Source organism: Nycticebus coucang, chromosome 16, assembly GCF_027406575.1.
Source record: "Nycticebus coucang isolate mNycCou1 chromosome 16, mNycCou1.pri, whole genome shotgun sequence".
Lineage (NCBI taxonomy): Eukaryota > Metazoa > Chordata > Mammalia > Primates > Lorisidae > Nycticebus > Nycticebus coucang.
Window position 1 is genome coordinate 28,755,090 of NC_069795.1, and position 144,179 is coordinate 28,899,268.

The 144,179-nt window shown below is 37.1% G+C and overlaps 1 protein-coding gene across 1 annotated transcript; it reads left to right on the plus strand.

Moving 5' to 3' along the window:
• Positions 1 to 42,850: 42,850 nt before the first annotated feature.
• Positions 42,851 to 103,654, plus strand: NRIP1 (nuclear receptor interacting protein 1). Its single transcript, XM_053564718.1, has 2 exons — positions 42,851 to 42,956; positions 94,211 to 103,654. The coding sequence occupies exon 2, from the start codon at positions 94,560 to 94,562 to the stop codon at positions 98,019 to 98,021; it is 3,462 nt and encodes a 1,153-aa protein (XP_053420693.1). The 5' UTR covers positions 42,851 to 42,956; positions 94,211 to 94,559; the 3' UTR covers positions 98,022 to 103,654.
• The last annotated feature ends 40,525 nt before the right edge of the window (positions 103,655 to 144,179 follow it).

Consider the following 144,179-nt stretch of genomic DNA (forward strand, 5'->3'; position numbering starts at 1 on the left):
TGCCCGCGCCTGCCCGAAGGACGCGTGGTCACCAAGGGCAGGCCGCACAGCCTCTGTTACCGCCAGTGCTAGCGCTTGTGAAGTGCATCACAGAATTACTGCAGTGTTTAAGGCAGTGAAAGCAACTATGTTTCTTGATATAATTCATTAAAATAGCTTGTCATGGTGTTAATCCAGGTGTTCCCAAGGGTAATTATGTTTGTCCACTTCAAGGAGCAGTTGTAGCAAATTCAGAGCCATCGCTCTTCCTGGTTGAAAAGTTACAAGTCTTGACTATTAGCAGTTCTTAACATGATTTTTTTTTTTTTATTAGCCTGTCTTCACTACAATAATTTTGTTAAAGACTGTACTATGCTAATAATAAACTAGTCTGTGTCATGCAAAGGAGAAATTGATGATGCATTTGGGAATTTATTGGAGGGAAGCACAAGGAGAAAGATGAGCAGAGGTTCATCCTATGAGTAGAATGTCCTCAGGAAGGAGAGTTTGCTGGAGAGGTTTATGGCACTTGGTGTATTTTTAAGTATACACTAGGCATGCACTTTTATTGTTGAGGCCATAAGAAATGGAGTTATGAGCCTTTCCACCTCTTTTTACCTGTCTCATTTAAAATTTATGGAATTCTGAACCCAAAGATTTAAGCTGAGGTGTTCCCTGTACATACACTAAAAAGCTACCGGCAAATTAAAACTATATAGGAGACACAAGGATGAGTAATAAGATTCACATACATAATATTTTCCAGGGTGCTTTGGATTTTGAATTGCCAAGTAAATGTTGGAAATCAAAGGATCTGTATAAAAACTACAGAGAAAATGTTTTGCTTCTATCTTTTATTAAGAGAATATATTGTATTTTGGCAAATAAGAAAAGAGAGAAACTGTCAAAGTGATCAGTCTTAGAGAAAAAGGATATCTTTCTAACATTTAGACATGCCTTTATATTATTTTCCTAACCCATCCATGCTTTTTTAAAATATTTAAATACCCCGATCTACCTGATGCCAAACATCAGGATTGAAAGTGTTTCTTTCTCCATATCTGGGTGTTTGGTATTATTGTGGGAAAGCCCAAGGCAATGCCTTGTTAGCTCTGTTGCTAACAAAAGTGACCTTTACCTTTCCTGGTAATACTTGACTGACCCAAGTCCAAGTCAGATTTTCTTCTTTTTTTATAGCTTTGAATTTCTTTTGCTTAGACTTTCACAAATTCAAGTAATTTCACAGGATCCTTAGATTTCAGGTTGGAAGAGAATTTGATAAAAGCATGGATGCTGTGCATGTAAGCATGTTTATCTAAGAGGCACTTGGTTCTGCTTCCTCATTACCAAGCAAGTCAGTTTTTAGAGGCATCTTATGGAGCACCACACGGTTAGTGTCCCCTGTGAATCAAATAATGACAGTGCTACCATTCAGCCCTTACAGACCATCTTCTTTTCTTTTGATCCTCCTCCTTTCCCTGGTTTTGTTTCCTCTTTACCTTGTTTCCCCTTCTATTTCTCCATTTCTCACCTGTCCTTTTTTTCTTTAACTTGGCTGGGGATGTACTTGATGCATTGGGGTAAATGATTACTTAACCTTCCTGAAGTTTTTGTTGTTGTTAATACTTCCAAAAACATTTGCTATCTGCATTTTACAAAGGAGGAAATTAAGCCCTTAAGAATTTAAATAAAATTGGGCGGCGCCTGTGGCTCAAGGAGTAGGGCGCCGGTCCCATATGCCGGAGGTGGTGGGTTCAAACGCAGCCCCGGCCAAAAAAAAAAAAAAAAAAAAGAATTTAAATAAAATTTAAAAGTCATACAGCTAGCTACAGGGTAGCCTGAGGAGAAGTCCAGTCTTGATTTACTTCACACTTTTTGGTTTGTTTGTTTTTGTTGAGGAGGGGTTTGTGTACCAAGTGTCAAGGAAGACTTCATAACCTCTGGTGGTGGATGGAGCAGTGAAGTCCAGGCTGTACCAAGGAACGATCTGGGAAGGGCCATCTGCATCACTCTTGATCTGATACCTTATTTTCTCCTTGTGATCTTCAGAAAAGTCAGTGAATCCTGACTTTTGGAATACTCGGAATGTAATTTATAGGCCAAGAATTTCCAAACGTTAAGTTTTATAGCACAGGTGTGTGTTACCTGTTCATACAGTGGCTTTGTTTTACACATTATATGTACATTTGGAGTTCTGTAGAGAAAGCCATGGGGAAGTTGCCGTTTATGGATTAAGAGAGCCACCTCTGCCTTTAGTTGACTAGTGTGACCAGAAAGCCCCCAGGTCAGCTCTGCTTACTACTGACGAGGAGTGTTCCAAAACCATTAATGGAGGTGTTGGGTCTGTTGGTTCAGCTGGAAACATATTGCAAAGGTTGTTGACCCTATTCCTGTGTTCTCCTATGAAAAGATAACAAAGAATGGGCACCGTGTAGACCAGAGGTGAAAGTGTGCCATGAATGAAATGTGCCCAGGTCCACACGCCTAGACAGACAGTAAGAGAGAAGAAACCTACTGTAGCCCTTTATGTGGACCACAGACTGACCACATTCCTGACCTTGGTGAAGCAAATTGGAAAGGAATATTTTCTCACACGAGACAGTGGGTAAGAGAATTTAGACCCTCACTGCCATCCCCAAGCCTCTAACAAAATCACATTTTTCTTTTCACAGTTTTGTGTACCCCAGTTGTTAACAGTCTTACTTGTTTTATATCTGTGTTCCTCAGTAGACCATAAACTCCATGAACAAGACTTATTCAGCAGCCTGGCACACAGAAGCCTGTCTGCGAACATGTGTTGAACTGAACTGTACCAGTCCCAGCTATTGGTGAAGTTTGGCTCATTTGGGTTAGAGATGGAGCCTTTATGTATTTATACATAACAGCTATTAATTATAATTCATAATGAAGAATAGCTGCCCTTCTACTTTTTTTTCTGTTAGCCTATTTAAATTAGGACTTCTAAAAGCAATACTATTTCTTGCTTAAAACTATCATCTTTCTGGGCATATTAATTATGAGGGGAAAAGTAAAACTATCGTGACATTATAATTAATTGGCACTTGAAATAATTTGGTAATACTAAGTTTCTTAAATACACAAATTATGATATGTGAGAAAATATGTTTATCAAAATTTTGGGGGAATATTTAATTTTTTTGTTGAGGAAATAAAGCTAAATATTTCTAGAGCCTTCTAGGCAGTTTCTTTTGCTTCACTTCCAAAAGTCACAAGGACCAACCATCTTGGCATATTTAATTGCATTGGATTTTCCTGCTTGGGAAGAAAGAGGCATCTTAAAATTTCATTATCTAGAGTTAATTTTGGTATTCAAGAACCTTACAAGTACCAAGAATGATTGGTGATTCAAAACCTGGTAAGTTATAGGATTTAAGTGGTATAGGAATCTCTTTTGTTATCTTTTTTTGCAATTTATGGCTGGGGCTGGGTTTGAACCCGCCACCTCTGGCATATGGGCCCAGCACCCTACTCCTTTGAGCCATAGGCACCGCCCTCTTCTGTTATCTTTTAAAAATTAGAATTTATGCCTCCCTAGAGAAAAAATTCCGAATTCTTAAAATGCCATAATTTTCAGCTATGTTAATAATTATTGGTATGAGGCAGAAAATAAAATTATTTTGAAATGGAGCTCAGAAATTTCTAAATGTGATACTTATTTTCAAATGCTAATGAAAAATATGCACATTGATGTTTAACAAATCCTCTTAAAATAGTGTTAACCTGGTTTCCTGCTTTGTGAAGACAAAATTTTTCAACAAAGGTAACTTTATGAGTGTTTGGAGTGGGTTTCTTTTGCAAAGATAACCATCTCTTCTCCTGGTTCCCATTTCTATGTACACTTATTCACATACTTATAAATCATAGCAAAAGAAGAGAAAGTTAAGGGACTAATGTCTGAAGTAAAAGGGTAGAAAAATGAGCACATTTACTATTTATGTGGTATATTCTTTCAGCAGCCCTTTTCCTGAGTACCTGAACTTTCCCTTCATTGATGATTAGTGTCAGTATGTTACAAAGTTCGTGAATTTCTATAGTGTACCTCAGCAGACACCCACATTTAATTCTCTTTCTTGAACTAAAACTCGTAGCTAAGGCATGATGTCTCTTTCAAATTAACATTATTTTCCTTTGCAGTGAAAAAGGCCAAGGAATGAGAGTCTGAATGCTGGTAGCTGCCCCGACACAGTGTTTGCTTTGCTTTGACCAATCATCCATCCACTCACTTTACATTTCACACATCCCTGTGTATTCCGCCTGATAATGCCAAGGAATGCTTTCCTTTGAAAGTATCATTCTAATAACAAACATATTCACTTTGAATTTTAAACACCTGTACCACATTCTTCCTTTTCCTCCCTTTAAAAGTGATACATTTTTTCATTCAGTGTTTTAGCACAACTCTAAGGGATCTTGCTTTTGCAGAATTATTATTTGTTCCATTTGGTATATTCCCTGAAATCTGTAAAGTTCAGGGTTGCTATAGCAAAAGATGACAATATTGATTAATATTGAGATTAAGTAAAAATGGGCCTCTGGGCAGTCAACAAAAGTAAGATCTGACTTTACATCTTTTGAAAATCTAAAATTAATGTGCATCTATGACACTAGTCATAGAAATCCATATATTGTTGTATGTTACTGATCTTTAAGTTGTATCAGGTGTCACAGTGAGAGTGGTAAAAATTTTTTTTTCTAGTTGTATGAGGTAAGTGGAAGGAGAAATAATCGTACACATTACTATACGGTAAAACTAAAATATCTCTGGATAATAGCATTACAAGTTTGGACTCCATTTGATTTTATTTTATAGTGGATTTTAAAGTTTGTTTCTGTGTTTTTGAATTCTGGTAAATGTGAACAGCTATTCATAGGTGTATAGGTTTAAAAACAGATATTTTTAAAGACATGCTGAGTGAATTTGTCCAGTGGAGATAGGTAGCAAGTTGTAATTTCTGCAGTTTTAAGTACCTGGCTCTATTGAACACTTAAATGAAGCATCAGGAGGGGAAAAAAAAAAGTTGTGTTTGTGCTTACTGCCTTGTGAGTGGTGCAGGATTTAGCAATTCTCCTACAAAGAATTGACCATTGTTACTTTAAAAAGGAAAAAAAAAGTAGTGAGGAGATAGGAAGTTTTGGTGTTTTTGAATGGGAAAGGAAAAATTACTTCTAAATTATGTTGAAGTCACCATTTATTTTGTTTCAGGCTGATTTGCATCGTGTATTCCAGAGGATAGTGAAAGGTAATGGTTTGTGGTGAAAATATTAGTATCCTTAACACACTGCTGGGCAGTGTGTTCAGTGGAGACTCAGTGGAGAATTAAGAATTAGAGCTGGGGATTACATAGGTTTTAGCATGGCTTTGCCATGGAAAAGCTATGAAATGGGTAAGTCATTTGATGTTTTATGGCCCCAGAAGTAGTGTTACTTTGAAAAGTGAGCATTTATGGGCGGCGCCTGTGGCTCAGTCCGTAAGGCGCCGGCCCCATATACCGAGGGTGACGGGTTCAAACCCGGCCCCGGCTGAACTGCAACCAAAAAATAGTTGGGCGTTGTTGGTGGGCGCCTGTAGTCCCAGCTACTCGGGAGGCTGAGGCAAGAGAATCGCTTAAGCCCAGGAGTTGGAGGTTGCTGTGAGCTGTGTGATGCCATGGCGCTCTACCGAGGGCCATAGAGTGAGACTCTGTCTCTACAAAAAAAAAAAGAAAAGTGAGCTTTTATTTTCGAATGCATTGAGTATCAGAGTGCATAGAACTTAGGGCTGGGAGGATGTCCCTTACCATTTTTTGAACTTGGCATTTAATATTTTACAGCAAAGTTTTTAGTTTAACATAATTGAACTTGTACTAGATAGGGTTAATAGGCTAGAACAAAAGGTCAAAGCATAAGGCATTAGGCTTAATTAAGGGAGAGCAGGAGTGGCAGGAGTGTGTGACAGTTAAATGGGTTTCCCACAGACTAATGTCGGTTACAGTGCAACCATGCCTCAACTTAAGTGGGTTATTTTGTGCAAAGGGCAGCAGTGATTAGCAGTTTGACATGCCAGACACTTCTGGCCAATCCCATCTGTTTTAGAGGTTAAAAAAGCACACCTTTATGAGCTGATGGATTGATTTGTGTGCCCGTCTGGTAAAGATTAGAAGTCCAAGGCCAGTGCAGTAAATGTCAGTTACAGAATATTGTACTTTCTCTGTTTGGCTCATTGTTTTAACCGTCAACTGTTTTATAATGGGGGATAACTGCTGTTTATGGAGTTGAATGCAAGTTGGATGGGGGAATAGGTGAGGGAAGAAGAAAAATCTTTCCTAGATGGAATTGTGAATTAACATGTTCTGTAGCAGGTGTTTCAATTTTTACGGAGTGTTTTTGGCCCATTCTTTACAGCTTGAGTCACATTGTTCTTTTCTCAGTGTTATCTCAGCAACACTGTCAGTCCACAGTTTAATTTTGCACGCAGAATTGGTAGGTTTCTTTATTTAGGCACCTCTTTTTCGGGCAGATGGATAGTTTATCTCCTATTATTATATATGTTTTTTAAAGTATAATATTTTGTTCATTGACCTCCTCGGGAAGGGAAAAGAGAAAAGGAAGAGAGCCACACACAAGCAGACACACACACACACTGTCCTGTGTTCTTTTATGTGGTCAGTCAGGTGCAGCCACAAAAGGGACACAGGAGAGGCTCAAGACACCAGTTTATTATACTCAGAGGTCCTAGAAGGCCATATCATGTAGGGCCAACATGGGAAAGCACTAGTGTTGGGCGCGAGGCCACATGGGCAGGAGCGAGGGAAACTCCTAGGCTGTGGCCTTTATTGAAGTTTCTATTGAAAAGGCAGAGCTGTGTGTTAGCAAGTGTGGGAGTGGCTAGTTTGAATAAGCTATAGGTATATAACAATACTACTAATAAGCTAAAGGTGTATAATAATAGTTCTGAATAAGTTATAAGTATATAAGCTCTAAACTGTAAGAGTAGCCCCTAGTTTGCCTGGTACCTGGCCCTGGGACGATAGAGGCAGAGGAATATGCCTCCCAGGTTACATGTGCCAGTTGGAGGAGGTATGGCTCTGTATTGGTTAGTTTGCATATCAGTGGCATGCTCCTGGCTTTGCCATCTCTGGGAACTGGCTAGTCCCTGGAGAATGGGGCTCTCCCCAGCCACAAAGGTTTGTAAGAAGTCAAAACCTCATAATATACAGAAAATAAGAAGTATACACATACATGCATGCTTGCTTTGTCAGTAGAATTTACTGTGGTCATCTGAGATTGAATTGTGTCTGAGCCTAGACTTTGACCCATTTCTTCATTGACAGCTGTTAAGTAAAGCCGTTAATAAAGCCATTAGTTTGTTTTCAGTTTAAAATTGTAGCCAATTTAAAGATACACAAAGACTATGTTGTGGTTATAAAAATTGACTTCAACATATTCTGATATCCAAGGAAAGGAAAAATCCTAATTATGTGGATGAAAGAGATTCAGATATTGTCATTATAATCAATGGGTTTAGAAACGAAAAGCATTCGGTGGGCAGAGAGGTGTTAGAAACAGACTCATCTTTATCAGATGATTATCTTCAACCTGAAGTTCAAATTCAAATAAAAATATAACCAAGAATCCGGAAACAACATCGAAAGGTTCTGATTGATGTCATATGCTCTTATCCTTGTCAAAGAATATGAGCCATGAATTGCCTGTTACATCGTTACACAGATCGTATATTTCAAGTCTGGCCCTGAATTGTTTCTTGTAGAAAAAATTAAAATATCTGAAGAAAATGTGGTCACTGAAAGTTATATGTGAATGATAGTAGTGATTAGTATTTTATGAAACGTATGTATGCATTTATTTTAAAACTAAGCTAATCCAAAGTAAATTGGCTTAATTTATAGAAAGAAATTGAGAAATTCTATTTCTTATTTAAAAAGAACTGAATGATGTCATTGTGTTGGAATTTATTTAGGCATTTAGTACTTAAATATATAATCATCCTTGTGTTCTTTATGATGTAACATCAATTGAAATGATTTGGATGTAATACAGATTTCACATGAAAAAATATTTGCCCTTCTCTGTAGGGAGAGAAGGTAAAGAAGCATAAATTTTATATCATTACTTCTCTTTCACTAAATTATTTTTTACATGGCAAAAAGATTGGCTTGCATAGTATAAAAGTGGTTGGGTAGTAAATTAAATGTGGGAAATTTACCTAATGCATTGGACAGAAACGTCTTAAATGATTCTCTTGGTGATGTTATGTTAAACCTGAAACAAATACTTGACACTCTACATTTATACTCATATCATCAATATTTTTGAAGTACCCTAGATCCTGTCCTTTTGGTTTCCTTCCCCTTTCTCAAGTAACTTAAAGTACCTATAATAATCTAGTTTGTGTTAAAGTTGCATTTTATTGAACTAAAAGGGAAATATTTTGTAGGGTTAACCTTTTGTGTGTGCTTTGATATATCATGAGGTTTTAAAGAATGCACCTGTCGGCTTGGTGTTGGTAGCACAGTGGTTATGGTGCCAGCCACATACATCCAGGCAGGCAGGTTCAAACCCTGCTCAGGCCAAGTAAACAACAGTGACAAGTGCAACAAAAAATAGCCAGGCGTGGTGGTGGGTGCCTGTAGTCACAGCTACTTAGGAGGCTAAGGCAAGAGAATTGCTTAAGCCCAAGAATTTGAGGTTGCTGTGAGCTATGGCGCCATGGCACTCTACTGAGGGCAACACAGTGAGACACTGTCTCCAAAAAAAAAAAAAAAAAAATGCACATTGTCCCCTGTTATCTGTTGTAGTCAGTTTTTGTCAATCTCTTGCACTTCCTTTCTTTTACTAACATAGTATTACTGCAGTTGAGACCTGGAAAGTATGCTCCCCTAAGCATGTTAGTTGAACACATGCTTGTTCAGGTTATAAAAAATGAAAGAAGAAACTCAGTGTACTTAGCATCTTGTGTTTGCAATTCTTGTCCTAAAACTATAGATTTGTAACTCAAATTTTAGTTGTTAAAAATTTTTATGAGACAATGGAAAAATATTAGCCTTATTTCTTATTTAGAGTTCAAATGCTATTAAGGTGTAAAATGTTCTTGCATGAATTTTAAGAAGAAAACCATTTTACACGGTGAACTCGTTCAAATATATATTCTTTTTTTTTTTGAGACAGCATCTCACTATGTCGCCCTTGGTAGAGTGCCATGGTATCACAGCTTACAGCAACCTCAAACTCTTGGGCTTAAGCTATTCTCTTGCCTCAGCCTCCTGAGTAGCTGGGATTACAGGGGCCCACCACAATGCCCAGCTGTTTCTTGGCTGAAGTTGTCATTGTTGTTCAGCAGGCCCAGGTAGGGCTCGAACCTGTCAGCCCTGGTGTATGTGGCTGGCACCCTACTCACTGAGCTACAGGCGCCAAGCCTCAAATATGTATTCTTAATGTTATATGTATGTTGTTTGTTAATTACTTAATTTATTTATTAGTAAAGTCTGTGTGTCTGTACGTGTATGGCATATTTCCAGTAGAGATGCCTGAACCTGTTGATTGCATTAAGCATTTGGTACCTTCTGATGAACGTTGGAAAAGGTGGTACTACGCTAAGTGGATCATTTCTCCTCTGTAAATTGCATACATTTTACTTTTTTGTATTTTGTGACCTTGCAGTCAGTGACTTCAGCCCAGAATAGTTTCAAAGTCATGTAAATGAATGCAATTAAGGTATTGCTTATCATCTTACATAGTTCAGATGGAATCTTATTGGATAGAGAGGTTTATTTGCTATATGAGGAAGGTCAAAGTAAGGTTAAATTTTATTACATAAAATGATTTGGTAATGTTTTTATTTAGTTGCTGAAAAAGTAGTGTCCTAATAGGAAATGATAATGCTTTTTTTTCTCCCCTCAATTGCCTGGAGGTCTGTTCAGGGTTGGTTTGTTGGTTTGTTTGTTTTTTCTCTTTAGTAGTTGTGAACTCTATCTTAAGGAGGTGTCTTTTGTCTACTTCTAAGATTTTGGGAATGTTTTCCCCTTATTTTTGATTCTAGGCATGTTTGATCTGTACGTAGGTGATGTGTCCTGCTGATGGAGGGTGGTATTGGTGTTGCGTTCCTCGTTTTGTTATGTTTTGCTTTGCTGCTCCACAAAGATGCTCTGTTTTTTGCAAATTGGGGATTTGTGGCGGCCTCTGAGTTGAGCAAGTATGCAGGTGCTGTTTCTCTAATAGCGTGTGATCACTCACTTCAAGGGCCACATTTGGATAATTCTCTTAGTATTTGACACTTTTCTATTATTATTGTATCTGTTACAGTGACCTGTGACCAGTGATCTTTGATATTACGATTCTAGTTGCTTTAGGGGAACCATGAACCATATAAACAAGTGAACTTAATTGTTAAATGTGTATATTCTGACTGCCGCACTGACTGGCCATTCCTCCATCTCTCTTCCTCTTCTTAGGGCCCCCTGTTCCCTTAGACAAAACAGTATTGAAATTATGCCTTATAATAAGCCCATAATGGCCTCTTCAGTGTTCAAATGAAAGGAAGAGTCACACCTCTCACTTTAAATGAAAAGCTAGAAATGACTAAGCCTCATGAGGAAAGCATGTCGTGTTGAAAGCCAACATAAGCTGAAAGCTAGGCTTTTTGCCCCAAACAGCCAAGTTGTGAATACAAAGGAAAAGTTCTTGAAGGAAATTAAAAGTGCTGCTACTACAGTAGAATACATGAATGATAAGAAAACAAAACATGCTTATTGCTGATGTGGAGGCAGTTTTAGGGGTCTAGAGAGAAGATCAAACCAGCCACAGTGTTCCTGTAAGCCACAGCCTAATCCTTAGCAGTTTAGGAAGGCCGAGAGAGGTGAGGATTCTGCCAAAGAAAAGTCAGGAGCTAGCAGAGATTGTTCAGTGAGGTTTAAGGAGAGAAGCTGCCTCTCTAACGTAAAATTACAAGGTGAACCCACAAGTGCTACTGTAGAAGCTGCAGCAAGTTATCCAGCAGCTCTCTTTAAGGTCATTGATGAAAGTAGCTATGCTATACAGCAGATTTGCAGTGTAGATGAAGTAGCCTTCTATCAAGAAGGTGCCATCTGGGACTTTCAAGGCTAGAGGGGAGAAGTCACTGCCTGGTTTCAAAGCTTCACAGGACAGACTGTCTTGGTAGGGGATGATGTAGCTGGTGACTTTAAATGGTAGCTAGTGTTAATTTACTATTCTGAAAATCCTGGGGCCTTAAAAATTATGTTAAATCTATTCTGCCTGTGCTTTATTAATGGAACCGCAAAATCTGGGTGATGGTATATCTGTTTACAGCATGGTTTGCTAAGTACTGTAAGCCCAATCTGAAGACCCACTGCTCAGGAGAAGAAGATTACTTTCAAAATATTACAGGTTATTGACAGTGCACTTGGTCACTCAGGAGTCTATGGAAAAGTACAAGGCGATACTGTTTTCCTGGACTGCTAACACAGCATTCATTCTGTGATTTTTACTTTTGGCACTTATTATTTACATTACAGGAGGGTGTAGCTACCATAGGTAGTGAGTGATTCCTCTGACAAATGTGGTCAATGTCAGTTAAAAACCTGGAAAGGCTCGGCCCCTATAGCTCAGTGGCTAGGGCACCAGCCACATGCACCGGAGCTGGCAGGTTCCAACCTAGCCTGGGTCTGCTGAACAACAAGGACAACTACAACCGGAAAAAAAAAAAATAGCCAGGTGTCCTGGCAGGCACCTATAGTCTCAGCTACTTGGGAGGCTGAGACAAGAGAGTCGCTTAAGCCCAAGAGTTTGAGATTGCTGGGAGCGGTGACACCATGGCACTCTTCTGAGGGTGATGTAGTGAGATTCTGTCTTAAAAAAAAAAAACCACCAAAAAACCTTCTGGAAAGAATTTTCCAATCTAGATGACAGAACATTTGTTTTTCATGGGGGGAAGGTCAAAATACTAACATTAACAGGAGTTTGGAAGAAGTTGATTCCAACCAACCTTTATGGATGACTTTGAAGAGTTTGAGACTTCAGTGGAGGGAATAACTGCTGATGTGGTGGAAATAGCAAGAGCACCAGGGTGGAGCCAAAAAATCTGACTGAATTTCTGCAGTCTCATGAGGAAACTTCAATGGATGAGGAGTTGCTTCTTATGGCTGACCAAAAAAAGTCGTTTCTTGAGGTGGAATCTCCTCCTAGTGATGCTTCTGTGAACACTGTTGAAACAACAAAGGACTTAGATGAATCCGTGAACTTAGTTGATGAAGCAGTGCCAGCATTTGAGAGGACTTAGTCCAATTTTGAAATTGTGGGTAAAGTGCTATCAAATACAGAGAAATGTTTCAAGAAGAGAAGAGTTAATCAGTGGGACAAAATTCATTGTTATCTTATTTCAAGAAATTGCACCTGTAATCATAGCATTTTTGGGAGGCCAGAGCAGGCTGATTGCTTGAGCTCAGGAAGTTCAAGACCAGCCTGAGTGAGTCTGAGACCCTGTCTTTACTAAAAATAGAAAAACTGAGGCAAAAGGATCCCTTGAGCCCAAGAGTTTGAGATTGCTGTGAGCTATGGTGATGCCATGGCATTCCATCCAGGATGACAGAGTGAGACTCTTGTCTCAAAAACAAACAAACAAACAAAAAAAAACAAAAATTGCTACAGCAACCCCAATCTTTAGCAGTCACCACCCTGATCAGCCGGCAGCTGTCAATATGGAAACAAGACCCTCTATCAGCAGATTTGCTGATGCCTCAGATCACTGTTAGCATTTATTAACAATATGTTATTTTTAAATTAGGGTATGCACATTGTTTTTCTATACACAATGCTATTTTTGTACATTTAATCAGCTATAGTGTAAATATAACTTCTTTATGCACGGGGAAATCAAAAAACTTGTGTGACTTGGTTGATTGAGATATTTATTTTGTTGTAGTGATCTGCAGCAGATCCACTGATATCTCTGAGGTATACCTGGATGTGTTTAGAAGATTTGTGTTAATGTCAAGTACTGGGCCAGTTGGTACAAAACCTCAGACAGTGGTACTTGAGTCCCAGCTGACCTGGGCAGATAGGAGACGTGCTGCCCAGCCCAGCTGATTGAGGGAATTGGGAGAGCCTGGACTGGAAGTCAGAGTCTTACTACTGAAGACTGAAAGTGAGCGACTGAGCATGTGTATGTTGGGGGGGAGGCAATTAAATGGCAAGTATTTTTCATTGTAGCTGGTCCAAATAAGTGCTTTCCTTTTTTTTGTTTTTGTTTTTGAGACGGAGTCTTACTCTGTGGCCCCAGGTAGAGAGCCGTGGCATCATAGCTCCCCTCAACCTCAAACTCTTAGGCTTGAGCAATCCTCTTGCCTCAGCCTCCCAAGTAGCTGAGACTGCAGGCACCCACCACACCCGACTAGTTTTTCTATTTTTTTAGTACAGATGGTATCTCACTCCTGCTCAGGCTGGTCTCAAACTCCTGAACGCCTCCTGAGCTGAAGCACTCCACCCACTTCAGCCTCCTAGTGTGCTGGGATTACAGGCACAAGCCACCACACCCGACCTTATTTTCCTTTTAGGACATAATTTTTACTTAAACATGGCATATCAACTGATCAAGGCTCTAAGATTCATTGATTTCATTTTGCAGATATTTCCTGAGTATTAGCTGTATACTTTGCACCATACCATTGGATTGGGGGGTTCAGAGATGTATGAAGGGCTCACAGATACGGGGAAAGTAACAATAAAGAGGATAGAGGTAAGTGACCTAGAGGCGTAGTGATAAAGAGCCTGCTTGGTTAAGGATGTTGGGGAAGCATCATTTTAGGAAACTTGGTGCCTGTAGAAGTTGAAGGAGATTGCAAGACCCTGGTAGAATGAAGTGATAATGAAAAGTAACTTTTTGGGGAGGTTAGAATTCAGGTTTACAGATTTATTTTTTGTCTAAGCATAATCTTTGAGAACTGATTGTAGGTTATGGAACTGAAAACTCTAGAAATAGAAGTCAGATACGTAAGTACCATGGCTGATAGAAATGGAATGTTGGTGTGGTGCTAACGGAGTTTGCATCATACCTTCCCTGGCACCAGCTAGCTTCATAGCTGTGCCCTGTTAACCAAAATAAAGCTTCCTAAGCCAGCACAGTATTAAATTACATGCTGTATCTCTTCTTGGCTAAAAACTTTCATCCTTTGTTCCTGAAAGTCTAAAATTCCACATGTCCATGTCATTTTATATCTAGAATGGTTCTAATTCTCAGTTTTAACATTTTATGTTCCTGGTGGGCTGGAGAAGAAATGAAGTGTTTCAGACTTTGCAGTGACTATCAAATAATTCTAACACTTTTTTTCTCCCAGAATCCTTAATTGAAATTCCTCTTTTTCCTTGATGTTAACTTCTTACATCTTTGAGAATAGGCACATTCTTTACTGTAGTATAAAAACAGATAGTGTATTTTGGTAAATAATTATGATGTGAGTCGTTTCATCCGATATGGTTGACAACTATGCCAGGAAGATGTGTCATTAAGAATACTTTTCACCTTGCAATACATCTTTTTTTGTTTTCTTTTTGTGGTCGTTTATTTTAATCAGTTAAAATTCCATTGTAAAACAAACCACTGAAATTCTTTGAAATAACATGCACTTGAAGTAATACATATTTCTCTTAATTTTCAGGGAGTGTTTGGATTGTGAGCTATTTCAGAACTCTGTTCTCAGGACCCAGGATTTTAACAATTGGGAGAAATACTTCTAGAAGGTATTGTCTCATTGCTCCTTTTATTTGAATATAATCAAGGCTTTCCATATGTAGAAAAGTAAGATTATTATGCCATATTGTGTTGTTTATTTTTCCTTAACTTTCAAGGTTTTTTTTTTTTGAGAGACAGGGTCTCACTGTCTCCTAGGTTGGAGTGTGAGTATAGCTTCCTGTAACCTCAAACTCGGTGGGCTTAAGTGATCCTCCAGCCTTGGCCTTCTGAGTAGCTAAAACTATAAGCATTTACTACTGTACCTGGCTAATTTTGTGTGTGTGTTGGAGGGGGCGACTGCATAGCCCAAGCTGATTTCAAATTCCTGCTTTGCAGGAATTCCTGCCTCCTGTCTTGGCCTCTCAAAGTGCTCAGGTTACGGACATCCGCATCATGCCTAGCCAACTTTCAGATATTGATAAACTAGTTTGACGTTTGTCACCTGGAAGAGGGATATATTTCAATCTTGGTAATTCTGAGCTTTATGTAACCAAGTAAAAATATCTGGTGTAGATTAAACCAGTTTTGTGTTTTAAACACGGAGATATTTATATTTTACCTTTTTGTATAGAATTATTTTAAAGAATATCTAGACTTAAAAATTAGATATATAACGTTCTTATTTATCTAAGAGAATGTGAAGTAGACAGTAAATATTTAGGCAGTCTGATAGGCCTTCCTGCCGATGACAGCTCCACCTTCTAGTGTAGGGCTGAGCTGTCACTTATTAAGTTCTCTCTTTTCTTTATCATATGTGGTTATATTGGTATAGCATAATAATTTATCTGCTTATAGACCCAGAGTGTCAGGACATGTGACATATTACCAGTAGGGAAAGATATTAAGAAGATCATCAGGCTGGATATGATGGCTCACACCTGTAATCCTAGCAATCTGGGAGGACAAAGAGGATAGCTTGAGTTCTGGAGTTCAAGAGCAGCCAGAGCAAGAGTGAGACCCCATCTCTACTAAAAACAGAAAAAAACTAGCTCGATGTGGTTGTAGGTGCCTGCAGCCCTAACTACTTGGGAGGCTGAGGACAGCTGGAGCCCAGGAGTTTGAGGTTGGTGTGAGCTATGTAGACAGCACTACTCTAGCCAGGGCAACAAAGGGAGACTCTGTTTCAAAAAAAAAAAAAAACAAAGAAACCCAAAGCTCATGTATTATCATAATAATCCATTTGCCCCACTATAACAAAATACCATAGACATGTGGCTTATAAACTATAGAAGTTTATTTCTCACAGTTGTGGAGGATGAGAAGATCAAGGTGCCAGCAGGTTAGTCTACTGAGGGCCCATGTTCTTGTAGACAGCGGTCTTCTCACTGTGACCTCACGTGGCAGAAGGAGCCAGGGAGCTTCTGGGCCTCTTTTATAAGAGCGTAAATCTCATTCATGAGGCCAGGTGGGATAGCTCACGCCTATAATCCTAGCACTCTGGGAGGTCGAGGTAGGTGGATTGCTTGAGCTCAAGAGTTCAAGACAAACTTGAACAAGAGCGAGATCCCATCTTTTAGCTGAGGCCCAGCTACTGGGGAAGCTGAAGCAAGAGAACCACTTGAGCCCAAGAATTTGAGGTTGCTGTGAGCTATGATGCCATGGCACTCTACCTAGAGCAACAAAGTGAGACTGTGTCTGGAAAAAAAAAAAAAAATCTCATTCGTGAGAGTATTGCTCTCAGGACCTAATCACCTCATCTAAACGCCCCACCTCCAAATACCCTCACATTGGGGATAAGGTTTCAATTTATGGATTTGGGGGGTAGGGCACAAACATTCAGACCCCAGTACACCCCGGAGACCCTATGTGGATCTGCAGGCTGATTTGACTGAAATCGGCGGTGAACATAGTCCTCTTGCTGCACATTCAACATTTCCTTCTTAATCTTCATCTTTATACCTCTTCTATATCTTGTGTTTTTCCCTTTTAATAACTTTTACCATCTATCTTGCTCAGAATAGAAACAGATGAAGAAAGGATATATAAATATATTTAACAAAATAATATATTTTTTTAAGGTTGTAATGAATAAGCCAACTTCTTCAAATACATATTTACTTTAGTAACTGAATATTTATGATTTATAGTCACATGAATAACACAAAAGTTGTTTTACAGATTTTCTTAATCGCTGTCAAGCAGTGTGAATTTCCAGGATTGGATGAATGTAGACTTTTATATTTCCCCAGCACATTGTACTGAACTTTTAAAATAGAAACTCCATTTTATGGTTAAGATTATTCACTTGGTAAAGCAGCATTTTCTTTCTTTTCTTGTTAGTTATGGGGAGAAGGTAAAAGCAAGTAAGAAATTTAAATAAGCAAATTAGGCCTATAAAAGAACTTGTAAAATGAACCCCAACTATTAGTTAAATTTATTATGTATTAATCAGGCGTCCTCAAACTTTTAAACAGGGGGCCAATTCACTGTCCCTCAGACGGTTGGAGGGCCGGACTATAGTTTAAAAAAAAACAACTATGAACTAATTCTCATGCACACTGTACATATCTTATTTTGAAGTAAAAAAACAAAACAGGAACAAATACAATCACACTGCCTCATGTGGCACATGGGCCGCAGTTTGAGGATCCCTGATGTATTTTATTAGTAAAAAGAGTTATGTGTTCAGAAACTCTGGATTTTGTGGAATTCAGAGTTAACTTTTTAGATTAAAGATAAGAGTGAACTAGTACAATTAAATATTTGAAGATATAAACATTCAAGTTTAGTTATAAAAGGGAATGTTATACTTTCAAAGCCATTATGAATTATTATCCATTTATGAAAGATTATTATATAATGTCAGAGTTAAGAATATGTTTCAATTCGAGTTGAACTAATTACTTTTTTTAATAAAAAGAAGCAAGAAATTAAAAATTAGTTGAAGGATTACATAGACAAATTATCCTGTAAACTTAGTTTTTTTTTTTTTTTTAAGCGTCACAAGATCATTTACTCCAATCTTCTGTTAACACGTTACCAGGGGAGAGCGCGAACGCAGTCCCTGTAAACTTAGTTTTAAATAATTGTTTTGAGAGGAAGGAAGTCATAATGTGTAAGGTCCTTTTAAAAAAAGTTTATTTTTATAGAAAACCTCTTTACTGAACTATAACTTAACATAATCAGTAGACACTCTTGTTCTCTAGGTTGATAGTTTTTTTTATAAGTATGAACTGTGTAACTAACACCCTATCCCCAAATGCTGTCTCTCTGTATTTTCTAGCAGATAACTACCTCCACTCAACAGAAAAAAGTCTTTGACATCTTTTACTATAGATTAGTTTTGCCTATTTTTGAACTTTATAAAAGTGGGATCATGTAGTATGAACTCTTTTGTATTTGAATTTTGATCAGCGTTTTGTCTGGAAGAGTCTTTCATGTGTATATACATATCATTTATTGTTTCCTTGCAAACCATCTGTATTCCATTTTATACATCTTCTGTAAATAGAAGTTAAGTATCTTTCCAGGCTGTATTATAGCTACAAATAAGGCTGCTGTGCACTTGTTTGTATCTTTTGGTAAATACAAGTGTTTCTTTCTGATGAGTCCAGTAAATGCACAGGAGGGGATCTGCTAAGTCTTAGGGTGCACTGTGTTTAACTTTAGAGTAATACTTAGTGTGCTTTTTCTGTCTTTTACTAATATAGATTTTATTATAAGATAGACTTATTTTTCTTAAACTTAACATAAACTCTAAAGTTGCCTTTTAAGAGTTATATGAAAATCCGTATATGTTAAAAAATAAGTTACCTATTTTTTAATTGCATTATAATATGTGTTTGGTTCATAAAACTTGGATACCTTCTAACCCTAGTGAAGAAAAATAGGGCAGGGAACCTTCTTACACATACTGATGATTGTGAAAATTCTGAAAATGGATTTTCAGTCAGACAAAACATGATGATGACTTTATTCGTTGAATGTTTAGAATCTTCCTTAAATATTTAAAATAATAGATATTCTTAAGTTACAAAAAACTTACTTTAGCATTTCTGATAAATATTTCTTGTGACCCTTGTGTTTGTGTTACTCTGGTGATTAAAAATGGAATTATTCAGTCTTTTTTTTTTGAGGTGGAGTCACAAGCTGTCGTCCTGGGCAGAGTGCCATGGTGTCTTAGCTCACAGCAACCTCCAACTCAGGCTCAAGCGATCCTCTTGCCTCAGTTTTTCTGTTTTTAATAGAGACAGGGTCTTGCTTTTGCTCAGGCTGGTCTCAAACTTGTGAGCTCAAGCAATCCACCTGCCTCGGCCTCCCAGAGTGCTAGGATTACAGGTGTGAGCCACTGGCCTGGCTTCGAATGTAAATATTTGAGAATGTTATATGAATCTTGTTCTGGGTCTTTCCGATAGTGCAGTGCCATTCTGTAGAACTACATGTAAAATACAGGCTATATTATGTAACTTTAAATTTGAAATTTTCTACTAAACACATTAAAATAAAAGGAGAAAGAAACTAATAAAATTAATAATGTATTATGCTTAACCAAGTATCAGGAAAGTATTTTTTTTTTGTTGAATAATCAAAATAAAATTATGAGATAGTTTACATTATTTCTCATACTAATCTTTTGAAATCTGATGTGTATTTGAACTCACAGCACATCTCAGTTCTAACGAATTACCTTTTAAGTGCTCAGCACCACGGGTCTCTAGCGGTTGCTGTATTAGACAGCTTAGCTATTCAGTTACATCTCGGGTTTTTAATGCTTTAGTCAAATTCACCTCTAGTTAAAATTAGCCTTAGAAATCCAATAAAAAGATGCCATGTCAGGTGCTGATGTACCATATTTACATAGGTTTCAAACAACCTGATTTTCCTCCAGTGTTGGAATAAATAACATTTTCTATGGTTGAACATCAGGTAAAGCAATTGTTCAGTGTTTAGGGGGCATGTTGACTGACAACTATGTATCTCTAAAGCGTAAAATCAAAATCTGTAACAGTAGGTTCACATCTTCTATCTTACCCCAGGTTATGCCTCATTTAATTTGAATATGATCAATTGCCATATGATGTAACTCCACCATATTCTGAATAAGACAGGGCAGTTTAAAAATATTTGATATGTGTACCCATAGATATGCTTAGCCCTCTTTGTTAGTTAGGATATTTAAGGGCTACCTAGCTATTGAGGGTTAATGTTTCTTTGTGTATATTTTTGCCAAGTAGGGTAAGTCAAGACTATAAGCTGTCTTGTATGAATGTGGGTCAGATTTTGGCCACCAAATTGGTTTTTAAAGCTTTTTTGTGGTTGAAGTACTACCGACCTGTGAAAACAGTCCATATGGAGGGTGGTTGTAGGGGGTAAAGCCTTTTGAGCAATAGTTGGCACAGTCACACGTGTTGGTGGTTGAGTCTTGGATCTGAGACTCTGTAGTTGTTTTGCGGCACTGCCCCACCCGGCAGCACAATATTTTTGATTTCACTACCTCTTCCCTCTTAAATGAAATCAGCTGTACTTTTTAACACTCAATTCTAATTTCATCTTTTATTGGCCATTGGAAAAAAAAAGAAAATCATTCTATTGCTGAACAGCCTTCATCTCAGCTTGTAAAACTACAGGCCTTACATTATCTGATATGGGTTCTCAGTGAGGTCTGGCCTAGTGACTCCCTTCAAAATGAAAGCTCCTCTTTTTCCTCTCTTTCATGCTGTTCCCTTTTCTTTTTCCATAGAACTGAACACCTTTAAAATTTCAGTGAAATCCATTGTATTTTGCCACGTGTAATGTGTACTTCTTGCCCAAATTTTTGAAGGGAAAATAAGAATGGATTATTATAAGTGGCTAGTACAGGTCAGGAATATCTAAGGAAGTAACAACAAAAATCTTCAGGTATAAGCATAATAATACATTTTTATAATGTGAATAATTTTTTTCTTTTTTGAGACAGAGTCTCAAGCTATCTCCCTGGGTAGAGTGCTTTGGCATCATAGCTCACAGTGACCTCTAACTCTTGGGCTTAAGCGATTCTCTTACCTCAGCCTCCCAAGTAGCTGGGACTACAGGGGCCTGCCACAATGCCCAGCTGTTTGTTGGTTGTAGTTGTCGTTGTTTGGCAGGCCTGGGCTGGATTTGAACCCACCAGCTCCAGTGTATGTGTCTGGCACCTTAGCCACCGTGCTATAGGTGCCGAGCCGAAATATTTGTCCCTTGGGAAGGTAGTATATAGATGGGAAGTTTTCTTTTTCTTTTTTTGAGACAGAGTCTCACTATGTAACCCTTGGTAGAGTGCCATGGAGTCACAACTCACAGCAACCTCAAACTCTTGGGCTTAAGCAATTCTCTTGCCTCAGCCTCCCAAGTAGCTGGGACTACAGGCACCGCCACAATAGCCTGGCTATTTTTTTGTTGCAGTTGTCATTGTTGTTTTCGCTGGCCCCGGCTGAGTTAGAGCCTGTCAGTCTTGGTGCATGTGGATGGCGCCCTAACCACTAAGCTACGGGCGCCAAGCCTAGACAGAAAGTTTTCAAAAAATAAAGTTTTATTGTGGTCAGAAATTTTTCTTTTAGGTCTAAATATGTGTGTTTTTTCATTTGGGTAATAATGCTGATAATTAGTTTGAGAAATACCTTTATAAGATATTTCCTGCATTCCTAAAAAAGTAGAAGATATACATTGTGTTCTGGAATTTTAAAATTAATATAGATCAGGCAGAGCTCAAAAGTGTTTAGTAAGTAAGTTTTGTATAGTAAAATATAGATTATCTTTCATTTCATATAGGTAGTTTGTGATTGTGATGTTTGAAAATTTTATTTTTAGGTAATATAATAAATGTTTTTTATATAGTGCAAAAATGGAACTACAGACATATTAAGTGATGAGATATGGTACTCCAGAATACATCCAAAAGGGATATTATAATGTTTATTCCCTTATAGAATAAATAACCTTATAAGATGACTTAAAGAAGTCTTTCCTGAAAGTATATTGGCGAGTTTTTGGTTTTATGTTGTACCTTTACATATTCAACGTATGATAGCAGTCAGCCGTACATATGGCTATAATGTTGATCATTTTCATTAGAACCGAAGAATTAAGAGTTTTGATTTATTTGTCTTTCCACTACCATCTTCCAGATTCAGGCTTTATGATAGTTCCTGTTAGACAGATACCGAAGTAACTTTCTAACTTGACTTTTGCTTTTTAGTTTTTATTACCCAGTGTATTCTACACACTATAGGAAAATAAAACGAAATGAGGAATGTATCATTATTCTGAACAATGACCTTTGCTCACAAGATAAAGGCCCAGTCCTATTTCTAACTGACTCCTGTTTGCGGCATCAAATCCTTGCTGCCTCCCGTCCTTAGACACGTTAACTGTACGTGTCTTATTTGGCCACACTGTTTCGGTCGTCCTCATCTCCGACGTGTTTTGATCCCCATTTGTTGTCTTTTCCTGCAATGCTGCGCCTCCTGTGTTTTTGTCTACTCTCCTGTAGCAGTTGATGAGTACCATTCACACTACATTTATTTTTCATGGTTTTCATAGTTTTTTTTTTTACTTATTTCTTCAGCAAGGTTGTGAACTTTTAAAGGGAAGGGACCTGGTGGTATCTTTTATAATAAATCTGTGATTTTCAAAGCACTTAGCTTGATGCCTTACACAAATAGGGTGATAAATCAAACTGTTAATGAAACAAAACTCCAGGGCATTATTTTAAAGCTTTAGAAACAATCAAAAAAGGATAAACATTCATCCTCTATTATACTTGTTATACTTGTACACTTTTTTTATATGGTTTGTGTGAAGATGAAATGATATTGTGTGTGTTACAAATAATAGCTGCTAAAAGGTGATGTGGATATTTGTGATACTACCCAGACTCTATTTTACTGAATATGTAAATTTTTTGGCTTAATAATGTGGTGTATAGAATGGTTGTATAATGTTGCTTACTTGAATAACAAGCAAGATTGGTTTAGTACATTAGCTGAATATTTACTGTAATAAGTCTCTTTGCTATTCATCAAGAAAGAAAATATGTATAGATGCCTTTGGTGAAAGTAATAAACTACCTGTTTGGAAAGGAACAATTTAAAAATTAATGAATTTGGGCTTGGCACCTGTGGCTCAAGCAGCTAAGGCGCCAGCCACATACATCTGAGCTGGTGGGTTCAAATCCAACCTGGGCCCGCCAAACAACAATGATGGCTGCAACCAAAAAATAGCCGGGCGTTGTGGTGGGCGCCTGTAGTCCCAGCTACTTCGGAGGTGGAGGCAGGAGACTTGCTTGAGCCCAGGAGTTGGAGGTTGCTGTGATGCCAGGGCACTCTACCCAGGGTGACAGCTTGAGCCTCTGTCTCAAAAAAAAAAAAAAAAAATGAGTTTAAAAGTTTTATTAACTTTACAAAATTTATCTTTAATTTTTCATATTTAATTCACATTGGAGTAAAATAGATTATTTAAAAGGGCATCATTTCACAGATTTCCCCAAATTTCTTACAGTTGACCCCAGTTCCTTCCATTCTATTTCCTAGGAGAATTTAAAATTAAATACCTTGCCTCATTGGTGGAGGTTCTCAGTGGGACTGAATTTGGGATGATAAAAATATTTTTATTTGGTTGGGATGTGAGAAAAGTATCTAGGAATGAAATAAGATTTCTGCTTTCAGAGATTTTCTCCCCTTCAAATAGAATATCTGAGGTCATGTGTATCTGCGTGTGGCTATAAACTAGTTCACAGAGGGTACAAGGTTCAAGAAGGAAGTGAGTTTCATAGATTAGTGGTTTAAACCAGGGTGAATAGTGTCATCGTACATAGACCCTGAAAGTTTGGGCTGGTTATGGCCTTCTGTATTTCAGTGCTTAGATATGTATAGGTAACAAGACAGCAGTAGCAGAAACTGAATTGGGAAGGAGGAAACAATGATTATAATTTCTAAATCTTCCTTACTCATAATAGGCTATGATTTGTATAATATTCTTCTGGTAACTAAATACATTTGGGAAGTTAACCTTATTGGCCACCAAGGTGTATTTAGACAGTATTCAGAATCCTTATTTCTTTATCTAGGGCGTAAAGTTTAGATAATATCTAGATTTTTTTTTTGAATGAAAAAAGAGTTTTTTTCCAAAGAAAATTGACCCTTTGGTTTTACTTTATATCACGGACAAAACATCTTAAGGAAAAATGTTTATTCTAATAGAAATGGTTATAACTGACAGTGAATGTTATTAATGTTATTTTGGTGAGTCTGCAGGCCAGGTGCAGTGGCTCACACCTGTAATCCCAGCACTCTGGAAGGCGGAGGTGGGTGGGTCCCTTGAGCTCAGGAGTTAGACCAGCCTGAGCAAGAGTGAGACCCTGTTTCTATTAAAAATGGAAAAACCAGCCAGGCGTTCTGGTGGGTGCTTGTAGTCCCAGCTACTCTGGAGACCGAGGCGAGAGGATCACTTGAGCCTAAGAGTTTGAGGTGGTTGTGAGCTATGACTCCAGGGCACTTTGCCCAGGTCTACAGTGAGACTATCTCAAATAAATAAATGTGCATGGAGAGTGTGTTAATAGTGATGCTTTAACTAAATTAATGCTAATTTGCCATTTTCACAGTAATTTCAGGAAATAAGAAATGGATAACATTTCATGTTATTTAAGTACTCCCATGAGTTTTTTTTAAGGGTGAAAAGCATCATTATAGTATTTGTTAGTAACTCACATATGATTTAAACTTAGTCTGGTGACCACAGAATGCCATTTTCATAGCTTTTAAGACTTTGGCTAGTGTAACCTCTCTTCATTTTGGTTACTTTAATGTAAAAGGGGAATTATCATGCTGATTTTCTTTTTACAGCAAAATTGCGCGAAATGAATATTACGTGAATTTTGTAAAACCAGTTCAAGTATTTAGACTTGTTTCTGGCAGACTTATCACATGATCATAACTCAGTAGTTGGTAAGCTTGTATTTTAAAAGAAACATTTACTGGGGATAGAAAGATTCTTTTTTCTCTTGGGAGAAGTCTGAAGTAATTGTTCCTTTATTTATTTATTTTTTTCAAGAGATATTCTACTTTACCTCTTGTGTTGATACTAGGAGCAGTTTAGAGACAATCAGAAAAGGATAAAAATTCATCCTGTATTGTATTATACATGTTACACTTGTGCAACAAGTTTTTCATGGCCAAAGTTAAATTTTGGCCCAGCCAAAATTAAATACAGTAGCATGGGAAATGTTAGCTTAGAATCCTAAGGTTTATTTTTGAGCCCTGTCTCTATCAGGGGTCCTCAAACTTTTTAAACAGGGGGCCAGTTCACTGTCTCTCAGACTGTTAGAGGGCCAGACTATAGTTAAAAAAAAAAAAAAAACAACAAAATTATGAACAAATTCCTATGCAAACTGCACATACCTTATTTTGAAGTAAGAAAAACAAAACGGGAACAAATGCAATCACACCGCCTCATGTGGCCCATGGGCCACAGTTTGAGGACCCCTGAAGCAAATCATTGAACCTGAGCTTTAGTTTCCTCATCTGTAAAATGCAAATACAACCTGTATCACAGGACTATTATGCAGAATAAATGAGGAAATACATAAGGTGCACCTAAATCAATGTAATGTTGTCAGGAAGTCATGTCATAGATAATGTTCTTAATTTTAATATAGTATATAAGAAAAGATTTTGGATGATGTCTATTTAACATCATCTTATCTTCCTCACAGTCTAACCAGTTTTCTTTCTTTGCTCCTGCATTTAAGAGCGCTCACAAGGTGGTGCCCGTAGCTCACTGGCCACATACACCTAGGGTGGCGGGTTCAAACCCAGCACGGGTCTGCTAAGCAACAATGACAACTGCAACCCAAAAGTAGCCGGGTGTTGTGGCGGGCGCCTGTAGTCCCAGCTGCTTGGAAGGCTGAGGCAAGAGAATCTCTTAAGCCCAAGATTTGGAGGTTGCTGTGAGCTTTGATGCTATTGCACTTTAATAAATAAATAAATAAATAAGTGCTCACAAACTTGGCCCCTGCTTTTGAAGACGAGTGTGAACCAGTTAACATCTGCCACCTACTGACCCAGTTCTGTCCACTTCCTCCAACTCTCTTCTCCCCATACACCCTTGCTCATGTTTGTTGGGTGATTATACTGGCCTTCATTTTATTTCTGCAAGTATCAGCAATTAGGAACAGCAGTTTGCATTTGTTTTAACTATAAAGCAAGGTAGTGCATAGGAGTCAATAATAATATTCATTTTCCCCTGAGGGGAAACAGTTTTCAGGGAAAACAATTAGTAAAATCCCATGTGGACTAGCTTCTCCTTTCACAGTACGGCAGTTACAGATTTTAAAAGTGTAAGTTTCTGCCTACATATACAGCTTAAAAAAAGTTTTCAGTACAAAGCAGGAGTTTGGAAGTGACTCACTGCCTATGGAACTACTTCAAAATGCATGCCCTTAACTACGATTTGGATTTTTATAGGTTGGTAGTTTTGCTGACTGCGAGAAAATAAAAGACTCAGTGCTGGTTCTTACTGGGTCAGGATTTATTTTAAAGTATCATCATTTCCTTAGCTTTTTGACACTTAAAAAGTCCTAGAGATTTTCCTGCAAAAATTTTTAACAGGCTTCATTCCAGTAAAGAAAGTTTAGGGTGTTTGTGCTATGGTAGCAACAAAAGCAATGTATGTCTTGAATTTGCCAATAGAAATCACCAGAACTAGACTACCCCGGTGTTTTTTTTTTTTTTTTTGCAGTTTTTGGCCAGGGCCGGGTTTGAACCCACCACCTCTGGCACATGGGGCCGGCACCCCACTCCTTTGAGCCACAGGCACTGCCTGGGATTGTATTTTTATTTAAAGAATCTAGTGGGGTCAGCAAGGACTTACATTTGTCTCATTAGCATAGCCACATTAGCTGCTCTAGGCACAGAAAACTTGACCAGTGGTTTGTAAAAAGACTGTAATCATTTGTGAAATGATCAGGAGTTGGGCTGACCAAAGCAGCTGATCTGATACTGTGGAGGCAGTATGGGTAGTGGCTAAGAAATTCTTTATGGAAACACAGTCAGACCGAGTTTAATCCCAGTTTTACTTCTTACCTGGGCAAGTCTCTCACCTTCTCTGAGCTTCACCTGTAAACTTGGGTAACATCTATTTTATAGACAGTGGTTAAGTGAGATAATATACGACCTAGCACTGTTGTCAATAACAGGTATTTACTTGTATTTAGTTAATTAAAGTTAGTAACTGGGACTGAGTAGTTGTTTAAATTTACATTGCATGTTAAGAACCATCATTAGAGTATAGAAATTCGAGGCTACTTAAAATCTTTAGGAAACCCACATTTGAGTCAAAGCAGTGTTTACATTAAATGGATTGAAGCTGATAAAGACTGAGATACTTTGGTGTAGTCGTTTTTGTTTTTTTTTCTTTTTTCTTTTTTTTTTCATAATCTAATACTGTTTATTGGAGTTATGAGTAATTGTTTTTTAAAGTTTTAGATTTTCTATGTTTCATTTTATTTTTATTATTTTTTATTAAATCATAACTTTGTACACTGATGCATTTATGGGGTTCAGGGTACTGCTTTGATATACAAAGTGAAATGCTTACATTGAACTAACACATCCATCACAATTATACTCACTTCTTAATAGTTTTGAAATGTACCATTGCATCATCATGAACATTAGGTGAGGTCCCCCCAAATACCTTCCCTTCTTCCATATCCCCCCTCCTTGCCCCTCTCTCTCTACTTCCCTTCTGCTTTCTGGACTATAGTTATGTCTTGCCATTTGTATGAGTGTGTAGGTGATTATATATTGATTTCATAGTAGTATTGAGTACATTAGATACTTTTTTTCCCATTCTTGAGATACTTCAGTAAGAAGAATATGTTCCATCTCCATCCAGGTAAACATAAAAGATATGAAGTCTCCATCTTTTTTAGGGCTCCATAGTATTCCATGGTGTACATATACCACAATTTGTTAATCCGTTCATGGGTCGATGGGCATTTGGGCTGTTTCCATGTCTTGGCTATTATGAATTGGGCTGCAATAAACATTCTGGTGCAAATGTCTTTGTTGTAAAATGATTTTGATCATCTAAGTATATACCTGAGAATTGCAGAATCAAAGGGTATGTCTTTAGTTCTTTGAGTGTTGTCCAAACTTCTTTCCAAAAAGGTCATATTAGCTTGCATTCCCACCAGCAGTGTAGAAGTGTTCCCTTTTCTCCTCATCCATGCCAATATCTGTAGTTTTGGGATCTTGTGATGTAGGCTAACCTTACTGGAGTTAGATGGTATCTCAAAGTGGTTTTGATTTGCATTCTCTGATGATTAATGATGATGAGCATTTTCTCATGTGTTTGTAGGCCATGCGCCTGTCTTCATCAGAGAAGTTTCTGTTCAAGTCTCTTGCCCACATGGAAATGGGGTTATTTATTCTTTTCTTATTGATTAGATTGAGTTCTCTGTAGATTCTAGTTACCAGACCTTTGTCAGAAGCATAACCTGCAAGAATCTCCTCCCATTGTGAATGTTGTCCGTTTGCTTTTCTTACTGTGCTCTTGGCTGTGCAAAAGCTTTTTAGTTGGATCAGATCCCAGTAATGGATTTTTGGCATTGCTTCCAATTGCCCGGGGGGGGGGGGTCCTCCTCATAAAATATTCTCCCAGGCCAATTCAAGTATTTTCCCTGTACTCTCTTCTAGTATTTTTATAGTTTCATGTCTTAAGTTTAAATCTCTTATCCAGTGAGAATCAATTTTTATTAATGGTGAAAGGTGGGGGTTCAGTTTCAGTCTTCTACAGGTTGCCAGCCAGTTCACCCAGGACCATTTGTTAAATAGGGAGTCTTTCCCCCACTGAATATTTTTGAGAGGTTTGTCGACGATCAAATGATGGTAAGTAGCTGGGTTCATCTCTTGGTTCTCTATTCTGTTCCATAAATCTACCGCTCTGTTTTTGTGCCAGTACCATGCTGCTTTGATCACTATACATTTATAGTATAGCCTGAAGTCCAGTAATGTGATACCTCCTGATTTGTTCTTATTTCTGAGTAATGTATTTGCTATTCGAGGCTTTTTCTGATTCCATATAAAACGAAGTACTATTTTTTCAAGTTCTTTAAAGTATGACAATGGTGTTTTAATAGGGATTGTGTTAAATCTATGGAGTGTTTTGGGTAGTATGGACATTTTAACAATGTTGATTCTTCCTAGTCGTGAGCATGGTATATTTTTCCATTTGTTAACATCTTCAGCTATTTCTTTTCTCAGATTTTCATAGTTCTCTTTATAGAGATCGTTCACGTCCTTTGTTAGGTAAATTCCCAGGTATTTCATCTTCTTTGGCTCTATTGTAAAAGGAATAGAGTCCTTGATTGTTTTTTCAGCTCGACTGTTGTTGCCATATATAAGAGTACTGACTTGTGAGTATTGATTTTGTAACCTGAGATACTGCTGTATTCCTTGATCACTTCTAAGAGTTTTGAAGTTGAATCCCTGGGGTTTTCCAGATATACAATCATCATCTGCAGAGTGAGAGTTCGATCTCCTCTGACCTTATTTGGATACCCTTGATCACCTTCTCTTGCTGATTGCCATGGCTAAGACTTCCATTACTGTGTTGAATAGCAGTGGAGACAATCCTTGCCTCGTTCCTGATATGAGTGGAAATGTTTTCAATTTTACACCATTCAATATGATATTGGCTGTTGGTTTGCTGTAAATGGCCTCTATTAGTTTAAGAAATGTCCCTTCTATGCCTATTTTCTTAAGAATTCTGATCATGAAAGGATACTGGATATTATCAAGGGCTTTTTCTGTGTCAATTGAGAGAATCATATGGTCTTTGTTTTTTATTTTATTGCTGTTATGTAATATATTTATATATTTGCTAATGTTGAACCAACCCTGTAATCCTGGAATAAAACCAACTTGATCATGGTATATATTTTTTTTGATGTGCTGTTGAATTCTGTTTGCTAGGATCTTATTGAATATTTTTACATTGATATTAATGATATTGGTCTATGATTTTCTTTCTTTGTTGGATCCTTTCCTGGTTTGGGTATCATGGTGATATTTGCTCAATAGAATGTGTTGGGAAGTATTCCTTCTTTTTCTATGCTTTGGAAAATGTATAATATAGGTACTAGTTCCTCTTGAAAGGTTTGATAGAATTCGGATATGAAGCCATCTGGTCCTGGACTTTTCCTTTTGGGAAGATTTTGTATTGTTGATGCTATTTCAGTGGTTGATATAGGTCTATTCAAGATTTCTGATTCTTTCTGGTTGAGTCTAGAAAGGTGGCATTCTTCGAGGTATTGGTCCATTCCTTTGGTTTTTCATATTTCTGGGAATAGAGATTTTTGTAGTAATTATTGAGGATATTTTGAATTTCTGAAATGTTCGTTGTTATTTCTCCTTTATCGTTTCTGATAGACGATATCAGAGATTTTACTTTTCTATTTCTGGTTAGGTTGGCCAAAGGTTTATCAATTTTGTTAATCTTTTCAGAACACCAACTTTTTGTTTTGTTGATCTTCTGAATGATCCTTTTGTTTTCAATTTCATTTAACTCTGCCCTAATTTTGGTTATTTTTTTTTCTGCTGCTGGGTTTGGAGTTGCAATGTTCTTCCTTTTCCAGTTGCTTGAGATGATTCATTAAGTTGTTGGCTTCCTCTCTTTCTGTTTTCTTTTTTGCAGTTTTTGGCTGGGGCTGGATTTGAACCCGCCACCCCCAGCATATGGGGCCAGTGCCTTAGTCCTTTGAGCTACAGGCGCCACCCTCTTTCTGTTTTCTTGATGAGGGCTTCCAATGCTATAAATTTCCCTCTTAGGACTGCCTTTGAAGTATCCCATAGGTTTTGATAATTTGTGTCTTCATTATCATTTTGCTCCAAAAATTTGGTGATTTCCTTCTTAATCTTGTCTTTGACCCAGCTGTCATTCAGCATAAGATTATTTAGCTTCCATGACTTTGAGTATGAAGATTCCTGTTGCTGTTGAGTTCAACTTTTATTCCATGGTGGTCTGAGAAGATCCAAGGAATAATTTTTACACTTTTAAATTTGCTGAGGTTAGACTTGTGTCCTAAGATATGATCTATTTTGGAGGATGACCATGGGCTGATGAGAAGAATGTATATTCAGTTTTATTAGGGTGAAATGTTCTGAAGAGGTCTGTAAAGTCCATTTGTTCTAGGGTCAGGTTCAAGTCTAATATTTCTTTGTTTAGTTTCTTGGAGGATCTATCCAAAACTGGCAAAGGGGTGTTAAAATCTCCAACTATTTGGAGTGCAGGAAGATATATCAAGTTGTTCATATCCATTAGGTTCTGCTTTATGAATTGAGGAGCATTCTGGTGGGGTGCATAAATGTTAAATATCAAAATCACTTCATGGTGGGTGTTTCCCTTGACAAATATGTAGTGACCTTCCTTATCTTTCTTTATCTTTGTTGGTTTAAAGCCAGTTGTATCTGCTACTAAAATTGGAAGCCCTGCTTTTTTCTGGTTTCCTTTTGCCAGTATACAAGTTCATCCCTTCACCCTGAGTTTATTTTTATCCTTTAAGGTAAGGTAAGATTCTTGTATACAGCAGATATTCAGTCTGAGTTTATGTATCCAGTCAGCCAGCCTGTGTCTCTTTAGTGGATAATATAAACTGTTCACATTAATTGAAGGAATTGATAAGCCTGGTTGTGTTTTGGGTGTCATGATTTTTGGATGTCTGGTGGACATGTTTAATCCTTTCACCACCATGGAAGTTGGGTTTTGTTCAAAAATTACTGGGTGAGTTTACTTTGGAGGTAGAGCGCTGGTCATTGTGGAGAATGGTTCTGAGAATATCCTGGAGAGCTGGTTTAGATATGACAAAATTCCCACATGTCTATGTCATAAAAGTATTTGATTTCTCCATCATAAATGAGACTCAGTTTAGCTGGATACAGGATCCTGGGCTGGAAGTTGTTTTGTTATAGGAGATTGAAGGTTGATGGCCATCTTCTTCTGGCTTGCAACATTTCGGCTAAGAGATCTGCAGTCATTCTGATATTTCTCCCTTTGTAGGTGATGCTTTTCTTTCTAATTTTTTTTTTTTTTTTTTTTTTTGTGGAGACAGTCTCACTTTACTGCCTTCAGTAGAGTGCCATGATGTCACAGGACTCACAGCAACCTCCAGCTCTTGGGCTTACGCGATTCTCCTGCCTCAGCCTCCTGAGCAGCTGGAACTACAGGCGCCTGCCACAATAACTGACTATTTTTTTGTTGCAGTTTGGCCGGGGCTGGGTTTGAACCCGCCACCCTCGGTATATAGGGCCGGCGCCCTGCTCACTGAGCCACAGGCGCCACCCAGGTGATGCTTTTCTTATGTCTGGCTGCTTGCAGAATTTTCTTATCCAATTATAAAGTCTTTTTTAATATCTTCTATTTCCGGTATCATTATATCTAGAATAAGTTACTTCATAGTATAGCTACTTTGTTAGAATTTTCCAAGTTTTTAAGATTTTTATGAGGAAGCAGTATTATTTATTAGGTTTTACTGAGAACTTGAAGAGTTCTAATTTTGGGTAAAGTTTAGGCTTTGTTACCAACTAATGGTTTGTCTTAGAGTTAAAAATTAAAACACTGGGGCGGCGCCTGTGTCTCAGAGGAGTAGGGTGCCGGCCCCATGTGCCGGAGGTGGTGGGTTCAAACCCAGCCCTTGCAGAAACTGCAAAAAAACTGATTCAGAATTAGCCTTTTGATGCAAACCATCCTTAACCCATTTCCTCTCTCCCCCTCCAATCTAGAATGACTTCAAGGACAAAGGGGGAAAACATCTCATATAAATGTTGGTGTCCCCCAACTGCTTTCCAGAGTATGTACACATACAAAAAAATGCAATTATCGGGTGGCGCCTGTGGCTCAAAAGGGTAGGGTGCCGGCCCCATATGTCAGAGGTGGAGGGTTCAAACCCAGCACCGGCCAAAAATAAATAAATAAATAAATAAACGCTTTAAAAAAATGCAATTATCTTTTTAAATTTTGTTTAATTCATCATCTTCTGAGAGTTTTTTGGGCTTTGGGAACTCTCCACCTCCCTCCTTCCTATTTTTTGTTCCTTTGGATCACTTACTGTTCTACAAAACGTTGTAAGGCATCTGATGGTGTGAAGCATAATTCTATCATTTAAGTAATTGGACCACTTGGCATTTTACTAGTCATGTATTAGAAGCTTCCATTAAGCCACATCATTGCCAAATCTTGGAATCGTCAGGCTTCATAACTTTTCCCAATTTAGTAAATGCAAAGGACATGTTATTGGGGTTTCAGTTTGCTTTTTTGTGATTCCTAGCAGGGTTGAACATCTTTTCATGTAGTGAATAATCATGATTATTCACCATTAGAATAGTCTTTCATGAAATGCTCATTCCTATCCTTTTTCCAGTATGTACTTAAAATTGTATATTTATGTTTTACATATTTTTTAAATTTTAAAATAATAATGCATACAGAAAAGTTACATATACAATATAAAGGACATTTTTCCCACTGAAGATTTGACTCAATGCTTCTTTACCCATGATAAACAAATGTGTGTTTCCTACAAATAAACAAGGACATTATCCTGTATCCCACAACAAAACTAACGAAATTACTTATCATTGCTACCATCTAATCCTCAGATTTCATTCAGGTTTCTAAGTTGTCTCAGTAGTGTTCGTTATATATAGCAAAAGAATTCCATCTAGAATCACACCTTGCATTTTACTTGTTACATCCTTTTAGTCTTTGTTTGACTTTCAAGACTTAGGACTTTTGAAGACTATCTAAGCCAGTCATTTTGTGGAATACCTGTCCCTTAGGATTGTCTGCTGTCTCCTCATAATTACATCTATGTTACGAGTATTCACCAGGAAAGTCGCAGATTTGATGCATGTCTTCTCTTTGCGTTCTATCAGCTGGCGCACAATTTCATTTTGCCCTATTTTTGTTGGTGTTCACTGGGGTTGCTCAATTAAGATAGTGTCTGCATCGTTTATCTACTGTCAGGTTACTCATTTTCCCTCTGTAATTAATAATTATTTTGCATGCAAGTGGTTTGAATCTATATAAACAATCCTTTCCTCATCAAAATTTTGGATAATTAATTCATATTAGTATGTGTTCATGATCCTGTATTTTATTCAGAGAGCTATAATCCATTATTATTGTTAACTTACTTTGGTGCTAATCTCATCCCTGACTTAGGCAGTGGGATCCCAGTCAAGTTGGGCTTCTGTGTCTTGCTGACATGTCATTCTTTGATAACACTGATGTCCCAGTTTCATTCCATTGCCATGGGGTTTGATTACGTTTTCTTCCCCTTTTTATACCTCTTCTTCCTGTAACAGTGAGAAATTTACCTACCTTTTCACTTAATGGGTTTTCTCACCTGATCAGTTTCCCCATGCGTAGTCAGTCTGCCCTTGCCCTTGTCCCTCCTCCTGCCCCCAATTTCACTTGAGCCTGAACGCCCCCTTCGCGTGGAAGCAAGCCCTCCTCACCCCACATGGATTCCTACCATCGTGCATTTTTTTTGTGGGTAACCCCCTCCCTCAGCTTGGACACTGACACACAGCACCTGCATTGGAACATTTCCTCAGCAGAGACTCCTCTGTCATCCTGCTCACCTCATACCAAACCACCCTTTTCTCAATTTAGTGGATGACAAACATTTTACTGAGGTCTTTGTTTGCTTTTCTGAGATTGGAAATGAGATTTCTTTTCCTGTGATCATCACCATTGGCACATTCTTTCATGAAATGCTTGTTCTTATCTTTTATCCATTATGTGCTTAAACTGTGCTTTCAACACATTTATATTTTTTATATTTTGAATTAATAACATACACAGAGCAGTTAGACGTACAGTACAGACTTAGAGCCCAGGCTCTTGTTCTCTATATCTCAGTGTTTCTTTATTCACAGTGGACATTGTTTCATCCTGCTTGAGCTGTGGCCCCTCGTTAGGGCTCCCACTCTGCATTTTGCTCATTTTTTAATTAAAGTGTAATAGGGACACAAACACACACACACACACAGACGCAATCTAAATATCATATTTCTTTGGCAGTGTATTTTGTGGTGGTGTAGGTCATCTTTTCATTTTTTTTATTTTCTGCATTTGAATGGAAGGTTTTCATTTTAATGCAGTTGAATTTGTTAATCTTGCGCTTTACGGTTAGTCCTTCCTATGATTTAAGAAAACCTTTAAGATCATAAAGATATTCTATTATATTTTATTTTAAATGTATTAAAGACTTGCCTTCTCTATTTAAAACTTTAATTCCATATGAAACCAGCACATTGTACCCCTTGATTGCACTAATGTACACAGCTATGATTTAACAATAAAAAAAAAAAATCAGGAAAAAAACATAAAACTTAAATTCCTCTGGAATTTATTTTTTATGATGTTAGTGGGGATCCAGTTTTATTCGCCCGCCCCCCCCCAAAAAAATGGATTACCAGTTGTTTCAGCCTTTTTGAATGACTTCTCCTTTCTTCAGTGATCTGCGTGTAACTTCTGTCAAATGTTTGCCATTTGTGTGGTGTGGTCTGCTCCTTCTCCAGCAGTTAGTTGTCCTCTTTTCCATGAGCACACTAACTAGACATGTAGAGCTTTATAGTAAGTCTTGGTATCTGATAGGGCAAGTTCCCCCACTATATTGTCTTTTGGTTAGATGGCTTCCCTTTTGCTACTTCATGTAAATTTTAGAACCAACCTATGAAACCTTTTGAATTTTGATTGGCATTGCATTTAAAAGTATTGGTTCAATTTGGAAAGAACTGTCATCTTATGACATTGAGTCTTTCTGTCATGGACACGGTACGTCAGTCCACTTGTTTAGATTGTTCAGGTTCCACGGTTAATGTCTTCCAATACTTTTTCTCCATATTGAACATGCAATGTTTACAAATTACTTTTTATTCCTAGGTATGGCTTATTGTTGGATATATATTTTTTTTCTTTGCAGTTTTTGGCCAGGGCTGGGCTTGAACCCACCACCTCTGGCATATGGGGCCAGCGCCCCACTCCTTTGAGCCACAGGCACCACCCTTGTTGGATATTTTTTAAATATAATGTTGTTGTTACTGGAGTACACAAATGCAGTTGATTTTTAACATCTGATCTTGTATTTAGCCACAGTTAATTAAATGTGAACAAAGTTAACATGAGATAAGCTGAAAAGCAAGTAAGAAAGATTAGAGAGAATGGAAGAAAAAGTATGCAACATACTCAGCCCTACTATGAAGCTAATTTATAGCTTTCATATGAAGGCTATAACCCAACTATAGCACAAGAATATGGGGAAAGGGCCAAGGGAGGGGAAGGGAGAGAGGAAGTCAGGGTGGAGCGAGGGTAATGGGTGGGCCACACCTATGGTGCATCTTAGAATGGGTACAGGCAAAACCTACTAAATGCAGAATACAAATGTCTACATACAATAACTAAGAAAATGCCATGAAGGCTACGTTGAACAGTTTGATGAGAATGTTTCAGATTGTATATGAAACCAGCATGTTGTACCCCTTGATTGCACAAATATACACAGCTATGATTTAACAATAAAAAAAATAAATAAAAAAAGAAAGATTAGAGAGGTCCTGTGTTTACCCTGAAGTTACTTCTGATGTTTTAATAAACACCAGATGATAGTCACTTTTTTACAGCTTTATTGAGATACAATTTACGTACCATAAAATTCGCCCATTCAGAGTAGTGTACTGGCTTTTATAATCATGCAGGTGTGCAACCAATACCACTGTCTGATTTTTTAAGTTTCATGACCCTGAGAAAATCTCTGTGCCCATTAGCAGTCACTCTCCTTTCTCATCTTTCCCCACCCCAGCCCTAGGCAGCCGCTGATCTTTCCGTCTCTGTTAGTTTGCCCCTTTTGGACATTTCGTGCAAGACATGGTTTCTGGTCACTGGCTTATTTCTCTCAGCATAATGAAGCTAAAGCTATGTTGTAGCATGTCAGTACTTCGTTCCTTTTTTAAAAATCTAACTAATACTTCATTATGTGGATTTATCACATTTTATCTGTTCATTGGTTTATGGGCACTTAAGTTTCCAATTTTTGGCTATTACGAATAGTGCTGATACCAGCATGCATATACAAGTTTTTGTATTGACATTAAGTTTTCATTTCCTTTTTCTGTATACCTAGGAGTGAAATTTCTGGGTCATACAGTAACTCTATGTTACCTTTTAAGGAACTACTTATTTTTCTTACCAGATGTACTGTATTTTACACTCCTAGCAGCGGTGTGTGAAGGTGAATAGTCATCTTAATTCTTCTTTTACATTCTCCAAAGAGTAATCAGAATACATTAAGTTTACCTTAAATTATAATTATCATTTTAAATAATGAAAGAATGGCAAATTATGTTTGTGCATTATAACTTTATATCTTTATTTTTATTTTTCATAGCTGTATTGAGGTATGATTTACATATATCATGAAGTTCACCCCTGTAAATGTAAGCGTTCATTCAGTTTGACGATTTTGATTCAGTTTATTCAGATGTGCAGCTATCACCATAGTTCAAGGTTAGAACATTTTCATCACCCTCAAAGGGTGATGAAAAGGGGAGAATTCCTTTATGCCCATCTTTAATCTCTGCTCCTTTCTCCTGCTCTAAGGGGTGATCTCCTTTCTCTACCTATATTTATCTTTTCTAGACATTTCATATCTAAATGGAATCATATAATATATACATCTTTTTTATCTAGCTACTTCCACTAAGCATAAAGTCTCTGAGATTCATCTTTTTTTTGAGTCAAACTCTCACTTGGTAGAGTGCTGTGACGTCACAGCTCACAGCAACCTCAAACTCTTGGGCTTAAGTGATTGTCTTGCCTCAGCCTCCCAAGTAGCTGGGACTACAGGTGCCAGCCACAAGGCCCAGCTATTTTTTGTTTCAGTTCTCATAGTTGTTTTAGCTGGCCTGGGCCAGGTTCAAATCTGCAAGCCTCCGTGTATGTGGCTGGCACAGTAACCACTGTGCTACAGGCGCCAAGCCAGATTCATCCTTATTAAATGAATTATTAGATTTTTTTTTTCTTTTTGTGGTTACCACTTTATGCTTATTCTCAGTTGATCGGTATTTGGGTTGTTTACAGTTTTTGGCTATTATGGTGGATGGATTGATGCTCTTATCACTATTTGCATAAAGTTTTGTTTACCTGTGTTTTCATATCTGGTTAGGTATCCCAAGTGTGAAATTGTTGGGATATTGCAAGTATATAACATACATGTATGTTCAACTGCAAACTGTTTTCCAAAGTGACTGTACCATTTTAATAAAATGTTGTATTTCTCCCTGTCTTCCTCAACCTTTGATTTTTTCCAATATTTAAAAAAATTATAATAGCTATTTTAGTGAGTATGTAGTGGGATCTCGCTAGAATATTATTTATGTTTCTCCATTGCATAATCAGAATGAGCATCTTTTTCTGTGTTTATTAAACATTTATATGTTTTCATTGGTAAAAAGCTTTAAATCTTGAGCCCATTTTAAAAAATTAATCTTATTTTTTACTTCTAAGCATTCTACTATGTTCTGGATACCATGACTCCATCGTGTATGTGATTTGTAAATACTTCCTCTTAGTCTGGGGCTTCTCTTACCTAATTAATGTCTTTTAATGAATTTGATGAAATTAAATGTTTCAATTTCTTTTATAGATTGTGCTTTTTGTTTTCATATTTAAGGAATCTTTCCCTAAATTAAGTTCGTAAGATTCCCTCCTATTTCTTCTCTAGAAGTTTTGTCGTCTTAATGCTTAAAATTCAGACTCTGATCCATTTGGAATTAGTATTTTTATACATTGCAAGATGAAGGTTTATATTTAGCTGCTTATTTTCGTGTGTGAATATTCAGCTGTTTCAGCCTTTTATTAAAAAGACTATATTTCTATTGAATTGCTATGGCACCTTTGTCAAAAATCAAGTGACCAGGAACGTGAGAGTTTATTCTGGATTCTTTATTCTGTTCCACCATCCACATATCCAGCTTTACACCAGCACCAACACTGTGTTAGTTACTATAATAGCTTTGTAGTAAATTGTAAAATTAGGTAGTTTAAGTACTGCAACTTTAATTTTTTTTAAAGTTGTTTCAGATATCCTCAGTCTTTTATATTTTCATATATGTTTTAGGACCAATTTCTACAAAGAAAATACGATGGGATTTTGATAGATCATTCTCAGGAGAATTTACATATTCATGGTACTGAATTTTCCAATCAACCGAATCTTTGTTCTAATAAATAAATCTCTGGGTGCCGCCTGTGGCTCTAGGAGTAGGGCACAGGCCCCATATACCAGGGGTGGCAGGTTCAAACCCGGCCCTGGCCAAAACTGCAAAAAAAAGAAAAGAAACCAATCTTAAATTTCTCAGAGCAGTGCTTTGTATTTGGGGATATATAGGTTTTGCACTTTTGTTAACTTTATTCTTAAGTCTTTCTCTTTTTGCTACTCTAGTGAGTGAATGGGATCCATAAGAAAATGCAATTGATTGTTTATGGATCTTGTCATATACCTTTCTAAACTTTCTTATTAATTTGGGTAGTTTTGTTTGTAGTTGTTTTAGGATTACCAGTTCATGTTACCTCCGGGTCATTTTAGCTTCCTCTTTTTCAATCCATATGTATTTTTATTTTTGCTTTATTCCACTAAGTAGACCTCAGACATCCTTTCCTCAGTCCCCCTGAGGAAGGGGGGCTCTAAGTGTTGTAATTATGATGTCAGTTATAGGCTGACAATTCCTTCCAGCAGAAAGGAAGGGTTGTTTTAACATTGAAACAATGTAATATGCATTATTAATAGACTAAAAAGCAAAAACCATGATTATCTCAATAGATGCAGAAAAAGAATATGAAAAAGTCCAACACATTAGTGATTACAGCAAAACAAATTCAAAAACAAGCTGTAGAAGAGAATGAAAAACTTATACCTATGTCATAATAGTGAGAGACTGTTTTCTTCCTAAAATCTGAGGACAAAGCATAGATACCTGCTCTATCCACTTCTGTTCAACATTGGACTGGAAGTTCTAGGCATATTTTTTCTTATTGTAATATTTATACAGTTTATTTCAGAGCATGTGGAAAATATGAAGGGGAAACATCCAAGCTCCTTTTCCTACCACGTAGGAAAAATGTTGTGTTAATGTTGTGATCTCCTTCCTTTCAGAATTATGTGTGTAGAGTAACATTTTTTACCAAAAACAAATTTGAGACTATTTTCTGCTCATTACTCTGACCTCATTTCTGCGTATTTTCTTTCTTGCTCATTACTGCCTAATCTGATCATCTTTCAATTCTGGAGTAGACAATTCCTTTTTTGGCATCATGGTCTTTGCTGCTGCTATTTCTTCTGTTGGAAATTCTCTTCATTTCATTATTTGTATGACTAGGGCCTTCAGGTTGTTTAGATATCAACTTAAATATCATTGCCTCAGAAAAGTATTTTCCTTATCACTTTATGTAAAAAGCTTCCTGTATACCTCTGGCTGAACTCCTCAGTTACTTTAATTTTCTGTTTTTCTTGTTTTTGACTCTTTCCCATGAGGTCTGTGTTTGTCTTATTCCTGTTGTAATTACAACACTTAGCATAGTGCTGAGCCTTCGGACTGTTTGACAGTTTGTTCAACTCAAATCAATAGTATCTTGCTTTCTTAGCATTATATTCTGATAATTTTCCCATGTCATTATTCTTTGAAAACACACATTTTAATAATTGGTAATATTCTACATTTCAGTTACGATACAGTTACTCTTGATTCGTACTCTTTTGACAGTAATTTATTGTTACGATTTGTAACATTCTAATACATAATTATGGCAGTTCTTTGGAACATAAATACTAACTTTTCTCTATCCACCCATCTACACTTACTACTAGGAGATGAGGTTCGTGAGTCTATATTTCACATGTAAAGAATTAAACTTTCTTATTCCAACTTTAAAATGTAATTTTTTTTTCAAGAAGGAAAGAAATGTAACTGAAAATTGAACAATTAAATTTTACTAGAAATTCAGAGCTTTGGTAGATAATGTTGACAAGGGAGAAGATGGGCTGGCCTTGGGTATAGCTTCTGAAATTGAGAACTGGGGAGTTAGGAAATATCCAAAGTACCTGGCATATTCTAATACAAGTACTAATAATTATAAATGCAGGTTATTTTTATGTTGTCATCGGGAAAAATGGTTGTTACTTCTCTTAGAATTCCTATGAGAATTTATAGTCAAGGCTCAATTGCAGTCTACCCTCTGTAATCTGGGGCATGTCACTTAAACACCCCTGCTCGCTGTCTTTTACCCTGTGTAAAGTGGGGTGATGCCTGCTCTGCTCATTTCACCAAGTTACTAAAATCCAGTAAGGTCATGTCCGTGAAAACGCTTTGTAACTGCTAAAGCATGTAGCTTACTTAATGATCGCTCCCATTCAACCTGTCAGACCCGCCTCTTTCTCACAAATATTTGGTAGGTCCCTAGTGAGGGTGGAAGGATAGCCCAGAACTACATCTGTAATGTGTGGCTGCCTCTCAGGAGTATGAGTTTTGTGCTTGTACTAGGAATGGATAGTTTTAGACTGTAGCCGTTTTCACCCTTTAGTTTGTTTCGTTGGTTAGAAAAGTTCTGCGTACAAGTGGTGGTGCCTGTGGCTCCAGGAGTAGGGCGCCGGCCCCATATATCGGAGGTTGTGGGTTCAAACCCAGCCCGGGCCAAAAACAAGTTCTATGTACAAGTTTATGGTAGAGAAACTAGAAAATATAAATAGTAAAAAGAAACATAATAATTACCTGTAAATGCAGAATTACTGCATTTATTCTTTTAAAACAAAAATTCATTTATAATGAACATATCATTTCCTATTTTTTTACTTTCTGTATATAATATAGTGTATCATTTTATATAATTTAATTTTCTTATATAATATTTTAGCGGCCACATACTATTCCATGATAAACCATAATTTATTTAAAACCAGTTCCAATTTTTTTTTATTTTGACATTTAATGGCTATTTCAAAATTTTTGCTGTAGAAATAGTATATGTTATGAATAACCTTATGGCTAAATTTAATTTGTACGTAGCCTCCGTATTTTTTTTCACTAGGAAAGTCTTAGGTGTGGAATTGCTGAATCAAGGGGCATATAACATTTTAAGGCATTAGTTTTTTTTTTTTACAACTTTATTGAGGTGAGGTATTATCGATATATAATAAGCTGCACATATTTAAAGTGTACAATTTGATAAGTATTGACATATGTGCACGTTCATGAAACCAACACAAGTTAAGGTAACACCTCTTTGTAATCCTTCCTTTCAGCATGCTGCCTCCTTCATCACAGACAACCCTAGTGATCTGTTTTCTTTTACAGTAGATTAATTTACATTTTCTAGAACTTTATGCAAATGGAATCACACATGATGTATTTCCTTTTGTATGCCTTCTTGCATTCAGGATAATTATTTTGGGATTCATCCATGTTTATTATAACGTATCTATTAATAGTGCATTTTATTTAGTTGTTCAATTTTAAAATTACGTTGTGTGGATCTACCATGTAATTTGTTCACCTAGTAATGGGCATTTAAGTTATTTCCAGTTTTTGGCTATTAAAAATAAATCTACTTGGAATATTGGTATACAAATCTTTGTATGGACATAAGGCATTAGATATTTACTATCAAATTACATGCTGGAAAGGTTATACACTTGGTATTGTAAAACCAAAAAAAAGTTTAATATGAGAGAAATTATAGTTATTATTTTCTTGAAATTTTTATATATAACTTAATTGAATTAATTTGACAGGATACTCTTAAGAAATTTGAAATTAACAGAGGTTAATAAGCCCATCCTAAAAACTATCAACCAACATTTTATTTTGTTGAAGTCCTTTCTTTTATCAATTAAGTAAATATACTATCTGAAAAGCAAGCATCTTTTGCTTTCCTTTAATGAACTAACATTCAATTTATATTTACCTGTCAAATAACTAATTTTGTTACTGTTATAGAACTTGAATAAGTAGAGATAGTGGGGTAAGTTTACTGAACTACACAAAAGGTATTCCAGAATCCAGGAATAGATGCCAAACTGTCTTTTTCCTTTTTCTTAAGATACACTATTTGACTGAAGGAGGACAGAGAATCTGAAGACTCCAGATGACATCAAAGCTACTTTTCAACAGCCTTCTCAATTTCCTTTCTCAGAAAGCAGAAGCTCAAACCTTGGAGACAGACGGTGAGAATATTTTTCCTTTCTTAAGGCTTAATCATCGTGACTATAATGTATTTCAGACAGTTCTTTCTCAGTTATAAATTAGCTTATGATTACAAACGTGTATTATGTGCTTTTTCTGTGCAGATTCTTTAATGAGACAGTGTGGTTTAAAAATGAATAAGATGCAGTCCCACCTTTAAGGGACTTACAGGGAAAGAATAAATATAGTTAATAAATGTAATCAAGTAGTAAATGAGATTAAATGCTGTAAGAAAAAAACAGAGAAAATATCCTTGAGAATTCAGTGTATAGATTACACTGGTGAGAAGGAGTGGGAAGCTTGAAGGAAGAAATAGTATTTATGTTGATGATACTAAATTTGTTTCTACCAAAACCCAGAGAAAATGGACAGTTAATATAAAACCTGAAATAGCAATCTAATTTCAGATAAAAAGTTAATTACTGTTTTAAGAAAAAATAGAAGCATGTGTGATTATTATGGTTTTATTATAGTATAAGGATCAGTAATTACTTTTGGAATTATATAAAATTTCTCTTCCAAGCCAGAGTATGTTAGCGTTTCTGAGAAATGATAAAATAATTGGATTAAATTAACACAAGTTGGTGGGCAGTGCAACAAAAGAGATAAGTGAGTGGTTAATTCTACTTGGATTAACACTCCTATTTTCCAGTGTAGCTACAACCTAAATGAATTTGTCATGTCTTAAGCTCTTGGACCTTATGCTACTTACTTCTGGGCAGAAGCAATCCAAGTAATTTGGAAAAAGGTACAGTGATTATTATTGTACTTATAATTATGAAGAGTTCGCTTTCAACTAGCTAACTGAAAAACTCTGATCATGAGAGAGATAAGCAGAGATAGTATTTTAAAGTTGAATGTTTTAATTGACCACTGTGTTTCAAAAAGGGGATGGCAACTTTGAGCTGAAGTTGTTTTTTACCTGTAGGTGTAATATAGTTGTCAGTGATGATAACTCTTTTGTCTTCATTATTCAGAAAACCTAATGATGAACTTATTTTGATCACCAATTAAATTCTTTTCTTGTCATTTAATCAAGAAAATCTTTAATAATAAAGATTGTATGTAATTATTTGGTTGTTAGTTGTTTTTTTATATAGTCATGTATTTTTTCCTCTAAATTGGAATTTAAAATCAACAGGAGTTTTATTTATAAATAAAAATTCTTTCATTCAGGTAATTATGTGTTAATGACTGGTTGCCTTTTATATTTGACAAAGCACGCTTGATATTGTTACTATTTTAATTCTGTTTCTCAACTTTTGTGTTAAAATCAGCATTGTAACCATGCATATTCCTGTGACACCCATGATAGTTTGTTGATGTTCTTAATTTGTCAATACCTTTATTTTACCCAATAACTAGTATTGTAGGCAACAATCATTATGTCAGTTGAATAAATAAATCAGATAGCCCTCAGATAAGTATACCTCAGCAATGAGTTTTTAAAAAAATGCTCACATTTAGGTCTTTCTTCCAAAATAAAAGAAATAGGTTATTTAGACTGTATAATAAGCAACTTTAGAAACTAGAAATTCATAACAATGAATTATTAGTGATTTTCTATTTTCTTTTTTTTTTTTTTTTGAGTTTTTTTTTTTTTTGAGTTTTTTTTTTAATTTGGCCAGGGCTGGGTTTGAACCCCCCACCTCCGGCATATGGGACCGGCGCCCTACCCGCTGAGCCACAGGCGCCGCCCGATTTTCTATTTTCTTAATACATATTCAAAAATGTTAAAAGTGATGTCAGGAGTGTGTTTTCTAAAATATGTTTTGTTAAATCATTCTTTATTTTGAATGAGGATCCTATGATCAAGTATGCTTGGGAGTTGTTGGGTCAAAGTATATAATGTCATTTTAGAAAATCTCTCATCAACCAGTAGACTATGTCTCCAAATGCAGGCTCTGGTGTATATCTCAGGATTCAAGTATTTGGCAAGTTGATGACTCTGAGATAGTATAATTTATGAGATCTTACAATAATTTGCCATATAACCACTCCCTATAAACGTTTCCTGTTGTATTTTTAAGTAGAATAATGGTGATTAGGTAGATTGGGAACAAAATGGAGTTGAATTAACTGAATATTGCAAACCACACAAAACAGGAAGTGTTTATAAAACTTTTTAAAGTCTTTGGCCAGATTTCTCTTTTTCTTTTGTGGATTCTCCCTCTTGGGGAAAAAAAAAGTCATTTGCCCTGTAGTAAAGAACAAAATATGTTCAACCTTTATTCTATTTTTATAGGACTTGACATACTTTCTGTGCTCTGTTTATCTCAGTGTGTAACATTTATTAGTTTAATTTTGATATAAAAAGTAGTGAATATTTTTTGTATTAATTAAGATGTTATTAAAGATTCTATTATATTTATTATGTTTCAAGTCATGGTAGACTTTTAAAAACTAATATTGAGCTTGCAAAATCTCAATGAACTAGACTTCTACATAAATTTTAAGATTTGTGCTGCTAATCAACCAAAAAATACTAGCAATAAAGATATATTGGGTAACAGAAAAAAAAATAGTAAATATGTTGGGTAGAATTAAATAATTTACCATAAATCAATGTAGCTTAACAATTGGAACATACTAACATTCCCACTAGTGGAATTTTATTGTGATATGTCATGTTTTTTCACTGGGGAGACTTCCTTATTGCACTTTTTTTCTAGTTTGATTAAATTGTTGACCACTATTTCAGTAGATGTCTAGAGTGTTAAAGGTTTCCTGTTGGACATGGAGAGCAATATACTGAACTGGTCAGTGATTTAGCTGGTTCTGACAGGCTGGGATACCTAGTTGGAAAAGCAGACGAATTGTAGTGTTTTTTGTTTAAGAAATAACACTTTGTAAAAAGCATTTAAACATATACACCAGCTTTTCAAAGGAAACGTGGTACTAGTAAAACCAAGGTCAATCTACGGTCTGCTGAGTTATTTTAGTTAGAATTGATTTTCTTAATAAACCAGTTTGGCAATCTCACTGGTGTTTCCCTGGCCTCATGGACAACCCTGGCAAGAAAATCTGGATGCTCAGCTCAGACATAGCATTGTTAGTTGACAACATCACCGTCCACCTTTAATTCTGCCTCTCACAGCCAGCCATCTAATTCAGACCCTTATTCTGCCCAGCCTCTTTACTATTTTACTACTTTACTTGCCCTTTTCTCTGAGAGCCACCCAGACTTCCTACGACTCCAGTTAGTTTGTTTTGTCTTCTCTAATCAAAAATACTTTAGCAATTCCAGTAGCATAATGACCATAGAAATGTAAGGCCTTTCTTAATCAAACCTAACCTGCTGTTACTATGGAAAACCCTAGAATAATTAACATTTCTTCTGAATTTGATGTTTTTAAAGAATTGATTTTCCTTAAGTCTGTAACTTAATACCTTAATTGATATAACTAACATCATTTTGGGAGGAAAATCCCTGGTATACTAAACTTCCATATTGACTCATGTTTTGTTTTGTTTTTTCTCCTCCTTGAAAGATTTCAAATGGTGTAATTAAAATAATTTAAAAATGTGTTGATCAAATTGTTAATATACTTTCTTTTCTCATAAGGAGCTTGGTCTTTTTCAGTTGAATTGACAGGGTGGAGCCTGCTATTCCCCTTGATTCTCTGCTATACTTGCTCTTCAACAATGTGACCTGTTGTCTGCACGTCTGAAATTGATGTGATTCTAACAGTAGAGTGTATGCATTTTATTTAAAATTTTTCCATTCTGGATCAAAGATATACTAGCAGTTTTCAAATCCTGTTTTCTTGTTTGCATTTGCTTGTGGAGACAATGTCCCTGGTTCAGTTCATGCGAGCTTCTAGCTTGAAACTTCGTCTCTGGCAGTCACCACCCTTTGCACCCCTCCTCCCCACCATGGTGCAGCCTGTCCTCTCAGCTGGTGCTTCTCAAAATATCTGTGATGAAAGACCAGCTCATGGTGTGTGTGTGTGTATTTTCCTTTTATTTTTTTAGTGACTTGCTCTTACTGTATTTTTTTTCTTTTTTTGGCAGGGGCTGGGTTTGAACCCGCCACCTCCGGCATATGGGACCGGCGCCCCACTCCTTGAGCCACAGGCGCCACCATCTTACTGTATTTTTAAGAAGCATCTGTGTATGACAGACTGGGAAATTTTTAAAAAGACAACAAAATATAAATCCAAATCTTTCATGATTAAATTTAATGGGCAACTTACTCTGATACCTTCTATGAAAGTTTCTAATTATTGGCAATTTCTGTTCCTTGAGGAGAGTAAAGTTCCCAGAACATACTACATGCTGCTGTGCACCCTTCTTTGGGCTGGCACCCCTACTCCCTGAAGAACGCTGAAGTTTCTTGTCCAATTGGCAAAGCCTGGGTTGTCCCTAGAGTTGCCGCACATGCTCCCTCTATAAAGTGCCTCTTCTAGGAAGAGTGTTCCCTGCCCCATCGCTCATTATTCTCCCCCAAACCTGTGTTTCGGTGCTTTCTCCACCACATGTCACGTCTTCTCTCCAGTAATATCTCACTACATGTTAATTGCATTTTTTCCTGACAAGATTAGCTCACTAAGGGCTGGCTCATCATTTAGTTACCCTTCTAGCTCCAGCTCTTAACAGGCAGCTTCTTTATACCCTGTTTCCCTGAAAATAAGACAGTGACTTGTTTTAAGGTGTGCTCCCAAAGATGCACTAGGTCTTATTTTCAGGGAACGTTTTATCTTTCCTGTAAGTAGGTCTTATTTTCAGAGGATGTCTTATTTTCGGGGAAACAGGGTAAATACAATAGGACATCTGTAAGTTGACCACTCCCAGGACTGTTAACAAACAGGTCAAAATATGGAGGTGGTCAACACAAGAAACTAGGCTCTAGTATGTGTGGTGCATGTCCGCTCTCTGAAAATTAGGTCAACATGAGGTGGTCAGTGTAGGGAGGTGAACAGCTATGGAGGTTCTACTCTATTTATAGATTTGTTATGTTTTGTATGACAAATTCATAATCATGTAACTTCAAAGATGGGAGATTTTTTCATATCCTCCTTTGTTAACTTTCCTCCTTTGTTAATCTTTCTTTTCTTTCTTTTTTTTTTTTCTCCCAGAGTCTCACTTTGTCACCCTTGATAGAGTGCTATGGCATCATAGCTCACAGCAACCTCAAACTCTTTGGGCTTAAGCGATTCGCTGGCCTCAGCCTCCCACTGGGACTACAGGCATCCACCACATCTATTTTTAGAGATGGGGTCTCAGGCTCAGGCAATCTACTTGCCTCGGTCTCCCAAGTGCTGGAATTACAGGCCTGAGCCACCACCAAGGTCATTCTTTTCTTTCTCCATCTGGGTCTCGGGACGTTTCTGCACAGAGAATATTATATGTCTGACATAGTTTAGTGGAAATTCTTTTAATCAGAAAGTGGAGATTTTGTTTGAATACAACCAAGAATGCACTTCTTAACTTACTAGTAGCAGTTCTCAGATTTCTTGCTTTATATTCTTTAAGAGAACCCAAGAAAGATTTTGTGTATAATTGTATCAGCTGATGGTTACCATGTTAGAAATTTAAACTAAGAAAAATGTTCGCATAAGAACCCACAAGTCTGCATTTCATTAACCATCAAAGCAATGACAGGCACATATAGTCTCTGGACAACTCCAGTGTACACTCCTGAGAGAGAGATGTTAAAAAACAGATAACATTTAGTATTATGAAAATAGTCTTGCCCTCCAGTGCCTCCTGAGTGGGTCTGAGGAACTGTTGGGTGGGTTCTTGGACCATACTTTTATGAACTGCTATCTTGTAGGAATTTCACTTGTTTAATTGCCAACAGAATATTCTGTGTTTTTATTTCAATAATACTGTGACCTCACTTTTGTGTTTGTAGATTAGTAAGTTTTTTTTTTTTTAATATGTTCAAGTCTTATATCACCTACTCTTCTATTAATGTCTAGATATAGAATGTGCTGGAACTTACTGCCAGCGTTGGCGTGGCAGCTATTAGATGGAGATGCTTACTCAAGGAGTCATTTTATTTGTGGATACTCAGTAAGGTCATTCTTAGTTGTGCCCTGTCAGTAACCTTGGCTTTCAGGTGCTCAGCCCTTTTTATGAGTTGTGAACCTCTAAATACTCCTCCGTTGGTGATCTCCTTATTCCAGAGGTTTTGGAGGCTTAGTCACTTTTTTAATGATTTCACAGAATGAAGTTGATGTTTTCTCTTGAGGGAGTGCGTAGGCTTTCCTTCACGTCTTTCCTTCCTCTCTCCGTGTGACCTTCCCCTCCACTTGCCTCAACCTGATCCCTGGTGCTGGTGCTCCTTTTCGGAGAGGACAGTCTGCTCTCTGGCAGATGCATACTTGGCCCTAGTGACTCCTGTTCTTTGTCGATCCCTACCCTTGTACCTTGGCTGCTACTCTGTTAAATTCTTCCTGAGGTCTTAGGAGGACAATCAGTCAGTAGCATATTTGACAACTCTGTTCAAATTACACGGGGACTGGGTCTTTCTTGAGAGTTCTAGAAATGCATTGTGTCCCTTTCAGCTGCATGAGACTACCAAGGTGGCTGGTGGTTCAGATGCTTGATTTGCCCACAGCTCAATCTCCTTTTTACTCAGTCTTTTTATTGTGTGATGATGTCATGGTGAGAGCTGGAATTTGGGGACTTAGTATCATTCTAAGTGATAGTCTAGAAGCTGATAGAATGTTAGGAGAGGTTATCTTTTAATTCTGTGTCCTAAACATAGTAAGCCTTCGATAAATGTTTGTTGAGTTAATTATTTTCTCATTAGTGTTGGATGGAGCTCTTAGCTCCAGCAACCACATTGCAGTTTGAGTCAAATATCTCTCTCTTGTAGCCAAGGGAAATAATGCTCTCACATTGTTCTGAAAAGGTACATGTTGCTATCTTTGTAAGCAAAACCTTTACCTAATTCTTAATGAAGATTGGTATTTGAAATGTCCAAAGTTGGCTCTGCGCCTGTGGCTCAAGCGGCTAAAGGCACCAGCCACATACACCTGAGCTGGTGGGTTCGAATCCAGCCTGGGCTGCCGAACAACAACGATGGCTGTAGCCAAAAAATAGCCAGGTGTTGTGGCAGGCACCTGTAGTCCTAGCTACCTGTGAGGCGGAGGCAGGAGAATTGCTTGAGCCCAGAAGTTGGAGGTTGCTGTGAGCTGTGATGCCACGGCACTCTACCCAGGGCAACAGCATGAGGCTCTGTCTCAAAAAAAAAAAAGAAAAAGAAAAAGGAATGTCCAAAGTTGAGATTTCCAACAGGATTGGTTCTAGCTCTGTTAAATATCTCTTCTTACTAGTTTCCTTGAAACTTTGTACAAATCATTTCAACACAGCGTTTAACAAACCCAGACTTGAGATATAGCCATCTCTTGCATTGCTTTCATCTTTTGATTTAGTAAAGTTGCTATGAAACAGCACCCTAGTTTATAGCACTATTTATGTTACACAATTTGCCTTCCAAATATCCAAACTGACATTCATTGTTCTCAGAGCTTTTTCTTGGACTTTCCCATCTCTGCCTCATTTTGACCATGGTTCCCTCTGCGCACTGACTGGTTTACAATTTCTTCTCTCCTTCAGGCCATCAACTCCGTGGCTACTGTTTTTGTTTTTTCAATACTCTTAATCATACCATTGCCTATAAACCTTCCACTCCCCACTAGATAAAGGCCAGCTCCTTGGTATGGCCTTGATTCAACGTCCTTGGTCCCACTTGCGTTTTCAGCCTAATCTCTGGTCACATTGGACCACCCCTTTCCTGTATCATACTCGGCTCTTCCCTCTTTTGAGTGCTGTTTTTGGAGCCTAGAATGACCCCTGTTCTCTTCTGTCCGGCTACCCCTCACTCACTTTTAACCATCACTGACCACCACCTGCACATGTCCATAAGAACTAAAAACCTGGTTACGCCTACTCTGTGTTCCTCTAGCACTTTTTACATACTTGAGCTGTACGTTTAGCATATGCTGGCATGCGATTGCTTGTTCTCCACTGCAGATGAAATTCACACATACTGTACACCAGTGATTTTCAACCAGGGTGCTGAGAGGATCTTAGGTGTGCCGTGAAAAATTTTAAAGACCATTAATTAAATTATTTTCAGAAGAAGTTCAAAGCATGGGAAGCATATTCTTTTTTTTTTTTTTTTTTTTTGATCAACATAATTTAAGTGTGCCTTGGAAGTTTGCTGTAGGTTCAAGTGTGTCGTGAGAGAAAAAGGTTGAAAAACACTGCTGTACACACTCTTGCTCACGAAGTATTATTACTCTACCCTTTTCTCATCCCTTTTGGAAAAGCAAATCTGAATTCTAGTCAGTGAAAATGTGGTTTTTACTCAGCATAATTTTAAATATATTTTATTCCTTTATATTTTAAAAATTGTGGCCTATTGTATCTTAATAATTTGTATCCCTTAAACTAAATACTCTTTAGAACTGATTATGATACACTTTTTGTCTGATGATGATGATGAACTAACCTGTAACAGATGGGGACAGTGACTTCAGGATACTATATTTTAAGCGTTCACAGCTGCTTGCCCCAGTGGACAGTTTATTTCTTGTGAGCTCACGAGGGCTGTTTTATTCATCTTTTTGTTGTAGTTGTTCTAGAGTAATGATTTTAACACTTGGCTACTATAGCTGCTAAACTAAATTTTGTGGGCATTGCCAGGGAAGAATCAAACACCTTCTCCTGGCATTAAAACATTATCTTTTGGCCCAGGCATTGAGGATGCTGAAACACAGCAATTAAATGTCACGCTGTTTTCTTATAACAGGACGGAGATGGCTTTACCTTGCTTTACTAATGTTCACTTTTACTATTCTGATTCTTAACAGTAACAATCAGTATCTCAACAATGAGAGATAACAATAAACATAGAATGTAATTTTCCTTATCTATAATTTTAGTAAGTTGTGTGAAATATGCATGAAGTTTGTGACTTAACATCTAAAAGCTTATTTTTTTTAAGTAGGAAAATTCTACAGATAAATGTTGATGGAAATATTAACATAGTCTTAACCTCTCCCTGTGCTGCAAATCTAAATGGTACAAATAGAGCTTCAAGTTTTACATTCACTGCACTAAAATACGGTCAAGAAAAAATTTAACCTGAGTTGTTTAATAAGCAGAATGGAGGGGTTGTTTACTTTTGTGGACTAATAGCTGTTCCATCCTTTGTGATTTCTTGCTTACATAATTTGTTATGAAAGAATGCTTCTAGGTAAACCACCTCTCCCGAATGCCTGTGATTTGTTCTGTTCTGCTTAGGAAGGGTTAAGAGGAGACAACATCCTGTCAAAGACCTTGTTTTTAATTTTGCTTCTCACACTGGCACAGATCCTGCTAAGAGCAGCCCAGATTAGTTCGGAAAACCTTTGAAGAGATTTAAGATGTCCTTCAGCCAGTTTGAAGGTTTTTGTCTTGCAAATCCAGTACAAGGGCGCCTGCAGGCATCTCGACCCTTGCTGTGCAGCTGATGCAGCTCAAGGTCACACTAACCCGCCCTGTGACATTCAACAACAACAAAAAAAATTATGCGGTGAAACTGCTTCAGCATTCAGCCAACCAACAACTTTCTTTAGTGAAGAACTGAGGAAGAAGTCTTTTTTTCCCCCTTTTTCTTTTTTTGGGGACTCTGTGAATTTTTGCTGTAGGAAATAATCCCGGATTTCTGGCGTATGTGATGACAAGGTCATTTCTTAATTAGAACACATGTAAAGAACAAAGCTAAATGGCTTCAAAACAGCTTTGTAGTTGATGGAGAGGATTTAAATTATTTAAAGAGATAGTCACCCATGTATGATGGAAGCTGAATTCTAAAGGCATTAACTCCTTCATTCCTGTCTACTTGCCATTGAATTCCTTATATCTGATTTTAGAGGGTTGCATTCTAAACGTAAGAAAAAAATTACAAATGCCATTTTTTTTAAGAGTTTAACAATTTAGAAGTCAGATTTTCAGATAAACTTTTAATGGAGAAGTTTTCTCCCCATGACGTTTATCACCTAGAAATTTTATCAGATGGCTTGATTTAGGAACTAGGAATTATGCACTTTTCCCTCTGGCAAGAGTGATTTATTTATAACGTGTTGGAGAAGGTGCATGAGTGCTTCTTTATTGCCTCACCTTTTCTTCCTCACTTTTACTCATTTGTGATTTAGAAGTCTAGTTAAACAATTTCTCCTGCCTCTTTAGAAATAATGGCACGTATCACTCAGTTTTCTCAACTGTCAAAGAATTGGTGTAGGAAAACATGCTTATTTCTAAGGGGAAAATAATGTTAGCTTGACATAGACTTTAAGAAAGTTGCTTCTGAGCAAGCATGACTTCTTAAAGCACAATGAAACCATGTCCATGGACACCCACATTGTAGTCACATTGGCCTCTGTCACCTTTGTCCTCTTTGTGGGGCTTGTTCCCTCACGTTCCTCCTTCGTTGCCTGCAAGCGCTAACTACCAAATAAATTAGTTGGATAGTGTCCAAGTGAATTGGCTTTCTATGCTGGAAACCTAATGCATATCACCTCTGCAAGTCTGAAGCAAAACAATCTTAAGATAGTAATTTTATGGTTGTTTTCTTTATATAGGAGCACCCATTGCAGTTATTTCCTTATACACACAATCACATTGTATAGAGAAGTTTAGCTTCAACATTATGATATTAACAAAACAGTTTGCTCAGAATTCATAGCCGGTTGCTTTCCAAATGGTTGTTTTCCTGTAAATGTGACTAAAGTACAACCAGGGCAAGTGCTTTGCAAAGATGGATAGTATTTAAAAGGTGGTTATTTGAACTAATACTTTGGATTTTATGGGCCACACTTTAAAAATGCAAGTTTGAGGGGATAACTTGGTAGATTGTGTAAGAACAACTCAGAATTAATTAGACTTAATATTCTGAAGAATTTTCCTACTATCAAGAAGCAATTTGTTTGGGTCTGTGGAAAGAAAAAGGATGCATTCACTAAGTAACATATTTTTAGGTCTGAGTATTTGAAAGGATTCCAGGTTTGCAGAAGAAAAATGTTGGAAGGGAAATCTATATGCAAGGAAATGGTTGGTGTAATTCAGTGCATCCTGCCCTTGCCTGGAGTCTGGTATGCCCTAAATGTCATGAATGACCCAAGCTCACCTGCTAGTAATTTCTAATTTACTGTCCTAATTCATCGATTTGTTATCACTAATTGTTCTTCATTTACTTCTGTGTAGTTTCCAGTACCTAAAGGGTTGAAAGGTTGCTGTAATTGGCACCCGCAGCTGCTCTTTCTTTTGACAGGGAATAATTTTGCAGCCTATGCTTTGTGTGACAGCTGCCTAATTGGGCATTCTCCCCTTGTAGCAAGCCTGCCTCCTCCAGCCTCCCTGCTGACAAATGGTGGTGGATTATAGATGAGGACACGCTGACCCATTCGACCTTGCTGAGACAGTGGGGAGGGGCCTCCTGCTACTTGAGGGAAGCTTTAGGTCATTTAGAGGACAAGGTCATGAGCCAGGTGGAGAAATGACATGATATCACATGACAGTAGCCTGATGACATGGTTAGTGTGTCAAGGACAAATGCCTCAGTATCGATTAAACTTTATTGCCATACTTCATTGAAGTCCCTAGTATTTCTTAATTGTTCCTACTAATTCTTTTTTGAAAAGGAAGATTATAGAATAAGACACATATATTTCAGCAGTATTGAAGCAATTGTTTATATGCAAATAGAGCTGGCTTAGGAAGCCTCCTAATAAATTTTTTCAGTTATTCAGAGTATTTTGTTCCTAATTATTACTGAGTTTGCAGCACCTTAACCATCAGCACTTATCCAGAGTTATTTGAAAATTAAAGCACACAAATTAAAATGAGGCAATATGTGTTTTAAAAAAATATTTAACAATTTCTTTCATCACACTACTCAATGATTAACATGCCTTTTTTCGCATTTTGAATAAAGGAAAAATAAGCCAAGTAAAAATGTCTAATTGAAAGGAACTTCAGAACTCAAGATTTATGAGATCAGATATACCACTCTGCTACCATAATTATCAGATGTTATAGATGATTTGCAAATAATTTTTGAGGCATGAAATATTTTTAAATAGCTTGAGATTATGTTTAATGTAAAAACTTCAAAGTAAATGAAAATTTTTTAGATGTCTTTTCGTTACTTTTAATGCACATGTTTTTCTTGAGGAAATAGACGAGCTAATGCAATATATTTTTTAAGTATAAGAACTTAAGAATCCATGCTGAGTCTATTAACCCTATGTTAATACTTGAAAGTAGAAGTCCATAAAAAAACTGTGGTAGATAATACATTTTAGAAAAATGACTTGTTTTAAAACAGTGAACAGTTGAATGCAGAGAATACTGATCATGATTTTCTCATTTCTGGAAAAACAATTGTTTTGGGCTCTGTTGGAACTAAGCCCTCAGTTCAACAGGAGGTAATTTTATGTCCCTGAGATAAAAAATGAGGAGAGGTAAAGTGTGATGAATTAGTTCACTGAGGTAGACGCATCTGTATTTTCATGGCACTTGCGTGAGAAGTGTGTGTGTGTGTGTGTGTGTGTGTGTGTGTGTGTTTAATTTGGACCGTGCTGTGCATGTGTTTAGATGCTCTCCAACCCTGCCTCAAGCTTGGTGGAGGTTTAATCCTGTGCCCTTGTACACGTATACTTGATTAGTAGTTGTGGTTATCTCAGCAGAAGACATCCCGCCCTCCTCCTTGTATTGGTCGGAACCCGGGCATTGGGGAGTCCAGGCAAAGCAGAAAGAAAAGAGATTTTACATTAGTATTCTATGAAAGCCTTACTGTCTGCAGAACAAATTGATTGCTCCGGTGTACCTGTGCTTGGCACCACTGCTGTGAAAGAAAGGTAGGGCTGTAATCTGTTTTATTGTATTACATATTCTGACACTCCAGGCATATTTAACATGCACTCTTTCTAAGGCACGTGCTACAAGTGTAAGTAAAGAAAAAGGAAATAAATGAATGGAAAGTACGTAACAACAGTGGGCTGCAGTCTGTTTACTTCAGTCCATGAGAGTTCATTCAAATAAGATAATTTTGCTGAAAGCGTCACTGGGAACATAACCTGATTGATAACGCAACCCTATAAAGTGTTCTGAGGTACTAATCTGCTTCCCTCCTTGAAATGTGTCAGGCAGAGATGAAATTCTAGCTAATATTATAAGATTTTTAACCACAGAGTTAGAGAAGTCTTGAAGGTTGTTATGGACATAATTACTTTAAAAAATTATTTTATAGTACATTATGTTTATTCTTAAAGGCTCCTACATAACATAGTGCAGAAGATAGGAAAGAGATTTTTGTTTAAAAAAGAAAAGGAGTGGCCACTCTACCACCTTAAACTTTATTAAGGAAATTAAGAAATGTGTTATTTATTTTTTTCTTTTTCTAGTTTGATTTGTATGAACATTGTACTGTTTGATTCTGCCGTAGTAAAGGAGATTGCAACATTCCTTACAGTTTTGTTTTTTTTTAATTCTGTGAATGTTTTTCAGATAGAGACTTATACTATAAAATTTGGAATTGCTTAGTATGAATTTTATAAATATCCTAATGTTTTACAGAATGATTAAAATATCTGTGATTGGAGTTTTTAGCCCTTCTTGAAATGTGGCCATAGCTGTACTTTTTAGGTTGCATATAAATCTGTATCTGGTGGGGAGAGGAAAAATTCCTCTTGTCCAAGCTTCTTGCCACATGTGAACTGCAGGTGCCCTTTGCCTCCTCTGTCCCCATCCTGATCCTTGGATTACAATCAGGGCTCTTGATTTAGGAGAGAAGAAAACAGAATAGCTCATACTAATACACTGGTGGGATTAAAGTTGTTGTCCAGCGTCTGCTTTTGTGGTGTTGAAATTAGCACATGGCTTTTCATTTTTTTAGATTGCATTTTGCTTCCATTTAAATGCATGCACGTTCTATGTATTTATACTAATTACACGTCCTGAATACATCCTGTTAGCGATCTGCATAGTCAGAGGCTGTGGACATTGGTTTAGACTTGTTCATGCGTACTTGGATAGAAAATGGACAAGCGAATAAGCATTTTTAAGCACTTGTTAATAAGAAATACAAATATTTGTGGCGGGCGCCTGTAGTCCCAGCTACTCGGGAGGCTGAGGCAAGAGAATCGCTTAAGCCCAGGAATTGGAGGTTGCTGTGAGCTGTGTGAGGCCACGGCACTCTACCGAGGGCCATAAAGTGAGACTCTGTCTCTATAAAAAAAAAAAAAAAAAGAAAGAAATACAAATATACCGAACTCTGACTTAGAACATTGATTAAAATGAACGAATGCGATCACGTTGCCTATAAAGGAAAATAAATGTTTTCAAAACTTTTGAACGCCACAGCAAAATTAAGACTATTAAATATGTTTTCAATTGAATATAGCCATGAAAATCATTAGAGCGGTATTTCTGATATCTACTTTTATGAAGTTTTTGGTCTTACTGAAATGTGTAGCAGGAATATGCAGAAAAAACCAACCATAGAACTAAGGATTAGGATGTTTTAGTTTCAGAATAAAACATGTTATTAAACTCTTCCTTGTTTTAATTATCTTACAGATTTTGAAAGTTTTAGAATCTTTCCAAAGAAATACATGGCATGCATATATTTAATAATTAGCCAAGTAAGAAAGGGAAGATAAAGGGAACACCAACTAGAGAAAATTGATGTTTGATGTGCTTTTTTTTTTTTTTTTTTGGTGGAGTGGAAGATTGTTTTTAATAGACAAGGACTATATGTTGTTTACCAAAGTATCTACAATGCTTAATACTACATGTAGCAGGTAATAATGTTTATTATTTGTTGAGTAAATTAATAAAGCATACTCAAGCAACCTCCCCTTCCCCACGCACATCTTTCTTTCTTCTTTTTCTTTAAAGTTTCAATTTGTGCTGTGCTCATGTAGTGAGTTTTTAACATGTTTTTCTTGTGAAAGTATTCTAGGTATTGAAGGAGCAGGAATTCAGTATTTTAGAACCAGCCCAGGAATTTCATGGATAGAATTCTTTTCTAGTCAGACTAGTTCAAGTGACTGAACCTCAAATTGTTCTTCCTCCACAGGTGTGCTTAGAAGTCTCTATCTCAGTTTGCCTCTATCTTTTTCCCTCATATACTGACCTATTCTGTTGTCAATTTTCTTCAAAGTTGTGAAATCTGTTTCGAATAGTTTAACTCTGTGCATTTAGGTACAATATGCTTATTAGCCAATATCAACAAATTATTTTAAACATCCAAGAAAATTGCATGTTAACTTTAGTCAGATCTAAGTACATTACATTATGTGGAGAACAAACATTTGGCATGTTATTATGGCTGTTAATTTAAGCCACGAAATGGAAGTCATTCATGAGAACAACCTTGTGAGGGTGACACTTCTCTAAGCTCAGTTGATGAGCATTCAGTGTTATTTAGGATCTAACATTAGCTGGACTTGGACTGGAGTTCTTTCTTGAGCAGTAGGAACCTTAGGAATTAGTACAAAGAGTTCATTTAACTTATGAGCGCACTGATCTTTAAGCAGATTGATACTTAGTCACTGTTATTAAACTTCTTGGTACCTGAGCCAGGGCTACAACACAAATTTTTTTTTTTTTTCCAGATGGATGGACTCTGTTCAAATTTATCTATAATAATAGTTGTTATGTTGATATAAGCCAAATTTTATATCTGTAGCCACATTAAAGTTTCATTTATAACTAAGTATAATGTAAATCAAAGCAAACTGACATTTGTGTGTGTGTGCGTGTGTGTGTACACGAACTCACATGCGCACTATTGTGGATTAATGGGCCCAGTATAATTTTATGCCAAGAATGGGTGATAAAATTTTGAGTATCATCAAGAAAGACATATAAAATCAAGAGGACAACTTTATATAAAATTATAGCATCTGCATTAGAAAAATTTGTGCATACAGTTCACCGTTGAACAAAGAGGAGGTTAGGGGTGCTGAGCCCCTGCACAGTCAAAAATCTGTATATAACTTTTGACTCACCCAGACTTAACTATTAACTACTGACAGGTTACTGTGAACTAGAAGTCTTACCAATAACAAGCAGTTGATATGTGTCAGTGTTTATATACAGTATTTTTCAGTAAAGTATGCTAGAGAAAAATGTTAAGAAAATTGTAGGTAGAGAAAATATGTTTACTGTTCATTAAATGGAAGTGGATCAACATAAATGTCTTAATGTTTATCATTTTCACATCGGGTCTACTGAGGATGAGGAAGAGGCATTGGTCTTGTTGTCTCAGGGGTGGCAGAGGCAGAAGAACGTCCACATATAAGTGGATCTGTGCAACTCATACCCGTGTTGTTCAGGAGTCAGCTATGGCACAGTCGTAGATCAACACATTATAGTCTGTTGATACTTAACATGGCAATGTTTTATTTAATAGAATAGCCATGGCTTGGCAGAGAAAGAGGCAGCCACCTGGAGCTCTCGCCACACGGGCAAACTTCAGGGGGGATATTTGCTAGGCACGGCTTCCTTCAAGGATATTTAAATGCTGAAATGTGAAAATTGAAGAAATAGTCTAATTCATTTCGTTCTCAGAAAGATTAGACTCTGGAGTTAGAATTAGGATTTGCATGTAGATCCCAGCAATATACATCTCATGAGTATCCGAGCTAAAGACTGAGAAGGTAATTCAAAAATCACAGGCTGACAAATTTAGACTTAGCTACAAGTGGGTCAGGCCTTCATCCCCAAGGGCTGAGATTCATAACTAGGTTTTATTTTCAATACAGAAATGAACAGGGAACTAGAGACATGGTCAAAAGGTCAAAATGACCAAACAAGAGATAGTGGGGAAACTAGTGGGCAGGAGATATGTGATTTAGAGACTTGACAGTCTCATGCTGAAAATCACGTTTGCAAACTGACAAGTCTTAGGAATGGTAACTAAACTGTCTCTAACCCTTTTTCTTTCATTAGTGGAAAAGAGATCACTAGATCTGCTTTTTTATTTCACTCAATGGGCAGAATTTACAAGCAAATTATTTAAACTCTCTAAGCTGCAGTTTCCCCTTCTCCAAAAGAGGATTATTATAGTATCCACCTTTTTGGGTTTTACAAGCATTAGCTGAGAAGACTCATCTGGTACCTGGAGCATCGTATGCGTGTATGATGATTTATTGTGTGTGTGAGTTTTTGTGTCTGGGTATAAAACAGCCAAGCCCTCTGTTGATGTATTTTTTTTCTTTTTTTTTTTTTTACTACTGTTAATAACAGAGGACCTGACTAAGTAACTGTAAAGTGATACAGTAAAGTTTCCTGGGTATTTCAAAATCAAAGATATCTTTCGGTTGTTAGTGTGCAACATGGTGAAGCTGTGTCTGAACTCTTATTCTTCATTAATTAATTAGATTTTAACCTAAAGAAATAGTCTGTGACTTTATTAATATGGTTCCTTCTCCCATAGTGTGTACGTTTTGTCTTGATCAGTTATGGGACTTTTATTTGTATTGACTTTATTAAAATGTGTATCAAAAACTGGGTATGATTTTTAACAATCACCTTTCCACTTAGTTGTCTAAAATGTATAAATGAAGCATGAGTGTCACTTCACTTCAGAATTATTGTAAGTAATTTGTGAAATAACGGGCTAGAGAAAAATTTATTTTGTTAAAATCTTAGCTAAACTTTTCAGCTTTCTTAAAATACTCATAGTTTCCAGGCTTTTTTTTTTTTTCTCCCTTTAATTGTGGGTTCTTTTGGCAATTAAAGATTTTTTTTTTTGTCGGTTTTTAGAAGACTGAAGTGATCTGACTTTACAAGTGTGAATACCAAATATATAGTAATTAACACTTTTTTTCCCTTGGAAGGCAGAGGGAAGAATATTAGGAATGCCTTATGATTTGATTTGAATTTAAATAAAGTTTAATTTTTTATTAGATCTTGCAATTTTAAATAAAGTCATTATTACTTTTGTTCTTTATGAGAGCTTATTATTTGAAAATAAGGATTTTTCAGTTATGCCTTATACGCATCTTTATTTGATTTACATGAGGAGTTAAGTAATTTATATGTATTTTCTATTTTTTGCATGTAAATTATGCTGTTGGTTGTTTTTCATAATTGTATACAGAAATGAGTGATCTGAGAGAAACTAAGAATGTGTATAGGTACGGATTTATGTAGCAAAAATTCAGTATCTTAGGTGTGCCCATGGTGAACAGAATGAAAGTAGTCCTGGTCCTCGTGGAGCAATAATTAGAGTCTGGTGGTGGAAGACAGGCTAAAAACATGTATAAAAAAAGAAGGGAGAGCAAGCCAAGAAAACAATGACAGAACGAGAGAGAGAAGTCCTAAGGCAGTTGTGATCTCTTGGGTATACTCTGCTAAGGAATAAATGGGAAAGTTATTTACCTAAGGCCATTGGGAGAGACTTGTCTTAGGATGTGGTGTTAAACTGAATTTGGGGAAGGAGCCAAAGGAGCCATTTGTGAGAAGAGCCAGGAAAAGTATTCCAGAAAGAGGGAACTGCACACACAAAGCCCGGGTTCTGGGCTGAAAGGAAGCCCATGTAGCGTGAGCTGTGCTGTCCAGTGCACTAGCCACAAGCCATACCTGCTTTTCCAAATCGATAGATGCTATGAGAACAAAATACTCACCAACCCAGAGGACTTAGGACTGCAAAAAATATGTGAAATACCTTAAGCATTTTATATTGATTTCATATTGACACCATGATATTTTGTGTTAAATAAAATATACACAATTCAATTTTTTTCCCTTTTTAAACTTTGAATAAATATGGCTACTTGAAAACATAAAATTAGACTTCTGTTGGGCAACTGGAATGTAATGAGTGAAGGACTAAATGACATGAGATAAGGTTTGTGAGATTCACTGGAGCCAGTTAACGCAAGGACTTCTGGACCAGAGAGAGGAATACAGACTTTATTCTGAATGAAATAAAAAGTCATGAGGGTTTTTTTGCCAAGGGATTTGCCTTTCGCAAAGACTATTGGCTAAAGTGTGGGAAATGTGTTGGCAGGGGCAGTTAGGAAGCTAGTAGAGTCTCTCTCTCTCACACACACGCACCCCTGAACCAGTTACCACGATAGTTGTCAGATAAAGTTACTTAAAAAACAGTCTCTCTAATCACCAATGAGCTTCTCAGTCTCAATTGATAGAATTTTTTAAGTTGTGAGTATAGCATTGATTTAGCTTCACGGGTATCAGAATCCTCTTTCCTGAATATTTATGGAATACTACAATTTTTGCAAAATGAAATGTCTCATACTCCCAGAACACATAATTTGTGGGCATTGTAAATTGCCTTAAAATCACAAATTTTAAAGATTTTGGAGAGTTTTAACAAAACTTCAACATTTCCTAATATTGTGGGGTTCAAGTAATTGAAGACCTGTTAGAAGGTACTGACATCTTGGGTCCCTCAGGCCTATCACATGCGTTTCTCAGGTGGCTTTGGAGTCCCAATTTAAGAAAACTTGTCGCGCACAGTTCAGCCTCTGATCTGCCCACCAATTCTATGCAGTAGAGCTTCTCCCTGTTTTTTCAGTGAAAAAACTGAGTCTAAGTCAACAAGAGCAAGTTGCCAAGGTTAATATTGGTACTAAGTGACAGGCTTGTGGTTTAAACCCAGTTCTTCAGATGTATATCATGGTTTCTGCTTATCAAAATGCTCCTTTTATGTAGTATGAGTATATCTGTCTGCATGAATGTGAATGAAATTTTCCCTTTGTTTTATTTGGATCAGAAGCTGTATTTGTAGCCCACCATTTAATTTGTAAGAATGATAATAATCATTAATCTTTGGCTTTTTATTGTTGCTTGCTATTACTATTACCCTATTGTGATGGTTCAAGGTTTTGAATTATTTTTAATACGATGGAGAAAATGCAAGACACGTCAGTAGGGTTTATGTTTTTGTTTGTGTTTATTTCGTCTTTTGAGGAAAAAGTAATGTTTATTTGCTGTGGAATCTGCTTTCACTTATGAGCGCGTGTAGAGGGTACTAGACACAGTGCTAATTTCTTTGAATGTTTTATTGTATTAAGTTCTTTTCACAGCCCTGTTAAATAGGTAATGTTAGTTCCAGAGTTTCAGAAAAAAAAATTGTTAGTAGCTGAACTAAGAGTCAAAGCCCAGATGGACCATCTTACTCGAGGGATTCAGTGTACCATCCACTTTTTAGGTCTCTTTAAAGGAAGTGTCTTCATAGTATCCCTATTGTGTAGCATTTACACTTGTTAACAGTATAATATTTTTCATTGTGAAAAGAAAAGATCATTTGAAATTTCAATGAAAAGTTTCAAATTTTAAAAAAGTCATAGTTCTTTAGTGAAATTAAAGGTGATTCATGACTTACCACTAACAAGGCTAATTTTTTTGTTGTTGCACAATAGTTTTATGTCCCTAGTTAAGTGAAAATAAGAAAAAAAAATCAAGTGGTGCTCAAGGAAGCTCACTAAAAATCTGCCAGTTTGTTTTTAATGGCTGATTTCATAAACAAAATAGAATCAATAGGCTTATTGTGACTAAGCAGTGTCATATGATTAAAAGTAAGTCACAGTAAAATACATAAGTATATGATTCAATTTTAGCTTTCAGATTCTACTAGAAGTTACAAATGCCAGATACTTGGTATGTGCTACTATTATATAAATAGTTTAAAATACTTGAATATCTAAAACATTTGTAAAATACTACTACTTGCTTTTTAGTTTTCATTATACTGCTTGATTTTGGAAAGAATGGATTTGCCTAGTTAGTGTAAAATTATATAAAACAATTATAAATCATGATCAATATCAATTATAAATAGCATAAAGAGGGAAAAGTGAATTAACATTTCTTGAGGAACTTCTGTGTTGGATGTTCTATATATATTTATATATATTCTTTAATCTTCATAACTGCTTCAATTAGATGAGGCTCAGGTTTACCCAGGGTTACAGAGCAAGTGGATAAGCCCCAGTGTTACTGTTTTTGAAGCTCATGGTTCTTTTAGAAATGAAAATGGAAGGAACTTTTAGTTATGAAGACTGATGGAAGGTGTAAAAGCAGCTCTTTCAGAAATGAGCTGTGGAAATTCTGTCTCTTAGATTGTCTTTATTTGAAATTGTTGAAATTGACAACCAGTATATTGGAGTGGATCTACTCTTGTGCCTAGCCAATACAGTGAAATAGTTCATAAAAGCCAAGTGTACGTTCCCAAGCCTTGATTTTTTTTTAAAGCAGTTTTTGGCCGGGGCTGGGCTTAAACCTGCCACCTCTGGCATATGGGACCGGTGCCCTACTCCTTTGAGCCACAGGCCCTGCCCCCAAGCCTTGATTTTTTTGTTATTAGTCTCAATTTTAGTTGGTTATTTCCAATCATCTTTTTTTTCTCCAGACTCAACACTAATTGACAAAGCTGTAAGTACTTAACGACGCAAAAATGCAAGAATTAATCCTCTGCAATTGTAGGAGTTGTTTCATCTTTTTTAAAGAACTAGATTATTGAGCAAAGGTTTTTAAGAAAGTTTTATTTTTAATTCCTTCTGAGTCACAACTTTTGCTCAGATTTGACTAGTATCACTTATTTGATGGCCTTTTTTTTATGTTAGTAAAAGTGGAAACTCAAGGCCCATTCTTATTTTTGTTCCAGTATGCAGATTTTTTATGTGTGTGTAATTGTGTCTTAGTTTCATAATTTTGTTCTGCAATTTTGTTGCTTTTGCTGAACTCCATATAACCCTTCTGTTCTAACATGTGTTCCATCTAGTTCCACTTCATGTTTGTGCTCTTGAATCATGTATTTGGAAGAAAATAGCCAAATAAACAGACTTTTTTAATATACTGTAGATATTTTCAGGATATTGAAAGAGTATTTTTTTCTCATCTTTATCACTTCCTGGGAATATTCCTGTAGTATATGTATTTTGGGGATAGAGGGCCCCCTTATTTGGTAAATCAGTTCTGATAGTTATTTTGTAGCAAACTGATGTTCACAGTTGGATTTTTTGAGGAGAAAATAGTAAGCTTTTTATTTTGAAAGTTTTAATGGTATTTCTTATGTAAACAGAATATAGAAACTTGCCAGTCATTTTTAATATATTATAAACCACAAAACTTACTCAAACTAAGTTTGTAAGTTACACTGCTTAAGTGAGACCCTTACCTCTATGGACTTTGTTCCCTCAGGCTCTGTAAAATAGTCAGAATAGTGGGAAAACATTGGTCAGAGAATGAGGAAAAAGAAAAAAATCTAAGGAAAAGCAGCGTTTTAATTCTGGTTGAAGTTTATTACCATCTCAAATGTAAATGCACAATAATAGTTGGCAAATCCTTGCCATATGCCTGGGCTTTATGAAAGTCTTAGGGAAAGTAAGAAGAAAAACATGACCGCCTTTTTTCATTTTATTTATACTTTTCCTTAGGAGAGTATATTAATTTTTTTATTCACTTTTTGAAAATTTGTTATCATTTATGCAAATATTTTTATTTCCTTTAGATAGCCATGGTATTTAAGCTCAACTGTAAAAATTCTGGAGTGACACTTATTAAAAGGTTTTCCTTTCTGTGGGTAATAAGGAAGATGAAATAGTCATTTTATCCCACTTAGAATGGGCATGTGCGCTTACAACTGAAGGGAGCATGGGTCTCAAAAGATAGGGCAGGGAAGGAAAGGCAGAGTGACTACATTTAACCCACTGAGAACCAAGAAAGCCTTTAAAATAAATAGTAATAGTAATAATAAAATAAAACCTGGGGAAATGAAGTACAATCATAAAGAGGGTCCTGCTTTTAAATGAGTAAAGTGAGGCACAAAGAGAGAATAACACATAGTAACTTGTTTTTGTTCCTCAGCACCTCAGCCCCAGTATCCTGAGAGTTGGTCCACATGGGCAGTTGCAGTCTTTGCCCTGTCCATCCTGCCTGGGTCCTGTTAATACGAGGCAAGGCTTCCTGATAGCGGGAAGGAATTGAGGGAGAAGTAGTTAGAACTACATTGATGGAAACTTCTGCCTCTTTTTCTTGATTATTCCACCATGGAATAATTATTTCCAACTCCTTCCCTTAGGCAATTGTTGTCAAGACATTTTGGCCCTGAGCTATAATCTAGGACTGGGAGCCACCAAAGTTTACTTAAGAAGAATTGGACACATGTGGAAACCCAATAGTTTTCAGCAGCAAATGAAACAGGAGAAGCACACAGAACCCTGCGGTACAGCTGGCCTTGCCTGACCCAGGGTAGCCCTTCTTCCCTCTCAGCTTCACTAATAAACTCTGACTGCAGGCGCAGTGTGACGGCTGTTCACTGTTAGGTGTTGTGCCCAGTTCCTGTTAGAAATAAAGGCATGCTTTGCTGGGACTGCTAGAAGTAAGCTGAATTAAGATCTCCTTATCTAATACATCGTATTTTGCTATCTAGCCCTCTAAGGAAGAAACCTTCTGGTTTTTGTTTGCTGGCCAAATTCAGTATAACCGTCCACCTACCCTTTGTCCTGGGGTTCCACTTTAGGAATTCATTTTCCATATCTGTTCACACATGCAGTGTAAAAAAAAAATGACATCTCTTTTAAGATTTTACCACCTCTCGTCTGGCTCTTAATATGGCCTCTTACCTTCTTTTTAATAGACGTCGTACCTGGATTCTATACTGGGTGCAGGCGTTCCTCCTGATCTTGCCTTTCATTCATTCATGCATTCATGTTCAGGGCTCATCATCTAGGGATTGGACAACCCTAGTCTTACCACAGGTAGACATTAATAATTGTATTGCTTGAGGGTAACCACCCCCAGTCCTACCCTGTACATAGTTCCCGGAATAAGGGTTGTGGCCTTCATGTCACTATCAGGAGCCTTTTAGTTCTGCTTGTCAGCAGAATTCCTGAGTAAGACAGGTAGAATTAATACCAAACTTGAGAATTAAATGATGGAAAAAAGAAGAGAGCAAATCATATGAGAGGACAGGTGGAAGAAGTCAGGAAGAGAGAAAAGGGGATGGGAAGAGTACAGGGTGCAGCAGCTCCTAGGCTAGTGACTCTGGAAGCAGGACTGGAACCCACTTGATGGATGTGCATCTGGTTCTGAGGTCTTAGAAAATACTCTCAAATTTAATAGTCCAGAATTGTTACCGTCTTAGCAAAACTAAAAAGTGGAGAGGTAAGGAAACTAGACAAAGAAATAGGCTACTTGTGGTCTTTCATGATTCCCTTTTTCCTTGGGAAAACCATTATTTTGTTTTAGTTTTCATGCAAAGTAATAATTCTGTTTCTTTTCTCGTGGCCGTGGTCTAAGCAAATTGCTCTTTTTGAATATGAGAAATCTTTTTTAACATCAAACAATTTTAGGTTTCCCTTCACCTACACATACACACACACAGAGAGAATATATGTGTATTTGTGTATATTCAATAACACCAGAGTCCATGAAACTGCTTGGCCAGTATGAATATGAAGGTTTATCTATTTTAAACTTAATAGAATAGAGGGAAGTGATGAAACAAATTAAACTGTTAAGTTCTTCAACATCAGTAAGTTTCACACAGCTGCAGGGATAACTTGAGGAAAGGACATGCTCGGCCAGATGGCCTGTTCTGGCCTCCTTCCCATTCCTGTGAAAGATATGTTACTCACTCCCAGGGTAGCTCAGGAAAAGAGCTGATTATGTAATTAAAACAACCGACGTCCAATTAACCCCTGTTTTGGTCAGTGTTTCCTACACAGTTTGGATAATTGGCGTACTTTAGTCCATCAATGGAGGCAGTTGGTTTCTCGGTTAGCACAGACCCCTGGGAACAAGAACTTGGAAATTCCTTTCTCAGTTCTGCACCAGCAGACTTTAAATATGACCCTGGACATCTTATTTACCTCTTTGTGTCATCAGCTTTCCCCATTTGAATACTGAAGATACGTAATCCTCTTTGACCATACATTCATACATGAGGTGAAGATGTTCTAGGAGAAATGAGAAAAAAGGATGTTTCTGGATTTCTTAAGTTCATGTAGTTTGCCTTCTGTCAGACAAACCTTAAGTGTCTCAGAGAGATTGTGACTACATGGAACAGAACTCCCCCCCCCAATGAACCCAAGCACAGAGGCATTTACCATATTTTGCCAGGTGTGGTGTGGTCCTGAATATAATGCACAACCACATTTTTTGCCCAAACTTCCAGGAAAAACAACTTCTATTTTACTTTTTTAATTCTAATTTTTATTTATGTATTTACCTGTTTTTTATCCTATAAAGGAATTTTAGTATTTATTTTTTAACTGATGATGGTACAAGAAATTTTATGTAACAAATAATTACAAAACACAAGAACCGATACAAGGTACAATAAATTTTATGTATTGGTAACAAATTTATGATATTTATGCATCATAGAAGGCCAAGGACTCTTTGTCACCATCAATATCAGAAGTATTGTCTTCTTCAATTTCTGCATTACTAGTGTCTTCTAAAGAGTCACTTTCCTCATCCCAGTAGATCTCATCATCTTGAGTTCCATCCATAGCATTGCTGATGCTGCATTTTTTAAACAATTTCTCAACCACTTCCTTCTTGATACTGTTCCATACTCTTAGGATCCAATCACAAAACTGGGTGATGGATACTTTCTTAATTCTGCCTGTAGGTGTGAAATCAGTACCAGCTGACTGTGTCCATGACGTCCACTCTTTCTTCACTAGCACCTTAATGGGCTTGTTTACTGACAGGTCAAGAAGTTGCAGTTGCTGGTTAGCGCACCAGGTATCACAGCAAGCTGTGTTTTCAAGTCCTCTGTGATGCACTTTGTGTAACATGGGCTTTGAAGTGATCAAAAGCAAGCAAAGGTGTTTTTGTATATAGTCCTCCAGACCTTCATGACCAGACTCCTTTGAGCCACAGGCACCGCCCAGAAATGTTTTTCTTTTAAGGATGATCATAGGTCATAGCTTTGTCTCATCTGCGCAACAGGCTAGTGCAACAGCAAAATGTGTTCTCTCATGTCCACCAGTTTTAACAGCCATGGTCTTTGCCCCTTTGACACTGGGAATTCTGTTGGATGGTACATGAGTGTGAGTGGGACCTCATCCATACTGGCGATTTGGACCAGCTCAAAGTTGTAAGTCTTTTGAAGACTGATAACATATGGATCGAATTTCAATTCTTGATTCCCATTAAAGTACCAACGTCATACTTTGAGGAACTTGAAACAACAATTCTTCATTTCATGTGGAACCAGAAAAAATAGCCAATGCAGTTTTAAGAAATAAAAATCATGGCTTGGCGCCTGTGACTCAAGTGGCTAAGGCTCCAGCCACATACACCTGAGCTGGCGGGTTCGAATCCAGCCCAGGCCGCCAAACAACAATGACGGCTGCAACCAAAAAATAGCCAGGTGTTGTGGCAGGCGCCTGTAGTCCCAGCTACTTGGTAGGTGGAGGCAGGAGAATCGCTTGAGCTCAGGAGTTGGAGGTTGCTGTGAGCTGTGATGCCATAGCACTCTACCGAGGGTGACACCTTGAGGCTCTGTCTCAAAAAAGAAAAAATCATTCTGGAGGCATCAGCTTACTAGACTTTAGGTTATACTAAAAAGACTATCGTGACCAGAATGTCATGGTACCAGCACAAAAATAGAGACTTAGATCTGTGGAACAGAAGAGAAAACTTAGAGATGAAACTGGCTGCATACTGACAGCTGATCTTCAATAATCCAAACAAAAGCATATACTTGAGAAAATAATCCTTATTTAATAAATAGTGCTGGGAGAACTGGTTAGCCACATGTAAAAGACTGAAAATGCATCTCTCACCACTTAGAAAAATTGACTCACACTGGATAAAAGATTTAAATTTAAGACATAATATATTAAAAAGTCTAGAATAAAGTGTAAGAAACACTGTCAATGATATCAGCCTGGGAAAGATTTTATAAAGAAGACCCCATTGGCGGCAAGACATGATTGCAAGAGAGACTTTACCTAACAATTGCAATCTGTAACCTGGCTTATTGTACCCTCAATGAATCCCCAACAATAAAAAAAAAAAAAAGAAGACCCCATTGGCAGTTACAGCAACACCAAAAATAAATAAATGGGACCTGAGCAAGCTAAAAAACTTCTGCACAACTAAGAGCACAGCAACTAAAGCCAAAGGGCAGCCTTTAGAAAGGGAGACGATATCTGCATGTTAGAAAGCTGACAAAGGCCTAATAACTAGAATCTACAGAGAACTCAAGCTAGTCAACAAGAAAAGAACAAACAACCCTATATATTGTTGGGTAAGAGAAGTGAACAGAACCTTCTCCCAAGAAGGCAAGCAAATGGCCAACAAACACATGAAAAAATTCTCATCATCCCTATCATCAGATAAATGCAAAATCAAAACCACCTTGAGATATCACCTAACTCTAGTGAGAATAGTCCACTTTACAAAATCCTAACGCTGCAGATGCTGATGTAGATGTGGAGAGAGAAGGGAACACTTATACAGTGTTGGTGAGATTGCAAAGTAATACAGCCTTTTTGGAAAGAATTGTGGAGAATCCTCAAAGAGCTAAAAATAGATGTTCCATTTGATCCCATAATCCCATTACTAGGTATCTACCCAGAAGGAAGAAAGAATCATTTTACCATAAGGACATTTGCACTCAAATGTTCATAGCAGAATAGTTCACAACGGCAAGGATATGGGAACAACCCAAGTGCCCATCAACTCATGGATCAACTCATGACTACTATTCAGCCATAAAGAAAGATTAAGACTTTGCATCTTTCATATTTACCTGGAAGGATTTGGAGACCGTCCTCCTAAATAAAGTATCACAAGGAAGGAAAAGCAAGCATCCAGTTTGCTCAATATTAATATGAAACTAGATAAATAACTACACACCCACACAAGAGAAAAACACATTAAAATTCAAGAAGGAGGGGAGGTGTGGTATGCTGTCACCTATTGGGTACAATGTAGGGGTATATGGCACACCTCCTGGGTGAAGGGCTCAATTGAAACTTGGACTTTACCCAGGAAATGCAAACTATGCAAACTAATTGTATGTACCCTTATTAATCTGAAAAACAAAAAATCAATTGGCTAGGTTATTTAACTATTTTACAGATCCAAATGCTTTATCTTTTTACTTTTTTAGGATGTGTGTAGAATATGTTAAAGCATTGAACAGCAAATTTTGAAAGCCTTTACATTATCAGGCATGGGAATACAAAAACAAAAGATAATTCTAATTCTCAAGGAGCTTTATATTGACTGACTAGTAAGTAAAAAAAAATTGAGAACGATCTCTTGTCTGGTGCTATGCCTATGAATAATAGAATAGTTAACATTAATCGAGTGCTTAGAAAGTGCCAGGTATTATACTGTTTTGCATACACATTTTATCTGATACAACAGCTTTATGAGGTAGATAACTATTATTATTACTCTTTTATAGCTAAAGAAACTGAGCTTCTGAAAGAATAAGTAAATTAACCAAAGTCAGCCACTGCTTAATTGCAGAGTCAGGAATCCAGAGACGTTTTTTAGTCATTGTGTTTTGTGGTCTTTCTAATAAACACAAGAGATTCATAAGAACAGAGACAAGATTTTAAAATAGAGTAATCCAAAATTTTCAAAGTGTTGCAAAAACAAATGTTTACTTTGCCAAAAGTTTTCAAATACATTTTTGTTACAGTCTATAGCAATTTAATATGATAGGAAATGCTAGAATTCAGAAAACCTTGATTTGGTTTTGGATCAGCCACTTACTGGACAAATATCAGATCACTTAGTTGCTGTCCTTAGCCTTAGTGCCCTTCTTTGTTAAAATATGAATGAGGATAAGTAATATGTACTGACCAAGCCTATGAGGAGTATCAAAGAAAAATACATCCTGGTATTTCATTGAGGAGAGGGTATGGCCTGAAGCATCTATGAAAAAGCAGAGCTCTTTAAAGATGTAATACAATTAGTAGGAGTCAACAGTCCCTGGCGAGAGCTCTCAGGAGGTTTCATACAGTGCTTTGTCCAGGCAAGACTTTGTGAAGTGTTGCATCTTTGCAGCACCCACCACAGACTGGCATTGGTGAGCATTTGTCTTCCCTTTGCCGTTTGCGAAGCTCCTGTCTACAGTAGGTTTTAGCTATCTTATCTCAACCTTAGCAAAGGGATAGATCTGGTCAGTGGAGATGGCCTACTGTTTTCTAATGTTGGAAAGATCACTGAAGGATTAGTCTTGTTTCCTGTGACCCCAAAAAGATCAATGATCGAACTAAAATGAGATGGATTATATTCCAGTGCAAGGAAGAATTTTATACTGATGCAGCTGTGCAGAAAGGCCTATGGAAGACCTACTGCCCAGGCTTTATGAACACCATCACATTTTTTCCTCACAATGGCTCTATGAAATAGGCATTAGTTTTTGCACATTTATAAAGGATAGTACTTTGAAGAATAGTTAACTTTTCCTGAGATCAAACAGTTCATAAATGGAAGAGCAAAAATTGAACTCAGAGCCATGTGATTGGAAAAGATAGCACCTTGGAAGATAAGCCATGGTCGTTAGAGGTTTTCAGAAATAAGCTAGGCAACCAGCGTTAGCAAATAGGTTATAAAAGGGATTCAGACAGGAACATTGCTTTGGCAGATTGCCTTTCAGTTGTCTTCTAACCTTTAAGTTTCTGATGCTATCATGTTTGGAAAATCACTTTACACACCATATGGTTATGAAAGTGATAGTTGGTGGTAGAACCATTAGAGGAAAATAGATTGTCCTTTATAAAAATTAGCTCTTCTTCCAATTTTGTATGAGTTCTATAAAATGAGTATCTAATATTATGGAGGATTTATACAGAGTTTGTCAGTTTAGTTTTAGAAAAAAAAGTCATTGAGGCAAATGAATAAAGTATCTACCAAAAAAGTTATCATTTTCTAATGATAGATAAAGAAATCTGATTTGGATGTTCTAGTATCTTTAAAACAAATGCCTAAATTAAAGAATGTCTTACCATGCATTTTAGAAAACTGGATTTTCTAAATTTTATCCTTTAAATTAAATCTTTTCTAGACCCATATGACTTCTTAGCCTCCTGAGGCGAGAGAAACATTATTAAGGTTTAATATTGTGCCACAAAGTGAAAGTGCACCTGAAGCTTAGCTCTTCGGTACAGGTGAAAGCTGTAATTTTTCTTGATTTTATATTTCAGCAATGGCAACATGCTAATATGGTAAGAAGTAGACAAGTCACAGCAGTGGCGAGTCGACTCAGGTTGTGCCAGTATTCAAGATCTGCTTGGATAGTGGTTTTTAAATTGGTTTTTAGCTATTCACATTTAAATTCTTTCAAAGATAATCTGATTACTTTTACATATTCTATCTCATTGAATCACTTTAAGGTAACATATTGTTTTTACTTAGAAAACTCATGAAAATTCATACTTGATGCTTTTCACCAAATACAGGTAAAAATGAAAAACATTGTGGGAATAGCTTTGACCGATTTGATTTAATCTTTATCACACAATATACAGGGTTTAGGTTGCTTGGCATACAACTGTTAATCTACTTCAAGGATGGATTTTGAAATGAGCATAAAGAACAATTTCATAATTGTAGTTAATATAGTAAAAAAAAAAAGCCTTTATTGCATAAAGGCTTAGTTTTGTCATTTCATTATGGCTTTTTCAGAATGAGTGTGAGTTGTCTGCTTTTAGGGAATAAATCTTTCAGTGTGATACTTTATTTCTTAATATATCTCCTTCAAAAGAAAATTTAACAAAGTAATGTTTCTTTTTTTTAAATTTCAGATGAATGTGAGGGTACAATTAGGTTACAGTGTTTGCATTTGTTAGGTAGAGTCCCTACAGTACTTGTGTCCCACACCAAAGACATGTGCCAATATTGTGCCCATTTAGTGGGAGCACACCCGTCCCCCTCTAGCCTCCCCTCTCCCCCCAACTTGAACTGAATTTTTCTTTTATGTGGGCCTGTATTACATCATCTACTGTTTTCATATTAGTATTAAGTACATCAGATACTTGCTTCCCATTCTTTTTTTTTTCTTTTATTGTTAAATCATAGCTGTGTACATTAGTGCAATCAAAGGGTACAATGTGCTGGTTTCATATACAATCTGAAATATTCTCATCAAACTGTTCAACGTAGCCTTCATGGCATTTTCTTAGTTATTGTATGTAGACATTTGTATTCTGCTTTTAGTAAGTTTCACCTGTACCCATTCTAAGATGCACCGTAGGTGTGGTAACCCATTACCCTCCCTCCACCCTAACCTCCCCCCTCCCTTCCCCTTTCTTGGCCCTTTCCCCATAGTCTTGTGCTATAGTTGGGTCATAGCCTTCATGTGAAAGCTATAATTTAGCTTCATAGTAGGGCTGAGTACATTGGATACTTTTTCTTCCATTCCTGAGATACTTTGCTAAGAAGAATATGTTCCAGCTCTATCCACGTAAACATGAAAGAGGTAAAGTCTCCATCTTTCTTTATGGCTGCATAATATTCCATGGTATACATGTACCACAATTTGCTACTCCATTCGTGGGTCAATGGGCACTTGGGCTTCTTCCATGACTTAGCAATTATGAATTGGGCTGCAATAAACATTCTGGTACAGATGTCTTTGTTATATTGTGACTTTTGATCTTCTGGGTATAAACCTAGTAAAGGAATTATAGGATCGAATGGCAGGTCTATTTTTAGGTCTCTAAGTATTCTCCAAACATCCTTCCGGAAGGAACGTATTAGTGTGCATTCCCACCAGCAGTGTGGAAGTGTGCCCTTTTCTCCTCATCCACGCCAACATCTCTGGTTTGGGATTTTGTTATGTGGACTACTCTTACTGGGGTTAGTTGATATCACAAAGTATTTTGATTTGCATTTCTCTGATGATTAAGGATGATGAGCTTTTTTCCATGTGTTTGTAGATCGTGTGTCTGTCTTTAGAGAAGTTTCTCTTCAAGTCCCTTGCCCACCCTGAGATGGAATCACGTGTTCTTTTCTTGCTTATACGTTTTGGCTCTCTATGGATTCTTGTTATTAGACCTTTATTGGACGTATAACCTGCAAGTATTTTCTCTCATTCTGAGGGCTGTCTGCTTGCTTTACTGTGTTCTTGGCTGTACAGAAGCTTTTTTAGTTTGATCAGGTCCCAGTAGTGTAATTTTGCTACTGCTTCAATTGCCCGGGGGGGAGGGGGGGTCCTCCTCATAAAATATTCACTCAGGCTGATTTCTTCAAGAGTTTTCCCTCAACTTTCTCAAGTGTTTTTCTAGTTTCATGTCTTAAGTTTTAATCTTTTGTCCAGTGAGAGTCTATCTTAGTTAATGGTGAAAGGTGTGGGTCCAGTTTCAATCTTCTACAGATTGCCAGCCAGTTCACCCAGCACCATTTGTTAAATAGGGAATCTTTTCCCCACTGAATGTTTTTAATTGGCTTGTCAAAGATCAAACAGCGGTAAGTAGCTGGATTCATCTCTTGGTTCTCTATTCTGTTCCAGACATCTACTTTTCTGTTTTTGTGCCAATACATGCTGTTTTGATCACTATCCATTTATAGTACAGTCTCAGGTCTGGTAGCATAATTCCTCCTGCTGTGTTTTTATTTCTGAGTAATGTTTTGGCTATTCGAGGTTTTTTCTGATTCCATATAAAACAAAGTATTATTTTTTCAACATCTTTAAAATATGACAATGGAGCTTTTTTAGGAATTGCATTAAAATTATATATTGCTTTGGGCAGTATGGACATTTTAACAATGTTGATTCTTCCCAGCCATGAGCATGGTATGTTTTTCCATTTGTTAACATCTTCAGCTATTTCTTTTCTTAAAGTTTCATAGTTCTCTTTATAGAGATCTTTCACGTCCTTTGTTAGGTATACTCCCAAATATTTCATCTTCTTTGGCACTACTGTGAAAGGAATAGACTCCTTGACTGTTTTTTTGGCTTGGCTATTGTTGGTATATATAAAGGCTACAGATTTATGGGTGTTGATTTTGTAGCCTGAGACTGCTGTATTCCTTGATGACTTCTAAAAGTGTTGTAGTAGAATCCTTAGTGTTTTCCAGATATACAATCATATCATCTGCAAGGAGTGAAAGTTTGATCTCTTCTGACCCTATGTGGATACCCTTGATCGCCTTTTCTTCCCTAATTGCAACGGCTAAAACTTCCATTACAATGTTAAAGAGCAATGGAGACAATGGGCAACCTTACCTGGTTCCTGATCTAAGTGGAAATGATTTCAATTTAACTCCATTCAATATGATATTGGCTGCGGGTTTGCTGTAGATGGGTTCTATTCGTTTAAGAAATATCCCTTCTATACCAATTTTCTTAAGTGTTCTGATCATGAAGGGATGCTGGATATTATCAAAAGCTTTTTCTGCATCAGTTTAAAGAATCATATCGTCCTTATTTTTTAGTTTGTTTATGTGCTGAATTACATTTATAGATTTACGTATATTGAACCAGCCTTGAGACCTGGGATAAATCCCACTTGGTCGTGGTGTATAATTTTTTTTGATGTGGTGTTAGACTCTGTTTGTTAGGATCTTATTGAGTATCAATATTCATTAGTGATATTGGTCTATAATTTTCTTTTCTTGTTGGGTCTTTCCCTGGTTTGGGCATCAAGGTGATGTTTGCTTCATAGAATGTGTTGGGTAGTATTCCTTCTTTTTCTATATTTTGGGAGAGGTTTAGTAATATAGGTACTAGTTCTTCTTTAATGGTTTGGTATAATTCTGACGTAAAGCCATCTGGTCCTGGGCTTTTCTTTTTAGGGAGATTTTGTATAGTTGATGTTATTTCAGAACTTGATATAGGCCTGTTCAACATTTCCACACCGTTCTGGCTAAGTCTTTGTAGGTGGCGTACTTCCAGGTATTGGTCGATTTCTTTCAGATTTTCATATTTGTGAGAGTAGAGTTTCTTGTAGTATTTGTTAAGGATTTTTTGAATTTCTGAGGGGTCTGTTATTTCATCTTTACCATTTCTGATTGATGAAATTAGAGATTTTACTCTTTTTTTTTTCTGGTTAGGTTGGTCAAAGGTTTATCTATTTTACTGATCTTTTCAAAAAACCAACTTTTGGATTTATCGATCTGTTGTATAATTCTTTTGTTTTCAATTTCACTTAATTCTGCTCTGATTTTGGTTATTTCTTTTCTTCTGCTGGGTTTGGGGGTTGGAGTGTTCTTCCTTTTCCAGTTGCTTTAGATGTCCCATTAAGTTATTAACTTCCTTTCTTTCCATTTTCTTGAGGAAGGCTTTCAGTGCTATAAATTTCCCTCTTAGGACTGCCTTTGCAGTATCCCAGAGGTTCTGATAATTCATGTGTTGATTATTGTTTTGTTCCAAAAATATGGTGATTTCCTTCTTAATCTTGTCTGTAACCCATGTATCTTTCTGCATAAGGTTGTTTAGCTTCCATGTTTTTGTATAGGTATGCAGGGTCCTGTTGTTATTGAGTTCAACTTTTATTCCATTATGCTCTGAGAAGATGCCAGGAATAATTTCTGTTTTTTTAAATTACTGAGGTTAGATTTGTGGCCTAGGATGTGGTCGATTTTGGAGTATGTTCCGTGGGCTAATGAGAAGAATGTGTATTCAGTTTTGTTGGAATGAAATGTTCTGTAGATGTCTATTAAGTCCAGATATTGAATGGTTAAGTTTAAATCTAAAATTTCTTTGCTTAGTTTCTTTTTGGAGGAACTGTCCAGTACTGCTGAATGTTACAATCTCCAAGCACTATGGAACTGGAGGAAATCCAGTTGCTCATGTCTGTTAGAGTTTCTCTTATAAATTGAGGTGTGTTCTGGTTGGGTGCATAAATATTAATAATTGAAATCTCATTGTATTGAGTATTACCTTTAACAAATATGAAGTGTCCATCCTTATCCTTCCTTATTTTGGTTGGTTTAAAGCCTATTGCATCTGCGAATAAAATTGCAATGCCCACTTCTTTCTGCTTTCCATTTGCCAGGAGTATAGATGACCATCCCTTCACCTTAAGTCTATATTTGTCCTTTAATGTAGGATGAGATTCTTGTATGCAGCAGATATCTGGCTTGAGTTTTTGTATCCAGTCAGCCAACCTGTGCCTCTTTGGAGGACAATTTAAACCATTCACATTAATTGAGAGTATTGATAAACCTTTTGAGAGACCGGTGGACATTTTTAATCCTTTTGCGACTGTGGAAGTTGGAATTTGATCAAAAATTATCTGGGTAGGTTTACTTTTGTGGTGGAGAATTACACTGGTCTTTATGGAGGATAGGTCTAAGAATGTCCTGGAGAGCTGGTTTAGTTGTGGCAAATTTCTTCAACATGTGAATGTCGTTGAAGTATTTAATTTCTCCATCATAAATGAAGCTCAATTTAGCTGGGTACAGGATCCTGGGTTGAAAGTTATTTTGTTTTAGGAGATTAAAAGTCGATGACCATCCTCTTCTAGCTTGAAAGGTTTCAGCAGAGTGATCTGCAGTTATTCCAATATTCTTGCCCTTGTAGGTGATGGTTTTCTTTCGTCTGGCTGCTTTCAGTATTTTCTCCTTCATGTTAACTTTAGTGAAATTGATTATGATGTGTCTGGGGGATGTCTTATTTGGGTTGAGTCGTGCTGGAATTCTGAAACTGCTATCTGAATTTCAGAATCTCTTGGCATGTCTATCAAGTTCTCCTTCATAATCTCATGGAGAAGGGACTCTGTGTCTTGTGAAGCCACTTCATCACTTTCCGGGATCCCTATAAGACGAATATTGGTTTTCTTCAAAATACCTCAAAGCACTCTTAGAGAGTGATCTGTTTTTGCACTCCATTTCTCTTCCCCTTTGAGAGTTGGGAGCATTTGAAAGCTTTGTCTTCAATGTCAGAAATCCTTTCTTCTGCTTGCTCCATTCTGTTACTGAGGGATTCTACTGTGTTTCTCAGATCTTTGAGGGCTGCAGCTTCTTGTCTCAATGTGTCACAATCTTTGGTCATTTGGTCTTTGAATTCGTTGAATTCTTGAGCTATCTTTTGGGTTACTGCTTGGAATTCTAATTCGATCTTATTTGCTATCCAGATTCTGAATTCGATTTCTGACATCTCAGGTATTTGTTTGTGCATGGGATCTTGTGCTTTGTCTGCCCCATTTATCCTTGGGGGAGTTGATCTACTCTGATTGTTCATATTGCCAGAGTTTTTCTGTTGTTTTCGCCTCATGATTGTTTTTCACCATTGCCTCTGGCCGTCCTCAGATTTGGGGAGGTGTCTCCCAGCAGGATCACTGTATTGTTGCTGGATCTTTGTAGGGAGCTCTGTGTAGTTCCTCTGTGGCTGCCCCAGCCAGGGAGTTCCAATTGTGGAAGCAGCTCCGTAGTGCGACACACCCGGATCCAGCAACAGGGCAGGAGGTGGTGCGCACAGTTCTGGGAGTGCCCATTGCCCAGTGTGTTTGGCATAGAGAGCCCAAGTCTCAAGCAGTCTCTGTCCAGGAGAAGGGCTCTGTGCAGAGGCAGGGAGTGCTGTGGAGGACATGCAGCTACCAGAGTCCCTGGCCAGACGAGCAGGCCAGTGTGGACCTGGGAGGGTACAGGAGGGAGGACGCAGAGTTGCGCGGCTCCTGCAGTTCCTGGTCAGGACATGCAGAGGACCCGCAGGCGCGTGTCACGGTTCAGTGGTCGCGGCACAGCTCTTATGGAAGTCCGGGCGGTGCTAAGCCCAGGAGTTTGAGGTTGCTATGAGCTGTGACGCCACGGCACTCTACCCAGGGCAACAGCCCAAGGCTCCAGTGTGCCAAAACCTGTCTCACTCTGCCTCTGTGGGTTAAGGCTGTAAGGCAGCTCAGTCCCCACTTTTAGGCTGCTCAGTTACTAGGTTACTAGCTCCCGCCCGATCCTTGCTCTGTGACCCTGAGGGCAGAACTTGCCGGGGGAGTACTCTCACAGTGGCTCCCTGCAGCCCACAGCCGAACACTGTTAGCTCCGTCCGGCTCAGCGGCTCAGTCTGGGGTCCTAGACAGTGCCCAAAGTTCTCCGCACTCCTGCTCAAGCTCTCCTCAGGGCAGTTCAACTGAGTGCCAAGTCCAGAAACACCGAAACAGTTCACAGGTAAAGCCTTTCCAGTTTGCAGTGTCACTGCTGCTTGTACTTACGGCTGCTGGCGGTATTAGGTCGATTGAACACACGCAACCACTTGCCAGTTTTCCACTGTTTTTGTCCTCCTCTTGGGGTCCAGAAGTCCCTTGCTGACTCCCTGTATCTTCAAAGGGATGATTATAGGCAGATCCCACCAGCCAGAGATGCCTGGAGTCTTATCTCCCCAGACTCACCATGCCCAGTTGCAGGGATGCTGTTACTCGGCTGCCATCTTGCTCCACCTCCTGCTTCCCATTCTTGTGATACTTTACTAAGAAGAATGTGTTTCAACCCCTTCTAGGTTAATAGAAAAGATGCAAAGTCCCCGTCTTTTAACAAAGTGATGTATTAATGGTTTTTGTTTCTGTGTGTCTTTCTTTCTTTTAATTTCAGGTTATTGTGAGGATACAAATAACCATGTCACAATTTTTGAATTTTTTAGGTAGAGTCTCTCTTGTAGTTGTATCCCACGCCCCAAAAGTGTGCCATGTACCCCTACCTTATGCCGTTCATGTGGGAGCACACCAGTCCCCTCCCATCTCCTCTGTCCCTCATTCCTCCTCTTCCCAACTTGAATAGACTTTAAGTTTTTCTCCTATGTGGGCATGTGTTAGGTCATCTCCTGGCTTCATAATAAAATGGAGTGCACTGGTTACTTGATTTTCTGTTCTTGAGATACTGTACTAAGAAGAATATGTTTCATCTATATGTCAGTGTTAAATGAGTTTTATTTATTTTTTCTGTAGGGGGAGTAATTTGAGAAGGAAAAATGATGTAAAACTTGATGGTACCAAGACTTTGAAAGATACACATTCTTGGGATAGTGGAAATGCACAGCAGATCTTACTGACGTTGACTCAGGGAAACGAGATGAACATAAATTGTAAAATAAAGACCATCTTGCACATACTTCAGAATATTCCAAAAATATGTGTATTTTAAAATGTTTACCAGGGTGTCACCATACCTGTAATCCCAGCTATTCAGGAATCTGAAGCAGGGAGATTGTCCATGTGCAAGAGTAGGAGGTTGTAGTCAGCTTTAAGGGTGCCACTGCTCCCCAGCCTGGGGAAGAGAGCGAGACCTTGTCTCTTAAAAAAATAGTAATGATAATTTAAGATTTCTTTTAAAATGCTTAAATCCTGTGTTTTTCTATCAGAATACTAGTACACATGTATTCCAAGCCCATAGAGCTTTTTGTGTAGGTTAAAATACTTTATTACTGTTTAATTTTGTAGGATCGTTTTTGGTTAGTTTCTATTCAGATCAGATTTCAAGTTGAAATGCCTTGATTTTGAAATCAGACATTATAAATGACATCATGGTCATTCGTAAGAACAGTAAGAATTATGACAGCACATCCCTCATTTTGCAGACTCAGGCTCCAGGAGGTAGACTTGTTGCTTGCTGCGTGTTCTGCTAGGAATGCTGCAGGTACTTACTACTTTCTGTCTCATCCACAAGTAACAACTCCTCATTCATTGAAGTTTTATCATAAGAACCAGCAATTCAGCCACCTCTGCCAGCTGCTGGGACGTAAAGATGACAAAGACGTAATTCTTGCCCTTTAAGGAGTCTACACTCCAGTGGGGAGCCCGGACTAAATGGACCAACACACGGCATTCTTCAGAGATGTGCAGGTTCAATTCTAGACAGCTCCATTAAAGTGAATATCACAATAAAGTAACTACATTCTTAGGTTTCCCAGTGCATATTAAAGTTTTATTTACATTATACCGTAGTTAAGTGTGCAGAGTAGCATTATGTCTAAAGAAGTATATACTTTAAAAAATACTTCAAAGTATAATGTTTTTGCTATTGAAGGGCCTTTCTTCCATGTCAATGGCAGGTGGCTGGTCAGAGTGGTAGTTTCTGAAGGTAGCTGTGGCCAATTCCTCAAAATAAGACAGCACTGAAGTCTAGTTGACTCTTCACTAAACTTTTCTCTGCAGTGTATGATCCTATTTGATAGCATGTTACCCATAGTAGAAATTCTTTCAAATTTGGAGTCAGTCCACTCACACCCTGCCACTGCTTTATTAACTAAGTTTATGTAATATTCTAAATGCTTTGTTGTCATTCTCATCAATGTTCACAGCATCTCACCAGGAATAGATTCCATCTCAAGAAACCACTTTCTTTGCTTATCTCACCCATTAAGTTTTATCATGAGACTGCAGAAATTCAGTCATATATTGTGGCTCTACTTCTAATTCTAGTTCTCTTGCTTTTCCCACCACATCTGCAGTTACTCCCTCCACTGAAGTCTCAACCCCCTCAAAGTCATCCCTGAGAGTTGGAATCAGCGTGTTCTAAACTCCTGTTAATACTAGTATTTTGACCTCCTCCCAGGAATAACAAATGTTCTGGCATCTAGAATAGAGAATCCTTTCCAGAAGGTTTTCAAGTGACTTTGCCCTCATTCATTAGAGGAATCACTATCTAAGATAGAAATAGCCTTACAGATATTTCTTCTGTAAGAATACAGGAGATATAAGATTACAGATATTTCTTCTATAAGAATACAGAAGAAATAAGACTTGAAAGCAGAAATTTCTCTGTGAGCCTGGACTGCAGAATAGATGTTGTATTAGCAGGCATGAAAACAACACTGTTTCTTTATGTATCTCCACCAGAGTTCTTTGGTAAGTAGCTGCTTTGCCAATGAGCAATAATATTTTGAAAAGGCATCATTTTATCTGAGCAGTAGGGTCTAACAGTGAGCTTAAAATATTTAGTCAGCCATGCTGTAAACAGATAATGCTTTTACCAAAGCTTTGTTGTTCTATTTAGGAGCATAGGCAGAATAGATTTAACATAATTCTTAAGGGCCCTAGTATTTTCAGAATGGCAAATAAACTTTGGCTTCTACTTAAAAATCACCAGGTGTCTTAGCCCCTTGCAAGAGAGTCATCCTGTCCTTTGAAGCTGGGTATTTACTGACTTCTCTCTAGCTATGGAAGTCCTAGATGACATCTTCGAATAGAAGGCTGTTTTATCTACATTGAAAGTCGGGGGGGTTTTTTTGAGGGGGGGTTCTTTAGTATAGCTACCTTCATCAATGATCTTAGCTAGATGTTCTGAATAACTTGCTGTAGCTTCTCCATCAGTATTTGCTGTCCACCTTACACTTTTGTGTTAGGGGACAGCTTCTTTCTTTAAAGCTCATAGAAGAACCTCTGTTAGATCCCACCATTTTTTGCCACAGCTTCCTCACCTCTCTCAGCCTTCATTCAGTTGAGAGATGAGACCTTGCTCTGGATTAGGCTTTGGCTGAAGGGAATGTTGTGGCTGGTTTGATCGTCTACCCCAATCATTAAAACTGTGTTCATATCAGCAGTGTGGGTGTTTTGCTTTACTTTTCCTTCAAGAACTTTTCCGCTGCATTGACAACTTGACTGGCGCAAGAATCCTAGCTTTTGGCCTGTCTCCCCTTTTGGCACGCATTCTTCACTAAGTTTAATCATTTCTAGTGTTTGATTTAAAAAGAGAGAGATGTGACTGTTCCTTTCACTTGAATGTTTAGAGGCCATTTTAGGGTTATTACTTGGTCTAATTCCAGCGTTGTTGTCTCCCAGGGAACATGGAGGTCCAAGGAAAGGGAGAAAGATTAGGGAAGGAGTTGTCAGGGGAACAGTCAGAACACACACGGTTATAAATTAAGTGCACTGTCATAACACTTGCAACAGTAACTTCAGAGATCACTAATCACAAGCCACCATAACAGACGTATAATAATGAAAAAGTTTGAAATACTGCAAGAATTACCAAAATGTGACACCCACACAAAGTAAGCACACACTTTTAGAATGATGGTGCCAAGAGATTGGCTCCACGGAAGATTGCCACAAACCTTCAATTTGTAAAAAACGCAGTAACTGCTACAAAATGGAGCACAATGAAATGACACATACCCGTACAATTTTGTAAATGACAAGACTAAAAGATGTGAGTTTGTAGAGTCACAAGCGATGAAAAAACTGTAGCCAGCCTGCAGAGTTCAGGGAAGGCTGCTCAAATAGGGAGTGAGTTCCTAGTCAAGACCTACAGAATGAGAAAGATGTTTTAGTTTATTAGCCTGGGTATGAATGGATGGGGCTTATTGTGTGATTCTCTTGTGTTTCTAAGTCTGACATATCTCATCAAATGATGGGTGGAGGATTGGGGGGAAGGGTACTAGGCAAAAGGTTCTCTAGGTTCTTTATATTCTTTGTTCTGTACTGTACTGTTTCATCCCTGTCACACTTCTAACTCTTCCCATCACATAACTCTTATTTATATCCTCATGTTTAATGACAAGGATTTAAATTTTAAAAATAATTATTTTATGTAATTGAAAGGGCAGGAAAGACCAAAACACAAAGCAATATATAAACAGTAGGAAATACTGATGTAAAGACTTAAGAAATTGATGGTAAGGGCGGCGCCTGTGGCTCAGTCGGTAAGGCGCTGGCCCCACATACCGAGGGTGGCGGGTTCAAACCCGGCCCCGGCTGAACTGCAACCAAAAATAGCTGGGCATGGTGGCGGGCTCCTGTCGTCCCAGCTACTCGGGAGGCTGAGGCAAGAGAATCGCTTAAGCCTAGGAGTTGGAAGTTGCTGTGAGCTGTGTGATGCCATGGCACTCTACCCGAAGGGCATAAAGTGACACTCTGTCTCTACAAAAAAATAAAAAAAATAAAAATAAAAAAATAAGAAATTGATGGTAAGAATTGAATGAATTAAGAAGTAAGGAGATTATGGTCGTTTATATGTGCCATTCCACACATCATCTTCCCAGTTGAAAGACATACTTTAATGGTGCCTATTAATACTTAGATACCTTGACCTTCTTCATGTACCTTGTGTATATAGTATTCTGCTTTTTATTTATTAATCTCCTGGGATAGGACCTGGTCAAGTTTATTACCTTCTTCCCTTTACAGATACTGTTACCTTGTCTTTGTGTCTGCAGTGATATATCTCTTCCACAGACCGACTGAAGCTTTTATTTATTTTTTTTGTGTGTGATCTTTTTTTTGGCCAGGGCTGGGTTTGAACCCTCCACCTCCGGCATATGGGACAGGCGCCCTACTCCTTGAGCCACAGGCGCCGCCCCCGACTGAAGCTTTAAAACTGAAGTTTGAGTGTATGTGTTCTGGGCTGGTACTGACGAGTGGTGTAATATAATGTGATTTCAATGATATTTAATTTATAGTTTGATATAATCCTTTTTTACTTTGTTTAGTAATTGAGAAAACTAGCAATCTTTCCAGGATAGTCCATTTCTGATATTTTTATTCAAACCTATTTAATTCATCAAAAATCCTTTTGAAAAATGAAAAACTAATAATTGAGAACATTTATGTGTATCATAAGTAATTTGCAGATTGTGTAAAGTTATGACAGGTGGTACTGATATACCAAGGAAAGCTTTTATAGTATAATATACCCCAGCAACATTATGCATCCTTAAAAATGATTTCTTGGTCAGAATGCTTCAGTAAGAACATTCATCACATAACTCTTGGTTTCATTAATGCAATTTAAGGTGAATTCAACATCTTGTTTAAATGACTAAAAGGCATGATTTTGTTAGATGATTGCACTAGTATATTTAATAATATAATTCATTAAGAATCACTTTTGTTGCTGTTGTTGATAAGCAAATTTTCTTCTGATATGTATGATTTGGAAATTGTTATGGACGACTAAAAACGTGCCTGGTTTAACCAATACTTAGCAGTTAAATCTGTGTGTTTGGAAAGAAATGATCCAAGATATTATGGAATATGGTATTTTGAGTGAAACAAAAGCTTGGAGATGTGAGAGAGCATGATCCATTCAGGGACCTACAAGTTAAATTAATTTAAAAATTACCATGTGGCAAAGATTACTGACAACAAACAAATACATAAATGTACAGATATACATACATATATATGCACATAGAAATTTACAATTCTGAAACACTGGTGTCTTCTCTTATTCTGTGATCCAATACAATATTTTTAGCAGAACATGCTTTACAATAAGTGCGTGAAGATCTTGTCTTCAAAAACAGGGAACGTTTTTTAAGACAGCGTGTACCCTGTGAGTAAATGCAGAGTGTCTGCTAAGTGTACTAAAAACCCTAGGAGCTTTGTTCAAATGCCAGCTGTTACATCATTTCTGTTGGTAATCTTTCTTGCTGATCTGTGACCTTGACCTTGTGCTTCTGTCTGTATGTCAAATCTGTTTTAGGGATGGGGAAACCATAGTTGAGTTTAATAGGATTTCTGCTCTAATCTCAAAGGACGTCCCTGAATATACTCTAAACATTCAAACAATTTCAGAAGAAGAAATATCCACTTTCCATTATAGTTCTTATTTTGATAGAAATCCAAAAATATTATGCTTTTGAAAACAGGTAGAAAGCACCAGTTACTCTAAAGAGCTACGGGGAAAGGTTAGGAGAAGCCATATCCTCTGTTAGTTTTATATGTAAACTCCTTTTTTTATACTTATGTGATACCCAAATGATTTGTTAATGATGATTTCATTTTCCTTCAGAGAAACTATTGTTTATTTGAGAATAGTAGAAGACAGTGAAGAGACAGGAGTACTAATGATAAATGTTGTATGTACTCTGTGTCATATAATAATTAGTTCTTTTCCTAGAGTTTTTAAAATTACAGTTAGGATTAATTTTATTTAAGAATATTTTAGTTACTATGTTTTCAATACAGAATAGCACAGCTTCCAGGGGTGTATTGTATATTTGAAATACAATTTTTTTGTTACTGTTGTTATTTAGCGTTTTCTCCAGCTTCTTTGATTTTCTTGCTCTTTTATTTTTTTTTAACTTGAGGTCTCCAACTTTTTCATCTTAATTTAATTTTGGTTTTAAAATTAAATTTTTTTTAGGTAAACTAGAGAGACAGCAGAAAATGAATAGTGGATTTATTGAATCTGGTTCATATACACATAAGCCTTCTGAGGGTAATTCAGAACGAAGAGGCCCTTCTTTATTTCACTGTATCGATTATGTGGGGTATTCATTTCTGTCACCAGTTACTTCGTCTCTCTCTTGCACTTGTCCGTGTTGTCAGAGATCCAGCATCTTTGCTGTTATCTTGCATTTTATTCCGTTTCTAGCCATTAAGAAAGAAGCACAAGTTCTGGTTTGAATATAAAGCTCATATTTCGCTTTTAAATAAATGTCTATTTGAAATTCTGTGACCTACTGAAGAATGTAGTGAAGATAAATAACTTTTTGGGGATTGGGTAGGGTGTATGGCTATTTGAAAACCATTTCCTTCCTCTAGAATTCACTAAAAGACTATAAAACATATTGGTCAGGGCTATTTCCACCACTTTATGACAGCATATCATCTTTCTGGTTAAAATGCTTGTCACTTTTATCAACTGCAATTCGACATATCACTTGGAATCATAGAAATAAAATGTTGCCGTTAAAGAGGTGCTCAGATGCATACGTGCTCTTGTTGAACGCTGGAGTTAGTGAAGCAGTAGTGTATCGTAGTGAGTGCTTGTTAGTAGGGAATGTGAGAGACACTGTTTTACTCCCATGGAAGCAGCTGACAAGCAAGTTAAAGCTGATATACCTGGAAGTTAGGAGCAAATTTGGCCTTAGGCAAAAATATGTGAGCTCCTCGGGTTGCACGGGAGAGCAGTGCAGGCAGCTGTGTTCCTAGCTAGTGTCAGTCGCCTGCCGCTACCTGTCTCTGAAGAGTATTTATGCCTGTACCTGAAATGAGAACCTCTGGGAGAGAGCAAGAAACTCTTATTTCAAATATTGAGGTCCTTAGTTGAGCTAAATGTTTTTAAATAAGTTCATTTTAGAGCACCTTTTAAATGATACAACCAAACATCTGACTTTTGATACAGATGATACTTCAAAGAGAATTGTTATCTTGGAATTCAAATTACATCAGAAGACACATAGTAATTTTAATTCATTTTTGGCAAGAAATTCATAATATATTTTAAAAAGTTAAATTTCAGACTCATTCCTTTACTATTCTCTTATTATTTCCTGCTGTGAAGTATCAATACTTGAATGTTTTCTTTTATTCTTTTCGTTTATGTTTTTTCAACAGCTTTCAAACTTTTAATTTATAGGAGAACATTCACTATCGTCTTCACTTGCCAATGAAGTTTCAGGATTTTTCTTTTTTTTTTTTTTTTGCAGTTTTGACCAGGGCTGGGTTTGAAACCCACCACCACCACCACCACCACCACCCCCCAGTATATGGGGCCGACGCCCTACTCCTTGAGCCATAGGCACCGCCCAAGCTTCAGGATTTTTATCTAACATGCTATTTTCCTTTCTTTCTTTCTTTTTTTTTTTTTTTTTTGTAGAGACAGAGTTTCACTTTATGGCCCTCGGTAGAGTGCCATGCCATCACAAAGCTCACAGCAACCTCTAACTCCTGGGCTTAAGCAATTCTCTTGCCTCAGCCTCCCGAGCAGCTGGGACTACAGGCGCCCGCCACAACGCCCGGCTATTTTTTGGTTGCAGTTTGGCCGGGGCTGGGTTTGAACCCGCCACCCTCGGTATATGGGGCCGGCGCCTTACCGACTGAGCCACAGGTGCTGCCCTACTTTTCCTTTCTTGTTCTGTGAAATTAAATGTTGAGTTTTAAAAAATAAAACAATAAATAAAAACTTGAGTTTTATGTATTCTAACTTTCATTGTACCTTGGTTTAGAAAGCTAATTTCGTTCATTTGGATAAAATGTTAGTGTTACATTTTATTGGTAGATTGTTCTTGGGCTTTTTATTTCCTGTTCAACTTATAAAAAACTTCTTTTCAAAGTCCCATCTTAGAACATCAAGAGTTTTCTGAATATCTGGATCTATATTGTTCAGTAATTAGGACTTTGGAATCTTCTCAGTACATACTCAGGTATTTTTCTTCTAAGACTTAATGAAACACATTAATATTAATGTCTTTCTTATTCTTTTGTATAAAAAGTGCCCCTGAAATAATCCACAGTGGATTTAGATATTATTTTCTCATAGGAATTACTCTTGAATGATAGAAGTAAATAGTCCTCCAATCATTTCTGCATTTAAGACAGGAATCGAAATACTCCTTAAAGCTGATTGCAGTAATTCCATCAAATTCAGCACTCAACTAGAGACTATTTGATAATGCATAAGAAAATTGGGGGAGATTGCTTGGAGATAATTACAAGTCATAGGGTATTCCTTAGACATAAATAGCATACCAAGTGACTTCATAGATGTTTAATCATTTAAATATGTTTCTAATGGAGAATTTGATCGCAAGTACGAAACTGAATTGTTTTCCTTAAAAACAGCTACAGAAAGACTTTTGTCATTATTTATTTATCTTCAAACAAAAATAGTCCCACATGTAAGAATTTATCTAAGTAACATCTTACTACTTGCATTTTACCATTTTAAAGTATGCAAAAGTTCGGCAGAGTTTTTCTTTACATAATAAACCATTTCCAAATGGAGAATATAAAACACATTGTAGTGGAAATAGTTTTTACTTCAGAGAATCAATAAAATACCCATTTGTGAACTGTTAATATGCAAATTATTTACAACTTTTATTACTAAAGCTCTAAACAAAAAGTTACAACTTCATCCTAATTTCATACTTTTCAGCTACTTAAAAGAAAATGAAGCTCTTTAATAAAGCATTTTACTAGATATTTTATTAAAATACTCTGTGTTAAAATTTGAATCTTTCCCAAAATTTGTCTATGTGTATGATTAAATTCCATGGAATTTGGTTTAGTTTTTTTTTTTTAGTAATTCTTTCTCATCATAACAATAACACTTTTTTACATTTCCTGCTTTATTATAAAGTATATTAAATAAGGATACTGATGAATACCACCAAATGAATAAAGGCATAGGGTGAGGTACTATGGGAGAAGGGGCTTGCTAGGAGCATCCACGTCCACCACACTCCAGGAATCTCCAGGAGGTTGAATTCAGCCATCCAGAAGCTCTAGTTTTTTCCACTATGTCCTTTGGACCAGTAAAATCTTATTTTTATAAAACTTAAGAGATAATTTAATGCTTATAAACAATTTTAATTAATAAAAGAAAGATTCAGTTTATAATTTTAACACTGTTAAGTAATTGAACACAAGTTTCATTAAATTTTCTTGAAATGCATTAAACCATTGGTATACTTTTAAAGTTCTCTGGACCCAGTTATGGTTTTTAAGAGTTTTTTAAGAAAAAGTTTCTAACTACTAATAGTAGAGCAGTTTTTATTACATGACTTGTATTCTTTTATAATTTTTTTTTTCTTGAGACAAAGTTTTATTTTGTCACCTTCAGTAGAGTGCTGTGGCATCATAGCTCACCGCAACCTCAAACTCTTGGGCTCAAGTGATTCTCTTGCCTCAGCCTCCCGAGTAGCTGGGACTACAGGTGCCCACCAAAACACCAGGCTATTTTTAGAGATTAGGTCTTGCTCTGGTTCAGGCTGGTCTCGAACCTATGAGCTCAGCCAATCCACCTACCTCGGCCTCCCAGAGTGCTAAGATTACAGTCATGAGCCACTGCTCCTGGCCCACTTTCATAAAGTTTCAATGAATGAGTTTTTAATAGAATAAAACATAGCATCTTCCCATTACCATACATGTTCATTGGAACCTTTCATAAATCAAAGGTAGGTTATAGAATTTTAGTGATCTTATTTTCTCTATGTCTTTAAGCATTTTGCCAGTATACTGTCTTAAGAATTAATTCATTACTTATTCCCATCTGTCCTAAAAAAGATTAAAATGATAAAATAAAAGAAAAATAATGGAAGTCCCTCAAGGATGATGTGGTAGTAAAATAATGCATCACTGACAGACCATCTTCTGTTTTTTTACAGGCCATTATGCTGCTTTATCTTTCAAGAAGTTAAAAAAAAAAAAAAACTTGGAAATAGTGACCTTATTGTCTTTTGATTTTGTTATAAGGTTCTATTAAACATAATTGAACATGCAGTATTTTTCATTTTTGTCCGTATGTCAAAGAGAAGAAAGTTGACATAAGAAGATATTTCAGTTAGATGACTCAGAGGAGGAATGCAGAGAAACCGATAGTGTACGGTAGGCATGGATGATGACAGTGCACTGATTAGATAGGCAACGTCTCTCTGACTTGTCTGCAGATTTCCATACAGCCTCAGTGAATTGTCTCAAACTTCAGAGTTGATGAGTGAACACTGTAGTTCAACAACGTAATTCTAAGAACAAAAGGGAAATACAGTATTTTCATCCAGTTAGTAACGCAATAGGAAAGACTTCCTCCTTCAGTAGAACCTCTACTGCTCTGTTTTGCTCAATTATTGTGACAATATTTTTTTCATCTTTTATGACACTGAATTTATTTAAAACTGTTCTGAAGTAGTTAAATACTGAAGGCAGTTGTGTGATAAAAGATACTGGAAGAAAACGTATAATATAGGAACAAAGTAATTTGGGATTCTAATCTAAAAAATTGGAAAGGTTTGGCAATTACGGAACAAAGAAGATTTCTATCTTCTATCATTGTTAATGTCTTTCAGGGACAGAGAAGGACAGGATCTTAAGAAACGTGGCTGTCTCTGCTGTCTACATAGCATTCAGTAGCAGGGTCTGAGTGAAATCAGGCTTTAAGTATTCTCTGAATTCCTGCTTTCTTAGGCTTTCCATTTTCTGGTAGAACATTGGTAGGTGGTATCACTAAGAGTCACTTGAAGCAGCCTCTTCAAGTAGGCATGACCTTTGACTCACAGATTTATCTTCACAAAAAACAGGTTTTCATGAATTCATTTTCCTGCCTTGCTTTGTGTAATTGGTACTTTTATAGGATTTCTTTTCAAATAAATTTATGAAAAATATCCACCTTGACTTAGAATTTTTTTAAACAATTATTCATGTTCCCTTCAAATCTATTCTAAATTGGTTCCTTGCCCGCTTTTCTAAAAGAAAACACACATATGTAACTGTGTATATTGTATACACATAGTTATACATGCTATGTTAGCCACATTTTCCTAAGTAAAAATTGTTTTATAATTTTGATTTAAAATCTTAAAAATATTTTTCAATCACTTTAAAAAATTCATTTATACTTATTGATGTAATAAAGTCATGTGAAAAGAGATAGCCTGGGGAGGAGATAATTTTACATGAGGAATATTTTAGAATCTTAAGGGAACAGGCTCACCTTGCTTCATCCTTTAAATGTTGCCTGTGGTATCCCCCTTTTGAAATAAACTTCAATCACCAATTCCAAAACAGATCTCTAAGTAGACTGGAAGTTAAGTAAGAGTTTATTGTATTGATTTAAGTGGAATGAATAAATTGAATATTTAGAATGACCTTTGCCTTGTCATTTCTTTGATTTACAAAGATGAACTTAGATTGTGTGATTTCAATTTTGTGATTGTAGTTATTTTAGCTTCTCGTCTAATCTGTATTTTCAGAGGGAGAGAGGGCATGAGTGTGTTTGAATATCAAAATGCCTTCCTTCTACTAGCAGTTTGGTTATTCAATAACTTAATGTCTGATAAGATTCAGTTATATATTAAGTGTGTTGCACTGTACTAATTATAATTTTCACAGGCCTCAGACCTAAGGAACTTAATGAGGTTATTTGTGTACGTTATTTTGTGTTCTTTAAGTTAAAAGTTGAGTCTGTTTTCTTATTTAAGAAATGATTATTCTTACTCTCTTGTCATCTAGTTTCTGTTATTGTTCAAAATAAATGATAGATGAATAAATGGGAAAATGGTAGTATTGGAGCCCCTTTGCAGAGAAACGATGGTAATTTTTTAAAATCAACTTCCAGATCTACTTTGTAAAAACAGTCTTTTTAAAGCAGTGAATAATACTTTGCATAGTATTTATTATTCGTAGTAAAATGTGAAGGAGAAATAGCATGAATAATATGAACCCAAAGATGCTCCAGTAACCTTATTTCATTCTAATGCTCAATGAAGTGGTTTTTTTTTTAAGGCTACCAACAAATCAAATGTGAAATGGCTGAAGTGATTTTTTGACTGATTCTTTTTTTTTTTTTACTCAAGAACCAAAAATTTCGCAGTGGTATGGAGAGAAATACCACAGATTTGCATATCCCATTAAATGGTTGTTAAATGCTTTAAGCAATTGAGAATTAATGCCGTATTAATAGTTTTTAAGAGAATTTTAAAACCCTCTTTGCTCAGTTCTAAGATGTTGTCAGTTGTAAAATGCACCCTTATTTTTGTACCACTAAGAAAGAAAAACACGCCTCCATTAATTAAGCAACTTGTCCTCAATCGTAAAATAGATACCAATGGACAAAAGTCATGTGTTTAGTTGAGTTACTTCCCCACTCCCTGAAAAGCAAATCAGAGTTTTGTTAGTAAAGGAAAACGGATTAGGTGGTAGTCAGCAGGCCTAACATAATTATCCTGACGTGATAAACCTTTGATGCCCCTGAAAGAGCACCTGAAGAATAATTCTCTGTCTTTAATAAGTCGTGGTAAAAACTATAGGTGGATAAACTCTGACTGTATTTCGGTGTTCATGAAGATGGTTAAGACTGTCACACTTAGTACAGGCTTCATAAAATAATCCTAAACTTATTAGTGCTTCTGGTTTTTTGAAGACAAAATGTCTGGTGTTTGGGGCATGATGTCAGAAGTGAATCTGCTCTGTTGGCCTCAACCCCACATGGGACTCATGAGTCCTGTCAGATGCTTTTCTTTCCTTTTTCTGCACATCTACTTTTATTTCTTCCTAAATACCCCATAATGTGAGGCACTTCATTCTTAATGTGAGGAAGCTAATTCTAGTTGCCTAGTAAAGGCATAAAGGAGACTTAGCATTCATATTACCTTGAAGGAGGTGTGTATGAAAATTCAAAAATGTAGTGGACTTTGGAAGACAGTTATGTAAAGTATTTTCTTTTCTCTAAATGATTTGATCATGTTAATGTGGCTTAACATAGGATTTCCAGTAGATATTTTCAGAGGACCGGCAATAAATAAATTACCAAAGAAGTGACTAAAATGCATACATATGCATATTATTTATGTGTATAGTGTATATATGTATAAAATTACAAATGCTATGCTGTTTTGATTTAGGTATCAGAACATGATCCTAGTTCTGTACCATCTTAACTATTTTTATTTTTTATTTTTTAGAACACTGATATTTGCATTTAATGGGGAACAAAAGATGAAGAAGGAAAAGCAATATATTCAGTAAGGATTAAATCTGCTTACTGCTAAAACCTATGTTTAAAGGAATTATTCTGCTTCTTGCTTAGAAGTTGATCAGCTTTGTGGCCAGACAGCATTGGAATTTGCCTGCGTTTGTCTTGTCATTGCCAGAAGAAATCTTGGTTGGAATATAACACAGTACATCTGTATCTGATTGCTATGGAAGGTGAAAAACGGACCCTCACTTATTAAAATTCCATCTTATTCACTCACAGAAAACCATTCTTCAAAGTGAATAGAAACCAAGCCCTTGTGAACACTTGTATTGAACATGACTCATGGAGAAGAGCTTGGCTCTGATGTGCACCAGGATTCTATTGTTTTAACTTACCTAGAAGGATTACTAATGCATCAGGCAGCAGGGGGATCAGGCACTGCCGTTGACAAAAAGTCTGCTGGGCATAATGAAGAAGATCAGAACTTTAACATTTCTGGCAGCGCGTTTCCCACCTGTCAAAGTAATGGTCCGATTTTCAATACACACACATACCAGGGATCTGGCATTCTGCATCTCAAAAAAGCCAGACTGTTGCAGTCTTCTGAGGACTGGAATGCAGCAAAGCGGAAGAGGCTGTCTGATTCTATCGTGAATTTAAACGTAAAGAAGGAAGCTTTGCTAGCTGGCATGGTCGACAATGTGCCTAAAGGCAAACAGGATAGCACATTACTGGCCTCTCTGCTTCAGTCATTCAGCTCGAGGCTGCAGACTGTTGCTCTGTCACAACAAATTAGGCAGAGCCTCAAGGAGCAAGGATATGCCCTCAGTCACGATTCCTTAAAAGTGGAGAAGGATTTGAGGTGCTATGGTGTTGCATCAAGTCACTTAAAAACTTTATTGAAGAAAAGTAAAGCTAAAGATCAAAAGCCTGAGACCAGTCTTCCTGATGTAACTAAAAATCTCATCAGAGATAGGTTTATAGAGTCACCTCATCACGTTGGACAGAGTGGAACAAAGGTTGTGAGTGAACCCTTGTCGTGTGCCGCAAGACTACAGGCTGTTGCAAGCATGGTCGAAAAAAGGGCTAGTCCTGCCACCTCCCCTAAGCCGAGTGTTGCTTGTAGCCAGTTAGCGTTACTCCTTTCAAGCGAAGCCCATTTGCAGCAATATTCTCGGGAACATGCTTTAAAAACACAAAATGCAAATCAAGCAGCCAGTGAAAGACTTGCTGCTATGGCCAGATTGCAAGAAAATGGTCAGAAGGATGTTGGCAGTTTCCAGCTTTCAAAAGGAGTGTCGGGCCAGCTTAACGGTCAGACGAGAACATCATCGAGCAGACTAATGGGCAGCAAAAGTAGTGCTACAGCATTTCCAAATCCAGTGGGTGTCATTCCTTCTTCTCCCAAAAATGCAGGCTACAAGAACTCACTGGAAAGAAACAATATCAAACAGGCTGCTAATAATAGTTTGCTTTTACATCTCCTTAAAAGCCAGACTATACCTAAGCCAGTGAATGGGCACAGTCACGGTGAGAGAGGCAGCATTTTTGAGGATAGCAGTACACGTATGACTATTGATGAATATTCGGATAACAATCCTAGCTTTACAGATGATAGCAGTGGTGATGAAAGTTCCTATTCCAATTGTGCTCCCATAGACTTGTCTTGCAAACACCGAATCGAAAAACCAGAATCTGAACAGCCCGTTTCTCTAGATAACTTAACTCAGTCTTTGCTAAACACTTGGGATCCAAAAGTCCCAGATGAAGATATCAAAGAAGATCCAGATACCTCCAAGAATTCTAAGCTCAATTCACATCAGAAAGTAACCCTTCTTCAATTGCTACTTGGCCATAAGAATGAAGAAAATGTTGAAAAAAATGCCAGCCCTCAGGGAGTACACAATGATGTGGGAAAGTTCAATACACAGAATTACACAAGGACTTCTGTAATAGAAAGCCCCAGTGCAAATCGGACTACTCCAGTGAGCACTCCACCATTACCTACATCAGCCAAAGCAGAGTCTCCCATCAATCTCTCTCAACACTCTCTGGTTATCAGATGGAATTCCCCACCATACGCCTGCAGTAGTCAGCTAACTAACACTGCATCTAACCATTCAGTGGACCTTACTAAAAGCAAAGAGTCACAGGGAGAGAAACCAGCCCAAAGTGAAGGTGCGCAAAACTCTGCAACGTTCAGTGCCAGTAAACTGTTACAAAATTTAGCTCAGTGTGGAATGCAGTCTTCAATGTCCCTGGAAGAGCAAAGACCTGGCAAACAGCTGTTAAGTGTAAACACAGATAAACCTGTAGGTATGATTGACAGATTAAATAGCCCTCTGCTCTCAAATAAAACAAATGCAGTTGAAGAAAATAAAGCATTCAATAGTCAACCTACAGGTCCTGAACCAGGGCTTTCTGGTTCTGAAATAGAAAATCTGCTTGAAAGACGTACTGTCCTCCAACTGCTCCTGGGAAACCCTAACAAAGGTAAGAGTGAAAAGAAAGAGAAAATTCCTCTAAGAGATGAAAGTACTCAGGAACATACAGATAGAGCTGTAAGTGAACAGATATTCATGGTGAAAATAAAATCTGAGCCTTGCGATGACTTACATATTCATAATACAAATGTGCACTTGAGCCAGGATGCCAAGAGTGCCCCATTCTTAGGTGTGGCTCCCACTGTGCAGAGAAGCACAGCTGCCTTACCAATGTCCGAGGACTTTAAATCGGAGCCTGTTTCACCTCAGGATTTTTCTTTCTCAAAGAATGGTCTGTTAAGTCGATTGCTGAGACAAAATCAAGAGAGTTACCTGGTGGATGATTCAGACAAGAGTCACAGAAATAATGAACTGACACTTCTAGAATCAAAGAATCTTTGCATGGTCCCGAAGAAAAGGAAGCTTTTTACTGAACCATTAGAAAATCCATTTAAAAAGATGAAAAATAACATTGTTGACACTGCAAACAATCACAGTGCTCCAGAAGTACTGTATGGGTCATTGCTTAACCAGGAAGAGCTGAAATTTAGCAGAAATGATGTCGAATTTAAATATCCTTCTGGTCATGGTTCCGCCAGCGAAAGTGAACATAGGAGTTGGGCCAGAGAGAGCAAAAGCTTCAATGTTCTGAAACAGCTGCTTCTCTCAGAAAATTGCGTGCGAGATTTGTCCCTACACAGAAGTAACCCTATTGTCGACAGTAAAAAGAAAGGACACAAAAATAATGTGACCAATAGCAAACCTGAGTTCAACGTTTCTTCTTTAAATGGACTGATGTACAACTCCACTCAGCCCACCAGTTGCATGGATAACAGGACATTTTCATACCCAGGAGTAGTAAAAACTCCCATGAGCCCTCCTTTCCCTGAGCACTTGGGTCTGCCTAGACCAGACTCTGGGCATTTGAATGGGTATTCCATGCCCAGTGAGAAAGGGCCCATTAAGTGGGTTATCACAGACGTGGATAAGAATGAGTATGAAAAAGACTCTCCAAGACTGACCAAAACTAACCCAATACTGTATTATATGCTCCAGAAAGGAGGCAATTCTGTTACCAGCCGAGAAACACAGGACAAGGACATCTGGAGGGAGCCTTCGTCTGCTGAAAGTGTCTCACAGGTTACAATCAAAGAAGAGTTACTTCCTGCTGCAGAAACTAAAGCTTCTTTCTTTAATTTAAGAAGCCCTTACAATAGCCATATTGGAAATAATGCTTCTCGCCCACACAGTGCAAATGGAGACGTTTATGGACTTCTGGGAAACGTGCTAACAATAAAAAAAGAATCAGAATAAAATGTACCTGCCATCCAGATTTGGATCTTTTTGAAACTAATTAGTATGAACTTGAGATCTGTATAAATAAGAGCATGATTTGAGAAAAGCATGGTATAACTGAAACTTTTTTCATTTTGAAAAGTATTGGTCTCTGGTGATGTTTAAATATGCATACTAACTTTTGCTTAACATTAGATGTCATGAGAAAAACTACTGAACTTGCAATTGGTTGTTTAACACTTCTGTATGCATCAGATAACAACTGTGAGTAGCCTATGAACGAAATTCTTTCATAATCATATAACGGGCATAAATTAAAAGGTACAACTCCATCCATAGGGGATTAATGCATTTTGCTGCCTTTATTAGGGTACTTCATTTTGCTTTTCAGACATCAGCCTACATAACATTTTTTAAAACCCAAACTGTTAACTAACTCTTCAAAGACAATTATTGAAGAAAAGCCCTAATGCTGATTTACATCTCCTTATCCAATTTAAAAATAAATTAGAAATAAATGTGCTTACATTTTTCACTTTTGCTAAAAAACATACTTATTTTTAACTCTTGGAAGTAGTTTTTTGGTTCCCAGTGTGTCTGCCCCACTAAAGTCCTTTTCAATATATACATCTTTAAACCTTGTACTACTTAATAAAAGTTGGTTACAATTGAGGGAAGTTTGATAGACCCTTTTAAAAAAAGGCAGATTTTTGTATTTTAACTACTTTACTAAATTGATACTCCTCCTTTTACAGAATTAGGAAAGTTAACATTTATCTTCAGGTGGTTTTCTGAATAGTTGAATATTTAAGAAATTGTTTTTAACACAAAACGGTTTTTCTTTAGATGTTTTTCACCATCTCTTGTAAAAGTTAATTCTCACCATTCCTGTGGTAGCTGTGAGTCATGACCAGGATTCCTTAAAGCCGGACTCAGACCATTTGCATTAGAATCATCTGGAGCATTTGTTTTAAAATGAAGATTCACAGGCATCTCAGATCTGCAGAACCAGAATCTCTGCTCAGTGAACCTGGGAGTCTGCCGTCTGCATCCTAACATGCTCCTTAGGTGTTTCTTCTGCACACTGAAGTTTGAGAACCACTGCTTATGACTTTTCTCAGAACATGGGGACTGTAAAAAAAAAAAAAAAAAAGTCAACTATTTGATGCCTATATTTTCCCCAGTACAGTTACACATCAGCTCAAAATTTGCAGTAGTAGAGTTCATATTATTACTGTTGTGTCTTTGAAAATCGGGTTCAGAACACTTTTTATGACAAAACAATTGGGTGGAGGGGACAACTTTCATATCTGGCTCAACATCTCAGGAAAATCTGTGATTATGTGTTCTAATGAGTAACATCTATGTAATTAGCCTTAGGAATGGAATAACAGGGCCACTTACCAAACTCAGGTGATTCGAGGATGATTTGGAAACTTCTCCTGAATACATCCTTAACTTCTATTAAAACCATTGTCCTAAGTAAAAACAGTGCTGACAAAGATTAAAGCAGTTCAAACCCAAGAAAGGAACTAAACTCAGATTGACTAAACAAAAAAGTGCAAAGGGCAAATGTACATGACAGAATTATACACAATTACTCCATTGGGTGTATTATTTTAAACAAGTGATTAAAAGTAAACATTGTCTTAGAAAAACTTAATGTATTATTGAGCCACATGGGGTTTTGATCTTGAAACAAGTCTGTTTTTAAGTTCAATTTTTACAAGGCACAATTCATTCGCCGGGTAATATTTTTGATTTTAACTATGAACCAGATTAGTAACTGACCTATCAAAAATTATTATATGATCACTATTAATTAGCAGGAAATTCATTTAAAGTCATCGTACTTGAATTGTTTCTAAGATTTTTTATATTAAAAATGGTTGTTATTTCCTAATATGATCTAAAACCTTCCTAAGTGGTTATGTTTTTTCTCAAAATGATTTGTAAAAAATTTCTGGAGATATTATACAATAATAAGCAGCAGTGAGTATTATGCTACATTATGGAGAGGTAAAGCATATGCTTATTCTAAAGTGAAATTCCACTGGCCAGTGATCGTATTCTACTCCATATCCATAAAGTGACAATCTTATTGTCAATACTATATAAGTAAGCTTTTAAACAAGTCATTTTTCTCAGTCATTGTTGAAAGGTCTGGAGCCTTAGAGATACATCAGAAAAAAATGTGGGTATTCTCCCTTGGTAAGAGGTAAAGGGGATTTGTAAAAGGGTGTGAAAATTAGGACGGGAAAAGAACATCATGGGCCAGCATTGCTATTTCGGGTTGGTTTTCTGTTTGGGGTTTTTTGTTTGTTTTTTGGTTATTTTTGTTGTTAAAGGAATGAAAATACGTAGTACTTAAATAAATGTGACCACAAAGAATAGTGTTCTGATTTACTAGAGAATGTTCCCAATTTGAGTTTTGGGTGATTTTAAAGAACAGTGAGAAAAGGGCATACATCTACAAAATCACTTTGTTTATGCATATGTAGATACAAGGATGCAATATACACATTTTCAAGGACTATTTTAGATACTAGACCATTTCTGCAGAATAAAGTCATTTGCAAAAGGGTACTACAGCTCTCATTGACATCAGTAAGGTAGCATTCGTTACCTGTTCTCTGCTGCATCTTACAGAAGAGTAAACTGGTGAGAGAATATATTTTATATATATATAACATGTATATATATATATATATATTGACTTGTTACATGAAGATGTTAAAATCAGTTTTTAAAGGTGATGTAAATACTGATTTCCTTAATGAAAAATACATATTTTGTATTGTTCTAATGCAACAGAAAAGCCTTTTAATCTCTTTGGTTCCTGTATATTCCATGTATAAGTGTAAATATAATCAGACAGGTTTAAAATTTGTGCATGTATGTATACAGTTGCAAGTCTGGACAAATGTATAGAAAAATCTTTTATTTAAGTTGTGATTACCTGCTGCATGAAAAGTGCATGGGGGACCCTGTGCATCTGTGCATTTGGCAAAATGTCTTAACAAATCAGATCAGATGTTCATCCCAACGCGACAGTATTCCATTTCTGGACATGACTTTCTGTGGTTTAAGCTTTGTGAAAGAATGTGCTTTGAATCCAAGGGTCTTAAAAACTTTTTTTTTTAATCAAGTCAACCACTTTTCAATATAAAGAATTTACACAGCTACTTTCATGACTTTCTAATGCCATTGGAAACATACCAGAAGTATTCTAGAATTAGCAAATGCTGGAATACAAGCACATTGCCGTTCATAGTAAGAATTCTGGGGTTTACACAACCAATTTTGATGCAATCTGCTCAGTAATATAATTTGTCATTTGTATTAGAAATTTAATTTCTTCATGTGATGTCATGAAACTGTACATACTGCAGTGTGAATTTCTTTTTGTTTTTTAATCTTTTAGTGTTTACTTCCTGCAGTGAATTTGAATAAATGAGAAAAAAATGCATTGTCTCTGGTTTGAAATGATTGTTATTTTCTAGCCTCTCTGATTTTCAGGGTTTTTTGTAAACATAAAACCCATTGCTACTAAAATAGCAGTAATTCTTCAAGGATGTTTTAGTCTCCTCAAAAGATTAAGAAAGGCAGCCAGCAAGTCAGTGGATGTATAGAGTGTTCCAAAAGTCACACGTAAAGTTACTATACACAGGAGAAATGGGAAATTGTAGGTAAATGTCTTTTTATTTACAATATATTTGTTATGAAATTATACAAAGAGATGGCTACCAACATGTAGAGAGTATTTTGTAAATGTGTGTGTTGACTTTATGGGTGACTTGGGAAACCCTGTAGAAATAAGGTAATTAAAGCATAGCCCAAAATGACAATGAGCCTCTCTTTTCTCTTCTGCTTCAATTTGTTAACTAGGTGACCATTGTAGATTTTTAAACTGGAAAAGAATTTACACAATGTTCAGACACAGAATTGACTGCACATACCCACACACATTTTAAGGTAAGATTTTATTACAGGGCTTTTAGCCACTTTTCAATGGGCATCAAGTTTATTTTAAATAGAATAAAGGTCAATAATTTTTCAAAAATGAATGTGTGCACGCATACACATATTAAGTATATACTATGTGTGTGTAGGTAATGAGTAGTTGGGAACAATAAGCAAGATTCATATATAATAGAGACCAGCTTCTTTGGGGGAGAGGACCCTAACCTGTGTATCTGTTAAATGAGCAATTTAGTGGGCTCACGAAGCCAATACTATCGCACTGGGTTTTGAGTAAATATTGAGAGTCAACTGACTAAAATACTGGAGGAAATGTGTAAATCTGTCTTCCCAAGCTGAGACTGGTCAGGTTTTACAAGTGTGGGCATGAGGGAGGCATGATCTGATTGGCTTTGGAGTGAGGCTAGGAGAGTGGAACCTGCCATGAGGCAATACCAGGTCTCCATCGGATTGGATCCTAGAACTTCTAATGTTCACTTCTTAATTCATTTCCCCTCTCCTCTGTGTGAATACTTACTTTCCTTCTGTGGTTGTACACTAGATTCAACTGGGCACACTCAGCTTACCTGACCCTCAACCTGCTGGTCTATAACAACTGAAAAAAAAAGTTGAGCTAGATTGGTGTGGTGTGGTTACATACTCTGATGAACTTAGGCCTAGGGATTTTTATTTTTGCAAATTATATTAATGGTAATTTAGAAAGAAGACATTTTCCCAAAGATGGGCTGGCTCTGTTCTCTGGGACTTAAATAGGTCTGTTGTAATTGATACAGTTTCTCTTCTTAACAAGTTTGTTTAAAAACATCTAAAAACTGCTCCAATAATAGAAACACATTCTACTGTTCTACATTATTAAAAAGTTGAAAAGATCTACTTCACTATATGTATAGATGCTGACATCAGAATGAGACATGCACAAACATTTTTTTTTTGTACTTACGTGACAAAAACGCATGACAAGTGCCCCAAGTAATAAATTGCCTTTAAGGGATTTTTATGATGAGAACCACCAATTAGCAATTCTTGCACCAGTTTTTTTTAATATTGAGGGTCTTTAAAAATCAAATCAGATGAAAATCATGCTATGTAAGCTTCTATTTCAAACTTATTAAAAGTGTAGAAAATAACAAAAAATTTTTGAAATTTCTTTTCCTAACATTAGTATCACTAACATGTGACCTGTTTGGCCCTAAAAAAATGTTTTAAATGTTCATTATAAAGCAAACCAGTCCTTTTGGAAAGATGTTTGGAGAACACTTAGAGAACTAAAAATAGATCTGCCATTCGATCCTATAATTCCTCTACTAAGTATATACCCAGAAGACCAAAAATCACATTATAACAAAGACATTTGTACTAGAATGTTTGTTGCAGCCCAATTCATAATTGCTAAGTCATGGAAAAAGCCCAAGTGCCCATCGATCCACGAATGGATTAATAAATTGTGGTATATGTACACCATGGAATATTATGCAGCCTTAAAGAAAGATGGAGACTTTACCTCTTTCATGTTTACATGGATGGAGCTGGAACATACTCTTCTTAGTAAAGTATCTCAAGAATGGAGGAAAAAGTATCCAATGTACTCAGCCCTACTATGAAACTAATTTATGGCTTTCACATGAAAGCTATAACCCAGTTATAACTTAGGAATAAGGGAAAGGGGGAAAGGGAGGGGAGGAGGGGAAGGTGGGCGGAGGAAGGGTGATTGGTGGGATTACACCTGGGGTTCATTTTACAAGGGTATATGTGAAATTTAGTAAATGTAGAATGTAAATGTCTTAACACAATAACTAAGAAAATGCCAGGAGGGCTATGTTAACCAGTGTGATGAAAATGTGTCAAATGGTCTATAAAACCAGTGTATGGTGACCCATGATCTCATTAATGTATACAGCTATGATTTAATAATAAATAATAAAGCATACCAGTAATTTTTCTTGATTCCATAAAATGTAGAATAATACTACCTCAGCTGGTCATTAGCATTCATTTGTTATAAAAAAATTCACATTTTTAATATCCATCTTCATAAAAAAATGCTTCAAAAAAAAAAACAAAAACAAAAACCGGGCGGCGCCTGTGGCTCAGTTGGTAAGGCGCCAGCCCCATATACCGAGGGTGGTGGGTTCAAACCCGGCCCCGGCCAAACTGCAACTAAAAAATAGCCGGGCGTTGTGGCGGGCACCTGTAGTCCCAGCTACTCGGGAGGCTGAGGCAAGAGAATCGCTTAAGCCCAGGAGTTGGAGGTTACTGTGAGCTGTGTGATGCCAGGGCACTCTACCGAGGGCCATAAAGTGAGACTCTGTCTCTAAAAAAAAAAAAAGAAATTAACCTACTCTTGAGTTGGCAGCAAAATAGTTGGAAATAAAATCCCATAAATTCCAGTCCTGGGAATGTGCTGATGTACCCTTGATGCCCTTTTATGGGTGTCTAAAAGAAGTATATGCAGCTTTTCATCAATAAACCAAATTTTGAAATAGTATTCTCCTGCAGCCGGCGAATTTTTGAGCCATTTTAAATAGTCTTTTTTTTTTTTTTAGTTTTTATATTAATACAAAGATGTAGACAAGCATGTTTTCCTTCATTGCTTTTACCAAACTTCATTGGCATGTGCTGCAATCTTTGAAATTGAAAAAGCATTTAGAGTGTTGATACCTAACATATAATAGATAAAAATGGGGAATCAATCCAGTCAGTGAGAGAGACTAAAGCACAGGGTTAATACCAGTGAGATAAATGCTACACTAGACTTATCTCTAAATTTAGATCTCTAGCCTAGGGCCTTTCTCCTCATTTTCTCTAATTGGTATCCCATTACTAATAAAGACTTTTCCCTCCCAGGACCATGTCTTTGGGTTTACTACCTTTACATCTCCCACCTCACCTCACATAGAAAATGCTGCTTTAATGTTGCAATGGTCTTTCCACATACCCATAAAAATATAGGCATTTATCCATAAGACCATTTCTCTTTTCTTTCTAAGGGCACTTGCCAGTGTTGTGGCAAAGAAACTGCTTCCCGTCCTTCCCATCGTCAACAACATACACAGAGATTTTTATGTCCTAAGTGGAGTCTAAAATGTGGACTAACACATGGCTCAATTCTAGGCAGGGATAGTTCTACCAGAAGGAAGAATAATTTAGGGGTCAGCTGCTCCAGTGTTATTACCTGCTCTTATACACTCTTTAACCATCATAATCGAGTATACTATCTCACTTTCCTTAGTTCTATACTAATAAAGATGATTGTAATAATCTTTCCAAACTAATCTTTCCAGACTGGTAGGTCTGTCTGGATGTTCCCTGGTCCCCCAGTTCCCAGTGTGAAATGAGAACTGGTACCAAGTCAAGCCAATGACAGAGTGATCACAGTTACAAAGCAATCACACACATGACATTTACTGCAAAGTGAAATTATGTCTCAGAGGCAGAGAGGGGTTATTCTCAGTGAGTGGACCAAGACTGAAGTCTGAACACACATTGTATTTTATATGCTCACTAGTTTGTCCCACCTTTCTCCCAGAAGGGTTGATTGCTGTTTCCTTTTGAGGAAACGTTTGGGGTGACTGACAGGTTGGGGTTATATAACAGATTGCATAACAGGTTAAGTTATATAAGTTTCCCTTTCTAAGTGTGTCTTCTGAGAACCCTTCATAACAGCTCTACTCATGCAATGCCAATGAGATGGTAATGAGGTCAGTTAAAGGTCACTGGGAGCTCCCTCCTGTGTATGTTGCACCCAGGGAACAGTTCCTAGCTACAGTTTGGTTCCTAGCTGCAGTTTGGTATCTAGTTACAGTTCAGTTCCCACTTTCCAATCTTAGCCATTCCTCGCCACCTCTTTACCCTCTACCAGACCTAACATTGCCCCCTGAGTGACATGGTCTGCAAATCTTTGGAGATATGGGAAGGTCACAGATGGAAGGTATGTGCAGCAAGGTCCAGTGGTTCAAGAGGTATTGGAGGGAGGGGTCCAGTGGGTTCTTGTTTGGGAGTAAGATGGAATCCTTAGAATAACAAAAGCTTCATATGGAAGTATTGGAGTCTAGAAGACATAAACTTAACCAGGAGGTTGAAAAGACATGATCCAAACATTAGAATAAACCCAAAGCGAGTGGAATAGAGAAACGCCAGCACACTGAGTCCAAATTAAGCAAGGGTCCTTTATTGATTGGCCAGGCCAAGAGCAGGCTCACTTTTCAAAGTCTCTCGACCCCTAGAAGCAGGGTTTGGAAACCTTTTATGAAGGGCTTTTAGTAGGGGAGGGGGAATCCTGAATGCAAGCCGCATTTGACCAAGCCAAACCTGGTAAGGGGAGTCCTTACAAGGGGAAGCTGGGGTTTTGCAGTTATTACTGAACTCTCTCAGCTGAGCTTCCTGTCTTAAAGGGGAGTGTTGAAAGCCCCCAGCAAGATGGAGTTCATAACAAGAAAAATTATTATAGTTAAAGTTCCCACAGATGGAAGTAAGTGCAAGAAGAAAAGGAGATATTCCTTTATCTGAACTGGATTTTCCACACTGGTAACAGACCTGATCACCATTTCCCAAGCTCTTGAAAATAGCCAGGTGAGCCTGTGCAGCAATAGCTGCTCCCAACAATTTGGCCTTTTGGCAGCCTCTCTTTGTTACCTCTAAACCCCAATTGTTGGAGACAGTGGAGGACACAGATAGCAGCTGAGTAGTATCTGTTTGGGGTCCCAGCGCCAACTTCTGGAGTTTCCTACAAATATTAGAAAAATTAATAAAGTGAGTATTTACCACCATTACTGCATCTGCTGAGCTAGGGTCCATGTTAGTAAATTTCCTAACAGCTTCAGTAATTCTTTCTCAAGATTACTGACCTCTGTTCCTTTTCCTGAACCACCTCAGCTAGCTTGGAAAAATTGACTGATTTCACCTGTATAGTTTTTATTACCCTTCACAATACACACTAACATATGATCACACCATTGGGATCCTACATGTGTCCTGGTTGGTAATTCCATGTAAGATCCCCTTACAGGACTGCTAAGTTTCCAGGGGGAGCATCATTAAGACTTAGAGCATGAAGTTGATTAGGTGATTCTCTTGCCTCAGCCTCCCGAGGCGCTCAGCAGAATGCCTGGCTGTTTTGTTGTTGCAGTTTGGCTAGGGCCGGGTTCAAACCTACCACCCTCTGAATATGGGGCCGGCACCCTACCCACTGAGCCACAGGCACCGCCCATAAGATCCTTTCTATACAATATTATTCTCTTTCCTTTTTACATTCCTTATCAAAAATACATTTTCATATCCTTAACTTTCTTTACATCTCTCTCTCCTACATATTGTTTCATTTCCCACACACACACACAAAAATTCTTCTCTTTCTTACCAAAAATACTTTTCCATGCTAACAGCCTTTCTACATCTCTTTTCCACCTTATTGCCTTTTATCTTGTCTTTTTGCCCAAATCCACACTTCAAATCAACTTTAAAACAACTTCTGAATTAGACAAAGTTACATATATAGTTTCTCAATAGGAACACATTCTATGTTTCCTTCACAACACCTCCTCCTCTTTGAAATATCCCATGTACACAGACACATGAACTGACTAGACTTTTCTTTCCCCAGCAACTTTAAATTTCAGTGAAAATCTAAGAAAAAAGGAAACTTTGAACTGTCCATTACAAACAACTAATTTATCTATATTTATCCAATTTATTATTCTATAGCCTGTGAAAACCAGACATTCACCCTAGTAAGACTCCCAAAGTTAAACACATGAGCATTTTCACCAATAATTCAGAAGAACTAGCTATTCTCATCAAACCAACAATACCAAAAATTACTCCTAGTTATCAAAAGTCACACAAACACACATCCAGTTTTTTCCTCCAAATTCCAGTCAAAAGACACAAAGGAAAATAAGCTTTTTTTTTTCTTTTTATACCCTCCAACTTATTCATTCCAGTTGCTGAGAAGGCACCTCAGTGGTGAGTGCTCTGGGATGTCCTCCACAGTTGCTCCATACAGTCCAAGCTTTCTGTTACACACTGGGGTTAGGGAAGCCTCTAAGCCTGGTGGAGAACTAAGAAATACAAGGTCTCCCCATTCCATTTTTCTCTAAGAAAGTCTACATGGCAATTGTGGCAAAACCTTGCAAAGTTAAGTTGGTGCAGCTGAGAAAAGCACAAAAGCTAGTGGAGAAAAGATAGAACACAGTGGAACAAATATTGCAACACATAAGGTAGAGTTTTCCCTGCAGGGACAGGGTGATCAGAAAAGGAGTGAGCAGACTTGATCAGAGAAGCTTTGGGATACACAGGACCTTGTAATTTACCTTCCTATCTGACAGGGGGAAGATTGGGGAGAGAAATAGAGGCTCTGAAAACTTGAAGGACCACATGTGGGGAAGTAGGTGATATAAAAGACAGTGCTTCTTTGTCACACTGTCAAAGCAGCCTCCAACAACACAAACATGACTTTGTTATCTTAACTTACCAAAGTTAGAAGGGGTTCCTAAAGTCAGAAGGAGTTCCCAGGTTTTGGCACCTAATGTTAGGTCTGTCTGAATGTTCACTGGTCTTCTGGTTTCTAGTGTCAACAATGAGTACTGGTTCTGAGTCAAAATTATGATGGAGTGATCATAGATACAAAGCAATCACACACACAGTTATTGCAAAGGGAAAATATGTCTCAGAGTGACTGAGCTATGCTAAATAGATGATAATGAGCCTCAAGTCAGTTAAAGGTCACTAGGCGTTCCTTAACATGTATGTTCCCACCAGGGAACAGCTCTTAGCTGTAATTTGGTTGTTAGCTACAATGTGGTTCCCAGTCTCCACACTGAGGAGGGTAAACAGTCTTCCTTGCTGTTTACCCTCCTCAAGACCTGCCAGCATGGATAGCATTTCAGATCCCCTTGGAATTACTTGCAACTCAAGGAATTGTACACCCTTTCTGCCCAGTTAGTTCCACCTGCCATAGAACAGACTGCCTTCTGAAGGGCGTCAGTTCTTGCTGTAATCCACTCTGGAATGTCTGTTTTGGGGGAGACTGAGATGCTCAAGGGTGGACATTCTGACCTGTATTGCATGGTATTATTCTGGAAGGTACACATTATAACAAAAATATAACAGTCCCCCAGAAATTGAAAATTAACTGCTCAGAAAACAGAGCCAAACTGGCCTCTAAATCCTGATTGTTGGAGACAATGGACAACATTGTATCTGTTTGGGGTCCCAACGCCAACTTCTGGAGTCAACAAAAAGAGCAAATCCTGCTAATACTTTCTTTTGTTTTTGTAGAGACAGTGTCACTTTATCACCCTTGGTAGAGTGCTGTGGTGTCACACAGCTCACAGCAACCTCCAGCTCTTGGGCTTAGGTGATTCTTTTGCCTCAGCCTCCCGAGTAGCTGGGACTACAGGCGCTTGCCACAATGCCTGGGTATTTTTTTTTGTTACAGTTTGGCCATGGCTAGGTTTGAACCCACCACTCTCGGTATATGGGGCCAGCGCCCTACCCACTGAGACACAGGCACTGCCCACCTGCTAATACTTTCATTTCTGACATGGGCAAGCTGTGGACACATGATCTCTTGGTCTTCACAAGCTAGTGTCTCCAACTAATTTTGTGCTGCCTCACAACATGTTCTTTTATCATAACTCTTCATGTTCTTCCCATCCAGCTCTCTCTTCTTTTTTTATACCTTTGACAATCTGAGTCACCCTGGGTTTTCCAGAAACTCCATACTTTATCCCACTTTCCATCTAATTGTCTAATTATCTTCTGTTTCCTACTACCTATGGGTATCCAGTTTGTCAACTTCTTAATGTCTGAATTTCAACCTGTTTCATTCTTGAATTCAGTATACATTCATTCTCCCCAATTGGTTCCTCTATCCATTCTGTTCATTGATTTCTAAAATCTTTGGTTTTCTGGGAACTCTTTTTTTTTTGCAGTTTTGGTTGGGGCTGGGTTTGAACCCGCTACCTCCAGCGTATGGGGCCAGCGCCCCACTCATTTGAGCCACAGGCACTGCCCTCTCGGGACTCTTTTTATAGTAGTCACTATTATTCATTGACGATTTCCTTAAGCTGTAGCTTGTAACCCATCTCTTTGCCTTAACTCAGAGCTTTGTCATGTGTCACCTCAGTTATTGCTCTAGCATCTACTTGACATTTCTTCCCATATCTCATTTTGCCAATCATAATACACCCTATTGCCGGAGTGATCATTCAAAAATATATAAATCTGTTAAATCTATGTAAAACCCTCTGGTGGCTTTTTGTTGCTTATGGAACTGCAAATTCATGTGTCTTTATGGTCCTGGTAGAATAGTAAAGTCTGAAAGGAAAACACTATGAAGGGGTGGATCTATAGAATGTCCCAAAAGTCACCCATAAAGTCTCCATACATAGGGAAAATGAGAAATTATAGCTAAATATACCTTTATCTACAAAATATTAATTACAAAATTTTACAAAGAGGTGGCCTACATATAGAGAATATTTTGTAAATATTTTGTAAAAGTTTGTAAATGGAAGTGCTAAAGATACTTTAATTCAAATTTTTGAAAAAGAAAAATTCACTGTGTTTAGTAAACAAAACTGATATGACTACCAGTGTCCAGTGTGAGCCCAGGGGATTAATTCTATGTGCTCTAAGCTCCAAGATCAAAAGTCCTGACTGCATTTTCATCTTTTCAACTGCGAGAGGATACTTGAGAAGAGTGAGGTCTAGAAGAACAGGTCTTCTCAAGGAGACCACAAGGATACACCTGCAGGGTCCTCTCCATGGTGACTCAGCTCTTGGGAATTTGTAAATTTCCAAGTTCTGTGAAATCCTGTAGTTCTGTAAGGGCGGGAATAGCATCTCCCGCTAGATTCAAACTGGCCAATGAGAAGAGTACCTGTGGGGTGGAACTTTTTGAATGTCAATAAAAAGGGAAAGACCAAGGCAGTCGGGGAGCGCGGCCATTTGAAATTCTATGCCATAAGCTCCCGGCTGGTGAATAAAGCCCTTCCTCTTATAAATGTGGTGTTTGGGTGCTCTTTCTCTTCATTGGGCCTCGTCTTTCTGCAACACAACTCCTTCCATCCTCTAACCATTGAATATCTTTCTGTCCTTCACCACCAGTCAGTCCATGTTCAAAACTTCTCAAATCAGAACTCACTGTTTTCTTGAGCACACCTGCCTTCTTGGCATCAGTGCCATCACTCATGTAAACATTCTGTGCCTAAAATGCCTCCTTCCTTTGTCCCCCTGCCCCGTTCTCAGCATAGTCAATTCCTATACATATTTAAAGCCTAACAAATATTATAATACCTCCCTAAAGAACCCCCTCCCCCATAATTTACCATTTAGGGCAGAGTGTGTTTCTCAGTCCTCTGCAATGCCATAGTACTTTGTGAAAACCTCCTTTATCACAATCTTTGGAATGGTTAATGACATTCTTTGTGTTCCCTCTAAGGGAAAGAAGTGTGTCTTCAATCCCTCCATTTCCAGTATGTAAAGTAATACAAAACAGTTAATAAATGTATGCACAAAGAATGAATGAAATGTGATCTCTTCTCAAACAAAAAATGAAAGGCTCCTCTTTCCTGGTCTGGGAAGGAAATGAAATAATGTATAAGGTGGGAAAAAAATTCTTTTCCTTGAGGCAAGGCCCAGCGTCCCTAGCCACCTCTAGCCTAGAGCTCATGATCTGTCTGGGCCAGCCCAGGCATTCTCCCTTCTGCCTACTCAAGTCTCAGGCAGAAATTTAATCTCTACTGAGAAAGTCCAGATAAGAGAAGCAGGTTCGGGGATTCTGCCAATGAAGATCTAATTACCTTGCTGTACCATACCTTCAAACAATAGCAAGAGCATCTTAGGAGCTTTGTTTTCATTGGGGAAGTGTAGCGATCACGATGAAATCTGTCTTTTTCTCTTGATCTGGTTCTCTGAAAGATCAGCTCACAATTATGGTAGATTAATAAGGGAAAGGTTTATTTTTAAATATTATATGCACAGGGAGAACCACAAGAATGATTATCCAAAGTCTCAGTGATGGTCAGTGACTTTTAAAGATGCCTTTTAGAAGGGAGGGAAGAGAGAAGCTGGAAAGTATATGTGTAGCAAGTGCTTGCTGGAGGTGGGGGAGTGTAGATGGGTGGAAACAAATTGATTTGTAAATTAACCTGAGAGACAGGTATTGTGCTTCAAATGACTTTGGAGCTAGGTCTATTAGCATGTGCTAAGGAGGCCACAGCAGCCTTTTCTAATTCTAAATCAGGTTATTCAGGTTTTATAGAGGAGAGGCCGGTGCTTTTTGATCAAAAATTGCCTTTAATTTAAAATATTCATTATACTTAGGCATCATATTTGGAGGTGAAATTTCCTTAGCTACTTCATTCCTCTCATCTGGAATTTATTTAGAAGTTTCACACATTAAGACCTGAGTTGGAGAGCTGCGTCAGGACCCACAATTGGCACCCTCCCAGACCTCCGGAAGAGCTGACCCGCCCGAATCCCGGGATCCCCAACAGCGATGAAGTGGCTTCACAAGGCACAGAGTCTCTTCCCCATGAGATTATGAAAGATAACTTTCCAGACATGCTAAGACATTCTCAAATTCAGATAGCAGTATCAGAACTCCAGCACAACATAACACAAATAAGACATCCCCCAGACACATCATAATCAATTTTACTAAAGTTAATATGAAGGAGAAAATTCTGAAAGCAGCCAGATGAAAGAAAACCATTGCCTACAAGGGGAAGAATATTAGAATAACTGCAGATCTCTCTGCTGAAAACTTTCAAGCTAGAAGAGGATAGTCATTGACTTTTAATCTCCTAAAACAAAATAACTTTCAACCCAGGATCCTTGACCCAGCTAATGAAACTGAGTTTCATTTATGATGGAGAAATTAAATACTTTAATGACATTCACATGTTGAAGAAATTTGCCACAACTAAACCAGCTCTCCAGGATATTCTCAGACCTATTCTCCATAAAGACCAGCATAATCCTCCACCACAAAAGTAAACCTACCCAGAAAATTTTGATCAAATTCCAACTTCCACAGGTGCAAAAGGATTAAAAATGTCCACCGGACTCTCGAAAAGCTTATCAATATTCTCAATTAATGTGAATGGTTTAAATTATCCTCTAAAGAGGCACAGGTTGGCGGACTGGATACAAAAACTCAAGCCAGATATCTGCTGCATACAAGAATCTCATCTTATACATTAAAAGACAAATATAAACTCAAGGTGAAGGGATGGTCATCTATACTTCAGGCAAATGGAAAACAGGAAAAAGGAGGCATTGCAATCCTATTTGCAGATGCAATAGGCTTTACACCAACCAAATAAGGAAGGATAAGGATGGACACTTCATATTTGTTAAAGGTAATACTCAATATGATGAGATTTCAATTATTAATATTTATGCACCCAACCAGAATGCACCTCATTTTATAAGAGAAACTCTAACAGACACGAGCAACTTGATTTCCTCCAGTTCCATAGTACTTGGAGATGTTAACACCCCTTTAGCAGTACTGGATAGATCCTCCAAAAAAAAAGAAAAGCAAAGAAATCTTAGATTTAAACTCAACTATTCAACATCTGGACTTAACAGACATCTATAGAACATTTCATCCCAACAAAACTGAATACACATTCCTCTCATCAGCCCAGGGAACATACTCCAAAATCGACCATATCCTAGGCCACAAATCAAACCTGAGCAAATTTACAAAAATAGAAATTATTCCTTACATCTTTTCAGATCATCATGGAATAAAAGCTGAACTAAATAACAACATGAATCTGCACACCCATACAAGAACATGGAAGCTAAATAACCTTATGCTAAAGGACAGATGGGTTATAGGAGAGATTAAGAAGGAAATCACCAAATTTTTGGAACAAAACAATAATCAAGACATGAATTATCAGAACCTCTGGGATATTGCAAAGGCAGTCCTAAGAGGGAAATTTATAGCACTGCAAGCCTTCCTCAACAAAATGGAAAGAGAGGAAGTTAATAACTTAATGGGACATATCAAGCAACTATAGAAGGAAGAACACTCCAACCCCAAACCCAGCAGAAGAAAAGAAATAACCAAAATAAGAGCAGAATTAAATGAAATTGAAAACAAAAGAATTATACAATAGATCAATAAATCCAAAAGTTGGTTTTTTGAAAAAGATCAATAAAATTGATAAACCTTTGGCCAATCTAACCAGGAAAAAAAGAATAAAATCTCTAATTTCATCAATCAGAAATGGTAACAATGAAATAACAACAGACCCCTCAAAAATTCAAAAAATCCTTAACGAATACTACAAGAAACTCTACTCTCAGAAATATGAAAATCTGAAAGAAATTGACCAATACCTGGAAGTATGCAACCTACCAAGACTTAGCCAGAATGAAGTGGAAATGTTGAACAGGCCTATATCAAGTTCTGAAATAGCATCAACTATACAAAATCTCCCTAAAAAGAAAAGCCCAGGACCAGATGGCTTTACATCAGAATTCTACCAAACCTTTAAAGAAGAACTAGTACCTATATTACTAAAACTCTTCCAAATATAGAAAAAGGAGGAGTATTACCAACACATTCTACAAAGCAAACATCACCTTGATCCCCAAAGCAGGGAAAGACCGAACAAGAAAAGAAAATTATAGACCAATATCACTAATGAATATAGATGCTAAAATACTCAATAAGATCCTAAGATACAGAATCCAGCAACACATCAAAAAAATGATACACCATGACCAAGTCGGATTTATCCCAGGGTCTCAAGGCCGGTTCAATATACGTAAATCTGTAAATGTAATTCAACACATAAACAAACTTAAAAATAAAGACCATATGATTCTTTCAATTGATGCAGAAAAAGCTTTTGATAATATCCAGCATACCTTCATGATCAGAGCACTTAAGAAAATTGGTATAGAAGGGACATTTCTTAAACTAATAGAGGCCATCTACAGCAAACCCACAGCCAATATCGTATTGAATGGAGTTAAATTGAAATCATTTCCACTTAGATCAGGAACCAGGCAAGGTTACCCATTGTCTCCATTGCTCTTTATCATTGTAACGGAAGTTTTAGCCATTGCAATTAGGGAAGAAAAGGCGATCAAGGGTATCCACATAGGGTCAGAAGAGATCAAAATTTCACTCTTCGCAGATGATATGATCGTATATCTGGAAAACACTAGGGATTCTACTATAAAATTTTTAGAAGTGGTCAAGGAATATAGCAATGTCTCAGGCTACAAAATCAACACCCATAAATCTGTAGCCTTTATATATACCAACAATAGCCAAGCCGAAAAAACAGTCAAGGACTCTATTCCTTTCACAGTAGTGCCAAAGAAGATGAAATATTTGGGAGTATACCTAACAAAGGATGTGAAAGATCTCTACAAAAAGAACTATGAAACTTTAAGAAAAGAAATAGCTGTAGATGTTAACAAATGGAAAAACATACCATGCTTATGGCTGGAAAGTATCAACATCATTAAAATGTATATACTCCCCAAAGCAATATATAATTTTAATGCATTCCTATCAAAGCTTCATCGTAATATTTTAAAGATCTTGAAAAAATAATACTTCATTTTATATGGAATCAGAAAAAACCTCGAATAGCCAAAACATTACTCAGAAATAAAAACACAGCAGGAGGAATTATGCTACCAGACCTGAGACTGTACTTAAATGGATAGTGATCAAAACAGCATGTATTGGCACAAAAACAGAAAAGTAGATGTCTGGAACAGAATAGAGAACCAAGAGATGAATCCAGCTACTTACCGCTGTTTGATCTTTGACAAGCCAATTAAAAACATTCAGTGGGGAAAAGATTCCTATTTAACAAATGGTGCTGGGTGAACTGGCTGGTGATCTGTAAAAGACTGAAACTGGACCCACACCTGTAGACTCTCTGTAGACTTGAAGAAAGTGCAGGGCGAACCCTTGAGGAAATCAGCCTGGGTGAATATTTTATGAGGAGGACTCCCCAGGCAATTGAAGCAGTATCAAAAATACACTACCAGGACCTGATCCAACTAAAAAGCTTCTGCACAGCCAAGAACATAGTAAGTAAAGCAAGTAGACAGCCCTCAGAATGTGAGAAAATATTTGCAGGTTATACCTCCGATAAAGTTTTAATAACCAGAATCCACAGAGAACTCAAACGTATTAGCAAGAAAAGAACAAGTGATTCCGTCTCAGGGTGGGCAAAGGACTCGAAGAGAAACTTCTTTAAAGAAGACAGAGGCATGATGTACAGACACATGAAAAAAAGCTCATCATCCTTAATTATCAGAGAAATGCAAATCAAAAGTACTTTGAGATATCACCTAACCCCAGTAGAGTAGACCACATAACAAAATCCCAAAACCAGAGATGTTGGTGTGGATGTGGAGAAAAGGGCACACTTCTACACTGCTGGTGGGAATGCACACTAATACGTTCCTTTTGGAAGGACGTTTGGAGAATACTTATAGATCTAAAAATAGACCTGCCATTCAATCCTATAATTCCTTTACTAGGTATATACCCGAAGACGAAAAATCACAATTATATTCTGTATAGAATATAGACATCTGTACCAGAATGTTTATTGCAGCCCAATTCACAATTGCGAAGTTATAAGTTGGAAGAAGCCCAAGTGCCCATCAACCCACGAATGGACTAGCAAATTGTGGTACATGTATACCATGGAATATTATGCAGCCTTAAAGAAAGATGGAGACTTTACCTCTTTCATGTTTACATGGATGAAGCTGGAACATATTCTTCTTAGCAAAGTATCTCAAGAATGGAAGAAAAAGTATCCAATGTACTCAGCCCTACTATGAAGCTAAATTATAGCTTTCATTTGAAGGCTATAACCCAACTATAACTCAAGAGTATGGGGAAAGGGCCAAGGGAGGGGAAAGGAGGGGGGAGGATAGGGCGGATGGAGGGTAATGGGTGGGGCCACACCTAAGGTGCATCTTAGAATGGGTACAGGTGAAACCTACTAAATGCAGAATACAAATGTCTACATACAATAAGAAAATGCCATGAAGGCTATGCTGAACAGTTTGATGAGAATATTTCAGGTTGTATATGAAACCAGCACATTGTACCCCTTGATTGCACAAATGTACACAGCTATGAGTTAACAATAAAAAAAAAAAAAAGAGCTGAGTTTGTAACTGTGGAAAAAGAAAGCATGTTAGTAATTTAGTAATAAGATGTTTGAAAAGAGATATAAGAACATAAATTAGGATAAGAACGAATAAGCATAAAAGAATAGATTTAAGCACGTTTTTCTACACTTCATTAAACCAGTTTTCTATTTGGGGAAATAGGTTAGTAAGAGAGTTCTATCTTAGTGGTATGGGTGCACAGATTACATTTTTTCTCCTTCTTTCTCAAAGTTTAAAGTTCTAAGTCTAATTAAGACAAGTCCCATGAGAAATTTCCTTAAGCTTCAGCCATATGTTGAACAGCTAGCTCCCAGTATGTGGCTGGAGCAGGGCACGTTGACCACCTCAAAAGTTTCCTTGTAGGGGTTGTCTGGACCTACCTTTGCTTCTCACAGCTTGCTGTGATAGCTCTAGGAGAGGATTCCTTCTACTTTCACTGCTGTGGGTGTGGTCTGAATGATGATGTAGGGTTCTTTCTACCTTGGTTTGAAGGGTACCAGTTCCAATCTTTGATCTAGACTTGATCTTTTGGGGAGAAAGGGTATACAGACACCAAAGACTAAATATAACACAGTTAATTATTCAAGTGGAGATCTTTTTTTTCTTTTCTTTCCAGGACTTTTAACTGCCTGTTCTGTTCAGTCTCTTCTAGTTCCTCTAGGCATATTTGCTAAATTGTAGATGATTGATGGAGGCCTGTTATACATTATTTCAAAAGGGGAGTACTTTAATTTTTTAGAAGGGGTACTTTTAATATTGAACAACACCAGTGGCAAGGCCTGTACTCAACCATACTTTGCTTCTTAGTGAGGGGAATGTAGAAGTATTTCTCTAGAAGTTTCTCAATTTTTTTTTTTATTCTTAAGTGCATGTCTCATGTATATAACCTCTATAATTAATTTTGGGTTTTTACACAGTAAGCTTTGATATTTGGTGAGGCATGAGTTGGTCAATTGATGGTGTCCTTTTGTGTTCATAAGAGTGACCACCGCCTAGGGTACCTAAACTCTTGAATTTTGTGCTAAAGTCAACTTATTAGCATCTTGCACCAGCATGGCAGTGTCTGCAAGTGTTCATCTGGCTTTTGTATTACCTTAGCCACCTTGTATATGTTTGCAGCTTTCTGACCTTCTTACACTGACAGAGATGAAGTCAAGGTTGGGTCTAGGGTAAGAGAATGAAGCTATTTAACAGTCACTTATAAATATCTACAAATTCTGGATTTCAAGGTTAAGGTTTGCACAATGAGAACATTAGTATTTTTATTTACAGTCTTAGCATAGTTCTTAAGATAATACATAGTTTTAAGAGCCTTCACAGAACTAATCTGAAGTTTTGGGCAACTTTAAGTGAATATTTAGGTCAGCAGTTCTCAACCTGTAGGTTGAGACCCATAGGAACTGTATTAAAGGGCTGTGGCATTAGGAAGGTTGAGAACCACTGATTTAGGTTCTAATTTTTCCTGGGGTATCTATTTAGACACATCAGATAGTGTTTAATACTGTTCAAACTTTTTTAGTGTAGCCAACAGGTGACTCTTGTTGAGCCTTAAGGCTTCAGAGTAAATGTAAGTACTGTATATAATTTTATAATTTTTTGTCCAGTCTCTTAGTACCATTTAGCAGACCAGTTTAGTAAAACAGCTATGTTTCACTTTATAAGCTGGCATTGCAGATAAGGCTGGAATTTAATACAGGTGGAGTACAGTTTTTTCTTTTTGAACTATTTTTCTTTTATGATTCCTCACTTTTCTAAAAACAAATTATAGCAGAACCAATTTAATTGCCAAAATAAACTATACTTTCAGTATACTGAGTCTGATTATTTGCATAAAGTGCAGCAAGAATAATTATTAGGCATCCAGGCTTTTCTTTCTTTTAAAATTGGCTTTGCTGTAATCTTTTATAAGGAATCTCAGGTTAGACTTGAAAGCTTTTCTCAAGTCTAGGTTTCATCTGTGCCATTAGATATTTGTATGTAAGGGTAAATTCCTCTTCTCTTGATGTCTCTAAGCACATTATAATTCTCGGGCCTGTCAGAAAGTGACATTCTTACTCACCTTAGATCAGGAAATGATATTCTTCGGGTATTTGGCCAGTCTTTCTTTCTTTTTTTTTTTTTTAATATTACTTGCAATGCATGTTTATTTTATTTATTTATTTATTTTGGCTGAGGCTGGCTTTGAACCCACCACCTCTGGTATATGGAGCCAGCACCCTACTCCTTGTGCCACAGGTGCTGCCCTTGGCCAGTCTTTCTAATGAGGTTTTTTTATTGGCCTGATAAAGACAACCTTAATTTCTTAATGCAGTCTGGACAATTTTGAAAATGTTATTTTAGTCAAAGCCATGGTAAAATAACTAGTGTCTTTCATCATGTTCTATAGAACAAAACAGATACTTACTGAACTTATGCAAATATTTGTATTGTCAGAAACTAAGAATACTGACAAATGATTTCAAGTTTCTGAGAAATCAAGGAGAGAGAAAAAAATAAATGTTTTAAATTCTGCCTATAATTACATATGTTGTTGAAAGTTATAGTTTAAAAGAGAAAAATTTTTTTTTGACTTATGGAAAAAAGAACACAGAAAAAATTACCAATGTTTCAAACAAAAAGCCATAACAAACCAGCTCAGTTCCATGTAGTTGATTTTTGTTTTGTTTGAAGTTAGGTTAACAATACTCCTGGGTATGTTAGCTTTCTAATTAAGGTCTTAGAAGTTTACTTCTACTCTAATGGTATTTAATATTTAAAGTCATAGTTAGTTATGACTTTATACTATGAATTAAACACTTTCTGTAAGACCAATATTTTATATTAGAACATACATATAAACATAATTTACATAAAATTAACTACCATTTCATATTTGATAATATTTTCTATACATTTTAAAAATACTAAATAAGCCTAATATGTCTTTTTTAGAGTTTTGATTTTGGAAAGTTTGTCAAATATCAAAGGCTTAAAACATTTGTTCAAACAAGATTACAAGCCAAAAGATTCTAAAGGCAATACATAGTTAACTGTATCATATATAAGTTCTTTCACAATTCTTTTTTTTTTTTGAGACAGACTCTCACTATGTTGCCCTTGGTTGAGTGAGCAACCTCAAACTCTTGGGCTTAAGTGATTCTCTTGCCTCAGCCTCCCAAGTAGGGACTATGGGCGCCTGCCACAACACCTGGCTATTTTTTGGTTGCAGTTGTCATGGCTGTTTAGCTGGCCTGGGCTGGGTTTGAACCCGTCAGCCTTGGTGCACATGACCAGAGTTGTAACCACTGTGCTGCAGGTGCCAAGCTCACAATTTTTTTTTTATGAGCTTTATTCAACCTCCATAGACAATTAATAAACATTTTAAACCTCCTTTCATTTTCATCATACCTTTCATTTTTTAAATAACCATTTTGTTTCCAGATAAAATTTATTACACAAGATCCTTTTCTTATATATAATTTTTCCCTTTCTGTCTATTTTTTCTTACTCTTAAAAAGAAATCACTTTTCACAAAATGGGATTACAGTTTACTATAAAGTTAATTATTTACTTGGCTAAACTGATTATTAGAAGGTTTAAAAGGTAAGAATCATATTTTTTTGACAAAGATTTAGTTTTTCAAACAATTTCAACAACCAAATTACTACATTTTACAAATTAGAGACATTTGTGGACTATAACAGTGATACAGGTTTCTCTCTCTCTTTTTTCTTTTTTTCACTCAGGGCTGGATAGGGACCTCTCATTTTTTTAGGGTCAGGTGAGCTGAGAAATCAGACCCCTATCTCTATGCACAAACAGGCTGCACCTTGCAGACCTCGCCCTCTGAGATCCAGCAAGGTCATGAACGAAGTAAAATGAAACAATTCTGGATGGTTCTACTTTGAGTAGAGAGCACACACTTCAACCTTTTCTTTTGAAAACAAAACAAAACAAATAAAAACTGCAAAGACCTAAAAACCTTGCTCCAGGGGAGCAACTTTATTTATTCATTTGTTTATTAAAACATTCATTCAGCTTGTAAAGGTGTTTTTCTACCTACCACGTCCTGGCCAAAATTTCCCTTAGGGGCCAATATTTACCTTTAGACAAAGGATCCATATAGGAGATCTTTGACTTGGGTCTCCTCTTCCTTGCCAGAAGTTCTGGCACTTTCCACTCTCTCTGTATGCCCCTCGGTTCAACAAAATCTCATTTTATCACTGATCTGTGGCCCATGGGCTCACTTCTCGAATCTCCAAGATCAAGGACCCACCAAAGAAGAAATTTCAGTAACATGAATTTAAGGTTTTAGGGTACCAAAAATGTTCTGAAACCACAACATAGGCATTATTTTTTGATGTCTTTTCATTGTCCCCCTAAGTCTCATATAGCCACATTGCATCGAAGATGGCCCCAAAAGACAGGACCTGTGTTTTTAATTCATTTATCAGAATTATCCTTTAAGGCAGAAAGCAAGAAACTAGAACATCTAGTTTTTCTTAGAATAGCCACGGGGCAAAGTTGGAGTGGGAAAGAAGTGACTATGTGGGAGCCCAAATGGTAAGTAAAATGTCTTACCATGTGCCAGGTGGTGTCAGGGTTCCAATCTTCCTGCTGCAGGTTTCATGAGAGCAGTCTGGCTTTGAGATCCTGCCGACAACATTACACCATAAGGATCATGGTGAAACCTGCCCTTTTCTCTTCATCTGGTTTACTGAAAGATTAACTCACAATTATGGTAGATTAATAAGGGAAAGATTTATTTGTAAATATCATGCACATGGGAGGAACCCACAAGAATGATTACTCTAAGTCTCAGTGATGGTCAGTGACTTTCAAAGATGCCTTTTGGAAGGGAGGGGAAGAGAGAAACTGGAATGTACATGGTAGCAAGTGGTTGCCTGGGAGGGAGAGTATAGATGGATAGAAACAGATTGATTTGTAAATTACCCTTGGAGATTGATTTGTAAATTAACCTAGCCTCCATGTGATAAGGAGGCCAGCAGCTTTTTCTGATTCTAAATCAGGTTACTCAGGTTTTATAGAAGACAGGCCAGTGCTTTCTAATAAAAAATGGCCTTTAATTTAAAATATTCTGTATACTAAGGAATATTTTGGGGTGAAATTTCTTTAGCTCCTTCAGAAGCCATCAACTCCTAAATACCTCTATACTGAAATAGGCCTGAGAGAAGAATTCATAGGTTCTCCTGATAAATTAGCTCAGGCATATGACATATTCCATAGGGCTATATTCTTTTGAACTATCCATAATCAAACAGGCAGAATATACTCTCCTGATGAGTGTGGTGCAATTAACTGCTTGATGGTAAGACTCTCCACAACATAAGAGCTATAATTAACATTAGGGTATTTCAGATCCCCAAGGAAATCTGGATCCCTATGGTGTGGAAATGCAAGAAACCCATGCCTTTATGAACTTGTTGACCAGGATGTGTTTTTCACTGGAGGGTTTTGAAGGTGGCATCTACTAAAACCAAAGTACTAGGTTTTCAGTGATTCATTTAGTGCTTCTAAATGTATTAGATTGATGTGAAAGGAGAAGCTCATCTCTTTTCTGTTTGTGGAGTTGGGATAATAGATATGATTTCCCTTTATTCTGATTCTGAAAAAAAAAAAAAAAATCCAAAAAACCAAACACCCCTCTTTCCTATCCTCACTCATTAAGAGAGAAATAAAGTCTTGGTTGAAATTACCCTTGTTATATTCTATATATTTTTTCTAATGACACTGAAAAATATAAATGTGGAAATAACTCAGGGTGAGGAGCTTGGTTTACAGAGAGGATGCAATAGTTTCCTTTTCCTAGTGATGGAATATTGATAAACATGACTCATTATGATTTCTACACAACATAAGGCCATGATTCAAAGCTGTTTTCCTCAATAAAGGAGATGTTTTCAAGTAGGTACTTATGTACTTAGAAGGATCATGGAAATAGTGAGATGTATTGAAAGAGGGCAGATAAGTGCAAAATTTGGTGTCCCTGGGTTTGCCAAGGAAAAGGAGACCTTTCCTAAGCTCATCTCTTCCTGTAAACTCCTGTCTAGCTTGAGCAAAGAAGGCTTCTTATCTTAATTATATAAAGGATAATCATACTCTTAAGTTTTCATAGAAGAAAAAGACTTTTCTGTGAGTCTGAACACTTAAAATCATTTTTTTCCCCAGCATCTCTTTGGGCAAGGTTATAGACTTGTAAAATTGGGTTATGAAACCATTGACTACATAGTGATATGAGGCCTTATCAACTACATTTTCTTTTCTTTTTTTTTTTTAACTACATTTTCTTAAAAACAAAAAAACAAAAACTAAACCAACTAGCACAAATGTATAATGATAGGTACACATGATTATAGTATCATAGGAAATAGATTTGCTTCCCTAAAACTCCCTCATTTCTACCCACCCTCTTGCCCTCATCTCCACCATAAGCTCCTAGAATACATGGATTACTTTGCTGTTACCATAATTTTGCTTTTTCCAATAATGTCATATAGTTGGAATTGTATAGTAATTAGCCTCTTCAGAGTGAAATCTTTAACTTTGTAAAGTGCATTTAAGGTTACTTTGAGTCTTTTTGTGGCTTGATAGTTCAGTCCTTTTTTTTTTTTTGGCTGGGGCTGGGTTTGAACCCGCCACCTCCAGTATATGGAGCCGGTGCCCTACTTCTTTGAGCCACAGGCACCGTCCAATAGTTCAGTCCTTTTATTGATGAATAATATTCCATTGCATGGGATGTACCATTGGGTTTTTAAAATCCATTTTGTTAAGTTTTGACAATTTTGAGTAAAGCTGCTATAAACATTAGGGAACAGGTTTTTGTGTAAACATAAGTTTTCTTCATTTATTTTTTATGTATTTCCAGAGTGCAGAGGCTTACCTTCTAATAATTTAAATTTCCAACCACTCTTGTGCTCAAGTCAATCCATTGACTCTAAGCCCATCAATTTCATTAGATGTGCAAATCGGGAAAGGCTAAATTATGCTGCAGTATCACACAACCTAAAACTCTTAGTGAATAAAAACCACAAACATTTTCTTATTTCTTATTCTAGATACTTTTCTATGATTACTTGGCAGAGAACCCTGTGCCCCCTCATCCTCACTCTGGGGTCCAGAGTGATGAAGCCTTCATTATTTGGAAATGTCACTGGTTATCATGACAAAAGGGAGAGAATGTGGTAAATTAAGCACTGACTTTTAAAAGGACTTGAACACTTCTTGCTTGACACTAACCAAGCATTGGTGTGCTTATTTTTAAAGAGGTGAGAAATGTAATTTTATAATGTACCTGGAAGAGAAAGAATTAGAAATATTGATGAGCATTCAGTAGTACCTTCTTTTAATACTTGATTTTTTAAAGCATAGAATCATGATCTTTTGATCACTAAATTAAATTTGATTATATTTTAATGTTTGCCTTCATTCTTCAGAATATAGACAATAGGCTAGAAGATAAAATTAAGGGCTTAAGGGCTCAAACAATATTTACCAATCCAAAGGAAAAGGCTTAGTTTGTAAGACAAGCTCTACAGGCTCACTGGAAGGAAGATAGCAGGAGTCTGAGCATGAGGTCCAACAAGGGATGGAGAGAGCTTGGCACTGCTGACACTGGAGACTCAAAGCGAATATGGATGAGTTCCCTCACCTGGGCTCAGTACAGCAACAGAGGGCTGTTCACTGGTGCTGTCATATAACTCTGTATCCATACACATTTATTGATTTTTAGTCAATAAATAGTTAGTTCAGTTTATTTATACAATTAAAGTTTTTCTTTCCCTTCCAAAATGATATATTCTATTTATTTTTTTATTTTTTTTTTGAGATAAAGTCTCACTATGCCACCCTCAGTAAAGTGCTGTGGCATCGTAGCTCACAGCAACCTCAAACTGTTGGGCTCAGGTGATCCGCTTGCCTCAGCCTCCTGTGTAGACTAGGCTAAAGGTATCCACCACAATGCCCAGCTATTTTTAGATGTGGGGTCTCTCTCTTGCTCAAGTTGGTCTCAAATCTGTGAGCTTAGGCAATCCACCATCCTAGGCCTCCCAAATTGATATATAACACATACTGAAGCAAATTTCAACTCAGATGACCTTTATTTTTTAAGTCATTTCAATTCATCTAATTGCCCTTGAATTCTTAAGCTTTGTAAATATTTCTTTTTTCAAGGTTTGCTAGTAATTTCTGATTTACCAGCACCCTCCATATGAAAATCTTTTATTTGTGAACAGTTCCTACAACTGTTCACAAATAAAAGATCTTTCTTAGACTGTCTTGAAAAACTCTTCTTCTTCCTTATAGAAATTGTAGCTCTTGGAACATCATTCCTCCTTTCTTTTTTCTCATCTTTCTTGTCTTGGCATCACTGTGGTCAAGGAGAAGGACATGCCCCAGACCTGTGCTACCTGAGCCTGTCCTCAACAGAAGCCAAAGTCATCCCTGTATTCCTGCTTACATTTTCTATATTAAGAGAATTCTCCCAAGCCCCATCTCAAACTTTGGCATTCCCCATTCTTTTCCCAGAACCATTTTAGAATCTTCTCCAAGGTTTTTCATTCTCCCTCTTCCCAGCACTTATCTTTAGTGCAAAACAGATTTCATGGAGAAGAGGAAGAAGGACTCATTTCTGACTGCAGCAATGAGGAGCAAAAAGAAGGTGGTAGAAGAGACTCTCCCCTAGGAGGATGACATGTACCAGCTGCAATTCCTACTCCATTTTAAGAAGAAACCCTGGGAACTAGAGTATAGTAGAAAACAAGGCTTTGGAGTCAAAAACTGGAACGCGTAGTCCAGATCCACCTGAAACCAACAGTAAATCTGTCTTAGCTTCAGATTCTTGGCCCCAGAATGAGTTTAGTATCTCTTGCCTACCAGATTACTGCCAGGATCACAGGATCATGTTACATACGAATGTGCTGTATACAGTACTATTCACATGCTTTCTTTTTTAAAAAGTAAGCTTATATTTTCAATCATAGCATCTATATTTGATCATGAAATTGATAGGGAATTCAGAAAAGCACACTAAAAGAATAAAAATGACCTATAATTCCACCACCAAGATATAAATACTATTAGCTATTTCTGTTGTATAAAATGCTGTTACTACTTTATTCTAACCTGGTAATAATTATGTGTTTGTGTTTAACATTATCAGGATTATTCTCTATGTATAGCTTGTGTCCTTGTGTGGCAGAGTCTATTTTCCAAACATGACCAAACAATATTTCCTATGTCAGAAGCTCGCCTCTCCATGAGAGGTAGAGTCTTCTTTTCCTTCCCTGCATTACTGGTCACACTTGTGTGGCTGCTGTCCAGCTCTCATTCTTAGGACATTGGCCCTGGGAGACCCATCACCAGGTTGGAAGGAACCCTATGTCACCTTGAAAGCCTCTGTGTAGGTGTTCTGGCCAAAGCATCAACTTTTGGGCCTATGAGTGAGTAAGCTTTCAGACCATTCAAGACTTAGAGCTGCTTTAGTTTATACCAAGAAAAGAAGAGAGAAGCTGTCCATACTGAGCACTGCCCAAATTACACACCTCATGAGCAAAACAGATACTTTCACTATTTCACTTGAATGTTATATGCACATTTCCTGATGTCTTTAATCATTGTATATCAACATATTACAGTTGTTCAACATTCCTTTATATAGATATTCTATAATTTATATAAACCTTTCTATTTTATTGCATATTTAAATTCTCCCATATTTTTTGTTATGGTACATAATGTTTCCAAAAACATCTTTGAACGCACATTTTGTGTATTTGCATTTCTGATTATTTCTGTAGAATAGAGTCTTAGGAGATACAAGTAAATTATTTCTATAGCTCAGTTACATTTAATTAGCTTTGTGTGGCTCACAGAATCAAGTTGACTTAGGTATTGTTTCTATAGAAATCTGACTTAAGATACACACTTTAAATAACATAATTGGAAAATTTTGAAACATAATCCTTCTGAAATCAGGGACCTAGTTTTGCATTGATTTCTGAACCACACGGTCAGCACGAGATTTACATTGAGGATGGTTCCTTTTATCCGAGTTTGTACTTCTCATCTTCAATTTCTCTTGAATTTCTTGTACGCCAGAGGAAAAATTTTTTAAGGTGATATCTTTACCACCTCAGCTGTGGTAGGCCGAATATGATCTCCTAATGGATATCCATCTTCTAAATTCCTGAAACTAATGAAAATTACCGTAAATGTTGTTGGTAGATGTGATTAAGGTTGAGCTTTTCTAGATGAAAAGATTATCAAGTATCCAGACAGAAACCCAATGCAACCACAAGCATCTTTATAAGAGAGTCAATAGGGTGATTTGACACAGACAAAAGAGGAGAAAAGCAATGTGAGCATAGAGGTAGAGATTGGAGTGATGGGGCCACAGCCAAGATATGTCAACAGCCCCCAGAAACTGAGAGGAGTCAGGAACACACTCTCCTGGAACCTCTTAAGGAAATGTGGCCCTGATGGCACCTTCATTTTGGCCCAGTGAAACTGATTTTGGATTTCTGATCTCCAGAAATTTCTGTTATTTTAAGCCACCAGCTTTGTGGCAATTTGTTACAGAAGCCCTAGGATGTAATACAGCACTGGCTACTACATTGGAAATACTGAAATACAGAGGAGTCCTTTTTAATAGTCCAAATTCTACTCCTCAAATATCTTCCTAGGGTAGTTTCGGGCTCTGGTGCATATGCACAAAATATATTGGAGCTGGGCAGGGCAAAGTGTCTCACACCTGTAATCCCAGCACTCTGGGAGGCTGAGGTGGGAGGATTGCCTGAGCTCAGGAGTTCCAGACCATTCTGATCAAGACAGAGACCCTATCTCTACTAAAAATAGAAAAATTAGTGGGGCATGTAGCAGATGCCTGTAGTCCCAGATAATCAGGAAGCTGAGGCAAAAGGATCACTTGAGCTGAAGAGTTTGAGGTTGCTGTGAGCTGGGCTGACACCATAGCGCTCTAGCCTGTGGCAATAGAATGAGACTGTCTAAAGAAAAAAAATATATATGAATGTGTGTGTGTATGTGTGTGAGTGTGTGTCTTGGAGACTTTGTTTTTTTAATGTGTGTGAAAGTTTGTTAAGCATAAAGTGTTTATTGTCCTGTGGAGAATAATAAAGTAATGGTAAGAGTTTTATGCTTGAGGGATTGTTATTCTAAGTTGGGACACACACGTGTATATCTAATGAGCTGGAGCAGAATACAGAAGTCTGTGTGTTTCTTCAAAGTCCACCTTGAGTTATACACTTTGAAATATGTAGGAATTCAGAGGACAAAAACATGAAAGTGTAGTTTGAATCTTCCCCCTTTGGAGATATAATTGCAGTCATGGAAAGGAAAATAACAACGAGTCTCAGATAATAGGGCCCCAAAGATCTCAAAGAAATAGGTTAATCTCACTGTGGATCCTAGCATGTCATAAAATATCAGTGTATACTAGCTTTGCTTTCCCTTCTTTGGTTAAAACTGTCCCTTTATTGTCAAGGTCTAAAAAAAGGCAAGACATAACGAATGAATCTGCAGTGATGTTTGAAAAATATGCCCTGACACATTTGGAACAGACCCACTGTTCAAAATCTGCCGGCTATGGGAAGCTGATTAGAACCCTTGATGGCCCATGGGGAACCCCGTGCAGGTGCCTGTTACCTGCTGCTGTTGGCTCTGCCTTGGGCCATCATGGAACCAAAGTATCCAGTTGCCTCTCATCTTTATGTAAACATCAGACCAGGAGGTAGCCATTGTTGTTGATATAAACAGAAGGGAAGGTTGTTCTGGCTAGAGGGTATGGCGGACTCCCTCTCTTTCTCAGCCTCAGTGTTCATCTTCAGCTGGGCCTCTTTATCCATGAAAACATCATTCTTTTCTTAATGAAGTGTCTTGATGTTGGCAGTTTTCACATCTCAGTTTAGAATCATACAAATACCCACTTTCTACACACCCTCTCCTAAAGCTCAAAACCGAGAGTCTTAAAAATTATCCTCTTTACTGGTGTGTGAATTGAAAATTAAAAATAAAAAATTCTAAGGTTGGCTAAAATTCCTTCATTCCATCAGTACATGGTGGATTCTAAATATATTTTCTTCTGCCTTTCCTTCCCAATGGTGAAAAAAAAAAAAAAACCTGTCAGATTTCATTTAGCATGTATCATTTTTTATGACAATATATTCTGATATAAATCATTAATGCGATTATAAATAATAAAGCATAGGAAAAGTTTTCTAGGAATGAAATCAGTCAAAGTGGAGTAATTTATATCGAAAGTCATAGATAAAGCAGGCACCATCCATGGTGTAGAGAAATTCGGGTTAGAGGAAAAGTAATTCATACATATATTCATTCATTTAACAAAATATTTATTAGCACCCACTCTGTAATAGCATTGTGTAAGATCCTAGAAATGTAATGAATAATAATACAGATCTTGAACCTTAGAATTTAAAGTCTAATTAGTTTAAAGGCTAAGAAGGGATAAGGACAAACTGCATTCACCAACTAGTGCCCTGGTAGGGCGCAGTAGGAGAGCATCTCCAGAGGAGATATTTTCTTTGGTACTTAGAGGATGGATGTAGCATAAGCAATGGTTTGGCGCCAGGAAATATGTTAAAACAACTGAAGTAAGATCACAGTGGCTGAGAGATTAGGCTGTGAAGATAGAAGAGACTTCTTTACATGGGCCTTGTATTAATAAAGACCATGGAAGTTATTAAATGGAGTCAAGCAGGTTAGAGATGTGATCTGTTTTACTCTTCAGAACGAGTTAGTCTACAACACAAAACACTGCATTGGAGCTGCAGAGGCAGGTGGTGGCCAAAGTAATGGTTGTGACAGTGAAAAATCAGATAAGTGGGTGATACAGGGGATATATAGGAGAGAGATCTATCAGCCTGGGTGATTGCACAGGCAAGGGGGTGGGGGGTGGAAGGAAGAAGATAAATCAAGGATGGCTCCTAGTTTTTCAGACTGATGAAGTGAGAGGTGAAGTTAATGAGGTCAGTTTCAGACAATTGAATTGAAGATGTGTAAGTTACGTTTAAGAAAGGGTGTTCAGTGCGTCGCCTGTGGCTCAGCGGGTAGGGCGCCGGTCCCATATGCCGGAGGTGGCGGGTTCAAACCCAGCCCCGGCCAAAAAAAAAAAAAAAAAGAAAGGGTGTTCAGCAGACAATTGGATAAACAGGTTGTTTCAGAAGAGAGACTTTGGCCTGAGGTATAGATTTCAGAGGTGTCAGCATGCAGATGTTTATTGATGCCAGGAAGCCAAAGAGTTTGCTCAGGAACCTTGTAGGTTAAGACTAAACAGGATGTTTGAAGGGTTGAGAAACGATTCCTACAAGGTAGGTGGGAGGTGTGTGTCATGGAAGCCAAAAGAAAAGAATGTTCAAAGAAGAATTCGGAGGTAGAAAGTGTTGAATGCTGCCTTGACTCAGTGGTGCGCCTGGCATATTTGATGCTCAGAGTGGAGTCCCTCTACCATATGCTGAATTTTTAGTCATCATCGTGTAAGAATAATTAATCACCTTTATTTTCTTGATTCTTCAATTTTAACATGAGCACAATTTTAAAAAGAATGAATTTCCATTTTAAAGATATTCAAATTCAGTAAGCTATCTCATGTATGAATTAAAATTTGTACTTACCAACCAAGTAAATAATTAAGATCTTCCAGTTTGCCCTCTTTTACTGTTTTCAATTTTAAATACAAATAAAAACTCCTAGTTGTAACATAAAAGGACTGAATTAAAATAACTCAATTTCTGTTTCTTTGTCTTTACAATCTCTATGCTGTCACTGTTTATTTTGAATCTACTGATTAAACATAGGATATTTACAGCAGAGTCATATACCACAGTGTTGGAGACATTAACTGTGCTCAAAGTAAGCTTGAACAACTCTAAATTGTTATAAATTTACTTTTAAAATGAACATGTGTAGTTGAATCCTTGTGTGTCTGGGAGTAAGCTGTGTTACTGCAAACTCCTAAAATTAACTTTCAGGTACATATGATGTTTACTAAAGGATAAATAATAAAAGTGTGCTTATTTAAAGTTTGCATATTTATATAAATATATACACATGATATAAAATAATGCACACAATGATAACAATGTATTATTAGAATGCAAAAGTGACCACAGTAATTGCTTGGATCTTAGATCAACAACAGAATTTTGGGGGAGGAGTTTTATACACTAATGTTTGGAATTGCTGGTGCATTGTGATAATAAAAAGCTGATCAACTTTTACCAGTTTTTATGATTGTTTTTAAATGCTTTATAGACAATGCACTTCCTTATTGCTTTCACCAAGGTGGACTACTCTGGTGGCCCAACTTTTGGTACAAAGCTGGCCTAAGATGATAAAGTAAAATAAAGTCTGGAAATTACCTGTGTACTCAGTTGCAAGAAGGTAATTGATAATCTTGGCAAAAGAAGTTTCAGAGAAATGGTGGGGGCAAAGCCATATCACCAAGGCCTGTGCAACTAGTTAGGTGGAGAAGCAGTTTAGACAGTGACCCACCCCACTAGTCGAATTCTTCTAACTGGTAATTCTTCTAACTGGTAATTCTTCTAACTCCTTATTTCTTCCCCTTCCCCCTGCCCAACCATCCCACTGTCCAGGCACATTGAACTTTTTTCCTGTCCCCCAAACATACCAATACCTTCAATGCTAATTTACCTTTATACCTGCCATTCCATTATGCTTGAAATGCCCCTTCCTCTTGATTGATTTCTGTCCTGTTCCTCACCACTTCTCAAGGTCAACCATCCAGGGGAGCCATCCCTAAGCTCCTAAGCAAAGTTACAAATAGTCTGGTCTGCCCCACAATCACTTTCTCTGTATCTGGCAAGGCAAGTGCTACACAGATGAGCAATGGGTTTTGTCTTTATTTTATCAGACTGCACCATGCCTGCCTGCCCTACTCATAAAGATTTGTAAGTAGATAAATGGGGGAAGGAAAGTAAGGAGAGTAAGGAAATGAAGAAGTGAATGTAATTAAAGGAAACCTGGAAACTTCAGCTCCTTGATCACATGAAAGCCAAGAGTATTGGTGGCACTATGCTGATGAGCCACAGCCTCAGGTGTGGTTAGTCAAGGGCAGATGATTAGCTAAACTTGAAAATTATCTTAATAGCATAAATAAAACCAATCAACACATGGACCTAAGACAGACCTCTCAGCCCCGTGTGTCCCACTCCCATTACGATTTCTCTGGCCTTTCTGGTAGGTTTCTCTCTCATCCTCGATGAGGGGAGAATTCTAATTTTGTAGGCAAAAGAGGTAAGGCCAGGCTTCTACAAGAGTAGTTTTGTCAGCTCAGTCTAGAAAATCAGTTGGGCAAAGCATAAGTTATTATTGCTTTTATCCTTCCTTCTTGTCCAGGAAAGGATCTGTTGGGTTTTCAAAATGAATGAATCAGATACATACACGTATTTATACTGGTTTGGGAAAGATTAGGATTACAGTTCGTACTTCAGTATATACCTTTCTCCCAGTTTCTCAGCCTCTCCTTTCCTGTGCTAAGTTACATGTTCAATGACATGAAACTGGGTGGTGCTTGGCACTCTTTTTTTTTTTGCAGTTTTTGGCTGGGGCTGGGCCTGAACCCCCCGCCTCTGGCATATGGGGCCCGTGCCCTACTCCTTTGAGCCATAGGCACTGCTCGGTGCTTGGCACTCTTAAGTAGCTCTGAACTACTCATTGTCAGCTCCAAAGTCAATCACTTTTCTGAGGTCAGGAAAAAAAGCTAGGTTTTGACTTCATTTCTGAAGCTAATGCTTCAGAATTAGGGGTTTTCTCTCCTCTTCCGTCACCACTATGCTAGTACTTTTGTTGGTTAAATTTTAAATGGGACATCTCTGTGTCTCAGTTACAATGTGAACTTAGAGTCTTGAGGATAATAGAACTGCTTGAGGCTGGTACACTGGATGTAAAATTGGGCTTTTTATTCTGAATATTTGTTTTCAGACAGTGCCAATGTTGCTTCCTTACCTACTTATGCTGATTCACTATGTCTCCAACAAGAGCCATTTAAATATTTGCAGGGCAGTGTGGCTCTGGCTCCCTTCAGTGAATTCAATTGAATGAATAGTTGAATAAATAGTGGAAGATCAATTTCTGTGAAGCAACAGTAATGTTCAATAATATCTTTTTAAGTATGGTAACCTTTATGACTTCTAAATATTAGAAAATCTTAGCAATGTACAGCTGGTGAACAAATGTGCCCTTTTGATAATTGAATATTTTTCTGGGCTACAAAGCCCTGGATTCAACAGCTCTATGGTCAACAGTGAAAGATAATACCCAGTTGTGTAAACATTGATGTTTTCCTATTTAGTCCTCCAGCCCCAATTCCGGTGAGTTTGCTGATACGTATCTACTCTCTCTTCTTTACCATGGCCTATCCTAATCTGGAACAAATTTTTGTTACTTATTAGCAATTTAGCTAGATTTGGACACAGTAAGTTCAGGATGAGAATAATAGGATCTTGTTATTTGGTGATAAATGCTTGCCATGGGAGGATGTTCATGCTAAAATAAAACTTGGGGAATGTAGTGATGTCAAGTCTAGTCCTGTCTTGGCCACTAAAACTACCATATGACCTTAAGGAAATCAATTGACATCTCTGGCCTCAGTGTCTTCAGGATTAAATGAAATTGTTGGATTAGATCAATGATGTTCAGCTGTGTCCCCGTGGCCTTCTAGGGCCTGTCAGGAGACATATGATTTGTCTTCTCTGTGTCTTTTCTGCAGCTTAAGTTTCCTTAAGGGTGGGCATAAAACCTTGCTATAATTTTGTTTTACTATGTAACTGATCAATTTGAATTTTATCAGCATTTGTGTTGGAATTGAGGTTCTGCCTTTCATCTACCCTATACCACCTCCCCACTCTGAGTCCAGATGTTTTCTTGATTTGGCTCCTTTGGTCCAAGGTTAAACTCAAGAACTGCTTCTTCTGTGATACCTTTATTAATTATCCATCTCATACAAATTGTTTCTTTTCTTTGAGCTTCAATAATATGAGTACTTCACATCCTTCTTTTGTTGTTTTATTTCTCTCTGTCTGTTATTTTTGCCTCAACAAGTACATTTCAAGTTTCATGAGAGCATGACTGTAGCAGCCTCTTAAGTGCTTCCTCAGTGTCTTTTCCACATAGACACAAATTAATGGAGTCCCTGGTCATGTTTTCATCTAAAGCTGATGACTCATAATTGATCTAAGCCAATTATAGAAATCCTGTTACCCTTTCTCAGGCTCCCTACAGCAGGGGGTTGACCCTGTGATCCAGTTCTGGTCAGTGAGACTTAAGCCAACTGGAATTTTCTAACGGAGTTTTGGAGGGAGGGCACAAGTTCAATTCTCTTGGGGAAACTGTCCTTTCTCCTTGGAGTAGCAGCAGCCATATTGCAACTATGAGGCAACCAAGGTGAGAAAAAGTGAAGGAAATCTCAGGGACATGGGCCCTGACCTTATTAAATGACAAAACCATTGATATCAAATTACCTCTGGAATTTTGTTTTGTGAGAAAAATTTTTTCTTTTTTTTTATTGTTGGGGGATTCATTGAGGGTACAATAAGCCAGTTACACTGTTTGCAATTGTTAGGTAAAGTCCCTCTTGCAATCATGTCTTGAATTTTGTGAGAAAATTTTATTTAAGCAATGGTTAGAGATTCAAGTATGTAGCCATTCATTCATTTATTTAACAAATGTTTTTGATGTACTTACAATATCCTCAGGACAGTACATCAAATGTATTAGTAAGGAGAACATAAAAGATGAGACAGAAAATTAGCAACAACCATAATAAATGACTTATAAACCATGTTAGGAAATGCAAATTCCTATGGGACAAAAAAAAAAAGAACAAGATAGGGGGACTAGGAATTCCAGATTTAAAGTCAGGTGTAGTTACAAGTAAGATAGTAGAGCTTGAAATAGGAACATTTGAGCAGAGACTTGAATGAGCTAAGAGATTTAGTCATGCAGTTTTCTAGGGAAATAGCAGTTCAGACATTAGATATGACCAATGCAAATATCCTAATGCAAGAGGAAATCTGGTTGGCCTGCAAGATGGTAGCGTGAAGTGAACCAGAATAGTAGAGTGTGCGTACACGGGAAGTGTGGGAGGTCATGTAGAAGGTCATTGTAAGGACTTTGCCTTTTTTTCTGGGTGAAAGGAGTAGCCACCTGAAGATCTTAAGCACAATTATAATATGGTCTGACTTTCATTTAGTAAAATTGCCTGATCTACTCAATTGAAAAGGGGTTATAAAGAAAAGTAAGGAGGGAAGAGGGGAGAAGGGTTAAGCAGGTTATTGTTGTAATCCAGTAGAGAAAGGATTCTTGCTTGGATTAGCAAGGTAATCACAGAACTGCAAGCTTCTTCTTTCTGGGTATGTTTCACAGGCAGAGACAAGATTTCTTAATGGATTTGTATAAAAGGTATCAAGCTCTATCATTTTAAATACCAAATACGTATTAAGAATAAAATAAATATCACTAAATATAAAATTAATCCTAATTTTACAGCAAAGTTAATCATATAGAAATTTAGCAGTTATTGTGAAACATTTTATTTAACATGACAATGTAACATAGCAGACAATACCTTATACCCAAACAAATGTCTACTGATTTTTGAGAAGCTATGCCATTATCTCTTTCTAGTTCTATCAGAGTACCTCAAAAGAAAGCTGAAGAACTTCCCATGCCCAAGACTTCATTTCTTTGTTTTTATTTATTATTTTATTTTTTTACCCAAATCATAGAATTTTCATTGTTTTCAAATACTATACAAAAAAACCAAAACAGTATGAAGACTTTATTTCTTTAGCAACAATTTCTAAATTCTCACAACAGTATGAACTGAACACACAGTTCTTTTTTGCCAGTTTCCTAAAGCTAATTTAAATAAATCTAAATGCAGTTTAGTGGTAATAGCATTTTGGGGGGCAAAATGTGGAGAAAAGAGGAGAAAACTTGAGTTGATAATTTCAGGTTCAAAATACCTGCCAGAAGTAGATTTTAGTTGTTTAGAGTTGACCTAGAATTTAGCAGAACAACTTTAAAGATTCCATGGCATTTCATAATTGGTTATTTTGGGTTCTCAAGATAAGGATACTATTAAATGTGGATCTATTTGTGCCCATGGTTAATGTTGGCAAGTTAAATCAGATGAGGTGCTATAAAGTGTAGATGAGAAAAGTGTGGTGAGATAAAGTTGCATATTGAAAAGATAATGCATAACTCTACATAGCATGTTAGTTTCCCATTACATTGTGTGAGGTTGCATTATAAGAGCAAAGACAGTGATGCTATAACAACACTTTTCTTATTGGAAACTTTCAGCCTATAATGAATTAAATTAAAAACTGTAGGAGAAGAAAAAAGCTGCAAGCTTTGAAAAGCTAAATTCATGTGAAGAAGAAGGGCTTGTGATCAGATCTTTCTCTGAGAATGTATAAACTTTAATTAAATACTTGTGGATATCCTCTGACTTACTGATGCCAGTGTAGGTCTTGTTTCTGAGACATTTAGTTTTTATTTTTTTGTTAGTTTACATTAGTGAAACATTTTCAAATTTTTGAAGATTAAACAAATATTTAGAAACCATCTAGTAAGTGCTTAAGTTCTGCATAAACAGTGTTGCCTAAGATGAATATGGTCCCTATTCTCATGAAGTTTTTCTTACTCTATTTGAATGTTCATAGAATTTATAGAAATGTACATGCAGAATTTAGTGAGCTAGAACATCAGTGTTTTAAACCTGGATGAAAGCCCTACAATTTAAAGATGATGAAGATGAGGCACAGAATGGTTAAATGACTTGGCACAGGACACACAGTAGCAGAGCCAGGGAGGGAGTCCAGGTTTTTTAACCTTCTGTGCTTCATAGTCAAGTACAGTGTTTCAGTTGGTTGGAAGAGAAGCTAAAGGGGGATGGAGGGAAACTCTTAAGTTAATTAGGTAATTTTACAGCAGGACAGATAACAATTGTAAAGATTAAATCAAATGAATATATAAGAATTTTAAATGGAGCCTGGAACTGGCCCACTTTATTTTGAGAATCTGTTCCAGTGGTGCAACCTAGCAAAAATAATGTGGATCATACCAGACATGTCCTTTTATTGCAGAACTGTCCTCACCTCTCTAAGAAGCAAGGTAAAAGCCCACAGTCTGTCTGCTATGGTGGCACTGAAATACTTCCCATTATAGGAAAAGCTCAGTCTTGATTCTTATTTATTACTAAGTGGAATCAGTTATGGAGTATGTGTGTCAGTCATTTCACAATCTTGATGAAAGGCATTTTGGCATCCTAAGAGACATTAGAGCATAGTGGGCGTTAAGGGTAAACCATAGAGGTTGCTTTCTAAGTTTGAAGCTTGGCTTTCTACTTTCTAGTTCTGTGAACTTGAAGGAGTGACTTAACTTCTGCAAGCTTTGGTTGTATTGTATAAAAATGGGGATGATAACAGCATTGGTGTAATTGAGTTAATCTATGCAAATCACATAAAATGATGTCTGACATATGATCCAACCTAAACAATTGCTTTTTTTGAGTAATCATCAAGATTTATATAATACAGATTTGCATGAAAATAGATATTAATGAGGCATTATTATGTTTGCATGTATGTGAGTGTGTATGTCTGTGTCTTTACAGATCCAGAGTTTGAGACAAAATAAAGCCCTCCCAAGTAGAGATTCTTAAATGTATTCATTTTTTTCTCAAATACTCTCACCTTTTTATCAGAAAACTCTTAAAAAGCAAACATTAACTGTGTACTACTCCCACAAATTAGTACACCTCACTCTAGAGTTTCTGCTTTTCTTTCGTTAAAGTATGCTCCTGGCTGGCACACAAAATAGAGTCCCCTGGCAAAGTGAGGTGCTGAGTTAAAACAGAGCCATGTCCTGATGAGAGAACAATCCTGTTCTCTTGTCAGAGACTTTTGGGCTTGGAAACCACTCAATCAGAGTTTGGGTATTTCCACCAATCAGAACTGAACAAGTTTGAATCCTTCATTTGCATAAAATGACCTGATTGGGAACTTGGGTGAGAATTTCCCCTATTTAAGCCAGACCCTATGTTTGTTCTTCAGGGAGAACACTTTGGTTTGTATTGAAGGCTGTGGCTTTCCAATCTGTAGATTTTTTTTTTATGGAAAATGAAACTCCCTTTATCCTCTGTAGAATCTCCTTGTCTTTTGTTAACATTTCTGTACACAGCACGAGGTCTCAAAGATTGGTACTGTCTAGGATACAATGCTGAATCTTCCAGTCCCTGGAATTCTCAAAGAGAAAGTGCACACCCAGTTCTCCTGTCCCCCCATTATGTTAGGCACCTTACAATATGCTCTTGTTCTCATTTTCTATTGTTAATAGAATAAGTGTTGGGCTACATGAGGAGAGTCTTGTTGGAAGATCAATAGATCTGCTTCTAATCTTGCCTCTTTCTTTTCAAGGCTTGAATTCAATATATGATGAATCCTCTATTATAGGGGGTTTCTGTGTACTGTTGGATAAAGTTGAGTATTTGCTCATTAATGCAAACTCTGTACTTTCCCTTTTATGTAAGTAATGTCAAGCCCTTTTAGGAGAGCAATAGTTAGAAGTGAGCATTGGGTCAGTTTCATCAGCATATTTCTAGTAAGACATCAGGGATTTATTAGATTAAACCTGCTGGAGAGCTTTTGTTTTCTTCTCTATATGGATTTCATGAAAAATAATTATAGAGAAATTGCAAGAATAAATTTTGTCATTCATGTTTTATGTATGAATGATACCTGTGAATAGTCATTTGACAGTAAAATTCACTAAAATATCAATAATCATCTAAAAATAATTTTAAGAGGTGGGTGGATTGCTTGAATGGGTGGGTGGATTGCTTGAATTCAGGAGTTCTGAGATCTGCCTGAGCAAGAGCCAGACCCCTTCTCTACGAAAAATAGAAACAAAACAAAATAAACCAAACAAACAAAAAAGTTGCTGGTAGCTGCTTGCTGGACCTGTAGTCCCAATTACTGGTGAGGCTGAGGCAAGAGGATTGCTTGAACCCAGGAGTTTGAGGTTGCTGTGAGCTGTGACATCACCACACTCAATCCAGGGTGACAAAGTGAGACTCTATCTCAAATAATAATAATAATTTAAAAAGCACACATCTGTGAAACAGCAATCAACTCTTAAAACTTAAAAAAAAATACTTTAAGTTATGTCCTTGAGTGAAAAAAGAAAAAAGAAAACAAACAAACAAAAAAAACGAAACAAAAATGCTCCAGGTACAATGTACTTAAATGAATGATATTTCTAGGTACTTCAGAGGTTTAGTTTTTCTTCCAGAATACGTTTTCCCAGGACACTTCATAGGGCCAACTGAAGACAGAGATGCTGGTTTTTGGAAATGGTTGCATTTTATGATGTTATACCAGTGAAATTACTTGTGATTTTTCTTTTCTGAATTTGTTTTTTCTTGCATACAAATGAAGGGAAAAACTGGTTTCTGCAGATCAAGATACATTCGTTATCAAGTAGGAATATTTTTTGCAGGGACTTTATACTGGAATGTAAGAAGTAGACACTTGCAAAATCCTGACAACTGCTGGGGTCCAACACTCTGGTGTTGGAATGGGAGTGTTTTGGAGGTTTTTCACGTGCACTGCAGTGGAACTACTGATTACACTTAGTCAGCTTGAAGAAGGTTGAAGGCACATGACAGACTGTATTGGGCAGATCTAACAATCTCCTGTAGCTTCACTGTGAGTTGTCAGGGATTCTTGGCATCATGAGGGAACATAGCATATATTGTAAAATAATATACTAATAGATGAATAGCTAGAAAACACTTCAGCAAAGGTAATGCATTCTTGGCAGAAAACGACTGCATTTTGGCATCAACTTCAAAGGCACAAGAGAAAGTTTGGAAGCATGATTCTTTCAAATTAGGATGTTTTTCTAAGATCCGTTTTTTAAATACACTGATTTAGAAGCTATAGATCCTATACTTCAAATACATACTCTTCAATTTTTAACATGCTTTTAAAAACTTTTATTTTTTCTGTTGGTATTTAGTATTAATCATTATCTGTATCCACTCCCTAAAAAGTGTAAGAGTCTTATCTCAGTTTTGACTTATTCTTCACTAATTCTACTACCTTTCATTTTGAGTTTACCTGGAAATTTTGTTCCAAATCTTTATTATGTTTGGCTTTTGCATTGCACATAAACAATTACTTACCTGTTACTGTGAATTTGCTTACTAATCTTTTGTGTATTTTGGACTACATGATACCCTTTTTTGATCCATTGCTTATTTTTTGGTATGTATCCTCAAATAATTCTTTCAGAGATTGCTTACATTGGAAAATACTTTAAAGGTTTGCTTATCTGAATATGCATTCATATTCTCACTTGAATGTTAATTAAGCCGAGGATAAGATTATAGGTTTAAAACCGTTTCCTCCTTCAATTTGGGAAGTACTGATCACTTATCTTTCATACTCAGTTGTGTTTGTGAGAAGTTATGCTGATGACAGGCTGATTTTTCAGGTTTTTTTTTTTGCTTTTCGTTGCTTGTTTTTCTCTGAAAAACTTAGGGTTCTATTTATTCTTAAAGTTCTGAACTTTCACAATGACGCATGTCTCTTTGGCTCTTTTAATGCCTGGCTTAGCATTTTAATTTGAAGATTCATGCTTTCTTTAGGCCTGAGATATTTTCTTGATATATATTTTTTCCCTGCATTTTTTCCTTTCTCTCATTCTAGAATGCCTGTAATCTGGACTTTGGAATTTCTGAATGTATTCTTCGTGTCTCTTCACTCGATGCTTCTGTTTTCCTTCCTTTTGTCACATGTTCTGCTCCATGTGAAAATGTTTTCGCTTAATCTTTTACCTCATAAATTCACTATATAGTATGTATTGCTGCTATTTTTGCCCACCTACTGATTTTTTTGCTTCCCTGTGTGTGTTTAAATTCTGAGCGCTTTAGGAATTACTTTTACATAGAGGCAAAGTTCTTTCTTTCTTTCTTTTTTTTTTGCAGTTTTTGGCCGGGGCTGGGTTTGAACCTGCCACCTCTGGCATATTGGGGCTGGCGCCCTACTCCCTTGAGCCACAGGCACCACCTGAGGCAAAGTTCTTTCAATCTTTCTGACTATTCTTACCTAATTATTTTTGTTAGCTTTATTAACTCATTATGAGGAGAGGGTGGTCATCCTTCTTTTTGTTAATGCCTACTTTCTTTTTTTTTTTTTTTTGTAGAGACAGAGTCTCACTTTATGGCCCTAGGTAGAGTGCCGTGGCCTCACACAGCTCACAGCAACCTCCAATTCCTGGGCTTAAGCGATTCTCTTGCCTCAGCCTCCCGAGTAGCTGGGACTATAGGTGCCCGCCACAACGCCCGGCTATTTTTCGGTTGCAGTTTGGCCGGGGCTGGGTTTGAACCCGTCACCCTCGGTATATGGGGCCGGTGCCTTACCACCTGAGCCACAGGCGCCACCCAATGCCTACCTTCTGTGTATGACTTTCTTAAAATGTTTTGGGCTTCTTGGCTGTCTCCATGTGTATATTTGAGGATCATTATTCATTTGCCCTTTGTATTATCATATCCTACCCCCAATGCAGAGGGAAGAAACATTGGGAATGGAAGTTTGTCATGCAGGTATGGAAGTTTTCCTCACTCCTGGAAGTAAGTAGCTAACTTGACACTGCAAGTCTTCACCAGCCTCAATAGTCTTCTCCAGATAGTTGTTAAAGTTCGCATAGCATAAAAGAAAGAGAAAGGAAGAAACAACTAGTTTGTTCTTCCAAAAGGGGTCTTAGAATTAATTCCCTCTGGAGGTTTCAGGGTGTTCTCTTAACTTCTGGACTTGTTGACATTGGGTTTAGAGACTTTCAAATCTCCTACCTTAACCACAGGTGTCTCCCACATGTGTTCTAGCCTGTAGTTTCATTCAGCTTTATTTTGCTCAAGGCATGATTTTATAGGTTGTCTTTTCAAAACTCACAAAAATCTATGTTTTGTTGATTCTGCTTTGTATAGGCTTAAATTATAATCATATAAAATAGAAAATACTTTGTGTGATTTGGAGAAGGAACCTATAAATATATGTTCAGCCTATTTTATTTCAAAAATTATTTTTTTATGAGCGGAACTTACAAAAATGAAATTTATTTTCCCTAAGTTCAGGGAAAACACTTTAAAAATTTATTTAGCTTTTATTACAAGGCTTTACAAGTATGGTCACGGGGAATTGTATACCACAAGCAATCTTTGGCTATGAATTTTTTTAGGTCTATTGTGAAACATTAAGGTGAAAAGAAGGTGTTTTCAATTCTTTTTTCAACTTTATACCCTTTTATGTTGGAATATTATTTTCCTAGCAATGGTTCTCATTACAATAAAATTTCACCACAATTAGAGTGAAATCTCCTTCTAGTTTGTTGTAATTGGTGGAGATATTAATTTTTAATGGAGTTCTCATGAGGACAAGGATACATCCTTTGGGATCATGTGATGATTTTATCCTTAGAGAAGATGAAGTCATTTTGAATATAGAGCATTCCTTCACATGCTTAATGGGATCATCGACCAATAACTTTCTATCAGTGACCTGATTTGACTTCAGCGCTGAGTTGTCTGAAATAAATGCAAGTCTGTGACATTTAATTACAACACAGTTTTCAGAAATAGCATCATTACATGGTAGCCACTGGATCATGTACTTTTGGCAGTGGATATGGGCTAATTTCAACAATACAAACTTCTCCTTTTAAACCACGGTTACAGAGAGAGCACAGAAGCTCTCCGTGCTACTCTATATGGCTACAATACTAGAGTAGGAATGTGAAGCCACTGCAGGGAGTAGATGAAGTAATGTTGAATATTAACTCCTCATTACTCTCCCTTTCTCCTATCCCTCCCTTTCTACCTTTCTTATAGCCTATACTGAAGAGATTGTGAATTTATAAACAGCCTGTCTTTCAGCATGTTTCTGCATTAAGATATTACATTTTATGAAGCTATGGAAGCCACGATAAAATTGTAAATAAGAAAATTATTTTAGGGTTCTATATAGTTTTTAATTTGATTAGCCATTTCCACCCTTTCTAATATCGCAGGCTGATTCAATGCTTTCTTATTTGTAAGGAGATAGAAGTGTAAATACTTGCTAACTTAGCAATTGATTCAACAGTATTGGATTCAAATTGATGGAAAGATCAACCTAGAAAGAATGTTTTATTTTCTATAGCAAATTTGACTTTGACTTTCACATTCAGTTCAACTAGGATGAATGTGCTTCTCCTATATGGGTGTTGGTTCTTTGATGTTAGGTCACTTCTTAATATATACGGGAGTAGTGACTCTTATTCTGTTTTAGTAATGAGATGAAAAAGTTCAGTGAGGTCATGAAAGTCAGACAATCAGTCATTGGTAGGTCCAAGATTAAAATTCAGAAAATCTGGCAGAAATGCAAAGAGAACTCCCCAGTGACCAAAAATCTAGTAACAGAGCTATAAAAGAAAAAAGAAGAGATATCCCATGGTTCAGGAAGCTGGAGTCTGGATGAAAAAGAAATTCCAGAGTATCACTGATGCTAAGTACCACTAAAGGGAAATTCCTGATTTCATTCTTATATAATTTGATGCTAGTGGTAAACTGCATCTGACAAAACCTTAAAAAATGTCCAAACACAGTTTGATTATAGAGTAGATTGACTCAGCTCATGAACTTGTACCCAGACAGAAGGAAGGCCATGATTTTCTCATGAGAACATAATGTTTTACTTTAGTCATTACTGTTCCTTTATGCACTATACAATAAAAAGTTATGACAAGTGATGAAAGAAGGAAATATAATCTATGTTTAAGTGAGAACATAGTCAATAGAAGCAAATGCAGAGATATTCCAGGTGCCAGAACAATTGGATAGGAACTTTGAAACAACTATGATCAATGCATGGAAAAGGTAGATAATATGTGTAAGTAGATAAGGAATTTTGTTAGTAA

Excerpts from the sequence above, each read along its gene's own strand:
- NRIP1 (XM_053564718.1), top strand. The coding sequence starts at position 94,560 with ATGACTCATGGAGAAGAGCTTGGCTCTGATGTGCACCAGGATTCTATT.